Source organism: Pleurodeles waltl, chromosome 1_2 (assembly GCF_031143425.1).
Source record: "Pleurodeles waltl isolate 20211129_DDA chromosome 1_2, aPleWal1.hap1.20221129, whole genome shotgun sequence".
Taxonomy (NCBI): domain Eukaryota; kingdom Metazoa; phylum Chordata; class Amphibia; order Caudata; family Salamandridae; genus Pleurodeles; species Pleurodeles waltl.
In genome coordinates, this window is record NC_090437.1 from 1,066,389,673 (window position 1) to 1,066,533,851 (window position 144,179).

Sequence of the window (144,179 nt, forward strand, 5' to 3'; positions counted from 1 at the left end):
GCATTGTGCCCAGTGAGCTCCATCCTGGGGAGGATGGGGTGAGCGGATGGCTTCTTCCACTGGTTCTGGAGGGGGCATTGTGCCCAGTGTGCTTCCTCCTGGGAAGTATGCAGTAAGTGTATGGCTTCTTCCACTGGCTCTGGAGGGGGCATTGTGCCCAGTGTGCTTCATCCTGGGAAGGATGTGTTGAGTGGATGGCTTCTTCCACTGGTTCTGTAGGGGGCATTGTGCCCTGTGATGCAGATCTTGAGGATGCAAGGTCATAGTGTCTCACCTGGGTGTCTGACCCACAGGATTTGCAGGGACCAGGCTGCACAACAGCTCATGGATGCAGGACTAGACACTGCCCGCCGGCGATGACAGCTGCTCAGTGGTGGCAGTGACGGTACTGGTGGCGTTGCTGGCGGCGGTAGGGGGACGCTCCAGCTGTTCCCTGCAGCCTCGGATGGCTGCCCACTGGGGCTGCTGGCAGTGGTGCTGGTGGCGGTGCTGGCGGTGGTGGGGGGAGGCTCCAGCCCATCCCCTGCATCCTCAGACGGCTCCCCACTGGGGCTGCTGGCAGTGGTGCTAATGGCAGTGCTGGCAGTGGTGGGGGATGGTTCCAGCCCTTCCCCCACAGCCTTGGATGGCTGAACCCCCATGGTTGTTGGTGGGGACTCAGCATGAGTACCGGCACCAGGCCTCCTGTCCTTCCTGCCTGCAGGTGCAGGCCCCTTGCCCTTCCCTGTAGCAGATGGAGGTGCCTCCTTGTCCCTTCTAGATGCAGCTGATGGTGCCTCCTTGCCCTTCCCTGGAGCAGCTTGGGTTGCCTCCTTGCCCTTCCTGGACGCAGCTGGTGGTGCCACCTTGCCCTTCCCTGTAGCAGCTGTGCTGTCTTCTTGCCCTTCCTTGAAGCACCTGGTGCAGGCACCCTTTCAGTGTGGCTGCCTGTTGCCCGGGAACCTCTCCCACCTTCAGTAGCTGTTAACACTACTGTGTCCGTGGACTTGGTGGCTGAGGTGCTCGCCTGGGTTCTGACCACCTTGGCCTGACATGAAGGAGAGGGGGAGTGGTAGGGAAGAGGTCAACGGTGGAGAGGAAAAGCTTCTTAGGGACATTGGGACAGGAAGAGGGAGAGGGTTTGGGAGTGGAGGAAGAGAAGTGGTTGTAGGAGGTGTCTGCTGATTTTGGGTGCTGGTCCATGGGCTGGATGCTGTTGTGAGGTGGATGGCTGTTGGGTGTCTGAGTGCTTGCGTTTGTGTACTTTGGGAGGCGGGGGCACAGACACAGTGGGAGAGGACACAGGGACGTGTGCATGGATGTGGGGGTGGTGACTGCCAGTGAGGGGCGTATACTGATAGGCATGATGGTGGTAATGGATGAGGATGTAGTGCATGCAGGTGTGAGTGTAGATGCTACTGGGAGGGAGGTGGACGACAAGGGGGAGGGGGACACAGTGGAGGGAGTCGATGTTGGTATGTCTGCAACGGGATGGTGTTTGTGTGAGTGCCTGTGGGATGATGTGTGGTGCTTGTGTTTGCCTGAACCAATCCTGTGTGTTGTCTTGTGTGCATGCTGGTCTGCCTGTGTGCTTCTGATAGGTTGGGGTTGAGGGGAATGGGATTGGGTAGAGGAAGTTGGAGAGGGGAGGTAAGAAACAGGGACAATGGTTGCCATCAGAGAGGATACCAGAGCCTGGATTGATCTCTGTTGGGCACCATGCCAGAGTAAATGCCCTCCAGGAATGCATTTGTCTGTTGCAAATGGCTGCCAGCCCCTGGATAGCATTCACAGTGGTTGGCTGCCCAACAGAGATGGATCGCAGGAGGTCAATAGCCTCCTCACTCAGGGCAGCAGGGCTAACTGGGGTAGGGCCTGAGGTGCCTGGGGCGAAGGAGATGCCCACCCTTCTGGGTGAGCAGGCACGGGAAACACTGAGGGGGTGCTGGGAGGGAGGTGCTGGTACAGGGGTTGGTGGCTGTACTTGTAGTTGGAGTGGTCACAGAGGTGTCCGTCTCGACCAGGGAGCTTCCATCGGAGGAGGTATCACAGTCCAAGCTGTCCCCTCCAGTCTCCGCCGTGGTGCTCCCCTCGCCCTCCGTCCCATTGGATTCGGCCTCCTGAGCCCTGTGGGATGCAGCTCTCTCCGTCGCCGGTGTCTCTGCTCCTCCGGCAGATGATGCTAATGCACATAAGGACAGGGTGACAAAACAGAAAGGGGAGGGAAGAGACAAAGGATACACTTGGTCAATGGCAACAACAACACCATGTAGGAAGGTCGCCTCTTTCTTGCCTTGTTACCCCCACTTTTGGCCTGTTTGTAAGTATATGTCAGGGTGTTTTTACTGTCTCACTGGGATCCTGCTAGTCAGGGCGCCAGTGCTCATAGTGGAAACCCTATGTTGTCAGTGTGTTTGATAAGTGTCACTGGGATCCTGGTAGCCAGGACCCCAGTGCTCATAATTTGTGGCCTATATGTGTTCCCTGTGTGGTGCCTAACTGTATCACTGAGGGTCTGCTAACCAGAACCTCCCTCTGCTTTTTAAATTGTCACTACAGGCTAGTGACCATTTATACCAATTCTGATTGGAACGCCCTTATAATTCCCTAGTATATGGTACCTAGGTACCCTAGGTGTTGGAGTTCCAGGAGATTCCTATGGGCTGCAGCATTTATTTTGCCACCCATAGTGAGCTCAGACAATTCCTACACAGGATCGCCACTGCAGCCTGAGTGAAATAATGTCCATGTTATTTCATAGCCATTTTACACTGCACTTAAGTAACTTATAAGTCACCTATATGTCTAAATCTCACTTAGTGATGGTTAGGTGCAAAGTTACTTAGTGTGAGGGCACCCTGGCACTAGCCAAGGTGCCCCCACATTGTTCAGGGCAATTTCCCCGGGCTTTGTGATTACGGGGACACCATTACACGGGTGAAATACATATAGGTCAATACCTATGTGTAGCTTCACAAAGGTAACTCTGAACATGGCCATGTAACATGTCTAAGATCATGGAAGTGTACCCTCAAGCCAAATCTGGTATTGGGGTGCCAATCCCATGCATCCCCAGGGCTCCAGCATGGACCCCGGGTACTGCCAAACCAGCTCTCTGGGGTTTTCTCTGCAGCTACCGCTGTTGCCAACCCTCTGAGAGGTTGCTGCCCTCCTGGGGTCTGGTCAACCCAGTCCCAGGAAGGCAGAACAAAGGATTTCCTTTGAGAGAGGGTGTTACACCCTCTCCCTTTGGAAATAGGTTTTAAGGGCTGGGGAGGAGTAGCCTCCCCCAGCCTCTGGAAATACTTTGAAGGGCACAGATGATGCCCTCCTTGCATAAGCCAGTCTACACTGGTTCAGGGATCTCCCACCCCCTGCTCTGGCATGAAACTGGACAAAGGAAAGGGGAGTGACCACTCCGCTGTCCATAACCACCCCAGGGGTGGTGCCCAGAGCTCCTCCAGTGTGTCCCAGATCTCTGCCATCTTGAATGCAGGGGTGTGAGGACACAATGGAGACCTCTGAGTGGCCAGTGCCAGCAGGTGATATCAGAGACCGCTCCTGATAGGCTCTTACCTGGTTAGGTAGCCAATCCTCCTCTGATGGCTATTTAGGGTCTCTCCTGTGGGTTTCTCATCAGATAATGAATGCAAGAGCTCACCAGAGTTCCTCTGCTTCTCCCTCTTTGACTTCTGCCAAGGATCCACCGCTGACTGCTCCAGGACGCCTGCAAAACCGCAACAAAGTAGCAAGATGACTACCAGCAACATTGTGGCGCCTAATCCTGCTGGCTTTCTCGACTGTTTCCTGGTGGTGCATGCTCTGAGAGCTGTCTGCCTTCATCCTGCACTGGAAGCCAAGAAGAAATCTCCTGTGGGTCGACGGAATCTTCCCCCTGCTAATGCAGGCACCAAACTTCTGTATCACCGTTCCTCTGGGTCCCCTCTCATCTTGAAGAGCATGGTCCCTGGAACACAGGAGCTAGATCCAAGTGACCCCGACTGACCAGTGGTCCTTCTGTCCAGATTTGGTGGAGGTGAGTCCTTGCCTCCCCACGCCAGACAATAATCCTTTGTACTGCGTGAACTGCAGCTGCTAGGGCTTCTGTGCACTTTTGCAAGGATCCTTCATGCACAGCACAGCCCAGGTCCCTAGCACTCCGTTCTGCATTGCTCAACTCACTGAGTTGACCACCGACTTCGTGGGACCCTCTTTTGTTGTGTTGAGATGACCGGCATGCTCAGATTTCTTGAATGCCTATTCAAGTGCTTCTGCAGGTGCTGCCTGCTTCTACATGGGCTCCATCTGTTGCTGAGCACACCCTCTGTCTCCTCCTCCAAGGGGCGATCTCCTGGTCCTACCTGGGCCCGGGCAGCACCCATTATCTTCAACAGCGACTCTTGCAGCTAGCAAGGCTTGTTTGCAGTCTTTCTGCATGGAAACAACTCTGCATCCTCCAGCATCTTCTGACCAAAGGAGAAGTTCCTGGCACCTTCCGTTGTTGCAGAATCTTCAGCTTCTTTAACCCAGAGGCAGCCCTTTTCCACATTCATCCGGGGTTTAGTGGGCTCCTGCCCCCTCGGACACTTGTGTGACTCTTGGACTTGGTCCCCTTCCTTTGCAGGTCCTCAAGTCCAGGAATCAGTCTTCAGTGCTTTTCAGTCAGTTGTTGCCTTTGCAGAATCCCCTATCTCAAATTTACTGTAATTCTGGGGTAGTAGGGCAACTTTACACCTACTTTTCAGGGTCTTGGGGTGGGGTATCTTGGACACCCTTAGTGTTTTCTTACACTCCCACTGACCCTCTACACACTACACTAGGCCTGGGGTCCATTTGTGGTTTGCATTCCACTTTTGGAGTATATGGTTTGTGTTGCCCCTAGGCCTATTGTCTCCTATTGCATTCTATTGTGTTCAACAGTGTTTGCACTACTTTTCTAACTCTTTACTTACCTGATTTTGATTTGTGTGTATATTTTGTGTATTTTACTTACCTCCTAAGTGAGTATATCCTCTGAGATACTTTTGGCATATTGTCACTAAAATAAGGTACCTTTATTTTTAGTAACTCTGAGTATTGTGTTTCTTATGATAAAGTCCTATATGATATAAGTGGTATAGTAGGAGCTTTGCATGTCTCCTAGTTGAGCCTAAGCTGCTCTGCTATAGCTACCTCTATCAGCCTAAGCTGCTAGAACACTACTAATCTACTAATAAGGGATAACTGGACCTGGCACAAGGTGTGAGTACCACAAGGTACCCACTATAAGCCAGGCCATCCTCCTACACATCACTGTTGGCATACACAACACACACACAGGGAACAGCCCTATGCACTAGGCAATGCACTAACAGTCACAATGCTACTCACCTGCCCATGGACAGGGACTCCTAACGCCAATGGTAGCATACCTGAGACCCACAGATCCCTGCCCAGTAGTGGATGCCTACTAGCTTGGTTGGAGGAAGTTTACATCAGACCCCACCCAACATGGGACCTACCCTGCAATGTCTGGCCTGGCCTAGGGGCACCCGCAGGCCCACATCCCCCACCCGGATGCCACCCCACCACGTGCAAGTAGTATATTGGGGCACTGTACTCACCCCCTTGTGGCTGCTGTGATGCCCCCAAGTGCCCATCCAGCTCTGGATAGTCCAACAACAGTATGCAGGCCATTAGGGGGGCCAGGGTTCGACGGATACCCCTTCCTCATTGGGAGGCCATCCCCAGCTGGGCCTCCGTCGTCTTTGGTGCCCAGCGTCTCAGGTCCTCCCACCGTTTGTGACAGTGGGTGCTCTGCCTGCTGTAGACCCCCAGGGTCTGCATGTCTTTGGCGATGGCAAGCCATATACCCTTTTTCTGATGGGCACTGACCTGCAGAGAAATACACATAGGAAAAGGTATCAGTCTGATCATCCTGCCTGTTACACTCATGGCCCACCATAGCCCTTCACATCCCCTCATGCACACGCATGGCCCAACATGCATGCAGAATGCTTCCCAGGGTCCTTCCACCAACCCCCCTATACGAGGCCTTCACACACACCACTCCATGCATTCATGTCCCATGCATCGTGCTCACAGTGAAATCACGTGTTGGTCTGGAGGCCCATACAGCATTCAGTACTGGGGTAGGACCCCATCCACCAGTCTCTTCAACTCCGCCGCGGTGAAGGCAGGGGCCCTTTCCCCAGTGGCACAAGCCATGGTCGGTTCCAGACACAAGTCACAGCAGCACATGCAGTGTAGGTCAGGCAGCAAGTGAGTGAACAGATAAAAAATGGCGGTCACGTCCGCGGTGGTGCATACTGTCACCGCCTGCGTACATCACCATTGGCCACTGTAACCCATAGGGCCCAATGATAACCCATGAGGAGTTGCATGGCGGTTCTCGACCGCCTCCTGCAACGGCACACAACGTCAGCGGAATTACCTCATTTCCACATGTCCCTCCTAACAGTACAGGCGGACACCATTTAAGGGGGGCAGGCCATGGCACCTAACTGTGTCACAGTACACATAAGCACCATTTGAGCCTATCCAACAATATACTGTTACAATCACAACATGCAATGAAGTGTAGTGTTTGGAAATATGGGATACTGACCAGCTGCTTACCGTTTTTCCCCATAGATTGCAACCACTGCGGATGAATAGGAGATGGAGACATCCCACTGTGTACAGACCGCTAGTGGACTTGGCAACAATGGAGGACAGGCACATTATCCTCACTTATAGAGTGGACAGGGCCACAATCACAGAGCTGTGTGCCCATTTGGAGCCTGACCTGACATCTGCTATCCGTCAGCCCACCGGGATCCCCCATCTTGTGCAAGTCCTATCTGTGCTCCATTTCCTGGCAACTGGTTCCTTCCAAGTGACAGTGGGCTTGGCAGCAGGAATGTCACAGCCAATGTTCTCAATAGTGCTGACCTGCGTGTTGTCTGTCCTGATTAAACACATGCGCAGCTACATCGTTTTCCCCCAGGTGGAGGACTTGGCCACAGTGAAAGTTGATTTCTATGCAATGGGTCATATCCCAAACATTATCGGGGCTTTTGATGGAACACATATTGCATTTGGCCCCCCTTGGAGAAATGAACAGGTTTTCAGAAATCGAAAGGGCTTTCACTCAATGAATGTGCAGATAGTGTGCCTGGTGGACCAATACATCTCCCATGTCAATGCAAAGTATCCTGGGTCTGTGCATGATGCCTTTATCCTGAGGAATAGCAGCATCCCATATGTGATGGCTCAACTCCAGAGGCACCGGGTGTGGCTAATAGGTGAGCCCTGGTTCCCACCCAGTGGATGTATAGGTATAGTGTGGGCCCTAAGGGTTAGTGTGTGTCTAACAGTTGTCCCTCGATATTTGCAGGTGACTCTGGTTACCCAAACCTCTTATGGCTACTGACCCCTATGAGGAATCCCAGGACAAAGGCAGATGAACATTACAATGAGGCACATGGGCGAACAAAAAGGATTATAGGTAGGACCTTTGGCCTCCTGAAAGCCAGGTTTCGTTGCCTCCATCTGATAGGTGGTTCCCTGTGCTTCTCACCCAAGAAGGTCTGCCAGATCATTGTGGCATGCTGTATGTTGCACAACCTTGCCTTATGTCGCCAGGTGCCTTTTCTGCAGGAGGATGAGGCTGGAGATGGGTGTGTGGCAGCAGCAGCACCTGTGGATAGTGAAGATGAGGAGGCAGAGAATGAGGATGAGGACAACAGAAGTGCAATAATTTGTCAATACATCCAATGACACACAGGTAAGACAGTGTAACTTCACATTTAATTGATAGTTTTGTGTTTGACATAGTCACTGGCAGGCTGATTTTCCCACTTCCATGGCCACTTACTGTACCCTTTGGCATCTCTATTTGCAGATATTTGTGCCCCCCTATCGCTCCTGGTGTGTTGACTGCAGACAATTACAGGTCATTCATATCTATACATTACTGTACAGTTGTATTGCAGTGTTTAAAGCTTGTTAAACGAATACATAGTTCAATCATTTGACAGACTCCATACTTGTATTTCTTCAAATGGTGATTATTTAAGTGCTAATAGGTAGAGGGGGATGTACAATGGGCTGGGGTGGTGGTGGAGGAAAGTCCAGGATAGAGTCCATTCTATGTGGATCACAGGTGCATTGTCTAAGGGGGGTAGGAAGGGGAGCAATGGCAGTTCAAGGTGGACAAGGTGACAGAGTGGGACACAAGGGTGAAAATCAGGAGATTCTCATTTCCTGGCTGGCGTCTTTGCAATAGTCGCTGGCTTCTGCCTGGAATGCAGGGAACATTTGTGGGGTGGTTCTCCTTCTGCAGGGGGAGGGGTGCTGGTGGCTTGTAGTTCCTGTCCCGGGGCCTCCTGTTCACTAGTGGCAGCGGAGGTGGAGGGCTGTTCATCGGTTTGGCTAGTGGTAGGGGCCCGGTGGTGTGCCACTGCCTCCCACATAGTGTTGGCCATGTCTGCCAGCACCCCTGCAATGGTGACCAGGGTGGTGTTGATGTCCTTCAAGTCCTCCCTGATCCCCACCTACTGTCCCTCCTGCAGCCGCTGGTTCTCCTGCATCTTGTCCAGTATCTGGCCCATCATCTCATGGGAATGGTGGTATGCTCCCAGGATCTTAGTGAGTACCTCCTGGAGAGTCAGTTCCCTGGGCCTGTCCTCTCTCTGTCACACAGCAGTCCTCACAGCTTCCCTGTTGTCCTGTGCCTCTGTCCCCTGAACCGTGTGCCCACTGCCACTGACCCCAGGTTCCTGATCATCCTGTGTTTGTGGGGTGGCCTGGGGTCCCTGTAGTGGTGGACACACTGCTGATTGACGTGTCCTGGGGACACAGGTATGGGCCTGCTGGGTGGGTACTGTGCTGGTGTTTCCTGAGGGGGGAGGCTCTGTGGTGGTATGGGACTGTGCCTGGGTAACCGACTGTCCGGAGATCCCTGATGGGCCAGGTTGGTCATCCGGATCCAGGCGTTCAGAGCTGCTGTCATCACTGTGGGCCTCTTCTGGGGGGGACTGGATGTTGCTGGCACCTCCTCTCCGGTGACGTTGGCGGGGGGACCTGCAGGGATGTAAATGCAGTGTTAATTTTTCTGTGTGACATCTTGTGCATGGGTGTGTTGCCCTCTATGGTTGTTACTGCCCTGCCAGCTTTGCCTTGGATGAGTGGTTATTTGGTAGGTTAGCTGTTTCCATCTAGTGTGCATGCTTTAGTGATACGTGTCCATGCAGGTCTGTGATGGGTGTCCATGCACTGGTGTCGACTGCAGGGGCTTGGTATTAGGATGAGTGGGTTGTGATGGTGGGGTATGTGAGAGGTGGTGAAGTGATGGGAGTGAGGGTAAGGGCGGGATATGTGTCTGGCATGCAGATAGGGGCGGTGATAGTAATAGAGATGTGACTTACCAGAGTCCAGTCCTCCTACTCCTGCCAGGCCCTCAGGATGCATGATTGCCAAGACTTGCTCCTCCCATGTTGTCAGTTGTGGGGGAAGAGGTGGGGGTCCACTGCCAGTCCTCTGTATGGCTATTTGGTATCTTGCTGACACGGAACGCACCTTCCTCATAGGTCATTCAACCTCTTCCTGATGTCATCCCTTGTGCTTGGGTGCTGTCGCATGGCGTTGACCCTGTCCACGATTCTCCGCCATAGCTCCATCTTCCTAGCAATGGATGTCTGCTTCACCTGTGATCCAAATAGCTGTGGCTCTATACGGATGATTTCCTCCACAATGACCCTTATTTCCTCCTCTGAGAACCTGGAGTGTCATTGTGGTGCCATGGGTGTAGTGTGAGTGGTGTGGGTGAGGGTGTGTAGTGTAATGTGTTGGGGTGTGTGATGTAAGGTGTGTGGATGGTGTATAGGTGATGGCGGTGTGTGGCTGTGGTCTTGTCTGTTGTCTTGCTATCTCTCTTGTGGCACTTGTTTGTAGCCCTAAAGTGTAGTGGGTAGTGTGGGTGTGTGTTTTATAGTGCTGTGGGTGTGGTGTGTGAATGTGCTTCAGGTGTGTGTAGTTTGAATTGTCCAATGTAGTGTTGTTTTGTATGTGTGTGTATATTTTGAGCGCGGCAGTATGTACCTCCAGTGGTTTACCGCCATTGAATGTCCGCTGTGGTGATTCGTGGCTCATAATTTTGTGGGTGTAGTTCTGTTGGCATAACTGTGTGGATTTGGATACCACCAGGTTATCACTGACCTTTGGGCTGGCGGACTTTTGTGTGTGGCTGTATAGTGATGGATTGCTATGTGTGGGTCATAATATGGGTAGCGGTAATTCGCTGTGGCGGTGGTATGTTGGCGGCAGTCAGCATGGCGGTAAGCGGTACTTACCACCTATGTCAACATAAAGGCCTATACCTTCTCTCAGACATCTCCGGTTGTGGAGAATCTCCTCTCTCACTTCTGTCTTTTTGTGTTTTTGTTTATCCCAGTGTTTTTAGAACCCTCTTGTGCTTGTTTAGTACCTTCGAAAGGGGTGGCACTCTGTAGTTGTGGTTTTGTTGGCCTGGCCCCAAGACTATCTCATTGAATACTTGTATAGGTTTTAGAGATAGTTTTTGGCAACTCGTGCTCCTGTTTCTGTTAAGCAACCTTTTGGAGACTTTGGCGAATGGCCAGTGATGCTGCTTTCCCTTTATTGTTACTTAAAATAATTAAGGACACCGTATCAGAATTGTGCATCAGTTTCATCCCCAAATCCAGGGCCAGGGCTTCCCTCTGATCATTTTGAATGTGTTTTAACACTTGCGGTAAATTGGCAAGTGTTGGGATACCATGTGAAGTAATGTAAAGTACGGCAAAGTCGGACTCCCAAGTGTTACAGTCCTCTATTGAGGGAACCCTGCCAAACAGCAAACACATTGTGAGAATTCTATATTTGTCTTGGGGTCCCATATCGGGAAACATTGCTTCCAGCTGATTTGTTGTTTTAGCAATCTAGAGCAGAATCTTCTCCTGCTCTGTGGGTGCTTTTCCCATTATTGAGTGGACTTTTTGTATAACAATTCCTGAAGTGGCCAGTTGATGAAGAGCTGAAGCAGCCCTTTCTGGGGCGTTGTTCAAAGTCCACATTACAAATTATATTACTCATATGTATATTGCTATTAGCTAATTATAAAGTGTGTGTACTTCAGCTACTGGCATAGCCTGCACATTAGATGTGGTCTGTACGTACAAGTGCCAGCCAAGTTGGATCATCATTACTTAAATAACCTCATCTCACCGTTTGTATCACATGTTGCAATATATCATTGAACAGAATTTGATGTTCTTGTTAGGAGAGAGGTATCTCTAAGTATTGATAAGGTCAGTACTGCTGGGGTACATTTGTTATTCTGTATGTGTGAAATGTATGTGCATTTGCATCTTTTTCATGAAAGGTGACCCAACAATAAAATATTTCTGTACTATATGCGTTGTGGGCTTCCACGGCGAATGTAACATCCCAGCCACCTTCTGTTAAGCCATTGGCTGCGTGAGTGGTTGTCTGCAGTTCTCCCAAGTGTTTATCAAATTTTCCATATTAAATAGTAGTTATTTGGGTTGGGACCACCAACAGGGGAAAATCCTTTTATGGTTCAAGCTTGAACAACCCACAGCCTACATAGGCATTCCCTATTTAGCATAGGAGGATTGTCCCTAGGACCACGGACATTGCCGTATAATGGTACTTAGAGTACTTTCAGTATGTGTGAGACAGAGATACTCAGGGGACTCGCAAAATAACTGCCCACACCATAGTTGGTGGTGCTATGTCATAAGGGCTCTCGTATAGCAAGGATAATGCTGGATTTGGGGGCAGAAGCACCTTTGCTTGCAGGTAACTGTGTCACTCCTTTGCCAGTTGGCAGCTGTCTGCCCAACCCTCACGGCTCTCTAGTAGCATCTCACCAAAACCCAGACAGTAAAGGTGATTTGTGGCAGATTTGTGCATGGAACTCTGAAGACACATAAGGGAAATTGTTGTAAACTTATCCTTTTGTCTCCACATACAAGTCTCTTACATAAACATAGGCAAACATGACATCCACATTTTTCTTTGGAGTGTCAGGAACTGTCACATTTGTAAATCTTACAGCCTCTGCTAAATATCTTGTATTCAATTGCAGATTTAACATATTGCATTTGGATTTGAAGGCCAGGGATTAGTACCCACAAAGACAAGGTAATTCTGTAAACGTTCCTGGTGGGATTTGGGTTCTGCTGGATAAATAGAGTTCACAAGCCCAACAGGTGGTATGGACATTACTTAGATAAGTTAGCTAACACTATGCAGACATCACATAGCATCATGTATCCATTGCGTACGATGGATCCCTGCATCCTTGAGGCATGCAATTATGTGACTTCATGCAGACATGTCACTGTAACCCTGAACTTCCGAAAACTACAACTCCTAATACTCTTGTGGCACCCCTATGATGTCACTCATGCGACCTTAAGTGATGAAGAACAGATAATGCGTCTGCAAAGCAGAACAGCATTTATGGGTCCTGTCATGGGGTCATATGTTCAAGGGGCTGGGAGCAGGCGATATACATAGGTTGTATCCCGCGATGCACCCTTTGAAGAAGTAATTGATGTGGTAGGGGGCATTTTGGTGTTATCATGATGGAAAAAAAGGCACCCTCTGGGTTAAAAGGGCTAGGCAATTCAGCTTTACGATGCTAGTACTGTTTCCCTGCATGCATATGGGGAGCGTCTACTATTTCAACTAAGAATATTCAAATATACAAGAAAGACAGGGGATCCTGAGAGATATTAAGTAAATTACTGGATGATCCTGGAGTGGCGACATCTTAATATGAGGCAACTAGCGTTCTCCTGCATGTAGAGTATTCCTTCCACATGTCCTGGATATATGAGCATACCCATGCTGTGGTTATTTATACTCATGATGGAATGGTAGGGTGTGGACATATGTCTGATTACAGGATAGAGACATCTCCCTGTTTGAGACCCTGTGTGTTTGATTACTTGAATGTGAGCACTTTTCTCCTGCACAATTATTTTTTTACGTTATTAGCCATTGAGTTCTCTCACCAATAAGAATCCCCATGGGAGAGCCTGACATGGATCAGTTGGATCAGCACACATCTGTGACATCATGCTCAATTGGGGTGACTTTTGTTTCCCTACATATGGACAATCAGAACTCTGTATAGACAAGTATCTAACAGTAAGATGCAGGCTACCACAGTGGTGTTAGGAACTGAACTACCTATAACACATAATATTCATATGAGATACCGCAGCCTACTTGAAGCAGTGAGAGCCAGTGAGTGTGGGTTGTTATAACAAGAGTATGGTAAGATACCAATAATGATCGGCTACCTAGAATCGTAGTAACAGCAGGGTTAGTTTTGTGACTTTTTACTCTGACTTAGTGTGTGACTACAAGGGACATCGCTCTTTTCTTCCAGACATGAGGCTGTAGTTCCGTAAATATAGATAGACTTATGTCTAGTGTGTCTTCATCTGTCCCACCATGCCATGATAGAAATGTCTTTTTGAATCACCCACTCTTAATATTATTATAGTGGGGTGCTTGTAGTAACATGCTCACAAGAGATTTGGGATGCATGTGTAGTGTCGTAGTTTGGACTATTGCTCTGAGCAAGACTGCTGGTTTAAGGATGACAGTACTTTTGTTTATAGGCAACTACGTCTTTCCTACAAGTCGCAACTGTTGTCCCAACCTTACCGGCTCACTAGCAGCACCTCACCAGAAACACAATAGTAAAAGGTGATTTATGGCAGCCGTTTAAGCATGGACTCGAAAATAAGATATCTCAGGGAGTGTCGTGGTTAAACAGAGATTACCCTTTTCTCACAGATATATTATGTCTTATACAAACACAGGCAATGACACAGATGCAGTAAAGTTACAATAGTTTTTATTTAACATAACTGCAATTTGCGATAAGTTGCATGGGCTGCAATGATTAGGATAATGAATAAAGCAAGAAACAGAATTGTGAAGACAAGAGTCATTATTATAAAGACCCCCACCATCTTGCAATGTGTACGAAAAACATATTAGATGTAATATGCCCTAATACCCTAATGTGAAAAGGCCTAACCTCCTACCTGAAGGAGAGCTGGGTTTGTTAAACCTAATCTGCCAATGCCATGTCCATGAGACGAGCCCCCAACCCTCGTTACCTTGGAATGAGTTCTCTATCTCAGACTCCGCATGGACACGAAGACTGGGTCAGCGTCAAGACGATTGCAGCATCGGTATCAGCGATGGTGGCGATGCCCTCTGGTTGGAATCCCTCTGATTATCTGTCTAAAGTGTGATGTATTTATACAGATCTACAAGGTCCCCTGACGTAGGTGTATTCCTAAACAATAGATAACAGACATGCTTGGGACGGCAATTAATATCAACAATCCCTCTAAAGTATAGAGAGGGAAAATCCCTAAGTTTGAACACCTACTGTTTGTTTGTCTTTGGTGCTTGATCTTGACGCCTTGGCGCGGTGACACTGATAATGTTACCCATAACAAGTGGCCTAACTATGAACAAGGCAGCCATCTTAGAAGAAATAAATAATTAAATGGGCTAAGACAGAGCAAGCTAAGTAGGTTAAAATTCACTAGGTGACGGGAGAACGAGTCTACAAGCCAGAGGCTAAGCTAACTCCTGTTATCCCATTAAAACGAAGTAGGATTCACTACAGTAGCTTTGAACATTTTCCTGATTTATTCAGGATGGTGGGGGTTCTGAAAAACACTCTTTCCCCTTGCATGTTCACTATATGGTCCATTAATGAATCAATATTTTAATGAATGTTTTGATTTGACATCCCTCTTGGTTTTATTTCGGCCAGGTCCTAAATAAGTGACATATTTCAGGTAGGTTCTGTGTAATTTCATCATCTCTACTCACAGACTTAGATTGTATTACTAACTTTACACTTTTTCCAATGTGCGGTTTTGATAGGGAGCCATAGCCCTTATGAATACCCTATACCTCCAGATGCTTGAAAAATGGGCAGAAACATGTTGACTTATCCATAAATGAGCGGGCCATTGTACCCAAGCTCATCCCTTCTCTTTTTGGTTTTGAATCATACAAGTGGATACCATAATAAAGGTGAAATACTGGTACTTCACTAGGTATTTTTAAACATCTGGATTCCGCTATTGTCCAGTTTAATTTATATAGGAACTCCCTTTTGTAGGTCCGAACCAGATAGTCGAGTCCGCCCTTGTGGTATTTTTCTACAAGGGTGGGTTAGGGTGATTTATGATGAGGCATGACACTACTAAGTGTGTGAGACCACTTCTTCTGTAAAGGAAACTTTTCTTAGTCATTCTTTTGCAGAGAGGGATTTCCCACAAAATCAATGAGCTATTCCCTCCAACAGGGGTACTTGTGAAGTAATCTTGTCTTTAACTATTGACAGCACAAGATCTGACCTTAATTGGTGGAGCCTCTAATTGAGACACTCCACCAGGATATTCTACGTACTTCTTCCAACAGTCCTCCCAAACCTTGTTGTGTCTATAGATTTATCACTGGGAAGACATGTGGTAGGGTGAATCTCTCTACTGTCCTTACGTGTAAGGCTTTATGAGTGTATCACCATTGTTTGGGACTTTTCCACCAATGATGTGATTGCTGGAAGCCCATATAATTAGCAATGTAAATGAATATTGATTGTTTATACTTAGAAACAAAGTTCTACTGCCAGGAAACTGCAACTGACAGAGCGAGCCGACTAGAAGTGATTGAATGACAACAATCCCTGTCCTGCATCAAAATGGTAGCACAATCTTCATTCTGGAACGTGCATAAATGGCATTGGAAAATTGAACAAAACAAACCGGCAACTACTGAATGACTTAGAATACCTTAGTCTCAGGTCTCTCAACGGCAGGATCATTGGGGTTAATCCGTGGGCAGCCTCATATCAATCCCCTATAACCAATTCAATGTTAGATTACACTTTTGACACTTTATCACTGCTTCATCATGTCTAATCATATCGCCTACGGGACAAGGCAGATTGTAACCACCTCCCGCAAGAGGTGTCCAGTTGTATAACTCCACCTGTATTTACCGGTACATTAGAAGCGACTGGATCTATGTTCACTATCAACTAGATTAGAATAATATATTCATAATCCACCATAGAAGGCCTGTAAGTAACAGTGATGGAAATGCTAAAACAAACAAAGGCAACATCTGATAGCACTCTAAAAGTGTGGTAGTGTTTCACTGAAGGGCTGGCAGCCATAGCTGCCAAAACAGTCAATACTAGGCCCCTATGCAAGCACACTAGGAATCAGGGGAGCGCATCTCAGGCCCAGTTAACACAATTAAAGCACCTTCAAATGCAGTAAGCACATCTCTAAGAACCATGTGCTGCAGGCTGAGGGATGCCAGTCTACAAATTGTTTTGGGACAACAACAAAAGACTGCCTCAAGAAGTTAAAGTGGGTCCCAGGAAGACCAGCACTGGGCCAAATTGCTCTTAGATATTAAGCATAACGACAATACATAATTTTCAGGTGACGGACAACAAGTTATTGCATCCAAGCCCTTGAGGAGTCATCTCTTATATTCTTAGGAAACCTGAGTGATTTTTTTTCTTGACAACCACTTTAACCAGCAACTTGCCAAAAGAGCTTTCAGTACCCTTGCCAGCAACTTCCAGTGATTTCATTCCAATGGCATTGGGCCCAGCATCAGCTCTGCTTCAACCTTCAGCAGGCCAATCATTTGCCTCCGAATCTGGGTTTTCTAAGAGTTTGGGTACCATAACCAACACCCTCACCCTCTCTCTCCTAACTGATGTGGCAAAGGGTTTGTGGATGCCTCTTCACCTTTGCTTTATCAATTCTGAGGCAGCCTTTGACCATGTTGACCATAACAAACTATGGCACAAGCTGACTCACTGGAACATCCCTCAGGCTTTATTGAATATGCATATTTTGTTTTATACTGACACATTGATACTTGTCAAGCGGGGCGGCGGAGCACATCCCTCCGGACAAATTCCAACAACTAAGGGGCTGAAGCAGGGGAGTGTGCTCGTTCCCATACTGTTCAATTTCCTTCTTGCTGATCTGACTGAAAAGCTAAATGGCTGTAATACTCATGTCCCAAAATTAGGTGGGAAGACAGTCTCCAGCCTCTCATATGCTGACAATTTGGTCCTGTTCATACCCAAGAGGGGTTACAATGCCTGCTCAACGCAATGCACAACTACTCAATTGAAAATGACCTTAACATCAACTTAGGGAAAACCAAAAATATATAACGATCAGTAGCACCAAGAAAAGAATATCGACCTTGTACCGGGCCAAAACACAGATTGATAATGCAGATGAAAATAAATACTTGGGGGTGCTCATTGACAAAAAAGGCTTATTTGTCCCCCAGAAAGAGGCCATAAAATGGAAAGTCCTGGCACTGGTCGATATATTAAAAAATCACAAAAGGAAACTGGCTGGACCAATATTGACTCCCCCCCTTAGGGTAGAACAAGCTAAACTGCTACCAACCATAACACATGGGAGTGAACCACTGGGAGGGAGAGATGCCATAATTCTGGACAGAACAATGATGTATGCATACAGACTCATCTTCAGTCTTCTCATTACTCCTTTCTGGTTCAAATCAGGTTGGAGTTCAGCCTCCAAAGGCAGACCCTGGCCAGGCGGGGGGCCTACAAAAGCTATTGGAATAAAATTATGGATGGCAGATAGCAATACTCTGAACTTCTATCTATGGCAGGAGTTTCAGAGCATGAACACTTTAGCCATTAGAGGCTATCTTCAGGGATCTAGTCAGCAGGCTAAGCCAGCTCTAGGATATTCCCATCACCCACTAGTCCTTCAAAAGCTGGCAAGGAAAACATTACATTCTATTTCAGTGGTTGAAGGCAAGGAGGCCTTAGCATGCAGAGCCCATACCTTGCTGACTCTAAAAAGCTACAGATCTATTGCACCACAACAATATTTTTCCACAGGGTTTACAAGAATAGTTAAGGAAAAGTTCATGAAGTACTGCTTAGGCTTACTCCCTTCCCTTTTACATCTCCCTCACTGGCAGAGTAAGAGTACACCATACATTAACCATTTGTGCAGCAAAAGCTGAGAAGACATGACACATCTAATATTATAAAGCTCTTGTAAAGAGCGACTAGGGAAACTGAAACAGCTTCAAAGAGTTCCCTTTCAACCAAAAAGGAATATGTTCACTGAGGCGGGCCATGCTGGCCTACTTCACTTCATGGAACCCGCAGCTGAACTGTCGGCTGGTAAAATTTCTCATGATGGTCGAAAAGAAATTGGCAACTTGGGACAGTTTGGTGTCTATCACCTTGATCACTATCAATTCTCAGTGTGGGCCCCAGGTGAGTCTATGATTACTCAGTTAGATTGAGCATGTGGCTTAGGATAGGTACATAGTGTAAGCCACACAGCTGGGCTACAGCCCATTTGGGCTGTAACCCACCAACTAACTCCTGGGAGGAGTCAGATCAATCAATCAGGCATGATTTGTTTTTAAAAGCACAACAGCCCCTCCATTTGCACAGCATGCACTCTTTAAGCACCCTTGAACTTGCCCTGCCTGCACTTTTCCAATCTGTTGCTCTTTGGTGTTAACTTTCCAACTCCTCACTGTGAGTGAGAGGTTACACACAGGCACTCTTGAACTCTGCCAGCCTGTACTGCACTTTACTGATCTGTTGCACATTGGCTGCCAGCCAAGTCCCCTTTACCTTTCTAATGCGGGAACGGGAGCCCCAAAAGATCTGTTGCCCTGTCTGCACTGCGCCCTACTGAGCTCTTCGCACATTGACTAGTTGCTATTCCTTCTTTCCTGTTGTACTAGGGGAAAGGGTGGTGAAAAGGGCCCGAATCTCGCAAGGTTGCACATTATTGCACTTTATTCATTGACATAAGTGGTATCAGAATTGTTTAAACATGCCATTGTTTTTTCATTATAACTTGCCTGTTTTTAGATGACGTTGAGGGTTTTATACTTTCTTCAAGCTGGTAGAGCTGCTAGAATACTTTGCTGTAAAATGTCACTCCCCTTAAACCCTTGTGCACTCTGGTTCTTCCCCACTCAATGGGTGTTATGATTTTTTATGCTCCTCATCGTCTTATTGTGGTTGAGGGTGGTCAACACGCTAAAACTTAGTTTGCACTTTTTGGTTCATTGCAAATCAGCTGATGATGTAGATTAATTGACGTTTTCAAATCTGCCTTCTATCACTGCAAACATTGTTGCAAACTGTTACATTTCTTTTTTCTTTTAGCCTGTGGAGTATTTATGTCTTTTACTGTTGTTGAATTTTATTGCAAGAATTTTAGGTAACTGAGCAAACTTGAATAAACTTGTAACTTGACACTCAAGTGAGGCATAATGAGGAGAAATTCCTTTATTTCTCATCATTATTTCCTCTTTGCACATGTGAGGCATTAGATAGAGGAAAATTCCTAAAAGAATGTTTCTTGTACAGGAAAGTAACCCTTCGTGCACAACAACTGTAATGCAGGCAACCTTTCCCCACTGTGCAAGGGTACCTATGTTGGCAATCGGCAGCACATAGTGCGCCAAGTCAGGGAGAGCAGAGATGCATCATATCTTAGTAAATATGGCACATTTCTGCTCTCTCCCTGGATTGTAATGCAGCACAGCAAGTTATCTTGTTGCATTGAGGGACTTCTTAGTAAAACTGTCCCTATGTTCTCTAAATCTCCAACAAGGAGGTCCAAGCTGCATGAAAGAGTTCTTTTTTTGACCACTCAATGAAGTATGGTTGCTTTCAAGGCATTTTGCAGTTGGCGTACTAATGTGTAAAGTGTACTCATATGTAATTATAAGGATGTTCTTAAGTCCTACGAACACAGCAAAGTTGAGGAGAATGACTCAGTTGCTAAATATGTGTACAAAATGTTATCTCATTCAAACTACTGTATTTCCCTTGCAGTACATAATGATATTTTGGGTGAGTTTTCATCTTTGTGCAAATTTATCAAAAAATGTCTTAGACCACTTTTGAAGCTGCTCAGTGTGCAAGAGCAAATATTAGTCAAATTAAGAAACAATACTTGGATGACATGTCTTTTAGAGCAGGACATTAAGAGATCTGATGGCTTTGCACAAGGAAGTCCAGGAGTTCAACAGTAGAACTATTTTCTCTTCTGTTTCCCTTTGCTGTAAAACATACAAAATGTTTCCCTGAAAAACTTAAGGAAGGAGTTGCAAGCATTACCAACACAATCATACCTTGATTTTATGATTGAGAATGAACAAATCATTGTTGAGAAGTATTGGTCTTGGGTTACTGTGAATCACCAGATAATGTTGGTGAACAATATAGAGAATATGAATATGTGATAGAACATGTAATGTGTAGGTTGTTTATCACCTGTGAAAACATGATGAATTTCACTATATGCAATGCTGCTCAGTATAATAGAGTATTCCAGCTTGTTGATGACTGCGCAACATTGCAATTGTCAAGTGCAGATTGTGAACGAAGATTAAGCCTCATGAACCCTATCAAGTCTATATGGAGAAATAGAGTAGAGGGGAAGTATTTAGATATCCTAGTGAGGACAGAGGCCTGATCCCCTCAATGGGAAAGTTAACCTTTATGGACTTTATCAGAGCTGGAAAACTGGCAAGGTCATACAAAAGAAGAAATCAAGTAAAAAATCTAGTAATGACACATGACTGATTGAACCCTCATGTCCCACAGTCCATGTTTCCTGGATATCAACAATCTACAAACAGACCCTCAGTAGGGAGATCATGACATTATTGAGTATATTGTAGATCAAATTGTAAATGTGTTATGTAATTGTTCAAATTACTGTTCTTGAACCTTGCAAGAAGCTGAAGACCTGGCTATTCAATTAGTCTACTTGCTGGACCATTGAAACTGCCTGTATTCACGTCCAGCCTTACCAAACACCTACACTCACCTACTCAGCACCTGGATACCTTCACAGGTGACATGCAGTGCTCTACAAGTCCACCTTACATTGCATTACATTGTATATGATCTTGTATATGCCTCCCTACTTTTCCCTACCCAATGAACTGTCCACCAATTGAGAATGATCAATACAATTTAGCAGTGGTACAACATTTAGAGCCTGTCCTTTTCTAAACATGGTGTGTATCTTCCTGAGTAAATAATTCACACCATGGCATGTGTATCTATGTTGCAAAACTGTCACAGGACCCTATTACATGGAGTCATATGTGTGGAAATGCACATTGTTAACCTTTGTTCTAAACAAAACTTTGCTGTGTTATTTGCTGATGATTTTTGCATCTGCACTCACATGTATGCATTTGGTTCCCCGTCTTAAGAAGACTTTTGGGGCTTTTGTGAGAACTCTTTTTTATCTTTGTTGCTTACCTCTTTCACCTCTTTCTCTTGAGGAAGGTCTGAATCCCCTTTCTTGCGCTCACCCCGCATGATTTCCTAGACACCCTAGTGCACACCAACATATCAGCTATATTACCAAGCTTCCTTGCGTCAGACAACCTGGAATCTTCTAGATGCTGGCATAACTCTGAATAACAATTACTCAAGTTGAGCTCCTTCATGATCAGATTATGCAGCCCACATAAGTAGTGACATACTGCCTTTCATCCAGCCCTTGAGTGCCTTTGACGATACATCAGTAAAATCAAACCAGAATTGTTGTAGGTCTATGTGTGTATCCTGGAATATTTTCCAGTACTCTTCAGATGTGAGACCAAACTTCTGCACAATGCTTTCCTTCCTGTGACTGTAGAAGTCAGCTACCCCCTCTTCTAGACTGAAGGGTGTATCCCTCCCCGTGTTGGCAATAACTTCAACAGTATGCCTCCCCAGTGCTCTTGACCTATCCTGTGCATTTTCCATGCCCTTTCATTGGCAGCAAACCTTTTGTTAATATTGTCCCCAACCACAAAGCAAGGCACAAAACACAAGGGAATGTGAGGGGTGTGTGTTTCCCCTGTAGACAATTCACCCTGCCTTATTTTGTCTACTGCTAATTTATTTTCTTCTAGTGCAAGTTTTGTTCATGCAAGGCTATGGCTGCTAGATTGACCTGCAGCTCCCTGTTTGCCTGTCACTTAGCTCCAACTAGCAGATGGTCAGTTCAGAGTGGTTTGTGCCAGCGAAGCCCGCTTCACATTCAGGGGCATATTTAAGAGCCCTAGCGCCACTGAAGTATCACTTTAGGTGACGCTTCAGTGGAGCTAATCTCTGCTCCATATTTACAAGGAGATGTAACACCACAAAAAGTGGTGTTACACCTCCTTGTAAATGTAGGCCCCTCTGATGCAGTTTTCTGCTTCAGAGGGGCACGCAATGAGTGTAGCAGTGGGCATGTGTTATGAGATTACGTAAACCTGAGGCAGCGACAAAATCTAATGCCACCCCAGGGGTGGCGTTAGCAAGGTGCAACAAGGAGGAATATTTTATTCCTCCTCATTTTTTGCTTCTTTTATGCGTGCTGCATTCTCCATAAAGCACGCATGATTGTTTATGTATCGGAAGGTGTTCCTTCCTGCACATAAACAATCATTTGAAAATGACGTTTTGGCACTTCTGTGTGTGCTGCTGTTGGAAAATGGGTTACTGGTAAGGGCAGGTAGGTACCTACACCCAGCAACAAGCCACTAACCTCCACTTAGGTCAAGTTAGGTCTCAGTAAATTAACCCCAGCTCAACCCTTGGTAGCTTGGCAACGAGCGTCAAGGCTTAACTTAGGAGACAGAGTGTAAAGCATTCAAATATCACCAAACAGTAATTAAATAAAACACAGGAAACAGTTTAAAAATCCAAAACCAATTTATAAAAATAGTTTATATTTGTATCTTTAAAATGACACCAAAACGAATAATATCGGATAAAGGGACCCGGAAATATGAATTTTTAAAGAATTATTATTTTTCTAGCGCTTAGAAACAAAAAGCGCCAATCGGGTCATCTGGTTGCACCTCGACCGGGGCAAAGTCAAAGTTTCAGGCCGACCGCGATGGAGCCCTGCTCGGCTACAGGTCGCGGGAGGCCTTGGTTAAAAAGTTACCTTCTGACTTAGGGGGTCATTCTGACCCTGGCGGCCGGCGACCGCCAGATTCACCGACCACGGGAGCACCGCCAACAGGCTGGCGGTGCTCCCGAGGGCATTCTGAGCGCGGCGGTTCAGCCGCGGTCAGAAAGGGTAAACCGGCGGTCTCCCGCCGGTTTACCGCTGCCCCAATGAATCCTCCATGGGGATTCAGACACCCCCTACCGCCATCCTGTTCATGGCGGGTAGGGGGTAGGGGGTGCCGCGGGGCCCCTGGGGGCCCCTGCAGTGCCCATGCCAATGGCATGGGCACTGCAGGGGCCCCCTTAAGAGGGCCCCGCAAAGTATTTCAGTGTCTGCTTTGCAGACACTGAAATACGCGACGGGTGCAACTGCACCCGTCGCACCCCTGCAACTACGCCGGCTCAATTCTGAGCCGGCGTCCTCGTTGCAGGGGCATTTCTGCTGGGCCGGCGGGCGCTCTTTTGGAGAGCACCCGCCGGCCCAGCGGAAATGTCTGAATGGCCGCCGCGGTCTTTTGACCACGGTGCGGTCATTCGGCGGCGGAAGGTCTGAATCAGGCCCTTAGTCTTTATATTGAAGATTTTCTTCAGCGGGACCAACCTACCAGTCCTATCCGACCTCCTGGAGCCCTTCTCCGGATACGCGATGCTGGATTCCTCGGTGGAGATTTTTACCTTCGGACTTAGTCGTTTTTTCGAGGTGAAAATCCTTCGACCGGGGTAAACCTGGATCTTGATCCGACGTCCATGGAGCCCTTCTCGGATACGATGGCTGGGAGGTCCCGGTCAACTTTTTACCTTCGGACTTAGTCTCTTTTTCAGAGATTTTTCTTTACCGGGACGAACCACCAAATCAGGCCGGGTCGCGTTTGAGGCAAGCCGGCTCGAATTTCCGCGGCGGGTCGGTCCCTCTATGGAGCTTTTTTACAAAAATTCTCAAATCTTCTCCAAACTTCTGGGGCTTCACCCAGATGTTCTTTTAAGGTTCTTTTGGGGTCCACAGCTCACCCCAAGGGTCCAGAAGTTCTGAGATGGTCCTTGGGGGGTGCAGACTACAACTCCCAGAATGCACCTGGTGCAAACTCCTTTTTGGCCACTGGACAGTGGTCAGCTGGTCACTTTCTTCAGGAGTTGGTGCAGGGGACTCTGGATAGCAATTTTTCACCTGTAGCAAACAGGGAGTCCCTCCTTGAACCAGTTGAAGCCAGGCAAAGTCCTTCTTGTGGTGAAGCCCAAGTGTGCAGCTGGTGCAGTCCTTCTGAGTGCAGGTTCCAGGTGCAGGCCAGGGGTCCAGCAGGGCAGTCCTTCTTCTCCTTTAGTTCTTTTCTTGTTGAAATCTGGTGGGGATCAGAGGTGTGGGTGCAGGTCTGCCAGTTTTATCCTTGCTCCTGGGTGAAAAGCAGGGGGGTCCTGGTTCTCCAATCAGGTACAGGGTCGTCCCCCTGTGATGACCACTTCCTGGGAAGTGTGGCAAAAATCCATCCCAGAAGGCAACATTCTCTAAAAATCCAACATGGCTGAATCTGATTTTTGGAGGTTACATCTGGCTGAGCCCACCCAGTGGTGTGGCTAAAAATCATAAACACACCCCTCTCCTGCCCTCTCCTAATCTAATCAAGGGGGCACCTAGTTGTCTGGGGTTGCAGGATGTGGGGGTGTTGCTGGTTGCTCCAAATGTCCTTCTCTGCCTTTGAAGACCAGTTTGGCAGCCCTCCCCCTTCCTGCCTCACCATCTGCTGAGGGGAGATTCTCTCCCACAGGCACATTCCTTTGTGTGAAGCCAGGCCAATTCACACCTCATCAAAGCAGCTTGGCTAAGCTGCTACAGGCTGGCCAATCAGAGCACAGAAGCAAAAACAATGCAGGGCTGAAATTGGCAACTTTTTAGGTAAAGTCTAAAACTCTTTACCTGAACAAGTTATATTAAATCCCACAACTGGAAGTTGTGGGATTTATTACAACAATTAATTTGATACCAAATTCTTGGTATGCATCTTTTAAGGAGACTTTAAAATTTAAAACAAAGTCTCCCCATTCTAGCCTATGAAGGCCATTTACTTCAATGAGGGAAAAACGAATTTGGCTGTTTTTACCTCACCAGGGTTTATAAATCTATTTTTATAAAGTCCCTGCTTATAGTTACATGGCACCCAGCCCTAGGGGCACATAGGGCACACCTTAGGGGTGACTTATATGTAAAAATAAGGTAGTTTAAGACTTTGGAACTACTTTTAATTCCAAAGTCGAATTTGCATATAACTTTAATTTAAAAGAAGCCAGCAAGGCAAGCCTGCCTTTAAAATGACACTGGGCACCTCAGCAGTGCACCTAGGTGTGCACCACCTATGCTGTGGTCCCTAAACCTACATGCCCTACCATATACTAGGGACTTATAGGTAGGTTAACTTAGCCAATTATAATTCGCCTAATTTGCATATCCATTTTACACAGAGCACAGGCCCTGGGACTGGTTAGCAGTACCCAGGGCACCATCAGAGTCAGGAAAACACCAGCAAAAAGTGGAAAATGGGGGCAAAAAGTTAGGGGGCCTCTGCAATCAGCCCTGTTTTCTCACAGCTGCATTCTGCCAAAGTGCCAAAGCATCATTAGTGATTGTTTATGTGCAGGAAGGGACACCTTTCCGCACATAAACAATCACACCCATCAATGCAGATATCCTTGTGCAATGGTGCAAGGGTGCCTGCGTTGGCTCTGGCAGCTAAATTTAAAGCAAGCGGAGGGGACAACACAGGGGGGCACCGTATTCAGTTAAATAAGGTGCATCCGGGTGTTGTGAAAATGACGGAGCGCAGCACAGGCAATTTTGGCACAGCGATGCGCTCTGTCATTTTTCCCATAAATATGGGCCTCAGTCTTTTACAGGGCACCAAAAAAACTCCTTGTGGGACAAGTTTTCTCCCTGTCCTTAATCCACTGGAGTTGCCTCTTCCTCAGAGAGCATCTGTGAATGATGTGCTTCCTCCTAGTCCCTGAGGGCCTTCTCAAAATCCGCCTTCTCTACATTGTGTCCCAGTTTCAGTTATCTTTACTTACATAGCACCTTCATCTCCATAACTGTGAGAATTGTCAAGGTAGACAAATCAAACTCCATGATCCCTTCCACTTTTAAATGGTGCAAAAATGGGAATCAGAAATAATTTAGAAAAATAATGTAGAAGAATCATAAATGACACAATCGAAGAAAACCAAATGGCAATTAAAAATCAAAAAACATTTTTTCTCTTCTGTTCAAATTAGCAGGAGAATGGCAACTTTAAAAAAAAGATTATTATCAAAATACCAAGTTACTATTAAAATGAGTCCTTCTACCATAATTGTAATTACTTCTAAACTGGAGTCAGGCATTACAAGGTGTTATAATGTGACCCAATGTTTTCCAATGGGAAATCCAGCCTTGCTAAGGTGTAAAATGACTTTGAAGATTCTTCACTGCCAGGTCACTTATAACATAAAATATACATGTCCTACTTTTCCAATACCATTCATTCTGCACTGTGGGCCTTTAGGGCGTACTGTAGGGGTGACTTATTAGTATTACCAAGACATGATTAGAGCTTGGACAAGGTTTATTTTGCTGGGTCAAACTGGCTGTTTTTAAAGCTGCACACCCAGTCTGCAGGAGCAGGTCTGGAGACTTGCATTGCATTGTCTCTTTAGTAGTGGTAGCACAATATGTGCCGTGGTCCACTAGGGACATTTAACTTCTATGCCCTTGGTACACTTTTGTACCATATACTAGGGACTAAGTTAAATATGTCAATCAGGAGTGTTTTGATATGTTGTAGAGACACAGCACTTGCATTGTGGTCCGGTTAGCAGTGCCTCAGTATGCTGAGCCATAAGAAAAATGCATTACGAGTCCAAAACATGGGGGATGACCTTATAAAAACATGATTTTTCTACACAAGCCATTTCTTTATTAAGAACTACGGGCCAGATGTAGCAAAATTGCAAATTGCGACTTGCAATTTGCGAGTCCTTCCGACTCGCAAATTGCAAGTCGCAATTTGCAATGCAGAACGGTGTCTCAGACACCGTCTGCGAGTCGGTATGGGGTCGCAAAGACCCACCTCAAGTAATATTAATGAGGTGGGTCGCAAATTGCGGCCCCATCCCGACTATGGGCACTCGCAAACATGGAGGCCTGCTGTAGTCAGCAGACCTCCATGTTCGTGACTGCTTTTAAATAAAGCAGTTTTTTTTTTTTTAAGTGTAGCCCGTTTTCCTTAAAGGAAAAGGAGCTGCACTTAAAAAAAAATCCGAAACCTTTAGTTTCGGTATTTTTTCAGGGCAGGTAGTAGTCCCTTGGACCACTACCTACCCTGAAAAAATAATTTGTGGTCCATTCACAAAGGGGAAGGGGTCCCATGGGGACCCCTTCCAATTTGCGAGTGGGTTACCATCCACTTCAAGTGGATGGAAACTGCGACACAAATGGTATTGCATACCACTGCGAATCGCAAATAGGGAACACCCCTTCCTATTTGCGATTCGGAAATGCATTTTGCGAGTCGGTCCCGACTCGCAAAATGCATCTCTGCATAGGAAACTGAAATTTGCGACTCGCAAACGGCATTTTTTGCCGTTTGCGACTCGCAAATCGTTTCCTACATCTGGCCCTACATACTTCAATATTAGGAGAAACTTTCCTTGTAAATAGCTTTTTCCTGTATTGTTAATGTATACAAGTCTTTGCTAGTGCTTGAAATTGTGTCTATGTTACAGCATTCATATTTTTAAAAGCACACTAATGTCAAGCATTTTTAAACCTAAGCATATAAATCTCAAAATTGTCTGCTCAAAGACATCTTGTAATAGTCTAAAAGTCAGTGTATGTATGATTTTTAAGAATGGGATGATAATGTTCTAAATATAATTGCATAGGTATCATACTCTACTACTATGGAATAAGACAGAGGGGGTCATTCCGTCCCCGTTGACCGCCGGGGCCGGTGATGCGGGAGCACCGCCAACAGGCTGGTGGTGCCCCGCAGGGCATTCTGACTGCGGCGGTTTGGCCGCGGTCAGACCAGGAAAACCGACCCCCTCACCGCCATCCTGTTCCTGGCGGTTCCGACCGCCAGGAACAGGTTGGCGGTGAGGGGTGTCGTGGGGCTCCTGGGGGCCCCTGCAGTGCCCATGCCCGTAAGAGGGCCCCACTTTGAATTCCAGTGTCTGCTTTGCAGACACTGGAATTCGCGACGGGTGCCACTGCACCCGTCGCACATCCTCCACTCTGCCGGCTCCATTCGGAGCAGGCTTCCTCGTGGGGAGGGGTTTCCCGCTGGGCTGGCGGGCGGCCTTCTGGCGGTCGCCCGCCAGCCCAGCGGGAAAGCCAGAACGACCGTGGAGCGGCCATATGGCGGCTCCCTCCAGGCGGGCGGCTCCCGCCGCCCGCCGGGGTCAGAATGACCCCCAGAATCATAAAAGATTTATCATGTAAAGATTTTGAATTTAGCAACAAAAATAACAGGGGGCTTGAACAAAATGGATTTGTGACAAGTACGTTAACCTGTGCACCTCATAATCACGTTCTATACTAACTGTAGACATGTCACTATTCTATTGGTACTCATAACTACATTCTGTTGCCTTAATCCAGCAGAGATTGAAGGGATGAAATTGCCATTGTGGCATGAAGTGGAATCCTTTTAAAATGGAAAAAACAAGTGTGGTGACAGATACAGCCTACCGGTCTAGGGGCAATATGCCTTCAATGATTAACTTCACAATTTTAACTTGTTACATTCATTGGGACAGATAAACATTAATGTTTGGCAAATTGTAGTGTCAATAAAGGGGAGTATTTTTTCAGCTATACCTCCATTTCTACAATGTTCACATTTGAATTTTGTTTTAACATCCACCATTTTTAGGTCCCATTTAAGTAGTTAACATAATAAGTCAAGCTGACCGAGATTGCCATGAAGTTTGTTTGTCAATTTGAAGGTCAGCTAAGTATCACTAGTATACATGTAAAATCCATACTCTGGCCTATGTAGGAGGGATGTCAGGTCCTCAGATATGTGGAAAAAAGACAGGAATCATGAAGATCCATATCAATATGTAAAGGCCTGAACACAGAAGTGATTCAATGTTAGAGTGGCCTGTGCAAACTAATGTGGACCACTGTAATATTTATCCCTTGTAGCAAACATAGCCCAGTCTTTTCAGCAGAAAAGGATCAACAATGGAAGGCTACTGCTAATGCTAAATGGGCACATGTTCCCACACAAACACTATCCACTTCCCATTTGGGTAAACCTAAGAAAGACATAAACAAAAGCTTAGTACTGCTCCCAGGAAAACAACATTGTTTAAAATGATCCAACAGATGATTAGAATAGGAGAAGTGTGAGATCTTCTTCATGATAACCTTTTCCATGGGTTTAGCTGACTAATTAAATAATTACATTGCTCAATTCTAATAGCACTAAAAGTGGATTTCTTTCTGGAGCGGATCTACCACAGCAACCATTAATAGTTTGATTGCTAACCTTAAATACAGGAATCTATTAAAGAGTGATGTAACACAAATCACCAATGAAGGGGGAAGAAGTTTTAATTTTCTCATGAGACGTGTATTAGAAAAAAGACTCAGGTAAAAAGCAAATGTTCTCTTTATTCCCAGACAAGCTCAGTGATATAAATGCCACCTCCTAAATGCTCTGTATTCTCTCCCCATTCTAACAGATCTTCATTACAGTAAGTAGAATCATTGTATTCATATTTGTCGATTAACATAAAGCACACCAACGGACATCAGCTTTAAGGCTACTAATGATGCAGAAAACAAGACACACACAAAACAGAACAACCTCAACATGCTCAAAATAACACACATTCCCTTTAAATAATGCTCACAAACTCACAGAACATGTAACATAAAAGAACTAGTAACTGCTCATTCTCAAAAAAGTGGAAGTGATGGCCTCAGACACAATAGGAGCTCCAGAATGACTATTTGTTCACCTAGCAGAAGGCCTATCCTTCTGAAACTTCTTCCAGGATCTTGAATCATTCATCTTAGCCCACATTTGTGTTGTAGCCCTTGAGTCTCATCACAAACCCCTTATTCCACCACTTGTTAAGGTGGATATTTCAGTAACCCTTTTTGGTTTTCCAAACTGCTTTCATCCATTAGATTTGACAATATCTTGCACTGCTACTTGTTTCCAACAACACTTTATCCTCATATTGCACTTTGCGTTTATCTTGAACCTTTCTCAAATTCTCTATGAATGTCTTTGAAGTATAATTCTTACATGTACTCATATTCTTCTCCTAGGACCACATCTATTCCTGGAATGAATCAAAATACCAATTGCACCCTCTCAGAGAATAAAAGTTTGGTAGAGGAGTGCAGGGTGTTCTGGAATGCCAACATCATTTTCCTCACATACCCAGAAATATCTATCTTGCTCATGACATCCCTTCTCACACAAGTATCCAACAACCTGTTGCCCCTTTTCTTGACAGTATTACCTTGTGGGGGATATAAGCAACCCTTCTTGTATTCTAGTACATACCTCTGAGTAACTTGCATTATCGTTGTTGAAGCAAATTGGACACTGTAAGAAATTGGGTTATTGGTTGTGGGGGTAGAAGCCACACTCAAGTAGTAATCATAATGCTTGTCAGGGTAAACACAAACATCACTAAATTGTCCTTTGCTTATCCATCTGGTAGTTTGGCATGAAAGGAGTCATTCTTAACCTAGAGGCAATGTGCAAGGTATTTATGCAACACACAAACAGTATTAAAGTGAAATATATCACAAACCAAATTAGAAAAATAAAGGACAGTTTGACAAATAAAATGATGTCAGAACAATAAAATCCAATCAGTAGAACCAGAGATATTGCACTTATTGAGCAAGGCACCACGCATGGTCATCTGGTGGTGCTAGACTAGTTAAGGCCAACTGTGTTGTGAACTAAACCTAGCAATCTGTTCTTCACAACACATGGCAGAATCAAGTTGTCACCTCTATACAGTAACCCATTCTTCACTGAAGCTTCAAAATTTTAATTGGCAACATTTTAGTTGTTTCCTTCAGACCACACCTATGTGGTATATACCCTGACTGCTCTCAGTATGTCAACCTGTTAGTTTTTTAAGACACTTTTCTTCTCACAACCCCAACACAACTGTCTATGAGCAGGCCACAAAATACTCCAAATAATCACAGTTGCCATCAAAAGCCCCAGGTAATCTCAATATACAATCTGCTCTTGTGTTTCTACTCCCCAGCAGATATTCCACCTCAAAACCATACTGAAATAATTTGCTACTGAGACTATTATGATTGTGGCCTTTGATGTGTAAATATTGTCCCACTTAAAATGGGAAGGAACTGTTACTGATCCTTCCCTAATATAATCCTCCTGCCCCTCACACAATTCTGAAACTATTCCTCTCCTGTACACAGGGCAATACATATTTTTCAATTATGATATAAGATTTATCTGTGTCTCTTAAAACTCTAGATGCAAAGGCACTTATGGACTGTCCTAAATATTCATTCTGTGTTACTTCTTCCAATAAGGCATCCATGGTAATGCAAACACTTTTATTTGGGTGAAATCTGCAAATGAAGGGGTCTCACAAAACACCCTTCTGACACCCTCAAATGCCTCTTCCTGTTCCCTATGCCATTGAAACACCTTATTACGTTTTTGCAGTCTCAATACCATGTGACATTGCTTGTGAATCTGCAAATACATTTTGAGTAAAGCTCACAGAGCGCTCAAAAGGAAAATACATGTTCCCTATTTGCAGGCTTCCATGCCTCAGAGATGGCTTTCAGTATTCTGTTCTTGGGCTTGATTCTCCCTGGTGTTAAAACATGATCTAGGTACTCTACTTTCTGAGAAATACCTGAGAAATCCTTTCTCAGTCTCCAGCACATTTCCCTGAGGATCCACAATGTTTTGATTGCTCGGCCATCATGTTTCGATTCGTCCCTTCCACTTATAAGAATGTGATCCTGGCAGATTTTAATACCATTAATGACTTTGAACAAATTAGACATGGCTCACTGGAGACTGCAACTGCAGGTGCAAATCACATGGATAATTTGCAGAACTGTAAAAACTCTTAAGGGGTCATCAAAGCTGTAAGATAATAGGACTTCTCTGCTATAGATGCGTTATGATATGCTGACCTTGAGTCCAACTTAGAAAAAATACTAAAAAGTACCATTGCTAACATGCCCACTTTTCTAGGCAGTGGTGAATATCAACCCAAATTTCCTTATTTAACCTTCCCAGAACATACACACACAAAGTTCAGTAATACCTCTATTTTCTTTGTTTTCACTATAGGTGAAATCCATGGAGATGATTGCAGGGGCTCAATTGCATTTATAGCTATTGCGCCATCCCGGACGGCTACAAGATCATACGCAGGGACCGCAAAAACGGAATCGGAGGAGGCATAGCCATCGCCCACAAATCTTCCCTCCCTACACTTCCGCATATACACCCTGACCCCAACACCACCCTCAGAGGAACGCTCATCTACAGACCCCCCCGGACCACGAGCACCATTCAGCGAATCCCTCGCCGACCTCACCAGCACCCACGCACTCACCTCAACGGATTACATCCTCCTCGGGGACCTAAATTTCCACCTGGAGAACAACAACGACACCAACTCCACTACCCTAATCGACAACCTCACCAACCACGGCCTCACACAACTCATCAACACACCAACCCACATCGCCGGCCACACGCTTGATCCCATCTTCTCCTCAAGCGCCCATGTCACCTTCAACCACACCACCGTACTCCACTGGACCAACCACCACTGCATCCACTTCACGTACAAGAAACCCACCAAGCACCACCGCACCCAACAACCACCCCACCGATGCTGGAGCAAAGTTACGGAAGACCAGCTTACCAACACCCTCGCCCAGAACCCAACCCGACTCCACCGACTCAGACACCGCCGCCAACAACCTCACCGTGTGGATCAACGACTGCGCCAACACCCTCGCGCCACTCAAAAAACCCACCAACAACCAAGCCAAAAGAAAAGCCGCCTGGTTCACCGATGAGCTCCTAAATTCCAAACGCGACTGTCGAAAGCTAAAAAAGGAATGTCTCCTCAAACGCACACATGACAGCCTCACAGCCCACAAGGACGCCACCCGCAAGCACCACCAACTCATCAGACAAGCCAAACGATCCCACTTCAAAGACCGCCTGGACAACAACGCACACAACAGCAAAGAGCTCTTCAGCATTGTGAAGGTACTCTCCAACCCCAGCGCCAACATCAACGAGATCACTCCATCCCAAGAACTCTGCAACGCACTGTCCAGCTTCTTCCACCGGAAGATCACCAACATCCACGACAGCTTTGACGCCACTCCCACCCCAGACCCCGCCCCCAAACACTCCACCTGTGCAAACCACCCTGGACCAACGTGAACGACACAGAGACACTCAAGATCATAAACTCCATACACTCAGGATCTCCGTCAGAACCCTGCCCCACCACGTAGACAACAAAGCTGACTCCACCATCGCCCCCCAACTACGGAAGGTCATCAACATCTCCTTTGAAACAGCGACATTCCCTGAAAAATGGAAACACACCGAAATCGGCGCCCTCCTCAAGAAGCCCAAAGCAGACCTCAAGAACTTCCGACCCATCTCCCTGCTCCCCTTCCCAGCAAAGGTGATTGAAAAAATCGTCAACACACAACTAACCAGCCACCTCGAAGACAACGGCATCCTAGACCCCTCCCAGTCCGGCTTCAGACGAAACCACAGCACCGAAACCGCTCTTCTCGCCGCCACAGACGACATCAGACGCCAAATGGACAATGGTGAAACATCAGCCCTCATCCTCCTAGACCTATCCGCCGCCTTCGACACAGTCTGCCACCGCACCCTGAAATCATGCCTCCATGAAACTGGAATTCAAGGTAAAGCCCTCGACTGGATTGTCTCATCCCTCTCTGGCAGAACCCATAGAGTCCACCTCCCCCCCCTTCTGCTCAGAAGCCACCGACATCATCTGCGGCGTCCCCCAAGGCTCATCCCTCAGCCCGATGCTGTTCAACATCTACATGGCCCCCCTCGCTCAAGTGGCCCGACAACACAACCTCAACATTCTCACCTACGCCGACGACACCCAGCTCATCCTCTCACTCACCAAAGACTCCCACACCACCAAAACCAACCTCCAAGAGGGAATGAAATCCATCGCCGAATGGATGAGAAACAGCCGTCTGAAACTGAACTCGAACAAGATGGAGGTCCTCATCCTCAGACCCACCCCCTCCGCCTGGGACGACTCCTGGTGGCCCACCACACTAGGAACCCCGCTGACACCGTCCGACCACGCTCGCAACCTGGGCTTCATCCTCGACTCCTCCCTCACCTTGTCTAAACAGGTCAACGCAGTCTCCTCCTCCTGCTACAACACACTCCGCATGCTCCACAGAATCTACAAGTGGATCCCGACAGAAACAAGAAGAACAGTGACACAGGCCCTCGTCAGCAGCAGGCTAGACTACGGCAACGCACTCTATACAGGCATCCCAGCAAAAGACCTACTACGCCTCCAACGTATCCAAAACGCCTCCTCCCGGCTTATCCTCAACGTACCCCACCACAGCCACATCTCCCACCACCTGAGAAACCTTCACTGGCTCCCCGTGGACAAAAGGATCACTTTCAAGCTTCTTATCCACGCTCACAAAGCGCTCCACGACACCGGACCAGCCTACCTAAACAACAGACTCAGCTTCTACACCCCCCATCAGCTCCGCTCCACTAACCTGGCCCTTGCCGTCGTCCCCCGCATCCAAAGAAAGACCTCCGGCGGCAGATCCTTCTCATACCTCGCCGCCAAAACCTGGAACACCCTCCCCACCAACCTGCGACAGACTCAAGACCTACTCACCTTCAGAAGACTCCTCAAGACCTGGCTCTTCGACCAGTAACACCAGCCCTCCCCCCCCCCCAGCGCCTTGAAACCCTCACGGGTACGTAGTGCGCTTTATAAATCCAATGATTGATTGATTGATTGATAGCAACACATCCTGCCTTCTACTCGTGGGTAATGGCCTAAGATTGTGTCTAATTGGCAAGGCCCCTTCTTTTAATTGAATTGTGTGTTCTGAACCCTTGAATTCAAACAATTGCTCACTAAATACCTCTTTAAATTTTCTGGGGCAAATCCTCCTCTTCTGTTGGGAATTGGCTTCCTAAAACTGCTTATTGTAGCAGTTGCTGTTTAATTGGCCCCTTCTCCACTTTTTTCCACATTTGGTTAGTAAGAGTCTGGATCATTGCCACTATTACAAAAAGACTCAGGAGAGAAGGATAGGAACTCTTTATTCCTGAACTTGTGTTTGAATACAAATACAATTTTCCTAAGCACCCCTAGTCCCCCCTCAAGTTGAATAGAGTTCAGTATCTGTATCATGTGGGTAGTATCAGTACCTTCATATTTGTTAATGAGCATAGGGCACATTAGCAAACATCAACCATAAGACTGCTATTGATGCAGAAAATAAGACACTTGAACAAGAGAGTATGAGCTGAAAGTGACAGATATAACAATATGGCATTTGCTAAGTTTGAAAGACAGGTGTACTTAATAATGTAAAGAAGAGTAGTAGCAGTGTGTGAATCAAACTCTGGTAATGTTGTTTTAATAGCTGTGTTTTAAGTTCAACTCAATGTGAGTTGGTTGTTTATGAAATGGCCTGTCCATTGACAGTCAGTGAAGGATTGCACTTTGATTTTGACAGCTTGTCAGTGAAGTATCTTATATTGTTCATTGACTTCAACTGGACTGTTTTAAAGCAACCTCTATTTACTGAGGTAAGACCTATCCTACTACCGTTGGGAAGACTCTAGGAAGCAGTGAGTTTAGACCACTAACTTCCTAAAACAGAAATTAAATATGGAGATGCAGCCTCTACAGAACCACCTGAATATCTAATATTGAGATATATGTTGCTATCAGGCTCTTCTAGTATGGTCCTGCCAGATCAGCTACTAACAAATTGAGTCAGCATATTGGCTTGATTTAGAGTTTGGAAGACGGATACTCTGTCACAAACATGATGGATAATTGCAATTGTAATAGAATATAATGCACTTGCAATAAGGCAGATGGGATATCTGCCATGATTGTGATGGAGGACATCTACCCACCAGACTCTAAATTAGGTCTTTTGTAGGGAGGTCAAAATGCCTAAAATGCACTATTTTAAAAGCCAACTCCACTCCTTCAGCTGTTCTGCAAACCAAACAATCTGTTGCAAGACACTATTATCAGCCTTCTCCTAGTGGGTTAAACAGCACGCAACACGTCTGACTTGCTGAGTCACCATTTTAGGTCTATGAATGGTGCCTTAAGCCATGGTTTCATGTGTAGTTTAACACATTTAGAGGCAGATTTAGTAGCCCCTAGGGCCACCTTAACCCCTTCGCTGCCAGGCCTTTTCCCCCTCCTGTGCCGAGCCTTTTTTTGGCTATTTGGAGCAGTTCGCGCTTATGCCCTCATAACTTTTTGTTCACGTAAGCTACCCACGCCAAATTTGCGTCCTTTTTTTCCAACATCCTAGGGATTCTAGAGGTACCCAGACTTTGTGGGTTCCCCAGAAGGAGGCCAAGAAATTAGCCAAAAAACAGTGAAAATTTCGTTTTTTTAAAAAAAATTGGAAAAATGGGCTGCAGAAGAAGGCTTGTGGTTTTTTCCCTGAGAAGGGCATCAACAAAGGGTTTGCGGTGATACAATCACCAGCTTCCCAGCTTTCAGGAACAGGCAGACTTGAATCAGAAAACCCAATTTTTCAACACAATTTTGGCATTTTACTGGGACATACCCCATTTTTACGATTTTTTGTGCTTTCAGCCTCCTTCCAGTCAGTGACCGAAATAGGCATGAAACCAATGCTGTATCCCAGAAACCTGAAAAGTAGACAAAATTCTGAATTCAGCAAGGGGTAATTTGTGTAGATCCTACAAGGGTTTCCTACAGAAAATAACAACTGAAAAAGAAAAATATTGAAATTGAGGTGAAAAAAACATCCATTTTTCTCTAAGTTTTACTCTGTAATTTTTGTCCTGCAATGTCAGATTTTCGAAAGCAATATACCGTTACGTCTGCTGGACTCTTCTGGTTGCGGGGATATATAGGGCTTGTAGGTTCATCAAGAACTCTAGGTACCCAGAGCCAATAAATGACCTGCACCCTGCAGTGGGTTTTCATTCTATGCCGGGTATACAGCAATTCATTTGCTGAAATATAAAGAGTAAAAAATAGCTATCAAGAAAACCTTTGTATTTCCAAAATGGGCACAAGATAAGGTGTTGAGAAGCAGTGGTTATTTGCACATCTCTGAATTCCAGGGTGCCCATACTAGCATGTGAATTACAGGGCATTTCTCAAATAGATGTCTTTTTTACACACTGTCTTACATTTGGAAGGGAAAAATGTAGAGAAAGACAAGGGGCAATAACACTTGTTTTGCTATTCTATGTTCCCCCAAGTCTGCCGATAAAAATGATACCTCACTTGTGTGGGTAGGCCTAGCGCCCGCGACAGGATACGCCCCAAAACACAACGTGGACACATCACAGAAAACAGACCTGTTTTTAGCAAAGTGCCTACCTGTAGATTTTGGCCTTTAGCTCAGCCGCCACCTAGGGAAACCTACCAAACCTGTGCATTTCTGAAAACTAGAGACCTAGGGGAATCCAAGATGGGGTGACTTGTGTGGCTGGGACCAGGTTCTGTTACCCAGAATCCTTTGCAAACCTCAAAATTTGGCTAAAAAAACACATGTTCCTCACATTTCTGTGGCAGAAAGTTCTGGAATCTGAGAGGAGCCACACATTTCCTTCCACCCAGCGTTCCCCCACATCTCCCGATAAAAATGATACCTCACTTGTGTGGGTAGGCCTAGCGCCCGCGACAGGAAACGCCCCAAAGCGCAACGTGGACACAGCCAAATTTTTGAAGGAAAACAGAGGTGTTTTTTGCAAAGTGCCTACCTGTAGATTTTGGCCTGTAGCTCAGCCGCCACCTAGGGAAACCTACCAAACCTGTGCATTTCTGAAAACTAGACACCTGGGGGAATCCAAGATGGGGTGACTTGTGTGGCTGGGACCAGGTTCTGTTACCCAGAATCCTTTGCAAACCTCAAAATTTGGCTAAAAAAACACATGTTCCTCACATTTCTGTGGCAGAAAGTTCTGGAATCTGAGAGGAGCCATAAATTTCCTTCCACCCAGCGTTCCCCCACGTCTCCCGATAAAAATGATACCTCACTTGTGTGGGTAGGCCTAGCGCCCGCGACAGGAAACGCCCCAAAGCGCAACGTGGACACATCACAGAAAACAGACCTGTTTTTAGCAAAGTGCCTACCTGTGGATTTTGGCCTGTAGCTCAGCCGCCACCTAGGGAAACCTACCAAACCTGTGCATTTCTGAAAACTAGTGACCTAGGGGAATCCAAGATGGGGTGACTTGTGTGGCTGGGACCAGGTTCTGTTACCCAGAATCCTTTGCAAACCTCAAAATTTGGCTAAAAAAACACATGTTCCTCACATTTCTGTGGCAGAAAGTTCTGGAATCTGAGAGGAGCCACAAATTTCCTTCCACCCAGCGTTCCCCCACGTCTCCCGATAAAAATGATACCTCACTTGTGTGGGTAGGCCTAGCGCCCACGACAGGAAACGCCCCAAAGCGCAACGTGGACACAACCAAATTTTTGAAGGAAAACAGAGGTGTTTTTTGCAAAGTGCCTACTTGTAGATTTTGGCCTGTAGCTCAGCCGCCACCTAGGGAAACCTACCAAACCTGTGCATTTCTGAAAACTAGAGACCTGGGGGAATCCAAGATGGGGTGACTTGTGTGTCTGGGACCAGGTTCTGTTACCCAGAATCCTTTGCAAACCTCAAAATGTGGCTAAAAAAACAGATGTTCCTCACATTTCTGTGGCAGAAAGTTCTGGAATCTGAGAGGAGCCACAAATTTCCTTCCACCCAGCGTTCCCCCACGTCTCCCGATAAAAATTATACCTCACTTGTGTGGGTAGGCCTAGCGCCCACGACAGGAAACGCCCCAAAGCGCAACGTGGACACAACCAAATTTTAATAAGGAAAACAGGTGTTTTTTGCAAAGTGCCTACCTGTAGATTTTGGCCTGTAGCTCAGCCGCCACCTAGGGAAACCTACCAAACCTGTGCATTTCTGAAAACTAGAGACCTAGGGGAATCCAAGATGGGGTGACTTGTGTGGCTGGGACCAGGTTCTGTTACCCAGAATCCTTTGCAAACCTCAAAATTTGGCTAAAAAAACACATGTTCCTCACATTTATGTGGCAGAAAGTTCTGGAATCTGAGAGGAGCCACAAATTTCCTTCCACCCAGTGTTCCCCCACGTCTCCCGATAAAAATGATACCTCACTTGTGTGGGTAGGCCTAGCGCCCACGACAGGAAACGCCCCAAAGCGCAACGTGGACACAACCAAATTTTTTAAGGAAAACAGAGGTGTTTTTTGCAAAGTGCCTACCTGTAGATTTTGGCCTGTAGCTCAGCCGCCACCTAGGGAAACCTACCAAACCTGTGCATTTCTGAAAACTAGAGACCTAGGGGAATCCAAGATGGGGTGACTTGTGTGGCTGGGACCAGGTTCTGTTACCCAGAATCCTTTGCAAACCTCAAAATGTGGCTAAAAAAACACATGTTCCTCACATTTCTGTGGCAGAAAGTTCTGGAATCTGAGAGGAGCCACAAATTTCCTTCCACCCAGCGTTCCCCCACGTCTCCCGATAAAAATGATACCTCACTTGTGTGGGTAGGCCTAGCGCTCGCGACAGGAAATGGCCCAAAACACAACGTGGACACATCACATTTTTTCATAGAAAACAGTGCCTACGTGTGGATTTTGGCCTCTAGCTCAGCCGGCACCTGTGGAAACCTAGCAAACCAGCACATTTTTGAAAACTAGAGACCTAGGGGAATCCAAGATGGGGTGATTTGCGGGGCTCTGACCAGGTTCTGTTACCCAGAATCCTTTGCAAACATCAAAATCTGGCCAAAAAACACTTTTTCCTCTCATTTCGGTGACAGAAAGTTCTGGAATCTGAGAGGAGCCACAAATTTCCTTCCACCCAGCGTTCCCCTAAGTCTCTCCATAAAAATGGTACCTCACTTGTGTGGGTAGGCCTAGCGCCCACGAAAGGAAATGGCCCAAAACACAACGTGGACACAACATATTTTTTCACAGAAAACAGAGGTGTTTTTTGCAAAGTGCCTACATGTGGATTTTGGCCTCTACCTCAGCCGGCCCCGGGGGGGGGAAATGCCCTAAAATAAATTTGACCCCCCACCCCCCCAAACCCCCCCTGCCCAGGTGCGACCCTTGCCTACGGGGTCGCTACCCCTGCGTGACATTGGCGCCAAAAAACAAATTCCCGGTGCCTATTGGTTTCTGCCCCCTTGGGGCAGATTGACCTAAAATCGACCAATCTGCCCCCAAGGGGGGCAGAAATGGTCTAAACACAGTTTGCCCCCCAGGGGAGCGACCCTTGTCTGATGGGTCGCTCCCCATCTCTAAAAAAACAAAGAAACGGAAAAAAAAAAAACACAAAAAAAATTTGCCCTGGCAACAAGAGGTTTCTGCCCCCCCTGGGGGCAGATCGGCCTAATAATAGGCCGATCTGCCCCCAGGGGGGGCAGAAATGGCCTAAAAAAAATTTGCCCCCCGAACACCCCCTCCGTTCCCCCCCCCTCCGGAGCAACCCTTGCCTACGGGTTCGCTCCCCCTGCGTGACATTGGCGCCAAAAAACAAATCCCGGTGCCTAGTGGTTTCTGCCCCCTTGGGGCAGATTGACCTAAAATCGACCAATCTGCCCCCAAGGGGGGCAGAAATGGTCTAAACACAGTTTGCCCCCCAGGGGAGCGACCCTTGTCTGATGGGTCGCTCCCCATCTCTAAAAAAACAAACAAACTAAAAAAAAAACACTAAAAAAAATTTGCCCTGGCAACAAGAGGTTTCTGCCCCCCCGGGGGGCAGAAATAGCCTAAAATAAATTTCCCCCCCGAACACCCCCTCCGTTCCCCCCCCCCCCGGAGCGACCCTTGCCTACGGGGTCGCTCCCCCTGCGTGACATTGGCGCCAAAAAACAAATCCCGGTGCCTAGTGGTTTCTGCCCCCTTGGGGCAGATTGACCTAAAATCGACCAATCTGCCCCCAAGGGGGGCAGAAATGGTCTAAACACAGTTTGCCCCCCAGGGGAGCGACCCTTGTCTGATGGGTCGCTCCCCATCTCTAAAAAAACAAACAAACTAAAAAAAAAACACAAAAAAAATGTGCCCTGTCAACAAGAGGTTTCTGCCCCCCCTGGGGGCAGATCGGCCTAATAATAGGCCAATCTGCCCCCAGGGGGGGCAGAAATGGCCTAAAATAAATTTGCCCCCGAACACCCACTCCCCCACCCCCCGGAGCGACCCTTGCCTACGGGGTCGCTCCCCTTGCGTGACATTGGCGCCAAAAAACAAATCCCCGTTGCCTAGTGGTTTCTGCCCCCTTGGGGCAGATTGACCTAAAATCGACCAATCTGCCCCCAAGGGATGCAGAAATGGTCTAAATACAATTTGCCCCCCAGGGGAGCGACCCTTGCCTGATGGGTCGCTGCCCATCTCTAAAAAAAAAAAAAAAAAACACAAAAAAAACACCCAAAAAAAAATTGCCCTGGCGCCTAGAGGTTTCTGCCCCCCCTGGGGGTAGATCGGCCTAATACCAATATGGCGATCTGCCCCCAGGGGGGGCAGAAATGGCCTAAAATAATTTTGCCCCCCCCACCCCCCATCCCCCCGAGGAGCGACCCTTGACTACAAGGTCGCTCCCCTTGTGTGACGGCGCAAAAAAAAGATCCCTGGTGCCTAGTGGTTTCTGCCCCCCTTGGGGGCAGATTGACCTAAAATCGTCCGATCTGCCCCCAAAGCGGGCAGAAATGGCCTAAATACATTTTGCCCCTCCAGGGGAGCGACCCTTGTCCAAGGGGGTCGCTCCCCATCTGTAAAACAGAAAAACAAAAAAATCCCTGGTGCCTAGTGGTTTCTGCCCCCCTTGGGGGCAGATCAGCCGAATCAAAATAGGCTGATCTACCCCCCCCAGGGGGGCAGAAATGGCCTAAAATAATCCCCCCCCAGGGAGCGACCCTTGCCTAAGGGGTCGCTCCCCTTGCGTGAAATTCACGCAAAAAAAAACTCCCTGGTGTCTAATGGTTTCTGCCCCCCTTGGGAGCAGATTGGCCTCATCAAAATAGGCCAATCTGCCCCCAAGGGGGGCAGAAATGGCCTAAATATAATTTGCCCCCTAGGGGAGCGACCCTTGCCTAAGGGGTCGCTCCCCACCTAAAAAAAAAAAGAAAACATAACAAAAAGAAAAAAAAAAAAAAAGATCCCTGGTGCCTAGAGGTTTTGCCCCCCCTGGGGGCAGATCGGCCTAATAATAGGCCGATCTGTCCCCAGGGGGGGCAGAAAAGGCCTTCCCAAAAAAATGCCCCCCCTGGGAGCGACCCTTGCCAAAGGGGTCGCTCCCGTTGCGTGAAATTCGCGTGCAAAAACAAACTCCCTGGTGTCTAATGGTTTCTGCCCTCCTTGGGGGCAGATTGGCCTCATCAAAATAGGCCAATCTGCCCCCAAGGGGGGCAGAAATGGCCTAAATATATATTGCCCCGTAGGGGAGCGACCCTTGCCTAAGGGATCGCTCCCCACCTAAAAAAAAAAAGAAATCATCACAAAAAAAAAAAAAAAAAGGTCCCTGGTGCCTAGAGGTTTCTGCCCCACCGGGGGCAGATCGGCCTAATAATAGGCCAATCTGCCCCCAGGGGGGGCAGAAAAGGCCTTCCTAAAAAAATGCCCCCCCGGGAGCGACCCTTGCCCAAGGGGTCGCTCCCTTTTGCCAATTTCACTGAAAAAAAAAAAATCCCTGGTGTCTAGTGGGGTTTCAAAAGCCGGATTGCAAGCAATCCGGCTTTTGAAACCTGTGAGAGACTTCAAAGGGAAGGAAATACATTTCCTTCCCTTTGAAGCCTCTCAGGGCCTCCCCCATGGGATTGAAAGAGGGGAGACCCTGTGACTAATCAGCGCGCGCTCGCGCGCTGACGTCACAGGGGGGGTTGGGGGGTCGGGGGTGGAAGGGTAAGGGCTTCCCCTTCCATCCCTGACTTGGGGGGGTGGGGGGGAACCCCACAGAGGGAGCGCTAGCGCTCCCTCTGGGCTCTGTGCACAGGACGTAATGGTTACGTCCTGGGCACAGCAGCACTGTGCCTCAGGACGTAACCATTACGTCCTGGGCACAGAAGGGGTTAAAGCCGTCATAGCAGCATTTGATTTAATGCTAAAGCGGCGCAAAACTGGCATTTATCTGGTGCCATATTTACGAAGTGGCAAAATGCATGCATAGCGCCACTTTGTTAACCCTTGTGCCACATTATGCCTGCGCCAGGCACAATGCATGCAAGGGGGACAATCCCCTGTTGGGGGGGGTAAAAAAAATGGTGCAATCCTTATGTCATATTTTCGCTACTTTTAATGCCTGCTCAGAGCAGGACATAAAAGGGGGCATACCATTATTTATATTGGGCCCCTTTCTCTGCAGGAGTGGCACCAAACTTTTGGCGCTATTCCTCCATATTACATCTTTAACGTATAAAAAGAATTATGCTATTGCCCCCCAACCTGCGCCATGGTGCTCCGTATTTTAAATACGGTGCACACATGGTGGCAGTAGGGGGGCACTAAGGGGCACAAGGAAAGTGGTGCTGCACGAGGTGCAGCATCACTTTTCTTAATTCTGCCCTTTAGAGCCCACTACGCATTGCCCAAATTAGTATCCCTGGGGGAGATACTGCTTTTAGAATTACGTTTCCTGCGGTGACTAAGTCCAGAGTTTTTGGTTCTAGAAACAATTTATCCAGTATTTTCAGGTCTGGAGACATCAGGCCCAGACTTCCGTGCCAAGCTGCAGGGGCGTTGGGTTGTCCTTACGCCTGAACTCGGCCGACCTGCATCCTCCAACTGTGGGGAAGCAAAAAGAAGTGCCTCCTAACTGAAGTAAAAAGGCAATAAATAGAGGCAGTGCCACTGATAACGCAGTTTGATGGGATCAGAGGTGAAACTCTGAGTTGTAGTTTGCACAGGCAGAAACAGGGATGTAGTCTGTTCCAAGGACTATACTAAGAACTCTCACTTATGGAAGTACAAAAGATTAGGTGGATAACAGGGAAAAGAGATGATAAGGAGTTACAACAGAAGACTACTGCGATTAAAGCCTGGATAAATCAGTATTCAAGTAAGGAAGTATCAATAAATTTTCAAGCCATAACACAGAATGCTACTAGTATGGTGTAAACACAGGAAGATTGTTAGTACTCCATATCAGACAAAAGGAGACAGAAAGGGGGATAGATTCTGTATTGAACAGACAGGGGCAAAAATGTGATACTTTGGAGGAAATCATTAGAATTTTTAAGGAGTTCTGCGAAGAGCTATATACTGAGGACAGATTCTCTCCATCCATCAGATAGCTATACAATTTTTTTGAGCACAATAGAAGAAGTTGTTTTAAAGGATGAAGATCGGGCCTTCTTGGAACTATCCACTATCCACCAAAGATTTAGCTGAGTCTGTAATATCTGTGGTGCAGGGGAAAGACACAGGACCAGACAGGATTCCTCTCTAGCTATATAGGATTTTTTACCCAAAATTAGAGACGGTTGTGGCCTCAACTTTTTTGGGGGGTACAGCGGGAGGGAGAGGACCCATCCTCTTGGGGATCCACTAAAATTGTTATTTTTAGGAAAAAGGGGAAGTTTTCTCCAAATCCTGGATCCTACTTATCAATCTCATTAATAAATAGAGATGTACAAATCTAGGCTGAAATATTTGTAATGCGCTTAAGGAAGGTAATTGGTAACTTGGTGTCACCCCATCAGCATGGCTTCATCTCTGGTGATGACCCTGTGGATTATGTTAGAAGGGTAATCCCCTTATTTGAGATAACAGAGGCCAAACACCTATGCACCTAATCTTGCTAGAAGCATAGGAGGCCTTCTGCTGGAACTCTTAGAGCTAATTGGGGGAGATCCTAAAGTGGAAGCGACTTAGCCCAAGCATCATCAAGGCCAACAGGGCACTATATAAGGTCCCGAGAGCTAGACTACAGATATTGAGGGTATCTAAGAGAGCAAGTTAATAACCAGGGAGAACCGAAGTGTCCATGCTCACCACTTCTTTTCTTACATTGTATTGACCCTTTTATTACCCAATTGGTTAAGGCTCCTATAAGGAGGCTGATTTCTGCAAATAATATTGACTATATTATACTGGGCTATGTGGATGATATTGCAGTGGTAACACCAGACCCAGTAAGAGCAAAGACGGAAATTGAGAATGAGGCTAGAAGTTTTTGGGCACTGGCAGGATATCATCCTAACAAAGGCAAAACTCAGGTATTCTGCACCTGGGGATTCAATCTGAGGGACCAGCATATGGTGCATAATGCAAATTATCTAGGGGTCAGGATAATACCTATGCTGGATCAGATGGTTAAATTGAATTTAGCACTAATGTTATTTAAGATAAGGCAGGAATTAAACAGAATTATTAACTTGCACCTCTTGCTATTTGGAAGGTGTGATGTGCTGAAAATTGTAATATTGCTTATAAGTCTTATATATGTTTAGAGCTATCACTCTGGAGAATAATAAGCAGTGGCTCTCAAATCTCAAGAGGTTATGTTTTAGCTTTCTGTGGTAGTTTAAAAAGGGAAGGATGTGTCCCTTCTTGCACAAAAACAATCCTGCCACAAAATGCAGACACCCTTGCACCATGGTACAAGGGTGCCTGTGATGGTGCCAGGCAGCAATTTGTGTGCCAGCACAGGAGGCAAGGATAGAAATCCACAGTACTGTGTAAATACGGTGCATTTCTGCCCTTTCAAATTGACGTATGGCAGCACAGAAGAAAGGTTTGCTGTACTGCCCTATGCCAATTCCTCATAAATGTGCCCCCAAGAGTTAAATATGAATTTTTGAATACCACCTGTATTAAAGTTAGAAGCAGAGGTGATAAACATTCATAAGAAGACAGCTGTTGTGTCTTTTCCTTGTGTTAGCTGTAGGGAAACAGGTATATGTCAAAATTAGTGAAGCAATACAATGGTAAAATCTGTGGTGAATACTGTTGTGTGCGATACAAGTAGTAAGGTGAAACAAGATAAACTTAACAACAGTTAAAAGTTAAAAAGGTCAAAAAGGGTCAGTATGAAATGAATGGAGTTCACCAAACATAGGTGGAATGTGTGACCTAGCTGCTGAATAAAAATATATCTGTACCATTTTGCCTGTGCTTTTAAGCATGCTACAAGACAGGTTGACTCCTGAAGAAAATTACACTTTGATAAGGAAACTCACTTGTGTTGTAAAAACACACTTATGAGGTGAGAATGATACACAAGAAAATCAGCTGATCCCTCAGACTCAGAGATGTGAGCCATTTTGTTATGCTCAGAAAGTCATGTAATTACTTAATAAAATCTAAGGTTCAATTGTAATTAGAGAATACAAGGAATTCTGAAAGATGGTATTTAGAGGGCTACTATTAACTATTATAATAGACCAAAGGAGCATATATGAAAGTGAACAGATGCAGTATATAATTTTGGTAATTATATATACTCATCAGATGTCTTTTAATATGAGTGTTTTGTCAATTTAATTACTGATTAAAAATGCCTTGTTGACCATCTCTGCAAACTGGTGCATACCTTAATAGCACTCATAAATGGAGCTAAAGATATCAGTGAAGTCGAGGATGAGCGGTCCCCCTCCCTAAGCCTTCTCTGGTCCCTGGGGGCCCATCTCCAGGGGTCAGAGCGAGATGCCCTGGTGTCTACCCAGGGCACCCACAAGCCACTTGTTGGGGGCAAAGGGGGGCAGGCGCCCTCACAGCCCCAACTGGCACTCTTCATGGTGCAGGAGCCAGCATCGCTTCTGCCCAGGGGAAACAGCTATCTATGCTTGCTCCCTCTGGGCAGGGGCAATATTTGTTCTTTTTTGTTTTTTTTGCCCACAGAAGTGCTTGCAGGGAAACATAAAAGATGTCTACTCTACTGAGGAAGCATGTTTGAATCCCACGCTGGCTGGAAACTGACTTACCTTCTCTGTCTGCACTACTGCAGGCAAGGAAGGCATGTTTGTGTCCTTTTGGCAGTAAATTAAAAATGTCCCCCACCAAGCAGGAGTAAACACATGTGTCCCTCCCAATGCTAGTGCATGTAGAGAAACTACTGTGTCTCTGGGTGGGATCCATGAGACATCCTAACTGCGACGGCCCCAGGTGATTGGGTCCCGAGGCCTAAAATTTTGTAATACTTGTCCCAGGGTGTGTCCAGGGCCTTAATCAGCTCAGCGAGTACCCCCCACACTCACGCCCCCCCCAAAAAAATAGTTTTAAGAATGGTGGGTTGCTAATTTATTTTTCTTTTGCTTTTGCTCTGCCAGGGGTCCATGGGTGTCTCAAGGGATTGCAGAAAATGTGCCGATTTATTTTTATTTTAGCCCCAGGAGGGGCACTCTGAGTCCCCCTCACAGGGCCTATGGGGCAGTGTATCCCTACCTTGCCCTCATATTATTTATTTTAAACTTTAGGACTGAGCACCGAATCCTGTAATGAATGCCAGTGACATTCTGATCATGTTGGTGGCCGCCAATCAGAGTGCTCGCTTTCACAGGAGTCTGACTACTTTGACAGCAAATTGGCCCAAGGGGAAAATGCTGCTTGAGCCAATCAGAACACTCTGTATTTAGACTGGTGCTCCGGCAGAACCCTCAAGAGTCTCTCACGGATCCAACCATCCAGATACACAAATATTTTTTAACCCTAATTTTTCTAACACTACTGTACAGCTTTACACCAAATCACAAAATGTTCAATCTGTGAATCATTCCATTCAGTATTTTATGTGGTGGCACTGCAAAAATGGAAATGCATGGGGATTTTTTTTGATTTTACAACCCCCTTTTTTCTCAGGCACTGCTTGACAAATCCCCCCGAAACTTTTCATGACAAAGTAGGCAAAACTGCGCTAAAGAAATAGGCAAACCAAAATGCATTACCTACGGAAACACAATCCTAACTATAACTACCTAGCGACACCTGCCACTGGGTAATATTTATATGTAGATGACTCCAGTGTTTTTTGAGGCTTTGCTCAGAAAATTCATCCAAAAAGCAGGATTGTCTTTCAATGTTAATCTTAAAACAATGTAACCATTCTTGGGATTAGGAGTCAATTGTTGTTCATTGTTCAAGAGATCTTATCTACGGTGTGATTCTGCTCAGTAACATGTGCTACACTTTGTAGGGCAAACACCAGATTAAATACATGATGTATTTTCAATGATTCAATGAATCACTGCTAAATACTTGAGGGTGCTTTCCAGTCCATTTTGATGCTCACTATTTCACTGTAGACTGAGCTGAACCATTTATAATTTAGGCTTGGTCTTGTATTGAAGGGCAAACAATGATGGATTGACATGCGCCCTTGATTAATACCTGTGACAGAAATTAATTCAAACATTCCACCAATCACTTTCCTGTTTTTCTAAGTGAGATAGCCAATAGGTGACAGGTAGGCCAACGTATGGTTTCCATGCTTACTGGGCCATTGGGGTTAAGCTGCACCTTGCTGATGAAATACAAAGTCCAAAACAAGGATCATGTTATTTATGTTCCTCTTGTGAGGGGACATGGCCTGGCAGTTTGGGTAAGACTGTTCCTATTTGAGCAGGGCATTTCTAATTTATATATTCCTGATCTGTGGCTGTGGTGCTACTGTTTGCAAAACACAATACATTGAAATGAGGCACTGAATATATACCAGTTGCAGAGATTAATTCAAGCTTTTTATTTAAATTGGAACATTGGAATGCTGGCAGCTCCATTGACAAAGGAGTGTTCCAGGCTTCTAGTGGCTGTTAAAACCCTGGAGCTCTTCGTAGCTGGGCTATACCGTTCATTAAAGCTCCGCTCTCACTTCCGTCTCAACTCTTCAAAGCTATGGTATAAAACAGACAGGCTTAATATAGGAACAAGTGTTAACTATTTTACAACACTAAACAGTTGAAAAGGCTAAACACAACGCTTACAAAAAACCAAAGCCAATTTATGCAACATAAGAAAGATGTAATACAATAAATTACCCCCAAACAACAACTGTCCCCATTTAAGCTTTGAGACAAAAAAGTCAAGAAAACCTACACCACCAACCAAAAATCACTGCTTATGTTTAACTGAGAATATTTGACTCAGTATTAGGCTGACTGAGATGGAACGGAATTCAGATACACCAAGCATGTTGTCAGAGTCACAGATTTAACTTTCTGTCTTCTCAAATTTTGAAATGCTCCATGGGATAATGTTGAAGACTGTATCTGACTGAGGGGCCAGATGTAGAAAGATTCCAAATTGTGATTTGCAATTTGCGAGTCCCTGCGACTCGCAAATTGCAAGTCGCAATTTGGAATGCAGAAAGGTGTCTCAGACACCTTCTGCAACTCGCTATGGGGTCGCAAAGACCCACCTCATAAATATTTATGAGGTGGGTCGCTGTTTGCGACCCCATAGCGAGTCTAGGCACTCACGGGGATGGTGGCCTGCTGGAGACAGCAGACCACCATCTCCGTGACTGCTTTTAAATAAAGCAGTTTTTTTTTTCTCTTTGCAGCCCGTTTTCCTTAAAGGAAAACGAGCTGCAAATAGAAAAAAATACCGAAACCTTTTGTTTTGGTTTTTTTCAGAGTAGGCTGTGGTCCATAGGACCACTGCGTGCTCTGAAAAAATAATTTTGTGAGCATTCACAAAGGGGAAGGGGTCCCGTGGGGACCCCTTCCCCTTTGCGAATGAGTTACCATCCACTTCAAGTGGATGGTAACTGCGAGTTGATTTGCAACCGCTTTCGCGGTCACAAATCAACTTAAATCGCGGTGCGAGTCGCAAATAGGAAGGGAACACCCCTTCCTATTTGCGAATCGGAAACACATTTTGCGAGTCGGTTCCGACTTGCAAAATGTGTTTCTGCATCGCTTGAGGGCTTTTGCACCTCACAAATGGCGTTTTTCGCCGTTTGCGAGGTGCAAAAGCCTACCTACATCTGGCCCGAGGTTCTCTCAAAATCAGATAGCCATTCCAAAAGGTCATTCTCAAACCGTTAATGTTGGAGAGAAAAGCTCGGAGTGCAAAATGTAAACTTTATTGATATTGATAGAGATAAAAACTGTGTCAATATATGCCATTATATATGTTTGCATAACAACAAACTTTCATTACTGTTGTTGATTCCACCCGATATGACCTACTCGTCAGCCCTGAGTCAAAAATATGTGGTCAGGCAAGCCCTACCACCTAGGCCTGAAGTAGTTGATTGGCTGACCACAGGTGGGATGACACGTAGCCCATAGGCAAATGCTCAAACAGGAAAAACCCAGATCAATCCCTCACATAGGTATCAACATCACAATAGTCGTAGGACACAATAGGAGGGACACTTTAAAAGTTATATGCCATGTAAAGCTTGGAACACTCAGCCAATCAGAACATATTACATATACAACACACAGTGGTCACATGCTGCTCATGCCAGATATCTGGACATGTTACCTACTGGCCTGCATCTTGGCCATGCAAGGCTGACTCAAGACCCACCAGACTTTATCAGTTGGTCAGATGTATGACTCCATGACTAGACCTGGATTCCTATCTGCAAAAAAATTATAAAACTGTTTTATAACCCTTCAAGACTTGTATATAAGGGTGCTCAGAACTCTGTAACTTTGATAGACAGTCATCAGACCCCAGCTCTGTATTGTACTCTCCCGGCTTCTGCATTTAATTAAACCAACTTTTCCTGTTTTTCTAACAGCCTCTTGTCTTTCATTTCTTTAAGGAAATTCCACATTCGAGCAACAACTTTGTGCTGCTGAAGTTATTTCGTCATTTGGATACTTTCTGTGCCTTCATCCAGACAAGATTTATATGTTCATACTTAGGCGGTCATTCTGACCCTGGCGGTTGACTACCGCCAGGGCCTGGGACCGCGGATGCACCGCCAACAGGCTGGCGGTACATCCATGGGCATTCTGACCGCGGCGGTACAGCCGCGGTCAGAAACGGGAAACCGGCGGTGTCCCACCGGTTTCCCGCTGCCATGGGGATTCCGACCCCCTTACCGCCAGCCTGGTTCTGGCGGTTTTGACCGCCAGAACCTGGCTGGCGGTAACGGGTGTCATGGGGCCCCCTAACAGGGCCCCACCAAGATTTTCAGTGTCTGCCAAGCAGACACTGAAAATTGCGACGGGTGCAACTGCACCCGTAGTACCCCTTCCACTCCACCGGCTCCATTCGGAGCCGGCATCCACATGGAAGGGGGTTTCCCGCTGGGCTGGTGGGCGGCCTTCTGGCGGTCGCCCGCCAGCCCAGCGGGAAACTCAGAATTACCGCAGCGGTCTTTTGACCGCGCAGCGGTATTCTGACAGCGGAACTTTGGCGGGCGGCCTCCGCCGCCCGCCAAAGTCAGAATGACCCCCTTAGTCTCTTCTGATGTTGTATCCAATTGAGTCATCTTAAATGTGTATACCACTGGTGTAAGGTCCTTCTCTGGAAGATTTAGAAGTACAAAAATATTAAAAGTCCAACTTTTTCTGACTTTCAAGAACAGTTTATTTTAGTCACCTCTAAGGCATAGCACTTAGGGACAAAGAAACACTCCAGAATAGGCCACAAGAAAGGTCCACTCCGGGTCCACTTGTTGCTGGTCAAACTGGTCGCTCCGTGAAAACATCCTTTGCAGCTTTTGTTCTTCCTGGAGCCACAAAGGATATCAGTCAATTAACCTTTAGAGTCAGTCCACAAAGTCCTGGATACAAGTGGGAGCAGGTCCAGCCCATAATGTCCCCACAAAGGTTAAAAACATCTAGTCCAGTCCTCCTTTGTTCTGCTACAAGTTCTGGAAGTGTTCTGAGGAGCTGGAAATGAGGTGCTACTGGTGTTCAGTTCAATTGCCAGTTGGTGGCAGTTACTTATGCACATTCCCTGACCAATGGGAAGAAGTTCCCAAAGACAACCCTTCACACTTGTACAGTACATCCTGTTTGCCCCATTGTAAACAATCCCACAGGGCACCATTCTCAGTAAAATCCAATGTGGTAGAATCCTTCTTACCCACAAGTGAGCTTGTGGCACCCCAGCACTATGTCTAAGGTATTAAGTAGTTCCTCCCAATTACCACTTCAACTGGTTCTAGGTCCCACTCACTTCTCAATGGAGACTGAAGCCAAGAGGGCTAAAATGTATTCTGGGGTCAAAAGACCCCTCTTTTGAAGGCATCCCTTATCACCAAACAATAAAAGTGTAAGTCTTCCCTGGTCCTTTCAAGTTAGCAAAGTTCCTGGATCCTCCTTAGCTGTCAGTCTTGGGGTAAGCTTTCTAACATTTCTCCACCAACCCATTAGGACTCATGTAAGCCCTTGTCTTTGCTTTGAGAGCAGTATTTCACAACCCATCAATGGCAGGTCTGTCAGGCAAGCTATAGAAACACTAATGCTAATTAGGTTGCTGTAGCTTTAGGCAGGTAAAGTTTAACTTCTTTAAAGTTACCTTTCCTTTTTATTTATCAAACATTCATTTTCAGCATTGCACTGATTTTTTATTAAATATTAAAAACAGTGATTAAAAATGTATGTAGTTTATCCCAAATAAAAGTTAGCAAAAATAGTATTCATCTTGTACTTACATTTTCACATATGACCAGCTACAGCCCTCTACACTAGCATTTGGGTGTGTCAAAGAATAAGAGATGTCCTTGCATTGAATGCACTTTCTCATGCCCCTCTGGGCCACGGTGCAAAAATGTAACATAGTCCTCCATTTTCAACTAGTTACATGATCATTACCCCAAATAAGAAAAATTGTGTAGCTTCCCAAGAACCTATACCAGTCAACATCACCTAATTTACAAGTAAGACTACCACATTCATTGAACAATATTCAGATGTGTTACGCTTGTGCCAAGGGCAACATTACTTATGGTGTTGTTGAGGTCTGTGCTTGAAGGAAGAGCTAGTCAGTCAATCAGGGGGAATAGAGCCTTCAACAATGACCCAAAGGTAATCGGGGTGGCACTTTCTTTGTGTAGGAGAATGAGACATGACTAAGCAGAAAAGCGTCTGTGTGTCTACTGAGTCGGCTGGGATCTTGATGGAGGCACATGACAAGCAAAAAGGAGCAAGCCACAGATAGTACATCCTCCTAAATTGGGCAGTGCAGTCCAACAAATTCATAATCTAAGCATTTCCCAATTTTGTACCTTGAAAACCAGTACCACTCAAAATGTTCCTGTAACTAGCAAAATGAATATTTATTATGAATCAGTCTCCCTATACTAAGATAGTTAGTGGCTTCAAGGCCTCACACTTATAAACTGTCACTGCTTGACTGTTTTTGTTGAGCTGCTATAGTCTTCTCCTGACAACAAAGTACTGCACAGGAGTCACCTGACTCTATGGGGACATTGCTGGGCTCAAAAACAGAGACGATCTGGAATGAAGCAGGCAATAAATGCCTGTACACTCCCAGTTCTACTGAAGAAAACAAAATGAATAATTTCCACCAGACTTTTGCAGAGCTTTCATTGGTTTGGCAGTCACCAAACCATAGCATTTTGTAAGTATGGGGCATAATGTCAGCAAATGATAGATGGAGGACATGTTAAGAGGGACTGGCATTTCAAGTGGGAGAGACAGGATTCAATTGTTTTGCAGTTTCAGGCAACAAATAACCAACAAATATTCCAGGGTGACCTAAATAATTGCTGCATTTCCTTATTTATGAAATTGGGACCATTTGCTTATGGAGATAAAAGAGAAGACAAAGCGGACACATTAACATCGACTACAATGAAAAGACAATGTTAGCAAACCTGATGAATGTCAAATGCATCACTGAAACAGAACAGAAAATGTGGAATTGTTTTACTTTTCATTATCAGTTTATGTGGCAAGAAAAGTCTGGTTAGGAGTTTACAATGCTAATAGCTCTAACTCGTTTCATTTTCTTAGCACTTTGCAGGCAGACATTTAATAACAGGGTTAGCAACCTCAGACGAATAAAAGGCTGAACTGATTGTTGCAGAGTATCAATGGCACTGAGTTAAATGCTTGCTGCTGATAACCTGTGATGTTCAAGCCACACGTTCAAATAGGAATGAGGTAAATTTGGCCTTTCATCCTTCTAATGTCAATAAAAGGATTACCATACAGTTCCTAATGGTGATTAGAAATGGGCTACAAAGTGCTATATAAAAACAAGTTGTCACTCATGGTGCTACATGTCTACTCGTAGTGCTGCTGAGTGCACATAATCTTTGGGCTACGCATACAGATGCACTTCTTCGGCTGACATAAAAGTTCTGCAATTTCGCTGACATAACAGAGTAATGCAATTATAGATATGGTGCTGGAGCATCACTTGACTATACTGTAATATGAGTGATTACAGAGGTGGTGCTTCTATAGATTTTAGAAATACACATATCGAATGATTGCACACAGAAATGTGTGAAGTCAAGTGGATGAAACTAAAGCAAACAAATTTCTGTTTCCTTTTTTGTGTCTCCTTCACGCTCATGGTGACCATTGGGTTGCATATGTGAAACTGTGTTACTTGTCATTTTCAATTTATGTGGCAAGCAAAGTCCAATTAGGAATATACAACCGTAATAGCTCTAACTTGAGCAAATGCGAAACCGATTGCATTGCAAATGATTGGTTACTGTTGCTATGGATATGTATGACTGAGATTACGTGTGAAAAGGACTGACCTGTTTGCCACTGTTTCCTGAGAGGTGACTTTGCCTCATGAGTTGCACAATTACTTGTTACTCTGTAAGGTTAGGATGACAAGTAAGGCATAGTGAGTTAGTCAGGTATTTTTGGTGTGACAGTAATGATTTTGCAGAAGTGACCCGGCCCCTGCATTCTGATGTTCTGTTGTCCGAAAGCACAGTTCTGCAAAAGCAGACTCCCTGGGACATGGAGCGACCAACAATGTGTCCTGTACCTCTGTAAAGGGTCATCTGAGTAGTACTCCTCAGTGTCCATAGTACCCTCACACCTACAACGGAGACGTCCATGGTGTTTGGTATTTATCCTCTGTATTTTTCAATACAGGTGTTTGTTTAAGCTCAGAATTTTAAAAGGATATACCCATTTTTGGTTTTACCTCTTTGTTACCACTTAAAGAATGAACACTTTTTTTTTTCCTTTGGTTAACTTTCCAGCTGTTGATGCTAATCATTTTCATGAATACACTAATATCATACCACCCAATGCATACAGGGCATACGCACTCTTAGAAATACCACATACACATTGGGATCATACTAATTGGTTCTGCGGCACCCTAGATCATGTACTTGCCCCAGTATGCATTGAACCTCTTAGTAATGAAAGTGGCCACTTGGCCAGCCTTAGCTGGTTATGCACCTTTTCCTGATTTACATAAATTGACTTTTGCTGAATTTCAGTTATATACTGCCCTTGTTCGCCTCTACCGAAACCTAGTTCAATTTGTAATGCTCACTTTGATGGCTGCTCCTGCATGAGTGGTGGCAGCAGGTGTACCACAAATGCCTACTGCTCCAATAATTAGTCTTGCGATTATCAATGCAATTATGGGTCAAGTACCCATAGTTCATGAGGAAATTCCCTTTTGGATTGCCAAAAAAATAGACCAAACTGAGTCTCTGTTTCCCCTTACAGGGCCATAGGACAAATATAGAATATTAACTATGTGCTTATCACATGGGAGGGCTCCCCAGATAGTGCACTGTAACACATGGGGGACAGTCTTTGCAGCTGTCTATACCCTGACTCATGGCATGCCATCTTTGGCAGTGCTACCGGATGTCCTGAAGCAAGTGCAGGATGAGTATGGGGCCTGCCAGACCCTAGATTTAGGTATGAAATTAATGGGAAAATTCCCTGTTGTTTCTGAGATCAGAAATGAAGCTGCATCTCTGGCTATACATCAGCGACTGCTGCAGCCAAATCAAGAAAGGAATCACAATGCTTGTCTGACATGAAGATCAAACAGGAGGAAAAACCTTCTCAGTTCAAACTCCAATTTAAAAAAAACAGAAGGTTGCGGCGGAAGAGGTCACCATAGTTCACAGGATTTATACCCAAAATTAGTGTAAAATATGTGTTGTAGTGTGATGGCATAACCTCACAATAACACAAACTACCAGAAACACGGAATTTTCTAAAGGATATGTTAAAATAAGCAACATTTTACCAAGATCTATTCAGAGGCATTTTATGCTTTAATCACTGTCATTGTCTATTCTTCCACACTCTCCTATGCAGTCCTGTGAGGGCTTACTTCTCTGCACATACAATACTTCTGAAAACCTCTCATTGTCTCATTGTGCTTATGCCTGTGTTAACTCATGGAATTTAGTCCTGCAAGTCATGTCCTCCCCCCAGTTTTGTATTTCAGAATTTGTTTCACAATGCTGCAAGGAGCTCTCCTTTGTCAGCTAAGCTTCTGCCACGTTCTGTTTAGGATTCTGTACTACACAGCAACATTCTTTCAGATGTTACTGCTAATGTGATTTGCCACGGTGACTTTGCAATGTACAGGCAACCCAGGATTAGTCAGTTATGCTCCTGTATTACGGTTACTATTCCTTACGCACAAAAACACACTATAACAATTGACATTGCTCACTTTATAGCTCTTGATAGGGGAACATTGATGTTTTCAGCTCAGCAGAAAGATCTGGTTTTGGAGTGTGTTGTGTGTTTTGGTAACCATACCTTGTGAATTTTGGGGCTTTAGTACTTTGAGCCAAACCCAAAACTCTGTTTTTTTTCTGTGTTTTATTTCAGATAATATCATGAATGCTTTGTCAATGTATTTAATTGACTGTCCCTACACACAGTGGGGCCTGGCTGCTTAAGTGCTTGACCCTGCACCCAACACTCCATGAGAGACCAGCCCCTATTACTGCATAGCTTTTATTTTGTGTGGTAGGGTTAACAAACAGACTTAACCTTTTTTTGTTTTTTAAATTGCATTGACGACAAATCCTACAAGGCATAAAGTTTTCAATTTTGAAGGGCAAGGGAGATTAACAATTATGAGCTCAGATTTTTTTGAAGTAGAAATATAATTAAGTTAACAAAGTAAGACATAACAGTAACTTACACCTTGTGGGTGCCTAGCATAACAAACAGTAATGAAGTGAATACACACCACATGAAAAATCCCAAGTCAATTTAGAAAAATAGAGTAAACTTTAATGAATAAAGAATGACAAAAAACAATTATTAGTAATGGAGTAAATGTTGAGGTTTTGAGTAAATATAGTCCCTGAAAGCACAAAGCTCCATGCACGGTTAACTGGTTGTGCAAGACTGGGAGGAAAGTCACAAGTTCTGGCCAACTGTGATGGAGTGAGGTACAGATACTTGGACCAGTCTAGTCCCACAAATAGAGTTGCTTTCTCAAAGTCCAATACAAATGTTCTGTTCGCAGTAGAGGAGGCAGTGAGAAGAAGGCAGAGCTTTGTGGGTTGTCATTGCTGTAGCAAGAAGAGCATGTTAGGCTGCGAGTACTGTTGTCGCTGTATCTTGAAGAGCCGGATGGGCATTCACAGATGGTCATTGCTGGAGCTTCAAGTTGGTTGTCACCACAAGCAATCATTGCTGTAGTGTGAAGTGCAGATCTCAAGTTGATGATCTACGCTGGAGGTCCCTGTAGCACTATTGGCTCAGCTTCCCGCTGTCGTTCTCTCAGGTGAAAGAGTGTCAGTGGGAAGGTCTCATTTGCAGTCGGGAAGAGCCTAAAGTTCAGGATTTTACCTGTTCTTCTTCGGAGGAGCTTAAACTGATGCCAGCCAAAGGTCCAGGATCTGGTGGGAAACATTTGAGGATCAGGAACTTACTCCAGCAGAGGCCATCAGGAATCAGGTCTGTCCTGCTGCAGGTCCAGGCAGGTCCAGGTGTCGCAAGTCAGCTGGGAAGTTGCAGGGAGTCCCCTGAAGATTGTTATGTAACTGTAGCTCAATCAGGAAGTCAGCCAACTGACCTTTGGAGTTACTACGGTTGACCTGGAATGGAAGTAAGCAGGTTCAATCTTATTTTTTAGACAGAGCAACAGTCCTCAAGCAGCAGGGTAGGCCTCTGGTAGCATAGAGGTCCTTTTTTTGTACAGGTCCAGGAGCGTTCTGATGAGTTGACCAAAGAGTCAAATAGTTATACCTCGTGCCGAGGTGGGGGGACTCCCTGTCCTAACCCCACATGTGGTTCTGCAAAGATCTTCCATTCCCCTGTCAAAGCTTCACAAAGTATAGGGGTGGCAATAGACAGGCATGTTTGGTATCAAATTTCTTTGTGTGTGTGTGTGTGTGAGGCAGAGTCCTTTGAAGTGCATGTGGGGCTGGGTACAGCCCTCACAGTCATCAAACCAGGAAGGTCTATCCTATCTACACGTAAACCCCATTTGTGTGAATCTCTGGAAACAATGCATAAGCCCAAACAGCACAGTTATTTGATTCAGGACATTGACCGAAGGCACAAATGGTTGGGACAAGAGAATGCCACTTTTTTTAAAAGTGGACATTTCAGACTTGAGAATTAAAATCCAACTTTACTACTAAAGAAGTTTTTAAATTACGTTTCATTTGACTGTAAACAGCATATTCCTATCGGCTTCCAACTCAAAGTTACCACTTATCATTTGTAGTAAGGTTACCCAGTTTTAGTCAATATGGAGAGATAGGCCATTTAGCAGTGAAAAATGACTTTAGGAGTGTTTCACTACAAGGACACGTAAAAGGTAAGTGCATATGCCCTCATTTTTAAATACAATATACCCTGTCCTTTAGGGCCCACGTTAGGGGTGACATATGCATGGAAATGGGAAGTTTAGACCTAACAAAATGTTTATAATGCCACTTCGAAATGGCATTTTAAAACTGCACCACAGGCTGCAGTGACAGGCCTGGGACATGTTTTTATACAACTATTTTAGTGGGCGGTGCAATGACAGCTGCAGGTCCTGGGTACCCTTTGCTAGGGATGTACAAGTAAATTAAATTTACCAATCAGGTGTAAAGCAATTTTACTACATTTTAGAAAGAGAGCACATGCACTTTACCACTGGAAAAAGTGCACACAGTCCTTATGTCAACAAAAAAGGGTTCAGCTACAGAAGGCAAAAATCTGAGGGTGACCCTGCAAAAGGGCCTAGTGCAAACCATATACCTAATCAATAACATGTAAATTGCTTTAACCCACTCTAAGCTTGCAATTATTGGTTCATCTTGCCTTTCAAAATAAAACACTTTGTAGATTGTAGAATCTCGCATTCGCTAGACGATTCTAAACAAAGCCAGATATGTTATCAGAGTTCAGGTAGTTTGTGGAATAGGCCATTAGTCACTGGGCACCGGCACACAATATCAGACATATTTATTCTTGTCTTTTATCAGACCTTTTAGCAATAATTTCATTACATAAAACGCAGGATGTAAGCTTGCATATTAAAACAGTAGGATACAAACAAATAACTGGAACGTAGGGAGTAATCAAGTGACCGTTTTTCTGCTAAAAGGTTAGGACAGTGCTCCAATTGCTGTTTAAAAAGCTATCTCAGCGGGATCACCCCATAAATCATTAACTACTAGGCAGTGGGGTTGGTTCATGTGTCCATGCTTTTTTAGGAAAGTGTGTGAGAATTGCTAGTTTTCAATACATTCAGTTGAACCGCTGTAGATGTAAATTGCTTGAAGTTTTTGTGGCAGATCAAAAGCTGGGCTTTTTGCTGTCATAGTCAGCACCCCATTTTTGACGAGGCACATATTGGTCCCCAATCCAAAGATTACTACTTAGTGAGCAACCGAAAAAAAAACAAGTAAAACCCACACACCTGTGCTGAAAGAGTATTGAGGTAAAGTTCTTAACTCGAGACCGAGTGGACCGTTTACAACACTTTTGATGAATTATAGAGCCAGCGGTTTTTCGGTTTCTCACTTTATCTCCCCCTTTTTGAGACATTTCACTTTAAGAATTTCATGGTGCCGGGTCTTATGAATTTGTCTGAACAAATCACGAGTGCAATTTGAGAACTTGATAATTATATTTGACCTAGTAATTAGCAGGGCACACGTTGAACACAGATCTGATTTAGCCACAATTCTGTATCCTGTAGTCACAGAAAAAAAGGAGACTGAGTTAGACAAGAAGTCCAGAAAATCAATCAAGAACGATTTTAATGTGCTCATTTCACCTTAAGAATAACGTACAAGATTAGAGAAACCATGTTGCAATTTAGAATATGTTAGGTGGAATTAATTACTTTTTAAAAAAGAAATGGTGTAATAGGTAAGAATCTTTAATACCTACATAAACGTTTGTCTCTATTTTTCTTATAATGCAATTCCTCTATAAAAACCTGTCTTTAATTTCCTTATTACAGTTGAGTCATGAAATATCTACTCACCAGTAACAACAAAGTGACATAATTTCTCCTCTGTAATAAGTTATTACATGTGGGTTTAGACATCAGAATGCCTCCTCACAGTGCCAACAGCCAAGGAGAAAAGCAGGGCATGGAGCTTAATTATTGCTGCATTTCAAATACTGAAACTAAGCATTGGCTTTTCACTCTTCTGATTTTTTTTTTCTAAAATAGACAGTGATTTGCAGGAATGAGTTGCTTATGACAACATGGCTAATTTCTCCATGCTACAGGTCATTATAGAAAAGAAAGAATCTCAATGCTCTTTTCTACGTAGTTTAAGCTTCATATCTTTTTTATTCTGATTTACAGTAAACTGAGTGGTATAACTCCTTGCCGCAGATTACTAACTGCTTTTTTGGGGAATATAATTTCACAATAAAGAGTCTACATTAGTTCTTTATGTACTCTCAAAGGACCCTCTTATCTAAAATTATGGCCTCAACCCAGAGATAAACAGGCAGAAGTTTAGGGAGAGTCAGAAACTGCTCCTGCAGTTCTAGGAGGATTGTGTAGACTCCTTTTGCAAGGCAATGGACGGTTTGGTGAAGGCCAGTGAAGTAAAGGATTATCAGGGGCTGTACAATTTGTTTGCAAGAGAGCATATGTTCCTTCTTTGTTTTGTAGATCTGTGCCAACACCTTATTGACAGAAAGCTCACTTACAAGAGGAAACTTGCCAAAGAGGTGGATGGCTGGATCAGCCCCTGGGTCCAGAAGAAGGTATCTGGCATGAATCACCACCAGTGTGGGCAGGATCCCCACAAGAATATGGGGGTGGGGTTAAACATAAAAACTGGGAGTTCTATTAAGGTCCCCCAACTCTAAGGGTCAGGACTCCCAATCCCCACCTGAACAGCAGAAGAAGATATGGTTCCTGACTGCAAGTCATCGGGGAATTCACCCCTAAGTACTATGACTGTCAAAAGGTTGGGAACTACAAACAGGATGCCAAGTGTGCGAATTAGGCAAAGCCCCCACTGGTGGGCACTCACTGGAGTTGGGATGTCCTCTTGCCATTCCTTTCGTTTGCTTACAAGGAAGTACTTCAGAAGGGGGTTGGCTTGAGCCCCTTTAATCTTCTGAATGAGCACCCTGTGAGAGGGTGAGAGGACATCTCCGATTGTTGAAGGAGGCCTGGGAGCATGCTCCCAGGAAGTCCCCCAGGTTGTGGTCGGCTACACGCTGGCACTCTGTACCCAGATAAAGTACTTCAGGAAGAAAGCTCAAGAGAAGTTAGAAGCCAGCCAGGCGGACATGTACCAGTGGTGTGATCAAAAAGCAATACTGGTTGAGTTTCAGCCAGGCCAAAAAGTGTGGGTGATGGAGCCTGTGGAGCCTAGGGCCTTGCAAGACCATTGCTTATGGAGGTATGTGGTAAAAGAGAGCAAAAGTGAGGTCACATGCCTACTGGACTTCAAGAATCCCAGGAACCCTTGAAGTGTTTTGCACATCAATGGCCTCAAACCCCATTTGAAGAGGTCCAAAGTAACCATTCCCCTGGTCGCAGATGATGGGGTGGAGGAGGAGAGTGAGCCTCTCCCTGACCTCTTTTCTTCCAACAAGCAGGATGAGTCAGTAGAGGGTTTCAGCTTCTCTCCTACACTGACCCTAGAACAACACAGTGACTGCTGCCAGTTGTTGGGGCAGTTTGCCTTTCTATTCTCCCTTACCCCACAACTCTTACCCCACGACTCTCTACATGGTGCACCCCTGACATTGATACTGGGGCAGCATGCCTGGGAGAGAAAAATGTACAGGCTATCTGATAAGGTGAGAACCAACATTACAGAGGAGGTCTTCAAGATGGTAGATATAGGTAGTATTGAGGCCCCCAAAAAGCCCCTGGTCCAGCCAAGTCATATTGGTCCCTAAGGCTGCTCCTCCACATGCCACCCTAGAACTTCTTTGTGGATTACTGGGGATGAGAGGCTCAATGTGGTCACCAATCCTGATGCACACACAATCCCCAGAGCGGATGAGCGCATAGATTGGTTGGGATCTGCCAACCTCCCCAGCATGTTTTTTTAGCATCTGGTTAATAGCAGATTGCCTTGACCACAAGCGCAAATGAGAGGTATGCATTCTCTACTCCATAAGGGCACTTCCAGTTCTGGGTGATACTCTTTGTATTGAAGAACACCACTGCAATCTAGCAGAGGTTAGCCCCAGCGGGGTTTGAGAACTTCAGTGCTGCCAAACTAGATAAACTTGTAGTCTTCAGTTGTCACTGGGAGGACCACCTGTGCCACCTCAGCGAGGTGCTTCAGGCTCTGCAGAGGGCAGACCTGACTATCAAGGCCAGCAAGTGCCAGAGAAAGCAGTATTCAGCTGTCTACCTGGGTCACCAAGTAGGAAGAGGCAAGATGCAGCCCATCCTGGCCAAAACCCAAACCATCCTAGCTTGAGAACCAGTCAAGACCTAGACAGAAGTGAGAGCCTTCTTAGGCCTCCCCATTTATTACAGGAGATTCATCAAGGGGTATGGCACGATTTTAGCACCCTTGACTGAGCTGACATCTACGAAGCATCCTCCTCAGGTGATTGGGACAGAGGCATTCAAGAATGCTTTTGACACCCTGAAGGAGACCATTCTCAAGGTCCCCAATGTCTCCAAGGAATTCAATAAACATACAGACACATCAGAGCATGGCCTAGGATTCATGCTCCCACAGCTGAACAAAGAGGGCCTGGTCCAACCTGTAGCCTTCATCAGTAGGAGTCTACTTCCACAGGAACAGAGGTGTAGTGCAATAGAGAATGAATCCTTTGCAGTGGCCTGGGCTCTGAGGAATCTGAAGCCATTCATGTTAAGTGTTTATTTCTGGGTTCAGAGAGACCACAGACAACTTCAGATGGTTAATGCCAAATGAGGAGGGAGAATCCTAAACGTTTGAGGTGGTCTAATTCCCTACAGGTAATGGACTTTACAGTGGAATGCCATCCTGGGACATACCACATCAATTCTGATGGTTTCCCCAGGTTTTTCTGTCTCAGTGAAGAGAACTTCCAAGAGGTGGATACGTCTCCCCACTTTCAGCTGGGGGAACACATGGTAGACTTGGCATCACTGGTAGGGTTTCCCCATTAACTTTTTGCCTTCAAACTTCTGGTTTGCTTACTTCGTGTTTTGCTGGCTTTAGGACTCTGCACACTTTACCACTACTATTCAGTGCTAAAGTGTTTGTGCTCTCTGCTTAAGCATGGTAAGATTGGCTTGTATCCATTTGGCATGTTTAACTAAAGCCCTGTGTAAAGTGGCACTACCTGTAACCGGGGCTGGCAAATTAAATGCTACTAGTGGGGCTGCAGCACTGATTGTGGCACCCACTTATGTAGCACTCCCAACATGTTTCAGGTCTGCCATTGTAGCCTATGTAGTGTTAAACTGTCATTTCGACCTGACAAAATAAACCTTTTGACAAGCCCAAACTTATGTTCGACCTAAGGTAAGTCCTAGACAGCTCGAAGGGCAGGGTTCAGTGTATTTAAACAAGTTGGACATGTACTTTTAAGATATACACCTCCTGGTAATGAAAGAACCCTTAAGTTGTTCTTTCACTACTGCAAGGCCTTCTTCTCCCTAGAATAACATAAGAGGTACCTTATCAAATTTTATACATGTTATTTCCAAATTGGACCAGATAACTAGTTCATGATTGTTGACTTTGCAATGGTAATGAAAAATCCAAACTTATGGTGAAGTTGGATTTTAAATTACAATTTTGAAAATGATTTTGCCTTAGCCATTCAGTGTCTGCAGCCTGTCTCATGGTCACATGACTGGGTGTGGGTAACAATTGGGCTTCTGTATTCCTCCTAGACAACAACACTCAATGGTGAGCTTACATGTGCCTGGATGGGCCATTACTGGCAGGATGGAAGGGGTGAACAGGACTCGGCCTCATTTACACTTGAATAGGCTGCGTCCTTTCTACACACAAAGGGTTGCATAGCTCCTGTAGTTAGGCACTTCTGGACCTGTGGATACTCTGCCAGGAAGAAGGACTGACACTCTGATGAAAGGACTGCTACTCTGCTGGGTTGCTGACCTGAATGAACTACTGCCATGCTGCGCTGACCTGCTGCCCTCTTGAGAAGGACTGCACCTGGATCACCTGAACCCAGAATGACTCCAAGGGCTAGCTTGCTGGCCTCTTGGCCTGATCTGAAACCTCAGGGACACAAAAGCCTTCCAACATCCTTGTATTTGCACCTCTGCCATCTGTGAGACTACCCTGCCAAGTGGTGCCACCTCAGTCCTTGACTCTTGGAAGTGGGCCTATGGTGCTCTGCCAGCCTCTGTGGTTCCTGCTGAAACCACATGTCTCCTCTTTTCTATGGCACAAACCCAAGCAGTACCAATGCATCACTACCCCTGCATTGATTGGGCCCATCACAAAGACCTGCATCACCTCCCCAGCAGCATCTGAAGAGCCATTGCACACCGCATCCTGGTTCCATGCCCTTGCATACCTCATCAATGGCAGCCTCAATGATGACGACGGACTTTGCAGTGCACCCCCCATCAATGTGATCCACGGTGATGATGCATCACAGCCTTGCCGTATCTCAGAATAGATGCATATATTTTGCTGTGCAACACATCTTTGACGCAGATCCTTGCAACTCTCTGCAAACAAGAATGTACAGTGATCTATTCAGCTGGACTAACTGGGTTCTTGAAGTCGCCCCACATTCCATCATGGTCAGCCTGAACTTGTGACTTTTTCCTGGTCTGGCATGACCATACATCCACAGATGGAGCTTTGTTCTTTTTTGGCTCTCTTTTCACTAAAATATTTAGAATTGAATACCTCTGGTTGTACTTATTGGATTTTTTATGTTTCGATCTTGATTTATTTATTAAAATCACTCTATTTTTCTAACTTTGTGTGGGAATCTTTTTGCATGGTGTTTTCAGTTAATTCCTGTTTGAAATGTTGCACAAATACTTTGCACATTGTCTCTAAGTTAAGCTTGACTACTATGTGGAAGCCTACCAGAGGTTTGAGTACTGGTGCTTTTAGGGTTGGCTTGTGCCTCATCCTGAGAAGTATTGTGGTTGCTGCTTCACAGGGGCTCACACCCTAGTCATCAAGCAGCCCAATTGTGTACAGCTCTTTATGCAAGTCCTTCAAAATCCTTCCAAAGAAGGAACCCCCAGAAGGAGAAGAGGATTATAATGAATATGAAGGAGCTAAATGTGGTCGAAAAATTGTTTTAAACCTACACTTAGCACTGTCCCAGGGAGATGCCACATCTATTCTTCTTTTGTACACGTATTTTATTTATTTCTATTAACTGCAATGCAGTAGTATACATACAGTACATGTGGCACAAACAATGTATACATGTGTTCCATATTTGGTTGGTCATTACCTCATCATAGTAGTGTTCCTTCACATATGTATAGCATTAACAAGATTTTTCCTTGACAATGTATTGTAGTGATATTCTTACAAACTGTATACATCAAAGCCTAAGGTTACTCAATAAAGAATTTGGATGTCAAATTTGATGACTGTCTCTCTTTTCAACCCAAGGTTAAAATGTTGGTGGGGGGACCTGTTTTAGACTGCTGCGTATTTTAAAGAAGTTCTTTTGCTGGTTCCTAGGGCTCTCCATCACATTGATGCAGGTTTTCTTTGCCTATTCAATGTACATTCACTCAGCCAATGCTTTCCTGGCCAGAATCCCCAGGATTTGACATTCCAGGGGGGGGGGAGAATGATCTTCTTTGTCTTAGGGCCATTAGCATAGTACAAGCTTCTCTTTGATCTATGTGTAACTGCGCATACCACTTTGTTCAGGAAGAAGCTGAAAACTTGGTGGCTCTTTAATGAGGATGAATTGAATTAGACTATACTGGGGAGTGGTTTCAGGTGAGCAGAGCACCTGGACAGACTTAGAAGTAACAATGCACTATACAAGTGACCTTTCATTCATACCTAAATAATGCTATATAATTACACCCATCCACCCCCCTTACCTGTCCTCCACCAAAATATGCCCAGGTTCTCTAAATGTGTGTGTTATACAAGTGCTTCCTGCCTTTCATCATTCTTATTTGTGAGGGAGGCTGTACTATAAGTTGTTGGCTAATCATCCTTTCTAGTGTATGTATTTTGTGACATGTTCTTTTAAGAACTACTTGTAGCATGGTGAGTTCAAACTGTCTATGATATCATAGCATTATCGTCACCCACAACAGACAAGATATGGAAATTGTCCCTCTTTAGAGCTGGTGAAACACAACCTGAGCCTGCAAGCAGGTGGTAGTACTATTTTGTGTAGGTGTATGGGCAACGTCTTGGACTTAAGCAACAGCTTTTCCCGTAACTTCCTCCCAAGGAGAGAATAGCAACATCCTGCACCCAAGCCAATAATAACTATGAATGTCTCATGTGCTAGTCACACAAACCAGGTTAGTGGGGTGGTGGGTGCTTCCAGAGATGAGATCACAGAGGTTCAGTCCATAACCCAGATTTCAGTTAATTGCTAAACCATAACAAGTCATAGCCCCTCACCTCTAAGTACATTACCGCCCAGTGCAGTCGATCATTACCATTAATTGTCCCTTCCTATCAGCCTTGCATTGGCACCATTTGTCTCTGCAGGCTTCACAGAAGACCATCTATTGATCTAGGCATCATTTTGGGAATATACGGTCCAGAGTTATACTGTATTGTCGGGTGCAAATCAGGTTCAGAGTCGGTTCTACGAGCACTGTGCACGCCAATCTCCAATAGTCAATACTGACTCCTTACCCTTAGTTCAGTCTCTGTTTATACTGCTCATATCTTGTCTCATTGCAGTTGTCCCTTAGTGGGCTAGGCCCCCTGGTTAGTTGATCACTAGAGCCCAGTCAACAGGGCCCACAATCCCTCTGCTTCATGTTTATGCACCAATCCTGTCCTCAACCTCCCGTGGGGTGGTGAAGAATTTAGTGCCAGTCCATGTTATGATTTTGAGTTGAGAAAGCAAGAGTAACTCATATTTGAGTTCAATCTCTTTTTAATCTCTAGGAAGGAAGCACTTTGTTTTTGTATCATAGGAATACCAGTATTTTGTGATTGTCTATCCAGAGCTCTCCCTTTTCCAGGCATTACTTAGGATACAGTCTCTGTCCCTGTAGCGTAGTACTTTCGCTACTACTGGACAGGGGGATGCTCTCAAAAGCTGTTCCTGTAGTGTAGTACTTTAGCTATTACTGTACAGGGGGGAGCTCTAAAAAGGAAATAATGTTTTTCCTTCGACACGTTCAAGCAGGTCTATGATCTGAAGGTTATTTTTTTGCATCTTTCCTTCGATGTCTAGAGACCTACTTTCCAGAATCCAGATCCTCTCCTGTAACTTCCCATTCATGATCTTCAATCCAGAATTAAAGCATCAAGGGTTTTCTCATTTGTTGTTTATCTCTACACTATATTTTGCTGATCATCACACAGTATGCTGAGATCATCTACCCCGGTGTCCGTTTTATGTTCCACTGCTTCCCTAATATCTTTAGTCACCCTAAGAAGAGAATCCAGTGTGGCTGTTGGTATTTGTTCAGCTTGGTGTAAAGATCTGAGTCCACTCCCCATTGTATTGCTATTTGAATGGGTCTACTCAAGCCTGTCACTCTCCAATGCTTTCCTTTTGGAGGGTCTACTCATCTTATTCTCGATAGCCCAATTGAGGCAAGAACTTGTCCATGCTTAGGTGCCGGATTATTTGGGGTTTGACCATCACTCATTAGGCGGTGCCCCACGCTGTTAGGTTATACATCCTCCAGGACATTTAGTCAGTGATGAGCAAAACTTAGTCCATGCATTCTGCACAGTTCAATCAGCTATTATGGTTGGCTTCTGCAATAAGGGAGGATGACTGGTCTGGCAGTCTGTATGGTGCCCTTAAAATTAAGTTGGTTGTGCCAGCTTCACTCCTCTGCAGGTCATTAGCTGTCTCTGCCCCGCATGGTCTTTCAGTGGGGGAGGCACTCTTTGCATCAGCTACTGTTGCTCCTCATCACTGCAGTGCAATGGCACCACCACTTTCCCCCAGCGAACACTTCTGACTATAGCTGACCGACCGTCTGCTTCCACCTCCTTCCTCTACTTCCACAGTGCCAGTGCAGCATATGCTTCCCAGGGGACCATATTCGACCGGGAGGCTCACCACTTGATCCAGCCTCAGGGTATCAGTAGGAGCATGGTGGGGCACAGAAATGATTACATGTGTGTTGAGATTGGAACCTACCCTCTCCACTTAGAGCAACTGTCAATTGATTCAGGTGTCTTTCAGTCCCCGAGTTCAGATTTTGTAGTGATATTTGTCCTTGTGCTGCAGGCTGCTTATTCCTGAGGGCAAAGGGAGTAAAACATGCATTAGGATGTCTCTGGTTGCAGCGCTTTCCCAGAAACTCCGAAAAACACTCCTTAATCCATTGGTGTCAGACCACACCCCCACCACATCTATACATGTAGAGCGAGAAAAAGGAAAACATTTGATGACTTTATTTCAGCTTTGAGAGACCTCTTAATCACATGTGAATTTGGTCTTGCTACTGATTAATTGATTTGTAACTAAGTAAAAGTCAACACCAATAAGAAATATGTCTAAGAAGACTACAATTTATAGGGACTCCTGAGCTACAGAAAGTTGCAAAGACAGCCTAAGGCAGTGATCAATCGATCTCTTTGGTAAAAGAAGTGAACGAGGATTGACACAGAAGGAGTCAAAGTGAAGTCTGTGTTGTAAGAAGCAGCAAAAAATTAAACATGGGGAGTAGAAGAGTTGAGACCAAAACTGTTTGCTTCCATTGTGGAAGTTTTACACACACTGCACCTTTCAAAGCTTTCAAAGGATGTCCAGCTTTAAATAAAGACTGCAAATTGTGCACATAGGTTTCTTTGTCAAAGTCTGTAATTATGCAAAAACAACACAGTTGCTTGGGCTGCATCCTAATCCATCCTTTTTCGTCCATCATACCACCTGGACCCAGCCATATGCACATTAGTCTTAACCCTGTTTCTTATGGGAATAATCTAACCCAAACTGCCAGGTTAGGTCTTCCGTGAACCAGAACACATGAAATCCAGGACTGGTTTTATCCTTGGCATGGGCTTGGTTCCAGTAACACAATAAGCCCAGGACCCACGTCTGGCATACCCCTTGCACTTAGCACGTCAAAAGTAAAAAACAACAAGATGGATGGAGTGCTTGAGTTAATCTCAGCCACTGGCAATTGCTCGGACTGCATCCTAATCCATCTTTTTTCACACACTATGCCACCTCAGTTTGGACCTAACCATATGAAAATCAGTTGTGACCCTTTTCCTCCAGACAGCAAGGAAGAAATTCTGTCCTTGCGAATTCTACTATAAATTTGTAAATGAATTTGCCACAGTGATGGAACCTATGAAAAATGATTTTACCCTGAGGGGCATAATTATGAGAGGGTTGCACCATGCTTGTACCATGCAACATGGTACATGTATTGCACCAACCTCTAAGCCATATTTTTGAAGCCTTGCAAAGCCACTTTTTGTGTCTTTGAGTGCCTCCAAAAATACAGAGTAATGCAAGGGAGCATAAATCGCTGTGTTACATTACTCTGTGCAAAGGGAGGTATTCCATGGGTGTTGCATTGGTGTTCCCAAGCAGCTCCTATGGCTTTTGACACATTTCCACATTTTCCAAACCTGGGAAACCTAGGAATGTTATAAAAAAGGGAATTCCCCTTGATAAAGATCTCACACGTGTAAAACATCCACTATCAAACACTAACCTCTCTCACAATAATCTTAACACCTTCTTTAGGTAAGGTGAAACACAATTCGGTACCACAAAAATGTCTAGGCAAGAAGTGTTTTTCATCTCACCGAATATACCAATACGATACATCTATTTCATTAAAACCCTATATGCACTTTTTCTTGATGTATATTCACTCAATACTATACATTTCAAAATATGGCGCTCATTAAAACACAATTAAAATAAGTTACAAAAAAATATAAATCCTTCAAAAGGGAAAAATGTACACAACCAAATGTTTTTTTCCTTGCTAATCTGTTTAGATCATGTAGGAAGTCCCATGGTCTCAAGTTCCCCACTGTCCATCAGATTTAGCTGGAATATACGCCTCCCCAGAGGAGGTGTAACGAGGAGAAATATATTTATTTCCCGTTGTTTGTTCCTCTTTCCATTCTGCAGAACACATAGAAAGAAGAAAAAGCCTTTCAGGATTGTTTTTGTGAGGGAAGGTACAAAAACAATTCTGAATGCAACATAGGCATCCTTGCACCTGGTGCAAGGTTGCCTGCATTGGTACTAGGCTACCAAAAGGGTGCCAGCGCAGAGGGAAAGGAGAGGAATGTGCCATATTGGATAAATGTGGCACATTCCTGCCCTTTCCCTGTGATGAAGGGCAGCACAGCAAGGTGAAATATGCCTTTTGTATAAGGAAATCCAGCATTATTACAGTGGGTACCAGTGCCTGCGGACTTCAAATTCTTCGACCCCAGAGATGTTGAAAATGTGAATGGGTGGTAGCCTGTGGAGCAAGGACATTGAATGAGAGTCAAAGACGCTATGCTGTCATTGAAAGGAAAGTACAAACCTGCAAATTGCTTAAGCAAACTGATCACAAGCTTCTCGTATATATTCTATATCATGGAGGAAAATGTCTGTAACAGCAAGACTAAGCTCAAAACTACAAGAGGATTGTCATGAAATTGTGTTTGTTCCTGGTAATGGGAATCAAACAGCTCATTGTTTATCTTGCTTATCTTGCTGTGATCTCACTGAAAGTGAGAGTGATGAGGATGAAACTGATGTTGTGGCTGACCTCCAAGACCTGTGTCCCATAACTGTGGGTGAATGGTGGACTGAAAACTAATGAGATGTATGTCTTGACCAAGCACAGAAATATGTTTGTGAAGGGGGAATGACTAGTAAATTATAAAGAGCCCACAGTCATTTTCTCAAATATTTGATGAACCTCTTTTTCGCTAACAATCTAATGTTTCTTTAGTCAAATGTGTTCCTCAAGAGTTAGTCAGAGCATCTGTTGTAAAAGCAAGTCACAAAATCCACATGGGAATGTCTGACTTGAGAAGCGTACTAAGAACACAATTCTTCTGGCCAAATATGGGTGCTGAATCAGAAAATTGCCAGGGAAAAGGATAAATATACCAATTACTATAAGAATTTCAAATGCAGTACCCCCTCTTATGGAATCTATCACCTGGCCTCAACAAGTTGGTCAAAAATGTGGCTTTCATGTTATAGGGCCTTTCAAGAAACGTTCTCCTGGATTTTAATTGTGTGGGTATGGTCAACATTACTGTAGTTACTGATTTTCCTATGGAAATGTTTAGTAAAGAAGGTTTCCGTGAAATACCAATCACAGATAACAGCGCGCAATATTTTTCACAAGGGATGACCACATTTTTATTAGTTGTACATGGCATCTCCCGTTTAGACATGGCCCTTCATGACTCCCAGTGTACTGGGCAAGTGGCATGGCTTAATCATTACAATAAAGATATCATACATATTCCCATATCCACATACATTTTGTCTTATCCACATGGAAACCTGTCATCACAACAGTAAAGGAAAGGCAATTGCTGTATAGCATTTCTCCCAATTCAGCTACTGGTGTGAGACACTTTCTCCTGAAAGGTAGACATCTTGTGTCTGAAGTGTGTTATTTAAGGTTGGCAAAGTCAATAAAAGAAGTGTCATTGCCCAAGACTGTAAGTGCTAGAGTATGGAACGTATAACCAAATGGACTGAAAAGGCAGTGCTGTTGAAAGCTGTGAAAGTGTAATTGATTTAACCTAGACAGATTTATATTGCATGAGGAGAAAGTGAATTCTCAACTTGACAATGATGGCAGTGTGAATGCCACTGGTGGCGGCTCCTCGCAGTCGCAGTTGCGAATACCGACGGCCTTCCCCGGCTGAGCCAACAAATAAAATGATAGTTCACTATTGTTTTATTTTTCTGATGCTGGCTCAGCTAGCAGTATGTGAAGGGAGGGGTGGGCTGGGCTACGGGAGGTAGAAGGACGGAGAAGGAGAGGGTGCACCTAAGTGTTCATGTGTGTTTGGCACACTTAGGTTTCTCCAGCCCGACTGTGTTCAACAGCCGGGCTGCAGAAACTGCACAGACCCCAGGGTTGTGTCTGAGCAGCAGTCCAAGTCACTCAGAGCAATCCTGAAACTGATTTCATGTTAGGATTAGCATGAAGGCAGCACCAGGATTGTTTGGGAGCCTGTGCCGGTGTCCCAGTGAATGCTGGGACACCACATCGAGGGAAGAGGAGCTACGAGCGAGGTGGCAGAAAACAGCAACATCATGGTAAAAGTATGTTTTTTTTTTTTTTTTTACCCTCCACTCTGTCTCTGCCCCCCCCCGCCCATCCCCTTGAGATTTGGGACTGCTGACTGTAGATGTTCCTTTCCTTTCCAGTGGAATTCCTGCAGGGAATTCTCCTTATTGTTCTGCCAATAGTTACATTGGTGTGCGTATCCAGTCATCTGCCAGAACAACAATCCCCACAGGAACGTCCTATGTATATTTCAGTATTTCATGCTTTCTTATCTATTCGCCTTTGTGTGTTCCTCTTTTGCTTTTAAGTGGGGATTTGTTGTATTTTATTATTGTTCCATCTCTGTTCTCCACATCAACCTCACCACGGTTACCTTTGGAACCTTCCCTTCCAAACATCCGTGAGGAAAATTGAAAGATTACAGTTGCAAATCATCAGGTGCCAGTTTATGTCTGAGGCTCCAGTTTTATAGACACATTGCAGAATAAACTATGTGAAAAAGTATGCATCTTTATATTAGCGTGGCATAACTACCACCTCACAGGACTGAGGACCTGATTACGACCTTGGCGGATGGGAATACTTCATCCCAAACATGACAGAGTAATCCCCTCCGCCAAGGTTGTAATCAGGCCCTGAGTACTGACAGAGGACAAAGAGCACTTTTTGCATTTCATTAGCATGGCACACTATAACATACTTCAGTAAAGACAGCACGTCCAAGAAACATAATGCAATGTTGATACATAGTTAAGGAAAGGAGTAGGCAAATGGCACAGAATGATACGATAATGTGCAGAACAAAAAATTCTGCTTCTGCCTAATACAATGAGCTCCAGGTGAGGTAAAACCACACTCAGAAGTAGTCACAGAGTTAAGACCATAATTTTTGTCACAATGTCAGAAGTCGTCTGAAAAAAGAATGATCAACGGCATTAGCTCTTATGGAAAATTGTCATTCATAAAATGGGAAGAACTCAGTTCGCTTATTTATTTAATGTTACCATATGTTACAAGCCTCTGTGGATAACACATTTTGCAAAAAATGGAAGAGAATTCCTGCAATGCCTAGTAATAGTTATTTATTGTCCTTGCAAAGCCCAAAAACAGCCACTATGGGGGTCATTCAGACCTTGGCGGACGGCGGAGGCAGTCCGCCAAGGTACCGCCGACAAATGACCGCACCGCGGTCAAAAGACCGCGGCGCCCATTCAAATATTTCCGCTGGGCCGGCGGGCGCTCTCCAAAAGAGCGCCCGCCGGCCCAGCGGAAATGCCCCTGCAACGAGGACGCCGGCTCAGAATTGAGCCGGCGTAGTTGCAGGGGTGCGACGGGTGCAGTTGCACCCGTCGCATATTTCAGTGTCTGCAAAGCAGACACTGAAATACTTTGTGGGGCCCTCTTACGGGGGCCCCTGCAGTGCCCATGCCATTGGCATGGGCACTGCAGGGGCCCCCAGGGGCCCCGCGGCACCCCCTACCACCATCCTGTTCATGGCGGGTTTCCCGCCATGAACAGGATGGCGGTAGGGGGTGTCTGAATCCCCATGGCGGCGGAGCGCGCTCCGCCACCATGGAGGATTCAATGGGGCAGCGGTAAACCGGCGGGAGACCGCCGGTTTACCCTTTCTGACCGCGGCTGAACCGCTGCGGTCAGTATGCTATTTGCTCCCGTGGTCGGAGACCCTGGCGGTCACCGGCCGCCAGGGTCAGAATGACCCCCTATATGTCGATTGTCTATAGGGTTGTTGTGAGTTGAGTTGTTGCTATGCATTCTCCCCTTAGTTATCAGTTGTCCACTGACCAGCCAGTGTGTGTGTGAGGTCACGGAATGTTGATGAGTGCCTTGTTGGTGTGACTGGTCAGTTGGTGAGAGTGGCCTGAGAAACAGGGATGCTGCTCCTGCAACCTATAACTAAGATGAATACACCTACATCTTGAAATCTACAATGGATCCATCTTTGCATACAACACTGGTGAAAATTGGAGGAAGAACCTGCATGAGGAAGAAAAATGAAGCAAAACTAAGGGTTCAAGAAGTGCTGAAGGACCTAAGAGTAAATAAGTGGAAGCTTAAAATGTAGAGGAATGCCCTGGAAGGCCCATTGGTGTCTGTTTCATCCGACAGCCTGTGGTTTCTCTGGTGTGAAGGGAGTTTAGCTTGCTTAATGCCAATGTAAGCTGATTTATGGCAACTTTTGTGCCAACAATAGTGAAGTTGTCGTATACAGCATCTCATCCGGTTGATATACATGCCATTGGGGAATAAAACCAGTATTGCTGATGCTCTAGAAATGCAAAGAACGCAGAAAGTGATGTGAAAATGCTGGCAGCGCTGGTAATTAGGAAAAGAAGGTATGCAGCAAGCAACATCATTTTGGGTATATGTGCCGATGAGCAGTAAAATCAACACCCCTTATGTTAGAGAAGTGCTGGGAATGCAGTAAGCTAAGTAAGCAAACTGATTGTGAATACTATCAGCTGCTTGAGGGTTCAAGGGCAGTTTTATTGGTGTACTTTGGGAGCTACTTATCACATTGGATGAATATAAATATTTAGTGCTTAATCACTTAACTGTAATATTATGAATTAAACCCTCACTTCAGTTAGACTGGCGGTAGGTTGATTGTTTGTCTTGCCTTACTGCTTCTTGGATATGCTGTTTGGAGTGTGAGGGATGGTTGTGGAATTTAGAAAGACCCGCTTGGCTGCTGTGTGCTCTCCCAGACATTCTGAGCACAAATGGATGTGCAGGTGCAGCCCACTTCATAATGAAAGCCACCCGCATGTGTTGCTATGTAAGGTGCTCGTGGGTGGTTTTTCGAAGCTGGAACACGCACTGCTGTGCTAAGGGGAACAGGAAGCCGAGTAAGATGCGCATCAGAAGATAAATTAAAAGTTCACTGTGCACTGGTTACAGCGCAAGATGAAAAGCTGCAACGTGGTTGAGAGCTGCAACAAGGTATTAAAGTGGTGAATTATGAGTGAGTGGCACCGTGTTGTATTATGCGAGGTTGCTGCAAGTAGAACTGAGGCATAAAGGCATTCAAGTGGCAGTCATCACTCCTCAGGTGTTAATTATGCACTTGGAAAATTGTGATGTTTCTTCAATTGTCAGAGATTTGAGTGTAATTTCGGGTGAGAGGTTGCTCACCGGGGACCTTAAAGTGTAATTTGCTTGATATAGCTCTGTGACATCTAGTCCGGCTTGCCATGCCAGCATTTGCCTGAGAGATATTATGAAATTGCTGCATGAGTGTATTTTTTATTTATGCCATGCTGAATATGTTGCCCATGTGTATGTTAATAAGTGCCATGCTGAACTTTCTGCCTAACTGTATTTTCAATCATTCCTTGTTTGATTAAGGTCCATTGTTTTATAGGCCTGATCATGGAAGGTGTGTGGCATGTGTGAAGCAGAATAGTGTTTGGGCATGACGACCAAAGTGCTTGCAGATGTCTCTGGTCCAGGTAAACAGCAGCAGTCATTTGAACATAATATGCTCTCAACAGTAGTAGAAAAGAGTGCAAAGTATGACACAACAATGTTTCTGAAACCATCACTGCCATTCAACACTACCAAAAAGCAAAATATTGACACCAGATGGACTGCATGTAGGTGCTACACCTATCTGGAGAAATAATGGATGAGTTTGTGAAAGACTTGACATGCTTATAAACACTGAAAGTTTAGTGAATTTAATGATGAAGAAGCCATACACCTCAGAGTCATTGATGGTTGTCTTTTAGACTCTTACAGAAGAAGCATGTTGAGAGAGATGCTCAGTCTAGGGAAAATACTGATGGCTGCAAGAGCCGGTAAAGAGCAGATCAACAAGCTGTTGATATACAAGCTACAACGGAGAAAAATGAATCAGAGTGGATCATGAAAAACAAGCACAAGTGCATGGTAGATGCATTTCTCAATGAAGGTAAATGTCTGGCCATAGGACAGGCCTCGAAAGGTTGCAGGAAAAAAAATCTTCATAAAGGTTTGCAAAATGAAAGAGAAACAAAATACTTCACAGTGAATGAGAAAATGACAGCCAGAAAGTTCCAGAAACATTCTTGCCATGCCCATGATGCCAAAAAGAAGCACCAGTTACTACAAGTATAATCAAGGCAGAGTAGATTGTCGCCAAACTCATCCTACAAAGGCTCTTCAATGTCATTATCAAATGCCAGTGAAGAAGATGTATGTGGGATGATGATGTTGTTGACTAAGGACTGACAGGCACATGTTGGGTTGGATGCTTACAAGGAAGAACAAAAGACAACAATACATCATCAAATGGAACAAGTGAATATATTTCCTCACTGCCCCAAATTTAGGATAAAAGTCAAAGGTTACCCCATAACGTTTATCATAGCCAACGGTGCATCGATTAACATCATCGCCATTGAGAAGTTTAATATCCCCTCTACTGTGCTATACCTCAACCAGTCAAACAAATAGACTACCTCTAAACTGTTGCAGAGTCAAGAATCATTCATAGTGGTGTGCAACATAAAGCAGTATCAGTGTTAGTACCAATTCATACATAGCTACTCAATTTTGCCACTGCTGTTGACATGGGCCTGATATCTCTCAATTACAACCATCAGACTCTATCTGAAAATGGAACTCACTTTCTGTCATTGTTTTATTGCCTAGGAAGGCTGAAGACAATGAAAGTGTGACTTCATATTAATAAGAACATTTGCCCTGCTGCCCAGTGAACCACTGAGTCACTTTTCACTTGCAAGAAGCAGTTGAGAAAGGACTAGACATGCTGTTAAAACATGACCTCATTGAGCACTCTACCAGTCCTACGCTATGGGTTTCACCCATAGTGGTGGTTTCAAAAATAGGCAGTTGAGGTGTACTGCGCATCTATTTTGATACGCGCTAGACGAGCAAAGCAAATGAGAGAGAAAGACATCCTCGACCGCACATAGTGAACATGATCGTACAACGAAAGTTGAAATGGTGTTCTCTGTCTTGACCTGAAAAAGGGATACCATCAACTTGAATTGGAAGATAAATGCAAGTACATTGTTACATTATCTATTCATGTTGGTTTGTTCAGATGCAAAATGTTACATTTTGGAGTGTCGTCAGCTACAGAAATATTTCAGGACGTTATACATTGAATAAAATATGACTGCCATGCATACTTTTAATTGCAGCTATGACATACTGGTATTTGAAGCAAAGCAAGAGGACTGTGACAACGTTCTTACACAAGTGTGCCAGTTACTTGCTGAGGCAGGTCTCACTCTGAACGCAGCAAAGTGTGTTTCACCAGTCCAAACTTGAATTCTTTGGGCACATATTCTCTCATGGGGGAATGACTCCTGACCCAGACTGTCAGCTACTTGCTCCACACAAAATGTCACCATGCTGTGATCCTTCTTCCGGATGGCCATTTATTGCTCAAGGTACATTTGCTACTGTGCAACAGTGAGTGTCACATTTGAGAGACTTGACAAAACAAAATGTCCCTTTCCAGTGAATCTGATGAATGTGATCAAAGCTTCTAAAGAAGAAAACATGTGATCAAGAATGGAACCAAGATGGAATATTTTGACCCAAAGCAACATATTGATATCACAGTAGATGTGAGCCTGGTGGAGCTGGGGGCAATGCTTGCAAAATATAATGGCCATCCAAATGCTCAGAGGCATGTTGTGATCTATGCCAGTCAAAGCCTGCCTGACACAGAATATGCCTATTCTCAGCTGGAGAGAAGGGTATGGCTGTAGTGTGAACATTTTCATGTGCTTTTATACGGAAAACATTTTACAATCCTTACAGACAACTAAGTGCTGCTTACTATTTTGGAAACCCAAAGGCCAAGATGCCCCCTCACATTGAGAGGTGAGGGTTGCTACTGCAAGAGTACAACCATTCAAGTGTGCACAAGCCGGGTAAAGATCAGATTCCTGCTTATTAATTTTCACACGTACAACTACATGGTCAAAGTGCAACATCAAAAATGGCTGAAAAGTACATTAAGTTCATTATGAAGTCCAGCATGCCAGCAGTCCTGTTCATAGAACAGATTATTGGTGCTACTAATGCCAATCACAACATCTTATCCTCAAAGACATCATTTCAACACATTCGTGGAAGAGGAGCACTGAACTTATTTCTGACGACGTTGAATTTAAAAAATGAACAGGATTAACTGTCCATCACCAAAGAAGATGGTATAACTGAGAGGCTTGAGATCCGCAATACCTAAGAGACTAAAACAAGAAGTCATTGAACTAGCCCATGAGGGACACTGTGGCACTGTATCCACCAAAAAAGCCTTAAGAAACCGAGTGTGGATCTCACGCCTAGGTGAGCGGGTGATAGTAAGCTAAAAGAGTGCCATCTTTGCAATTGTCTTGCCCTCAAAGTGATGCAACATCCACTTACAATGGCTGACCTTTCTGCACAAGCTTGGGAAAGAGCTGCAATTGATTTCTATGGGCTCTTAGGAAACAGAGTCATTGATGAGTATTCACACTTTCCTTCAGTAGAGGAGCTATCATCAACAACCCATGATAAGGTCATAGAGCGGCTGAATGACATCTTTGCAGTGTGGGGTATCCCCACCATTCTTAAATATGACAATGGTTCACCATTCAACAGCAAACAATTCAAGGAGCTTCTAATCAGACTAAATGTCAAGCATCAAAAGAGTACACCTCTGTGGCCACAAGCTAATGGTGGTGTAGATTCATGGGTACCCTCCAAGGGCAACTCACCGAGCATCAATGGAAGGAATCAAGTTAATTCAGGCCCATTGTCAAGCTCTCCATGCTTATCGTTCAACTCCTCAGTCCACAACTGGTGAGAGTCCTGCCACTTGCTACTTGGGAGAGCCATTGGAACCAAACTGCAACAGTGAACCAACCTATGAATGCAAATACGTCTCGAAAGAGCAAAGTGAAAATATATGCGGACTGGCGCTGATGAGCTCAAGAACTAGTCATCGATGAAGGGGACTCGGTCCTCGTCAAATAGAAATGAAAGCAGAAAATAGACACGCAGTTTTTGGTTGATCATCTGAGGCTTGTGACATGCAAAGGACACATGGTGACTGGGCATCACACCAGGCAATTTATCACATATGACTCATCACATTTTAAGTACCTACCTTGATGTTTGTCAGCTCCTACAATTATGAATGAGGTGATCCTCCCTAACAGTACAGATCAAGCATCAGAATTGGTGCTTGACCAGAGCTCATATTAACTACCTCATACCACTGTATCTGGCAGACTAGTGGCAACGCCTCAATGACTTATTGAAGAAATATAATATGACTGTTTGTACTCTTTAATTTAACAAAGGGGGAGATGTAGTGTCGTGAGAATATCGGTCTTATTTACAAGCCCATTGCACTGCTGGAACATCACTTTTAGTGACTGTCCGGTGGCGCACACTACAGAGCCATATCTACAACACCACATAAAGCCACTGTGAGAGAACAGGGCTGATTACAGAGGCCCCCTAACTTTTTGCCCCCATTTTCCACTTTTTGCTGGTGTTTTCCTGACTCTGATGGTGCCCTGGGTACTGCTAACCAGTCCCAGGCCCTGTGCTCTGTATAAACTCAGTATGCAAATTAGGCTAATTATAATTGGCTAAGTCAACCTACCTATAAGTCCCTGGTATATGGTAGGGCATGTAGGTTTAGGGACCCCAGCATAGGTAGTGCAACCATAGGTGCACTGCTGAGGTGCCCAGTGTCATTTTAAAGGCAGGCCTGCCCTGCTGACTGCTCTTAAATCAAAGTTGCATGCAAATTCAACTTTGGAATTAAAAGTATTTCCAAAGTCTTAAACTACCTTATTTTTACTTACATATACGTAATCCCTAAGGTGTGCCCTATGTGCCCCTAGGGCTGGGTGCCATGTAACTATAAACAGGGACCTTATAAAAATAGTTTTATAAGCCCTTGTGAGGTAAAACAGTCACATTAGTTTTTCCCTCATTGTAGTGAATGGCCTCCATAGGCTAGAATGGGGAGACTTTATTTTAATTAAAAAAATCCCCTTAAGTAACAGATACCAGAAATTTGGTATCAAATTAATTGTTATAATACACCCCACAACTTCCAGTTGTTGGATTTAATATAACTTGTTCAGGTAAAGAGTTTTAAACTTTACCTGAAAAAGTTGCCAACTTCAGCCCTGCAGTGTTTATGCTGCTGTGCTCTGATTGGCCAGCCTCTGGCAGCCTGACCAGGCTGCCTTGATGAGGTGTGAAGTGGTCTGGCTCCACACAAAGAGATGTGCCTGGTGAGGAGATCTCCCCTCAGCAGATGGTGAAGCAGGAAGGGGGAGGGCTGCCAAACTGGTCTCCAAAGGCAGGGAAGGACATTTGGAGCAACCCAGCAACACCCTCACATCCTGCAAACCCACACAATTAGGTGCCCCCTTGATTAGATTAGGAGAGGGCTGGAGAGGGGTGTGTTTAGGATTTTTTGCCACAACAGTGGGTGTGCTCAGAGATATGTAACCTCCAAAAGTCACTTTCTGCCATGATGGATTTTTGAGGAACGTTGCTCCCTGGGATTGATTTTTGCCACACTTCCCAGGCAGTGGTCATCACAGGGGGAAGGACCCTGAACCTGATTGGAGAACCAGGACCCCCCCTGTTTTTCACCCAGAAACAGGGATAAAACTGGCAGACCTGCACCCACACCTCAGATCCCTATCAGATTCCAACAAGGAAGAACTACAGGAGAAGAAGGACTGCCCAGCTGGACCCCTGACCTGCACCTGGACACTGCACTCTAGAGGACTGCACCAGCTGCACACTTGGGCTTCACCACTAAAAGGACTTTACCTGTCTTCTACTGCTTGAAGAAGGTACTCCCTGTTTGCTACAGGGACAAAGGAGCTGCCCAGAGTCCCCTGCGTCAAGTCCTGCAAGCAGAGCCCAGCTGACCAGCATCCAGTGGCCATTTGAGGATTCTGACCAGATGCATTCTGGGAATTGTAGTCCCAACTTCCAAGGAGCAACTTAGAGCTTCTGAAACCTTGGATCAAGGTGTGGACACTTCAAGGACACGTTTGTAGCAACTCCATAAGTTGAAGAGGTGCATTGTGGGAATTGTCGTCCCAGACCCAAAGTGGCACACCAGAGCCTCTGAACCCTTGGCTGGTGCTGTGGACCACTTTCCTGAATCAAACACTTCTGAAAGTAAGTGTGACAGTGTTACCTCATGGGTTGCCTGAACTCTGGACTTTGTTCCTTTCCAATGTGACCTTTTTTAATCCTTTGAGTGCTGGTTGCTTCTATGCGCTAGAAAGCATTAATTCTTTAAAAATTCATAACTCCAGTTCCCCTTATCCGATTTTATTCGTTTTGGTGTCATTTTAAAGATAAGAATATAATCTATTTTTATAAATTGATTTTGGATTTTTAAACTATTTTCTGTGTTTTATTTAATTACTGTTTTGTGATATTTGAATGCTTTACGCTTTGTCTCCTAAGTTAAGCCTTGTTGCTCGTTGCCAAGTTACCCAGGGGGCGAGCTGGGTTTAATTTACTGAGACCTAACTGGACCTAAGTGGAGGTTAGTGGCCTATTGCTAAGTGTAGGTACTTACCTGCCCTTACCAGTAACCCATTTTCCAACAGCCACGCTGTGTGGCTTTTAATGGCATTGCATATATGGAGTGAGACAATGCAGTGCAATTTGCAGCTTTGTCTCACACTGTGATAGGGAGGTGTTACATATGTGTTCCCACAGAACATCTAGGGCATTTGACACATTTCCAGATTTACAACATGCTGTAAACCTGGGCATGCGTCAAAACCCTATGCCTCCCACGGGAGGCGAAAGGGAGGCGAAATGAAAAGAAATTACATTATTTTCTCCTCAGTTTTTCCTCATTTTATTCTTTCTATGTGTGCTTCATGCTGCAGCACACATAGAAATAGGAAAATACCTCCATTGATTGTTTTGTGCAGAAAGGTGTCAATTCCTGTACAAAAACAATGCTGCCATCAATACAGAAACACATGTACCATAGTGAAAGGGTAGCTGCGCTGGCACCAGGGTCCAATTTGGTTGCCGGAGCAAGCAGAAAGGACAGGAATGTGCCGTGTGTCATTAATATGGCACATTCCTGCCCTTAATTTTTGATGCAGGGCAGTGCAGCAAGAAGCTGTGTTGCACTGCCCTGCACCAAATGGCAGAAAATGAGGCCCCCTGTGCGCTAGCACCTGTGTGATTCTAGAGAGACTCAATAGAGGAATTATGTAGCTTGCTGGGAGGTGTTAAGATGTGGTTATTAATAGTTATGACACAATCAGAGTGCAGTGTGTGATTGTATATTGTGTGCTGAGTAATATAGACGTCTGTTTTAGAGCTCCTTATGTGGCATGCTCATCAATATGCTCTGGGAATCTTTGATCGGCAAGTAGCACTTGATCACTTTTAGAACTGACAACCATAGGGTGGTCATCCCCCAATTTTTTGCCTGCCTCCCTCCATTTCTCGGACACTGTTTTTGATGGTTTTAGGAATCTGCACACTTTATCACTTGTGTCCAGTGCTAAGGTGCATATGCTTTCTCCCCTAAACATGATATCATTGGCTCCTACCCAATAGGCATATTTAATTTACCTGTAAGTCCCTAGTAAAGTGCACTACATGTGCCTAGGATCTGTAAATTAAATGCTACTCGTGGGCCTGCAGCACTGATTGTACCACCCACATAAATAGTCCCTTAACCATGTCCCAGGCCAGCCATTGCAAGGCCTGTGTGTGCAATTCCACTGCCACTTCGACTTGGCATTTAAAACTACTTGTCAAACCTTAAACTCCCCTGCATGTAAGACACCCCTAAGGGTGCTATGTAGGTAAATGGCAGCACATGTACTAACATGTTTTACATGTCCTAGAAGTGAAAAACCCATAAATTAGGTTTCCACTACTGTGAGGCCTGCTCCTGTCATAGACTAGCATTAGAACTGCCCTCATATACTCTTAAGTGGTAGATTCAGATCTGGAAGGAGTAGCGATGTCTTGTTTGGTATTGCCAAAATGGTAATAGAAAATCCTGCTTACTGGTGAAGTTGGATTTATTATTGCTATTTTAGAAATGCCACTTTTAGGAAGTGGGCATTCCTCTGCACTTACTATCATCTATGTCTTACAGCCTGTCTCAAATCCACGTCTGGTCTATGCTGGTTGACAGCTTCTTTTGTGCATTCCACCAAGACACCTATAAACACAGGGCACCCATTCACACCTGCATTCATCTGCATACTGAATGGATCTTCCTGGGCAGGAAGGGTGGAGGGGCTCACGCTTACATTTCAAAGGCCAGTGGCCTGCCATCACACAAAGAACTGATAACCCCCAACAGGGATCCTGGCAGACATGCCTGGCCTGAAAGGGGAGCTTGCACACTTCAAAATCACTCTTTGAAGTTTCCCTCACTTCAAAGGCATTTTTTGGTATATAATCTGGGTCTCTGACCCCAACAAATCAGACACTTCTGGACCTACACCAGCACTCTATCAGAGGAACTTCCTGGCTGCCCAAAGGACTCATCTGGACTGCTTTGTTGAGAAGGACTTCTGCCCTGCTTGCTTGCCTGCTGCCCTGCTGGCCTCTGACTCTGCTGGAAGGACTCTGCATTCCTCCTGAAGTGCTCTTCAAGGGCTTGAATTGAGATTGCCTCCTGTTTCTGAAGTCTCAGGGTCAACAAAGACTTCACCTATTCAAGAAAATCCTTGTGCATGGAAAATTGATGCAATACCTGCAGAAATCGACCCAAAGCCTGCATCGCTGCTGGGAAATCACCACACCGCCGAACTGAACCATGCAGCACCAATTTTCCAATGGAAAATTTGACGCAGCGCCTGCCTTGTGATGGAAAATTTGTTGCATCGCCTACCTGATCGATGCAACATCTTCTCCTTCTACCAGCCCATCAAGGATTTTCAACACATTGTCCCTGGGCATCAAAATATCCCCGCAGTTAGAAACCAAGACTGCATGCCTGAAAAACAATGCAACCCCTTGTGGCGTAGAAAGAAACAACGCTATGTCTGTGTGAGGTGTAACAAAGAAACGTCTATTGATTTCTAAGGACTGAGACTTTTAAACCTTTTAAAAATGATATTTCAACTTGTTCTTATTGGATCTTTGCCGTTTCAACCTTATTTTATTCATATAAATATTATCTATTTTTCTAAACCTGTGTGGTATATTTATGTGGTGTTTTCACTGTGTTACTGTACGACATTGCCAAAATACTTTACACAATGCTTTCTAAGTTAAGCCTGACTGCTCAGTGCCAAGCTACCAGAGGGTGGGCACAGGATAATTTGGATCGTGTTGTGACTTACCCTGCTTAGGATTGTGGTCCCAATTTGGACAAGAGTGTACATCTCTGCCAACATGAGAACCCATGTATAACAATCACCAAATGTGAAAACAATAATTGCATAAATATCTTAACACATTTAATTAAACAAAATCCTCTTAGAAACTTTAATATGTGTCATTTAATTTAAACACAACAAATTCAGATGAGCCCATCTGGTTAATTAAAGAGAAAGCATTTAGCATCCTGTATGGATTGCAGCAGAGAAGGAGATCAATTCATGAAACTGTTTGAGAGCCAAATGCTAAAATATGACATTATCCCTATGTGTGAGATTTATGATACTTTGAAATAACAATCATTGAAAAACAGCATGATTATCAATGAGCATGGGTAAACAATGAGTGCAAAACAATATTGTAATTTCATTAGGGTGAATTTAAACTAAAGTGGTGTAACTACCATTTTTTCTGGAATTTGTATTACACTTGTTATGTGAAATTCCAAAAATTACAACAATACAATATGTTGTGTAACTATGACGCCATCCATAGCAATATTATAACATGGAAACATTATGAACCGCCAGAATATGTGTGAATTTTGTCCTCGGCCTCGGTAATGATCACATTATTTTTGTACTGCAAAATTCATCCTGGCATCGAAATTGATGCGCGGATGCATTTTGCCCTCTAAAATAAAAATGAAAAATTTGCATTTTGTTATATGTAATTCCATGTCATTTTCACAAACTTTTGTGTTATTACATGAAAGGTGATTATGCAAATTTAGCCAATCCTAATTTTAATCCGAAAAAGCTAATTAAAGGTGTTGAATAAAAGTCACATGAAGACATGATGTTTGGCAACATACGTCTTCCAATATGCCTGAAAATACATGCATCCATTTGATTTCCTCTTTTGTTTCCCAGTACTCAAACCCACATGTTGCCATAGTGTTAAAACTCCATTAAACATTCCTCGATGCCTTTTGCTTCTGGGTGGTACTATGCACTTTTTTGTGCCTAATACCTTTCTCTTTATGAAATCTTCCATTTCTTTTCGAACAATTGGACTCAATTTTTCTTGAAAAGTTATTACATGTCTGGTTTTTATTCCATGCTTGAAAGTCACCTCTGGCTACCTCAAGAACAGGTCAACCAGCACTATCTCAAATTTAGATCTTGCTTTTGAGCGAAAAAGCCCAAGCATGTCCAGGGCACCTTTGTCCCATGGGTGTTCTGGTACCTTACTCACCACCATAGTTTCTACCTTAAGCTTTAAAATATTATCACTCATCATACAATGAATGCACTCTCTAACTGACCTTTCAGTCTCCATGTCCATCCAATATGCAAGTCTTAACTGATCCTTAGTTTCTGAAATCCCCTGGTGTCCCTCTTGAGCTAATTTTATGAAAGAATCTCTTACTGACCAACCTTGTTTCGCTGAATAAGTGTCCCTATATTTCTGACTACTTCTCTCTTACATTTTTTTTTTATATTCTTTACCCTCACACTCCTTCTTGTTCCAGTTTGAACAATGTAACATTGCCTGCAACAGTTGCCTTTTTCACTCATCTTCAGAAACCACATTACCTTCGATAACACATACATATTCATCTTCATCTTCCCCTTCATTCTCAATGTTTCCTTCCTCACATCCATCAGCATTCTCAATCAAATGGGATAATGCATTTGCATTCTCTATTACTTTCTTGACCCCTGGTATGTATTCTACTACAAAATCATATTCTTGTAGTGCCACTATTCACTTGGTAATTCTCCCAGACACTGCACCAATGCCATTTCTCAGAAAGATTTCTCTTAACAGCTTATGGTCAGTCATTATTTTAAACTGGCTTCCCCACAAAAAGGTTTGCATTTTCTTCACAGCCCAGTAGATCACCAGAGCTTCCCTGTCATGACTGATTATTTCATTTCGGGGCCCTAAGACTTTGGGAAGCAAACATGATGGTTCTAGTGCTGCTCCCTTCACCTTGTCCCAACACTGCTCCTAATCCTTTGATGTTCACATCTGTAATTAAGGTGAACTTAGTTTGTTCATTGCACTCACAAGACGTGCTTAACGTTTTATGACTTTGATAGAAATTCATGTCCCAAATATTCTATATGATTTTGTCTGAATTTGTATTTCTCCCCTTTTATTGTTAGATTCGCCACTTGTAACCTCTTTAACAGTGTTCTCATCCTGACATCACGTTCAACAATATTGAAACCACTGGTCAGTATATCATCTTGATACACTTTGATGCCATCTAGCCCTTTCAAAACCTTTCCCATTACTCTCTGAAGGACAGATGCTGCTGACACTTCTTGCAACTAAATGTTCCAAATGAGGCTATAAATGCAGTCAAATCTTTGGAGCTATCATCTTATTCGATCTGGTGATATCTGTGGATATGTTACCTTCAAATCAATAGAGGAGGAAATTCTGGCATCTTTCAATGATGTTAACATGACAGCAATATAAGGAATGGGATATTTATCTACAACAACCCCTTTATATAACTCCCTTAGGTCTACGCATAGCCTCACCTCCCCATTGCTTTTCCTAGCCACTACATCGGGAGCCAGCCACTCAGTTCCTTCTACTTCTTCAACCACTCCTTCATTCACCAACTTCTAACTCATCTCTCATGTCTGACCGCACAGCAAACGGTATGTTCTGCACCCCCTACTTTAATTTAATTGTGTGTGTATCCTTTGAAACACCCTAAATCTACTTTAAATACCAAAGAAACGTCCTTCATCAATCCTGCTGGAATGCCATTAGTTTTGCTGTTCACTTCTTTATAGCCTATTACCTGAACATTATCCTTTGTTTTAATTGGTGGATCACTGTTAGGGTCCTACATCATTCCGAGGTTTTTTTGATGAAACCAACTCAATATGCTGTCTCCTTTCGCTGAGACATAAATTTTTCCAGATACAAATCTTCGCCCATATTCAATCATGCCCACAAACAACCTTTACGTTTTATAGGTTCCCCACCATATGCAAGAGGTTTGATATCTATTTTCATTAACTTGAATCTCCTAGCAAGATGCTGATCAAAAAATGTATTAGATACTAAAATTATCTTTGCACCTGAGTCAAATAATGCTTTTGTGTTTTCCTCATCAACTATGACATCGTCAACGGGACAATATTTCTTCTCACACCCTACTTGCAGAACAATTTGGCCACACTCAAAATCTGAATTGTCTTCTTCAACATCCACCTCTTTAATATTTCTTCTCCTTTATCTTTTTTATTCCTGCATTCACTCTGATAATACCCTTTCTTTCAACTGCCTCTACACAGAGCTTTCATTGCAGGGCATTCACTATAAAAGAGTAAGTGGCTCCTGCTCCCACATCCTTGTTTCACTTTCATAACACTAACATCCTGGGGTGACTCCTTCTTAATTATGTCACACATTTCATAGAATGGTAACTTTTTCTCTATATTTAGAACCTCATCTAAAGTAAGTCCATCCTTTTGCCAGAATTGATCTCTAACCCTTTCTATTTTGCATTGCAACATAAACTAATCTCTTATGTATTCTTCTACTACATCCTTGAACTTACACAATGACTCGAGCTTACTCAAATCTGTAACATTAATTCAGATTTATCACTTGTGTTCTCCCGACAAAGTGATATCTTTCAATAATTCTACTAACTTTCTGCAAGTAGTGATTATCTAATTTTTTATGCACATAACATATTCATTCCATCCATCTGCTTTACTCTCAGATTTTGCAGGAAGATGGTCAAACACATCCTGCCCCTTTGGCATAAGCAATCTAACAACAAATAGTTTTATGTTCAGCACTCATCAAAGCCCTACAAACTTTGGCACAGCATTAAAAAACTTTTTGCCACTTAACCCACGTTATGGTTGGTTCACCTGGTGTACAAGAAAAAAAGTGGTGCAGTGATATTTTGCATGGTTCTGAAACTATGATTATCTTCAAAAGTACTAACGAAAGTGAGTTTCACAAATGTCGCACACCATCTTAAAAACACCCGAAATGCTAATGCTAACCTAACTGTTTAAGTGTGATATGTAAATTATACCTGAACTATTTGATTTAAGGCATGCCTATCACCTCATTTATAGACAGGCAGATCTCCCACAGAGTGTTTGAGGCTGTCAAATGTAGTACTAGTATTTACCTCCTAGTAGATAGGCAAATCCTCCAAAGCCAGCCTGTTGCTGTAAATGTATCTTTTATCATTTACCTCCAAGGCATGCCTATCGTTGTGGAAGCAAACAAGCAGTATTCACACTGCCCAAAATACACTTGGAAAACATAAAACTTCAATAAAGGCATGCATGTGCCCATGACCAGAGCATGTCCAGTACACATCCACACCGTACGACAAGCATGCACCATGGCGTGCTTGTCACTGAAAATAATTACAGCAAAGTCAAGAAGTCATGATGTGATGATCGCTGTAAACAGTGATGTCAGTGAGCGTAGTTTTCTAAGTAGGGCACTTTTCCTCATTTAACGTAGTGATGTGCTGACATGGGTGGTGAATGGCTTTTTAAAGGATATTAGGTTCACATGCCCTGACTCACAAAATGCTGCCACTGTTCACAGGAATCTTTGCTTGCATTATGGTTACTGCTGCCGCTGTTCACTTTCCCTTTGCAGCTCACTGTCCCCACGAGATTAACGTGTGCAGACCTAACAATCAGTTTGACTGGCTCAGAATGTGCTTGCTCTACTGCCTTGATTGATTTAAAAAATGCTGCTGCACAACAACCGTATAAATCCGCACAGGAGTAATATTTAAAGATTACTCATAACAGTTGATAAATCACTTGCACATGGCCTAAACAGGACCTTGTTATGAAAACTCTTTGATTCAAGTGAGACTTATTAAATAAAGTCTTCACCTTCATGGGTGTTGAGATGACATTTCCTGGGTATTTATTCCTATAATTTTGCATCAAAATAGTTCTTTAGCTCTGCTCCTTCCATTGATTTTGCCTCATTGCCAGTGTTACAAAATATTATTCTTCGTAAATAAGTATCCAGGATCTAAAATGAGGAAAATAGTTTATTCAAGTGGGTAATACATTACAGGAAAGTCATCCCAGCCATCTGTTCAAGCTCAGGTCCAGTTCTAAATCATCTCATCACAATCTCCCACAGAAAACTCACTCCCCAGAGCTCCAGTAGAATGCGATGTAATCGCAATCCACTAGACCTCAACCCAGAAACATATTACCACTCAAACATAGCTGTGTGTTGGCCTTCTCACCATTGGAACAGGCTCCCTTCTCCTTCATGTGCTGCATTCAGTCTCTTTGTAGAGGCCAAGCCCCATTCTATTGCTCAGGAATAAGCTTCTCCTCAAGACCTATGTGCGCTTGTCGTCATCCTCTCTTTTTGCTCCTGGGCTTCAGATAAGTTATCAAACAATGAGTTTAAAAACAATATGTTATCTAGCCACGACAATCCACTTTTTTCAGAGACTTAATTAGACCTCCTTGACCTCTGGATCAGCGCCCCGAATGAGTGGGAAAACAGGAAAGTTAAATGGTTGAGTCAGAAAACAGGAAAACGATACATCTTAATAGTATTTGGCAATGATTCATCCGTTGGGGTACTTGAAAATTACTTATTTGCATATGAAAATTCAGCTAATTGTGGTGTGACAATAAAATGTATAACTGGCAATACACAATCATTATACAATTTATTTGCCATCTCTGTTAAAATAATGCCCACAATTTTGAAAAATACAACACAGCAATAGAATAATATTTTGCATTTAAAAACACATTGCTCCATCAAAAACCCCAATTAGTGTTCTTCTGTCTAACTGGAACTAATAAGTTTTCCTGCTAGGAAATGTTTGTTAGTCCTTCTAATCTGCCACACCAGTGTTTTTATGGAATTATTGAGAGAACTAATTGTGTGCTCTATTTTTGAATTTGTGAAGAATATTTTGTGGGGTTACCACGCACAGTAAATGCCTTCTTTGTGCGAAAATAGAATCCTGAAAAAATTACCAGAAAATCAACCAAAAAGACCATCCACCTGCGCCTCATCCCTGGTGTCTAGTGGGCTTCTGGTGGGCGCCTGGACCGTGCCCAGCGCCACCCCCCCTGGTCCACACGACCCCCGCACCACCAGACACCGCTACTCGGCCAACCAGGTTTCGGTCAGGAAGGCTACGTCTGGGGACGTGGTGTCGAGCAGGTCCCAGAGCTCGATGGCGTGCTTGCGTGCGGAACATGTGTTGAGGAGTATGCAGTCGGTTGTTGCAGGTTTCCTTGTTCTGTCGCAGGTGAAGTTGCAGGCGCGGCAGGAGAAGGGTCCTTTGGTGTACTTTGGTGAGGCCTGGTAGCATGTTGTGGAGCAGCCGGGGTTGAGGGCGATGAGCTGGTTGGCCGAGTAGCGGCGTCTGGTGGTGCGGGGGTCGTGCGGACCAGGAGGGATGGCGCTGGGCGCGGTCCAGGAGCGGACGGGCGCAGACGGGCTTGCCTATGGCACGCAAGCACGCCATCGAGCTCTGGGACCTGCTCGACACCACCTCCCCAGACGTAGCCTTCCTGACCGAAACCTGGTGGAACGACTCCTCAGCACCTGACATCGCCATAGCCATCCCTGACGGCTACAAGATCATCAGAAGGGATCTCCCCAACGGAATCGGAGGAGGAATAGCCATCGCCCTCAAATCCACCCTCAAAATTCACACCCACACGGATGACACCCTCAAGACCGCCGAACACCTACACTTCCGGATCCACACCGACCCAAACACCACTCTCAGGGGAACGCTCATCTACAGACCCCCAGGACCACGAGCACCCTTCAGCGACTCCATTGCCGACCTCACGAGTACCCACACGCTCCCTTCTACGGACTACATCCTCCTTGGAGACCTCAATTTCCACTTGGAGAACAACAACAACGCCAACACCGCATCTCTGATTGACAACCTCTCCAACCTCGGCCTCAGACAACTGGTCAACACACCCACCCACACCGCCGGCCACACGCTTGACCCTATCTTCTCCGCAAGCAACCACGTCACCTTTAACCACACCACCGAACTTCACTGGACCGACCACCACTGCATCCACTTCACATTCAAGAAGCAAACCGAACACCACCGCACCCAACAACCACCACACCGTCGCTGGAGCAAAGTCACCGTTGACCAGCTGACCAGCACCCTCACCCAGAAGCCACCCACCGACTCCACCGACCCAGACACCGCCGCACTCAACCTACGACGGTGGATCAACGACTGCGCCAACACCCTCACACCACTCAAGAGGTCCACAGACAAACAAGAAAGAAAAAAAATCGCCTGGTTCACTGACGAACTCCTAACCTCCAAACGAGTCTGCCAGAAACTAAAGAAGAAATGGCTCCTCGAACGCACACCCGACAGCCCACAAGGAGGACACTCGCAAGCACCACCAGCTAATCAGACTCGCCAAAACGATCCCACTTCACAGAACGCCTGAACAACAACGCACACAACAGCAAAGAACTCTTCTGCATCGTGAAAGAGCTCTCCAACCCCAGCACCAACGTCAACGACATCCCACCGTTCCAAGAACTCTGCGACGCCCTGTCCACCTTTTTCTATCAAAAGATCACCGACATCCACAACAGCCTCAACACCATGCCTCCGTCAGACCCCACCCCTGGAAACTCCACCTGCACCAACCGCCTGACCACCTGGACCTACGTAGACGACACTGAAACATGCAGGATCATGAATTCCATCCACTCAGGATCCCCTTCGGACCCATGCCCCCACCACGTTTACAACAAGGCTGACTCTACCATCGCCCCCCCAACTTCGAAAGGTCATCAACTTATCCTTTGAAACCGCAACTTTCCCGGAAAGCTGGAAGCACGCCGAAATCCACGCCCTCCTTAAGAACCCCAAGGCAGACCCCAACGACCTCAAAAACGTCCGACTGATCTCCCTTTCCCGGCGAAGGTCACCAAGAAGATCGTCAACGCTCAGCTTACCCACCACCTCGAGGACAACCCCATCCTGGACCCCCCCCAGTCCGGTTTCAGACGCAACCACAGCACTGAGACAGCACTCCTCGCCGCCACAGATGACATCAGACAGCAAATGGACAACGGCGAAACATCAGCCCTCATCCTCCTGGACCTATCCACAGCCTTCGACACGGTCTGCCATGGCACCCTATTAACACGCCTCCACGAAGCCGGAATACAAGAAAAAGACCTCAACTGGATCTCATCATTCCTCTCCGGCAGAACCCAGAGAGTCCGCCTCCCACCCTTCCGCTCCGAAGCCACCAACATCATCTGCGGCGTACCCCAAGGCTCCTCACTGAGCCTGACGCTGTTAAACATCTACATGGCCCCACTCGCACAACTGGCCCGTCAGCACAACCTCAACATTCTCTCTTACGCTGACGACACCCAGCTCATCCTCTCCCTCACCAAAGACCCACACACCGCCAAAGCTAACCTCCACAAGGGAATGAAGTCCATCGCCGATATAATTTAACTCCGACAAGACGGAGGTACTCATCCTCAGACGCACCCCCTCCGCCTGGGACAACTCCTGGTGGCCCACTTCACTGGAAGCCCCGCCAACGCCAGCCAACCACGCACGCAACCTGGGTTTCGTCCTCGACTCCGCCCTCACCATGTCCAAACAAGTCAACGCAGTTTCCTCCTCCTGCTACAACACCCTCTGCATGCTCCGTAGAATCTACAAATGGATCCCGACGGAAACCAGAAGAACGGTGACCCAGGCCCTCGTCAGCAGCAGACTAGACTACGGCAACGCACTCTACACAGGCATCCCAGAAAAAGACATCCGACGCCTCCAACGCATCCAAAACGCCTCCGCCCGACTGGTCCTCGATGTACCCCACCGCTGCCACATCTCCCACCACCTGAGAGATCTCCACTGGCTCCCCGTGGACAAGAGGATCACCTTCAAACTCCTCACCCACGCTCACAAGGCACTCCACAACGCCGGACCAGCCTACCTGAACTACAGACTCAACTTCTACGCCCCCACCCGCCAACTCCGCTCTGCCAACCTTGCCCTCGCCATCGTTCCCCGCATCCAGCGCAAGACCTCCAGCGGCAGATCCTTCTCCTACCTTGCCGCCAAGACCTGGAACACCCTCCCGACCTCCCTGCGACAGACCCAGGACCTTCTCACCTTCAGGAGACTTCTTAAGACCTGGCTCTTTGACCAGTAGCAGCACCCCCCCTTTTTTCCAGCACCTTGAAACCCTAACGAGTACGTAGTGCACTTTACAAATGTTGTGATTGATTGATTGATTGATTGTTAGAGTTTGGGGGATGGGTTGTCCGTCACAAACATGACAGATATCCTGCCCGTCATATTACGATCTCCATAGGCTATTATGGAATCGTAATATGGTGGATGGAATATCCATTACATTTTTGATAGCTGAAGGCCCTCCGCTAAACTGTAAATCAGGCCGTATAGCACAATGTCAACAACTGCAACAACGCCAATTGGACCATCAATTTTCCTAAGTCAATGAAACATTTTAGCTAGATTGTTAGACCTGGCATTCTTTGTGTGGTTTCCAATAACATGTTGCCTTCTGACCTCCTGCTTTGCTGACCTTGATTTTGCCTGCTTAAAGGCTCTGAACACTTTACCACTGCTGACCAGTGCTAAAGTGCATATGCTCTTAACCTAAAACATAATAACATTGGTGTATCCAGAATTGGCATATTTAATTTACTTATAGTCCCTAGTAAAGCTCAATACCTGTGCCCAGGGTCTGTAATTTGAATGCTATTAGTGGGCTTGTTGCACTGATTGTGCCACCCACTGCAGTAGCCCTTCAAACATGGCTCAGGCCTGCCATTGCAGAGTATGTGTGTGCAGTTTTAAACTGCCTTGTTGACCTGGCAGGTTAACCATCTTGTCAGTCTCAAACCTTCCTTTTTAATACATACAAGTGACCCCTAAGGTAGGCCCTGGACAGCCCCAAGGTTAAGGTGCAGTGTCTTAAAAAAAATACTTATACGTTTTACAAGTCAAGGTGGTGAAATACTCTTACAATCCTTTTTCACTACTGCAAGGGCTATCTCTCCCATAGGTTAACATTTATATTGCCTTATTACATTTTATAAGTGTAATTTCCAATTGGTGAGAGATAGGTGATTCTGGAATCACAATTTAAAATCACAACTTATGGTGAAGTCAGATGTTAAATTGTGATTCGGAAAATAGCACTTTGGGAAATTTGGCATTTTTTTACTGTATGTAATATAGGGCTACATGTATCAAACTCTGGTTCTGCGATTCGCAAATTGCGAGTCAGAGTGACTCGCAATTTGCGACTCGCAAAACGGGAAGTAAGTAACAATTGCAATACCAGTTTGGGATTCACTGTGGAGTCGCATTGCAATTTGCGAAATCGCAAATTGCAATTTTGCAAAGTGCACAAGGGTGTGGCCTGGACTCGCAAATTGCACTGTGTTGCAATTTGCGAGAGGGTGCCAAAAAAAAGAAGAAAACACACTTCCTGGCTCTGAGTGATGACATCAGAACCAGGAAGTACCCCCCATGGAACTAGGAGGATCCTACCCAGCACAGATAGCAGAGGCACACCTCAGACCAAGGAGCTGGAGGTCCTCACTGAGGAGTGCTACCTGCACCATGATGTCCTATTTGGCAAGGCAGCAATGAGTGTCCCTGACACACAGAAAAAGAAGATCTGGCTGGACATTCAGAACAAGATCAATGTGATTGGAGTCAGCCGTTGCACCATCAATGAGGTCTGGAAAAGGTGGTATGACCTCAGGTCCAGGACCAAAGAGAGAGTGGCAGAGCGGATGAGGGAGGCGCACCAAACTGGTGTAGGACCATCCACAGTACCACCTCCCACAGCAATTGAGAACATGGTGGAGACCACTCTGGAGCCAGAGGCTGTCGTTGGAATTGGGGACCTGGACAGTTCTGCACTGGGAACATCCAAAAGTAAGTAGCAAATCTTACTTATTGACACCATTCAATGCACCATGCACACAACCACAGTACACAAAAGCATGCATCCTCCAAATTTGTACCATGCCTATATTGCAACCTATTGAACAATGCATTATGGGCAATGTAGTACAGTAGTCCAACTTTTAAAGAATATTTATTTTGATACACCACATATATGTCCCACAGGTCTCCCACAAGTACCCACCGACGACCCTACTGTGCAGGGAGATTAATCTGCCACCATCATCGCAGACAAGGCAGCCAGTGTATCAGCAGGGGAGTGCATGACCACACCACTTGTCCACCATGCCTGTGATACCACCGAGGAGACAGATGTGGACACTGAGACAAGCAACGTGACACCGGGGCCACAGATGAGTGTGAGTCTGCCACATAGGTCAGCTGGGTCTGGATGGAGATGACGGCGTCAAACACAGTCAGCGGGTGAGGAGGATGTCACAGGAGAACAATTCCTGGGACTGGAGGCATCCTTACTGAGCAGTCACCGCCTGCAAAATAAACATATGCAGTTAATGGACAGGAACCTGCACAGACTGCAACAGACCCTCTCACAGGGTTTTGCCAATGTTGACACACATTTCAACACCATGAACAACAAGATGGTAAGCCTCACCACCGCCATCAATGACCTGTGCAGGGAAATGGTGGTGGATACGGCCCATGCAAGGTGCAGGGAGCGCAACACTGCTGTCTGTTTGGACCGGCTAAGTTAGACCATTGGCCACCTCGCAACCACTACTACCTGCCTGTCAAGGCGCACTGTAACTCTACAGGTGGAACTTTGGGATTTTGCAAGTGATGTAGCAAGGGGACTAGGGCACGTAACTCTTGCAGTGGACCTAATACAGACCACCCAGGCAGCAATGGGCATTGGTGATACCCCTCAGGATAGCGAGGATATCTCCAGCATGAGCAGTGTTTCTGCCTCAGATGCACGCATCCTGCGGAGTAGCAGTGCCCACCAAACATCAGGGGACCAAGCAGGATCAGGCCATGGTGGCCATAGTCGCAGGAGGGTGTGATTTTGCAAATCTGGGAATTGCCTGATGCACATGATGTAAATGTGTCAGACGTTGTGACGTTTTACGTTTTTATTGCTGTTTAGATGTCAGCAGTTCATCATTACACTCATGACATTAAAGGGAATTTTTGTTCTTGCACGACCTGGCTATGTGAGTCTTACATTTGTGAGTGCTGTAACGGTTGCCACGTACCTGCCAAAGAAGTGAGTTGCAATGTGGTCCCATCTCTGTCTGCCCTCCATTGCGATGATACCATCCCCAGGCTGTTGTTGTGGTGGCTCTTGCTCCTCATCCTCTGAATCTGTGTGGTTGCTATGTTGTGTAGGATGGCACATGTTGCCACAATCTTGCATGTAGTCTCTTGGGCATACTGGAGTGCCCCTCCAGTTTTGTGCAGACATCAAAAACGTGACTTCAACATGCCGAAGGTCCTCTCAATGACGGTTCTGGTTCACCACTGCCCAGTGCTGTAGCGCCTTTCATTCTGATTGGCAGGTGTTAGGTATGGGGTGAGTATCCATGGCCTCAGAACATATGCACCTGTGTAACAAAACAGCAGATATGAGCATGGCTTCACGTGGTTCTGCAGAGACATCGGTGTGTACTACACAGTACCTAATAAATATTCTTCGCCAAACTCCCCACGTTCTAGGCGTTGGTGTATCCCACTGTGCCTGAATATGTATGCATCATGTGTACTCCCTAGAAATGTAGCCACTATGTCAGTTATTACATTATGGGCATCACATACCACCTGGATGTTGAGTGAGTGAGTACATTTCCTATTGTGAAAAACATATTCCAGATTTGCAGGTGGGCAAATGGGTATATTTGTCCCGTCCACACACCCTATTACATGGGGAAAGTTGGCAATTCTGTAGAAGTCCAACTTGGTGTTGTGTATTTTCTCCTCATTCCTGGGAAGGTATGTGTATCTGGACATGTGTGCGAGTATGGCATCTAAGAACTGTCTAAAGAATCATGACAGGGCACTTTGGTACACCCCACTAGTAACAGCAGTCACCCCCTGGTAGCTACCCAAGGCCAAGAGGTGCAGTGAGCAGAGCACTTGCACATGTGTGTGGATAGAGCAGCTGCGCAAAGTCTGGCGTTCCAGCTGAGGTTTCAGCAATTCAATAATCTCTAAGATAACTGCGCTGCTCAGTCTGTATTTGTCACATATTTCGTCCTCAGTCTGTTGAAATATGGTTTGTCTGGTTCTGTATATTCTCTCCTATGCCTGGACTATCCTCCTCCATGCAATCATGTAGAGTGCAGCCATTTTGAGACACCCAGATGGCTTCTGAGTCTGCTTTTATACTTTGGTTCTGGTTACCTCCTGTTTGGAATCAGTGCAAATCTGGGTGTGCAAAATGGGCTTTTTGGGACTATTCGCATTTAGCGGCTACCTTCTACATGCGGTTTGTGACTCGCAAATTGCAATTTCTTAGCTGCGAGTCACAATCTCAAGTAGCAAATTTTGCGAGTCGGTAATTGGTTGCATCGCTATTTGGGACTCCAAAATGGCACTGGAACATACCATTTCGCTTTTTGCATAGTTGCAAATAGTGCTGCGACCAATTTGCGACTCGCAAGACCTTCGGACATGTGGCCCATAGTGCCTTATGCCTGTCTCTGAATAGACATACGGATGGATGATGGCTGGGCTCTTGAACTGCACCCACCGCACTAGGAACCCCACCGACACCGTCCGACCACGCTCACAACCTGGGCTTCATCCTTGACTCCTCCCTCACCTTGTCTAAACAGGTCAACGCAGTCTCCTCCCCCTGCTACAACACACTCCACATGCTCCGCAGAATCTACAAGTGGACTCCGACAAAAACAAGAAGAACAGTGACACAGGCCCTCGTCTGCAGCAGGCTGGACTACAGCAACGTACTCTACACAGGCATCCCAGCAAAAGACCTACTACACCTCCAACGCATCAAAAACGCCTTTGTCCGGCTGATCCTCAACATACCCCACCACAGCCACATCTCCCACCACCTGAGAAACCTTCACTGGCTCCCCGTGGACAAAAGGATCACTTTCAAGCTTCTTACCCACGCTCACAAAGCGCTCCACGACACTGGACCAGCCTACCTAAACAACAGACGCAGCTTCTACATCCCCACCCGTCAGCTCCGCTCCACTAACCTCACCCTCGCCGTCATCCCCTGCATCTGAAGAAAGACCTCCGGCGGCAGATCCTTCTCATACCTCGCCACCAAAACCTGGAACACCCTCCCCATCACTCTGCGACAGACTCGAGACCTACTCACCTTCAGAAGACTCCTCAAGACCTGGCTCTTCCACCAGTAACAACAGCTCCCCCCCCCCAGTGCCTTGAAACCCTCACGGGTACGTAATGCACTTTATAAATCATATGATTGATTGATTGATGGAACATTCCCTCCAGAAAGCCACACAAAAAAGGAGCTTGAGTGTGACTGAGTGGCCATCTGCATGTTGATGGGCCCCTCTGGGCAGGATGGGAGTGAGAAGCTGACATTTACACCTGAATGAACTGTGTCCTGAGACAACACAAAGGGCTGCAGAATCCTCTGCAGATTGTCTGAAGCCAGGGCAGGAAGAGCAGAGACTTTAGGCACTTAAAAGGTCTCTCTTTGAAGTCTAGCCACTTCAATGACACAACTAGGTATACGTTCTGGACTTTGGACACCACCAAATCAGTGTACCTCTTGGCCGGAGGACATTCTGCAAGTAAGAAGGACTGCTGTGCTGCTTAAACTGTCACTCTGCTGGAATCTGCTGGACTTTGTTGGACTCCAGCTTTGGTGTGGGTGCTTTGCCACCTGCTGCCTTCCTTGCCTGGGAGTGAGAAGGTCGAGACCTACATCTCTACATCCCCAGAACTGACTCCAAGGACCTGCTGGCTTGCCTCCTTTTCTGAAATCGCATGGACATCAAAGATTTCCAACAACTCTGCTGCAGCTTCTGGACTCTGTCCTCTGTCAATTATGCTTGGACAAGTGTTGTCAATCCAGTCCTGTGCCCTTGGAAGTGGGGTTGCTAGCTGTTTCCTACCAGAATTCACACATCATTGTTGTTGTGCTGGTTGGAACCGATGGATCTCCTTCGACACATCTACATCACTGCTGCAGGGGAGATAATGCATTGCTGGCTGGGGGCTTGATGATGATGCATCACCTACACCTAGGGGGTTGGACATCAAAGCATTTCTGATTGCACGGCTTGGAACCGATGCACCACCTTCACTACCAGGATTGATAATGGCACATCAACACCACTACTCATTGCTTTTCTCCTTGATATCTCTCCTCAACTTTGACACAACTCTGAACCAAGGCGCTGATTTCAGCGGGACAAGGCTGGTCCCTGTGTCTGACCCACCCTCTATCATGGTTGGCCTGACTTTTCTGATTTTATCTGGTCTAAAGTGACCAGATTAACCCAATTGGCACTTCATGTTCTGAAGCACTATATTTCAACTTCTACTTTTTAGTATTTTGTTCATTTTGGTCTTGTTTTGTTCATTAAATTAAGCTTTACCTTTCTAACCTGGTGTGGATTATTGTTGTGTAGCGTTTTCACTTGTTTACTCTATTAAGTATTGCACAAATACTTTACACATTGCCTCCTAAGTTAAGCCTGCCTGCTATGTGGCAAGCTACTGGAAGATGAGCAAAGTTTAATTTATGGTGTGTAACTGAATTACACTGAATAAGACTGTGTCCCTACGTAGACAGGGTGCACAACTCAGCCAACTAGAGACCACAATTTGTGGATGCTGGACGCACAAGAAACTCTGCAGCAGGTGCTTTTGAATTATAAATTAAATCTTAAGGTATTGATAAACACAGTGCCCCCCCCCTTGAAGTATGTGCCTCCCTCCAGGTCTTCCCCGACCCTAAAGTCATCCCTATATAGGTGAATTCTTCCATTCATCTCGTTACACAAACCTATTGTTCCTGTACACCTACTATTGCTACAAAACTCTTTATACATGCACTGTAACAGAAGTTAAACCCCTCTACATAATATCACTCACACCAAAATCAAGTAGACTAGGTGTGGTTCAAAAGATCAATCTAGGTGTTGGTGGGATAGAAATCACATGCTTTGGAAAGCCTAAAGAGACACAAAGGCCCTCATTCCGACACTGGCGGTCGGTGTTAAAGCGGTGTTAATACCGCTAAAAGGCCGGCGGTAAAGAAAATTTGATTTTGACCCTGGCAGTAACCGCCATCACAGACAGCCACTTCAACACATCGACCGCTATGGTGGTAACGGCCGCTGGGCTGGAGACTACAGTCTCCAGCCCTGTGGCCGTCACAATCCCACTGTCGGGATTACGACCTGGCCTACCGCCATGGTTTTTGTGGCAATCTTACCACCACAAAAACCATGTCGGTAGGCACTATTAGTGCCAGGGAATCCCTTCCCTGTCATTGATAGGGGTCTCCCCTGTCCCCCTCCCGAAAGTCGTCCCCCACCCTCCCGCTCCCTGTCCCGCCCCCGTACATGTACACACCCACACGCGCACCCATATACACACATGCACACACGCATACCCACATCCACCCACAAATGCCCACATACATACCCACACTCCACAACACACACTAACATATTTTGCCGCACAAGCGCATTCACAACCCACAACATACATGTACACTCACATTGAGTCATTCAGGCACTCATTCAACGCGACTGACACCCGCATGCATGCATTTCAAAACATACACACACACCCCCCACATACACACAACACCCCGCCCGCCCCTCTCCTGTTGGAGAACCCAACTTACCTGCTTGCAGGGGGTCCTCTGGCTGTAGACAGGCCACAGCACTGCTGTCAGCAGCAGCGTCCGCCAGCAAAACACCGCCAGGACGTATCATTGGTCATGATACGTCGGCGGTGTTTTGCTGGCGTGGCAGTGCTGCTATAAGCAGCGACACCTTACTGCCGTCTGCTTCCATGACCGTCTGCGGTATTCTGCCAGCCTTTCTTGCAAAATACCATAGACAGTCGTAATACGTTTAGACAGCTGGTAGCCACGGCGGTGGCATGTTGGCGGCCGTCGCCGTGGTGGTAGGGGGTAGTTACCGCCACAGTTAGAATGAGGGCCAAAGTGTTTGAGGAATAGGTGCAGCAAAAAGAGGCAGGATGGTGCATAAAATATTTGTGCAAGGGAAGATTGGCAGGATGCTGTTGCAATTAAACCACTGCTACACAAAAGGCAAACTGCACTGAGTGACAGAAAGTAGTACGAAGAGGCCTCAAGAAACCAGTGACAAAAAACTCAGTAACTTTCAAACTTAGAGAAAGCTCTTATGACTGGCCCACTTATGTACCTACCAGTGGTAAACAGAATTGTGCTAATAGAGAATATGACTTTTCTTTACTTGGTCAGTAGCAATGACAGCTGGAGAACTGAAGCCTGAACTGTACAACATACAATGCTGTGGTAGAAAACATGCACAACAAGATGCAGTTGATAAAACTGGAGTGCATACAACAGAAAGACTGACAAAAATTAGGGAGTCCTCCAGGATAGGAACAGGGTATAAAACACCATAAACAGAGAAAAGATCACCACTCCCATGAGGACAGGAAAATGTAAACACACTTATGCTAGCCAAAAAAGCTGACTTGCAGGCCGTGGGGCAATTATTCTCAATTCTTTCTAAAGTCAAAACTCCTCCAGTTTAGATTTTCAGACAAGTTACTTTATGTGTCTTCTTTGAGCTCCTCAAAGCCAGCCGCTGTCCCAAATATTTCCACGGTGATTTGAATGTGCAACTAAATACAGTGAGTCAGTGGCACACTTACTGAATAACAGATGAAAAATGCAGGTCAAGCCTGAAAGCATAGATATATGAAGGGATCTCAGGCCATCATATATTGTTTAAATTTCAACTGCACTTTCACGAAGCTCAAGGGTATAGACGTCATTGAGGGAATAGCATTTACCCTCTAGATATCTTCCACTGTCACTTTTTCAGGAGCCTTAATTTACCGCCCCCCCCAAAGTCTATGTGTTAGACCTGACATCCTTGGCGTTGTCTCCCCTAACGTTTTGCCTCTGCTTCCCAGGTTGTTGACTGTGTGCTGGACTCTGTTATTGCTGTTTTTGTTACTCTGGGCACTTTACCACTGCTGACCAGTGCTAAAGTGCAAGTATTCCCTATGTTCGATTGACTTTTCCCTGATTGGCATATTTGTTTTACCAGTAAGTCCCTAGTAAGGTACACTAGAGGTGCCAAGGGCATGTACCTGAAATGCTAGTAGTAGTCCTACAGCACTGATTGTGCCCCCCACATGAGTAGCCCTGTAAAAATGTCTCAGACCTGCCACTGCAGTATCTGTGTGTGCCGTTTTGCACTGTCAATTTGACCTTGCAAGTGTACCCACTTGCCAGGCCCAAACCCTCCCTTTCTATACATGTAAAACACCCTAAGGTAGGCTCTAGGTAGCCCCATGGGCATGATGCAGTGTATTTTAAAGATGGGACATGTACTTTTTGGTTTTACATGTCCTAACAGTGAAATTCTGCTAAATTCAGTTTTCACTGTTGTAAGTCCTATCTCTCTCATAAGTTAAGATGGGGGTTGCCTTCAAATATACCTTAAAGTGAAGTTTACCTTTGGGTTTGGGGTCTCTGAATTCATAATTTAACAACACATTTGTTAGAGAAGTTGGTTTTTAGATTGTTAGTTTGAAAATGCCACTTTTAGAAAGTAGACATTTTCTTGCTTGAAACATTCTGTGACTTTGCCTGTTTGTGGATTCCCTGTCTTGGTCAGACTGAGAGTTGGGCTGTGTTGGAAATGGCCCTTTTGGGAGGGGTATCCCCAAATGATTTTTGCCTTCTTCCTCCTAGTTTTTCTCTTTAGTTTTTGCTGGTTTATGGTCTCTGTGTACTTTACCACTGCTTATCAGTGCTGAAGTGCAAGTGCTCCTAATTAAAATTGTATTGGTGATTGGTTTATCCATGATTGGCATATTTGATTTACTAGTATGTCCCTAATAAAGTGCACTAGAGGCGCCCAGGGCCTGTAAATCAAATGCTACTAGTGGGCCTACAGCACTGGGTGTGCCACTTACATGAGTAGCCCTGTGAACCTAGAAGCAAGCCAGGAAGACATGAAACGGTGGTATGACCAGAATGCCACTCTGGTCTAGTTTCAGCATGGAATAAAAGTGTGGGAGATGGCACCAATGGAGCATAGGGTGCCCCAGGACAAGTGGACCGGGCCATTTGAGGTAGTGAAGCGCAAGAGCGAAGTTAATTATCTGGTAAACTTGTGCACTCCCAGGAACCCCTTGAGGACCCTACACGTGACCAGCCTCAAGACACACTTTGAGTGGACTGAATTGTCCATGCTCCTAGCAACAGATGATGGTGAAGGAAGAGAGTGAGACTCTTCCTGACCTCATGTCTGCTGCAGAGTAGGATAGGTCTGTGGAGGAAATGAACCTTTCTCCCTCCATGACCTCTGAACAACAGAGGGACTGTTGCCAGGTGTAGGGTCAGTTTGCCTACCTGTTCTCCTTGATCCCAGGGGTCACACACTTGTGCACACATGATGTGGACACTGGGGATAGTCCACCTGTTAAACAGAAGATTTATAGAGTGATTGATAAAGTCAGGGCTAGCATCAAAGATAAAGTATCAAAGATGTTAAACCTAGTTGTAATTGAATTCTCTAGTAGTCCTTGGGCCATCCCTGTGGTCTTGGTCCCAAAGGCTGCTGCACTTGGTGCCATACAAGAATTCCGGTTCTGTGTAGACTACCAGGGTCTCAATGCGGTCACTAAGGCTGATGCACACCCCATCCCCTGAGCTGATGAGCTCATTGATCAGTTGGGAGCTGCCAAATACCTTAGTATATTTGACTTGATATCTGGGTATTGACGGTGCCACCCCTACTGAGGGGGTCATGGAGAGGTCAGCATTTTCTGCCCAAGATAGGCACTTCCAGTTTAAAGTGATATCATTTGGGATGAAAAATGCCCCTGTCACCTTTCAGAGATTGTTCAACCAGGTGTTGACTGGGCTGGATGGTTTCAGTGCAGCCTACCTGAATGACATTGCAGTGTACAGTTCCAATTGGGAGGAACACTTGCAGCACCTGCCCTAGATGGCACTTACTGGCCTTAATAGTGAGTCCCTGCAAAAGGGTTCAGTGGTCTATTTGGGAGACCAGGAGGGAAGTGGCCAGGTGGCACCCCTACAACCAAAAATTGACAACATTTTGGCTTGGGAGCCTCCCAAGACCCAGACTGAGGTCAGGGCCTTTTTGGGCTTCACTGGCTATTATAGATGTTTTGTAAAGGGGTATGGCACCATTGCTGCCCCCTTGAATGAGTGGACTTCCATGAAGCAACCAGGTAAGGTGATCTGGACAGAGTCTTGTCAGACCATTTTTGATGCCCTGAAGGCTGCCATGTCCACAGCACCTCTGTTGAAGGCACCTGTTTTCTCCAAGGAGTTTGTTGTGAAAACTGATGCTTCAGAGCATGGATTAGGAGCAGTTTTATCACAGCTAAATGAAGAGGGTCTAGATCAACCTGTAGCCTTTATTAGCAGGAGGTGACTTCCCAGGGAATTTTGGTGGCGTGCAATTGAGTGTGAAGCTTTTGCTGTGGTCTGGGTGGTAAAGAAGCTAAGATCATACTTGTTTGGGACTCACTTCCGGGTTCAGACAGACCACATGCCCCGCAGATGGTTAATGTAGATGAGCAGTGAGAATCAAAAATTGTTGAGGTGGTCCATTTGCCTATGGGGGATGGTCTTTATCGTGGAACACCCACTTGGTAAAGAACACGCCAATGCTGATTGTCTGTCCAGATTCTTCCGCCATAGTGATGAGAACACCCATGAGGTTAGGTAGTTTCTTCCCACTTTCAGCTGCGGGGGACACGTGTTAGATTTGGTATCCTTGGAGTGGTCTCCCCTAACTTTTTGCCTCTGCTTCCCAGGTTGTTAGTATGTGCTGGACTCTATTTTTGCTGTTTTTGATACTCTGGGCAATTTACCACTGTTAAGCAGTGCTAAAGTGCAAGTGTTCCTATGTAAATTTTATGTGTAATTAGCTATCCATGATTGGCAAATTTGATTTACTAGTAAGTCCCTAGTAGAGTGAATTAGAGGTGTCCAGCACCTGTAAATCAAATGCTACTAGTGGGCCTGCAGCACTGGATGTGCCACCCACATTAGTAACTCTGCAAACATGGCTCAGAGCTGCCACTGAAGTGTCTGTGTGTGCAGTTTTAAACTGCCAAATTCGATCTGGAAAGTGTACCCACTTGCCGGGCCCAAACCTTCCCTATTTGTACATTTAAGGCACCCCTAAGTTAGGCCCCAGGTATCCCCATGGACAGGGTACAGTGTATTTAGAAGGTAGGACATGTACTGATGTGTTTACATGTCTTAACAGTGAAATACTGTGAAATTTGGTTTTCACTGTTGCAAGGCCTATCCCTCTCTTGGGTTAACATGGGGGCTGCCTTTAAATATCCTTAAAGTTCAGTTTCCCTTTGAGAGCAGATTATAACTCACAATTTAAAGCTTTATCTATTTGTAAAGTTGTTTTTTAGAACATCATTGTGAAAATGCCACTTTTATAAAGTGAGTATTTTCTTGCTTAAGCATTCTGTGTTGCGCCGCGGTGGCCCGCGGTGTCTCCCGGCCGGGCCTCGGGGGAAGCCGCGGCACGTGCCAAAGGTCACGGGGCCCGCGGCGGCCCTCTTCTCCGGCAGCGCGCTGTTTTCTGGGTGCGGCGAGGCCGGAGGCCCAGAATTGGGCCTCGGTCCTCGCCTCGCATGGCGCGCGGCACGAGTATTGTTGTGGGGGGTCTGCGCCCCCCCTAGCATCACTTACTGGTTACACATTTTCAGGGCCTTCCTTTTCCTCCTGCATGGTTTTTGAGCCATGCCTTCTCCTTCCCAACATGCCTTGCACCTCCCTTTTTTCCCTGCATGCATCTGTTCCCTTTTTTACTCTGGTATATTTTCCTATCTCTTGTTATAGCCCCTTCCCAATCCAAAATGGTAGTGTTACTTCTTCCTGTCTATCACTTCCTGTCTAGGGGTATATAAGGCGAATCATTTCTTCTTCTCATTGCGTTGCAACACTTCTGCTGTGGTGGTCACGCTCTGGCTGGTCTTCGCTTGGACGCCAGTTGTTCCTGTTCTGTCTTCAGCCTTCCAGTATTTCCAAGCTCCTGAGTGCTAATTCCTTGTGTCCTCCTTCTGTTCCAGGGAGTTCCTGTTGGGGTGTTTTTCCCCTTGGGGTTTTTCCTCTGGGACTCCTTCTGGAGGGCACGGACTGTGGTGGCATACTATTGTCAGCAGCACCGTGGCTACCGGAAGGGGTCGCCCATACCTCGGTCAGAGCAGGACTTGCAGGAACCGGGGCCGCACACCATCCCTCTCCGATAAAGACAGTAAGCCCAGGGTGAATTGTGGCAGATTGCAACGCCCAAAACTTCAGTCGCTGACCAAAACCATGGAGAATCCCGTGATGAGTACGGAACCAACAAGTCAAACCTTGCTCCTGACTATCCAACAACAAGCCCAAGAACTCCAACAGCTACGAACCGAAAATACTGCTTTCCGACAAGCCCTAGCCTCTAGAGCCACTGATGTCCCTACTATCTCTGCAACCACACCTCGCTTCTCTGGGGATCTTAACAAATTGCGAGAATTCCTAGATGCCTTGACAGTCTATTTCGCATTCCGTCCTTCACAGTTCATGCAAGATAAAACTAAGGTTGGATATTTGATCAGCGCTCTATTTGGCCCGGCCTTAGCCTGGGCAACCCCCTTGGTGACAGGCAATGATCCCAGCCTGTCTAACTATTCAGCCTTTATCACTGCCTTTAAGCAAATGTTTGAGCGTCCTGGACTTGAATCTTCGGCAGAAGAAGCTCTATGCGATATTCAACAAGGAAGTCAGGATGTTCTACAATACATCACACGGTTTAGACAATTGCAGCTGAGACTTCTTGGGTGGAGCGTACCTTGGTGACCCTGTTTCGCAGGGGTCTTCGGGATGACATCAAAGATGAACTAGTGCACTCCGCCAGAGTAGAGAATCTCAAGGGTTTAATGGATTTGACACTTGCGATAGAATATCGTCTAAATGAGCGAAGAGTGGAGAAGAAAAAGAATCGTATACCATCACACTCAATGACCTCCTGCGCCATTCTTCATCGTTCAGAGGAGACTCGTTTTGAACATAAAGGACCTACTGATGAGGAGCCTATGCAAATTGATATGCCGCGTGGGCCATTATCAAATAGTGAGCGTGAAAACAGGCGACGAAAAGGACTTTGCCTTTACTGTGGTGCTTCTGGTCATCTACTTCGTACCTGTCCCATCCGTCCAGCCAAGCCTTTGGGAAACACCAGCTCCCGTCCACTGTGAGAAGAGTGAGGATGGGATATTCCAAGATACCTTCCATCTGTTCCTCCAGAGAAGAAATTACTGCTCTTTTCCTCTTACCCGTCACATTACAATTAACAGATGGCCGTGAAGAAAGAGCACTGGCCTTGTTGGATTGTGGAGCCAGTGGTATCTATCTAGATGAAACCTGGGCCATGGAAAGACAGATTCCCCAGATACCCAAGGACGTACCAGAGCAAGTCCACACAGTGGATGGTTCCCTCCTAGCCTCGGAACCTGTCAGGCATACCACTCCTACATTATGTCTGCATTTCGGGAAACATCAAGAAAACATTTCCTTCGACTTGATATCCTCACCGCATCACGTAATGGTTCTGGGGATTCCATGGCTAACCCGGCATAATCCCTACATTAATTGGGAAACTAGAACCATTTCTCTTTCCTCCCACTTTTGCCAACAGCATTGTTATCTAGCAGGAACCTATTGGTACCCGAAGAGTATCTTACTAACACTACCTAAAGTGGGATGTTCAATCAACGTTCTACAAGGATTACCCAGACATTATCTGGAATATGCTGATGTATTCCAGAAACCAGAAAGGCCAGTACCGCCTTCAGAACACCTTACGGCCATTATGAATATCGGGTGATGCCCTTTGGACTAACCAATGCTCCCTCCATCTTTCAGAGATTTATGGACGCTATTTTTTCTAATCTGAGTGGTTGTCTATCTGGATGACATTCTGATATTCTCTGTTCACCCATAACAACACACTAAACATGTACTCCAAGTATTAGAAAGGCTTAGACAACATCATCTATTCTGCAAGCCAGAAAAATTTGAATTTGACCAAACTGAAGTAAAATACTTGGGGTATTACATAAACCAAGTAGGTGTTTCCATGGATTCAGACAAAATCCAAGCCATTCTGGTTTGGCCATCCCCCTCCCCCATCAAGGAAACGCAGTGTTTTTTAGGACTGGCCAATTTCTATTGTCAGTTTATAGCCGACTTTGCCCAGCGAACCAGTTATATTACACAAACCCTTAAGAAAGAAAGTCTACGGAAGGGTTTTTCTTGGACCCAAGACGCCGAATCCACCTTTCAAGAGTTAAAAAATGCCTTCATTCAAGCTCCCATTCTACGGCATCCAGACACCACCAAACGGTTCATTGTCGTCACAGATGCCTCAGAAAGAGCAATCGGGTCTGCCTTGCTACAAAAACAAGATGATGATGGGTTAGAGCACCCTGTATTCTATCTTTCACACATACTATCCGACTCCGAACGTAACTACTCGGTTTTAGAACGAGAACTACTTGCCTTGAAGACAGCTTGCACTAAATGGAGACACTTTCTTATGGGATCGAAAGAACCTTTTGAGGCACGGACAGATCATCGGAATTTACAGTGTTTGAGAAACTTTCAATGCCAAAATAGTCGGCAGGCTCGATGGGCGTTCTTTTTTAGTCAATACGATTTTTACATCACATATATCCCTGGTTCTCAAAATATTTTGGCAGATGCCCTATCTCGCCGCTACCCTCAGTGTAGTGATTCCCCTGTGCAAAACCTATTTGAAAATAATAGGATCATTGGGTTGGTACAATCATTCCTAGATAAAGTTAAAACTGAATATTCCAACCTTGAAACAACTTAGATGAACAATTTACGACCACAGCTTCATAAAGATCAGGAATACTACTATCACAAAAAGGCTTTGTTCCTGCCTACTAAAATAGTCCAAACAGAGGCCCTACGAATGTGCCACGATTCTCCCATCGCAGGTCATCGTGGTATGAAGGCTACCCAAGAGCTCCTGCTTCTCTCTTTTTGGTGGCCCACACTTAAAACAAATACTGAAAACTATGTGACTTCTTATCCCATCTGTGCACAAGTCAAAACACCTCGCAATAAACCAGTAGGATTACTCCGTCCTTTACGTGTTCCACCAGGTCAGTGGCACACTATATCCACTGATTTTATGTGTTCTTTGCCTCCTTTGGTTGGGAATCGGGTAATAATGATAACGATTGACTCCTTCACGAAAATGGCACATTTCACAGCATTAAGGAAACTACCTACAGCTAAAGAACTAAGTCAAATCTTTATTCAGGAGATCTTTCGGCTTCATGGCCTGCTGCAAGTCATTATCTCAGACCGGGGTCCCCAATACATCTCCTGTTTTTGGAGACAATTTTGTAAGACACTAAGAATAGAGGTGGCTTTATCATCTGGTTTCCATCCCCAAACGAATGGACAGACAGAACGGCTGAATCAAGGCCTTGAACAATACTTTCGTAGTTTTTGTAATGCTACGCAGAGTAACTGGTCTACGTACCTACCACTTGCTGAATTCTCATACAACAATTCGGTACACATTGCCTCAAAAGTCTCTCCTTTTTATTGTTCTTATGGATCCCATCCGAAAGCCTTTCCTATTCCTCTGAAAAAAACATCTACTCTCCCTGCCATTACCTCATATGTCCGGCAACTACGGGGTATCCAACGTGTCATACATGCAAATCTTTTAGCCACAAAGACACGCATGAAAAGAATGGCTGATAAGAAACGTTGTGAGGCCCCGCATTATCAGATCAACGATAAAGTCTGGCTTTCCTCTAAATTCTTACCTCTTCGACTAACCCAAAATAAATTAAAACCCTGGTATTATGGTCCATTCCTGATCCTTCAAAAGATCAACCCTGTTTCTGTTCGTCTTCGTTTGCCTCAGACTCGGAAAATACATCCTGTATTCCATGTATCTCAGCTTAAACCCTATGTCCCTGATCCTTTTTGCAGACAGTTCACCTGTCCTCTTCCTCAACTGATTGACAACGTGCCTGAATACGAGGTCCAGGAAATCTGTGACTCTCGGGTCTTCCGTGGTCATCTCCAATACCTCATTCATTGGAAGGGCTACCCTATGAGTGAATGCTCCTGGGAAGACGCACCTTCGGTTCATGCCCCTCTTCTGATCAGTAGTTTTTTCCATCTTTTCCCTCACAAACCTGGGGCCTCGGGGGACCTATTGTTGCACCGCGGTGGCCCGCGGTGTCTCCCGGCTGGGCCGCGGGGGAAGCTGAGGCCTGTGTCAAAGGTCGCTGGGCCCGCGGCGGCCCTTTTCTGCGGCCGCGAGCTGTTTTCTGGATGCAGCGAGGCCGTAGGCCCAGAATTGGTCCTCGCTTCGCACGGCGCGCAGCACGAGTATTGTTGTAGGGTGTCTGCCCCCCCCCCCCAGCATCACTTACTGGTTACACGTTTTCAGGGCCTTCCTTTTCCTCCTGCATGGTTTTTCAGCCATGCCTTCTCCTTCGCAGCATGCCTTGCACCTCCCTTTTTTCCCTGCATGCATCTGTTCCTTTTTTTACTATGGTATATTTTCCTATCTCTTGCTATAGCCCCTTCCCAATCCAAAATGGTGGTGTTACTTCTTCCTGTCTATCACTTCCTGTCTAGGGGTATATAAAGGGAATCATTTCTTCTTCTCATTGCGTTGCAACACTTCTGCTGTGGTGGTCACGCTCCGGCTGGTCTTCACTTGGACGCCAGTTGTTCCTGTTCTGTCTTCAGCTTTCCAGTATTTCCAAGCTCCTGAGTGCTAATTCCTTGTGTCCTCCTTCTGTTCCAGGGAGTTCCTGTTGGAAGTTTTTTCCCCTTGGGGTTTTTCCCCTGGGACTCCTTCTGGACGGCACGGACTGTGGTGGCGTACTATTGTCAGCAGCACTGTGGCTACCGGAAGGGGTCGCCCCTACCTCGGTCAGAGCAGGACTTGCAGGAACCGGGGCCGCACATCATCTCTCTCCGATACAGACGGTAAGCCCAGGGTGAATCGTGACATTCTGTGCCTCTGCCTACTGGTGTATTCCACACCTGGCTCAGACTGACAGTTGGGCTGTTTGTGAATTCCCTCTAGACAGTGACACAAAGGAAGCTGGGATGTAGCTTGCATATCCCGATGGGCAATCTGGGCTAGAGTGAAGAGAGGAGTGGTCACTTACACCTGAAATGGCTGTGACTGCCCTTACACAATTCAATCTCTGACCCCCTGGCATGTGTCTGGAGCCAGGACTGGGAAAGGCAGGATCTTGTCAACAACAGAGACTTTCCATTGAAATTTGCCTATTTCAAAGGCAGAACTGGGTATAAGTAGTGGACCCAAAACCCTAGACTTGAGATCACTTCTGGAACCAAGAGGAAACTCTGCAAGGAGAAGAGCTAAAGATCTCAGGAGAAGTGCTGCCCCTGCCTGTGACTGTGCTTTGTTGGGCTTTCCTGCAGTTGAGGCTTCTGCATGTGAAAGGCGACAAAGACTGGACTTTGTTGTGCATTTCTGCTTGAGACGAATCTCCATTGGCTTGAACTGAGCATGCCTCCTATTTTCTCAGGGCCATCAAAGTCTTCCACTGACAGCACCTGGACTCTCTGCTGAGACTTCTGCCCTGCAAAGAGGTGCCTATGTAGTCCATGGGCCCTTCAAAGGTGAAGTTGGCAGAACAAGGACTGAAATCCACTCACCGAATATGGTGCGGGGAAATTTTTGATGCACCATCTGCAAAGGGGCTGCTAAATGACATGCCACCCACTTCGTGGCTAAAAATTGACGCACCACCTACATGATGGCTGGGAGATCTATGCATCGCGGCTGGAGCAATGACGAAACACCCAATTGCAGCTGCTGAAAACGATGCAAACCCCACGCAGTGCGGTTTTCTAACAACGTGCAACCGGATTTCTCATGCACATTGCTGGGCATCAAAGTCATCCTGAACCTGCGTGGATCCAAGGTGCCCTGTCCAGAAATCAATGCCTCGCTCTCTTGTGAGGGAGAAAAAGTACACATCACTGACCCGACCAGAGAAGAAAATGATGCACAGCCTCTCTTGCGAGTGAGGAATCGATGCATTACTGACTTTTCCGACGCACTCTCACCGGTGTGGTTTTATTTTTTGATGCAAACCCGATACTTTGTGTAAAATTACCTTATTCTAATATTACCTGTTTTTCAAAACTGGTGTGGTGTCCATTATGTAGTGGTTTCACTGCAGTACTGTGTGTGTTGTTACAGATACTTTACACATTGCTTCTCAGTCAAGCCTTTCTGCTTGTGCCAAGCTACCAAAGTGGTGAGTGGGGGTTAACCAGGTGTGTTTCTCCTTTGCCCTGACTAGAGTGAGGGTTCTTGCTTGGACAGGGGGTAACCTGACTGCCAACCAAAGACCCCATTTCCAACACTCTGCCTCAGCCCTTGACACACTTATCACTGTATTTTACTCCTTCTATCTCCAATATTCCAACTTTGTACACTTTAATGTCCACATAGACGATCCTAACTATAGGTTATAAGAGCAATTTAGAGAGACAATGTGTGAACTTAACCATACCCAACTGGTAGTGGGTGCCACTCGTAGTTTTGGACATACACCGGATTTGAAATTTTCCAGCTACCCCTCCCTTACGGTTTGTTCTCCCTTCCACTAATCTGGACAGATCACTTTCTTGTGCCCTTTCACATATCCCTTTCACATATCCCTTCTCATAGCTCAATTAGGCTCTACTATGCCTAAGAAGATCTCTAGACCCTGGAGGAATATCCCTGAGTGCAGCCTATCACACATGTTTTCCCAGAAAAAGGTGACTAACTTGGAAGGAATTGAGGTTGCAATCACCTCCCTCAACAACTCCTTGGTACAAGGCCTTGACAAACTGACTCCTCTTAAATTGTATTCTAGTAAGATAACCACAGCTTCAGTTATCTGGTTCACACCTAATATTCAGGAAGAAAAACTTAAATGTAAACAATTGAAAAGGAAGTAGCATAGGAACTATGACATTGAGAACAAGTGGGCTTATAGTACTGCCCTCAAATTGCTTTCCTTGCAAATTGCAGCCACTGACAGTGCAACTAGAATGACTTCTGAAATCATCAAAACATTTTTGCAGCCAGAGGCCTGAAAGCAAAGTGTTCCTATGTCCATATCTCTTGCGAAGGACCTTTCCTTATCTTTTCACACAAAAGTGAAAACTTTGAGTCCAATTTTAACACATGGTCCAATCCTCCATCCCCAAGGTAACTTCTGTTGCCACTTCAGCTGTGACTGTGGTGTGGCTTGAGCCATTCAATCCAATTTCACTAGCCGATACGGAAAAAATAATTCATAAAATCAAATCTGCCTCACCCCTTGATCCCTGTCGACCCTCTACACTTGTTAAGGCAGGACCTGCGATTAATCAACATATGAACACCCTTTTTAACCTCTCTTTAGGATGTACCAAGGTGCCACTAAGCTGGAAAAAGGCACTAGCAATCCGTCTGTCAAAAAAAGCAAATGCTGACTTGCGCACCTTGGCAAGATGCTAGAATCCCTGGTGTATCATAAAACCACAGGCCATGTGGAACAGGGCAAGATTTTACATCCCACCCAATCGGACCTCTGAGCTGGATTCAGCACAGAATTAGCCCTTCTTGGAGTCACAGAATACATCAGGGGTAAACTTGACTTGGGGCAGAAGGGTGTGGTCATCTTGTTAGATCTCTTCACTGCCTTCAATACTGTGACTTACAGGATCCTTCTACAAAGGCTGGAGCAAGTGGGAGTCATGGGCCACGCTCTGGAAAGGCATCACTTCTTCCTTGCAAACAGGCAATCCTTCTCTCTCCAATCACCTCCCAGTCTAGAGCCGTAGGCTGTGGTGTTCCTCTGGGATTATCACTGAGCCCAACCCCTATAGGTTTTGTTGCACAAAGTTGGGGTAGGAACATTGTCTCTTACTTGGATGATGTTCAACTAATGTTATCCTTCCAACACCCTAATGACATTACAATCGGGGACTTTAAGGGATATCTTCCATCCATTGCTTAATAGAAGCATGTTAGCCTTTTAAAACTCAATTCCGACAAAACAGAAAGGTTGATGTTTAGCTCTTCCTACCCCCTTGATACTCTGCATCTTCGGCTTTCTGACTTAGGCCTGCTCCCACCCCTTCCACAGCTGTTGGGAACTGCACTTTCCTTCAAAGCCCAAGTCAAGGCCACCCCTGCCATCTGCTTCGGTCTGTTAAAATCCCTGAGAAAGCTTTCAAAATATCTTACCCTAGACACTCCCAACAAGATTGTACATGTGCTAATCTCCTTCAGGTTGGACTATACCAGCATACTTTTTCTAGGTGCCACCCAGACTCTGCTGTCACGATTGCAACATTCTGCACCTTGGCTCATTTTGAACATTTACAAACATCTGTCTTTTAGACAAAAGCTCAAAAACTACACTGGCTTCTAATCAAGTCTAGGATAAAATGTACAATGCTTATGATCACCCACAGAGCAATCCACCACAGGGGTCCTAGCAACATCCAAGCCAAGCTTGAGCATTAATTTACTGCTAGGGTGCTCCGCTCCTTGACCCACAAACTATTGTGCACCCCTAAGTTCCACAAAGCCAGATCTGGGTGCAAGTCCTTCTCTGTTATGGCTCCTGCATCCTGGAATTCTCTTACACCCTCTCTTAATGCCACCTCCAGTGAAAGCCTGTTCAAGGCACAGTTGAAAACTGTACTGTATGGTTACCTACAACTCTTGGTCATACTTCACTTACGCCAGCGCCTGGACGCTTTTCTGAAGCAGCAGTTGTGCTCTACAAATATCTCTTCATTCATTCATTCATTCATTCATGCATGGATTAGTTTCCCTGTGCATTCTGGTACATGTAGCTTTGCATTTTTCTAGGGAAAGTGCTATGTATAATCAGGTAGAATCAACTCCGACTAAGAAAAAAACACATAGGAGTGTGCTTCATGAAACCTTATTGCACAGAGCCCATCTGAGTTCACGTATGTCAAGGCGCTCTTATATGTGTTTATGGAATGAGTAGCACATATGAAATATATGAGCTCATTATGTGAGCTACACAAAAAGGTGGATTCCAAAATGTATTCCAATTTCAGCCCATTTTCCTGTAGTTTATAGAGGTCTAGAACAATCCCCACAGTGAGACATGTGGAGAGTCTCAGCACGTTGAAAGCAAGATCCACTGATACACCACAGCCAAATTAAAATTATATATGTGTGCAAATCACTTGGAAAATTAACAAGTAAACATAGTTCAGTGTTCTAGATTGCAGTTTCACTCACCAAAACCTTGGTGCTCGTAGGACCTTTCATTTTCCGAAGTTGCATCTGTCCAACTGAACACCTCTTTGCAGTTCTGTGAAAAAAGTGGAAAACAGTGTTGGTAACTCGCAGTAGTTGTACAGTTCATAGCCTGCCATTTGACCTCTGTCCATTAAAGCAAAGCAAATGTGACAAGATAAACACAAAATTTAAAGGTTCTTTTTTGGCCATTGACCTTTTGCACTCAGCATGAATATTTTGGGAGTGATGTGTCACAGCGTCCTCCCTGCACCTCTACTTTTCAGCTCCTGTGCAAGGGCTCTCCTATGGTAATTACTTCACTAACACATAGGAGAGTGTCTTGAACTAGGTGAGCTCAGAATGTGCGCTGTAAAAATAAAGGTTTTCCTATTTGTACAGCGCACATCCAGAGCTCACTTATTTCCCAGCGCTTTAATGACAATATTGACCTAATAACTTAATTAGCACATACATAGGTAGTTCACCCCTAAGGTGTGCCCTAGGTGCACAGACCTTATAAAAAGTGTTTTATAAGCCCTGATGAGGGAAAATAGTTGTTTGTTTTCCCCAATTGTAATGAATGGGCTCCATAGACTACCATGGGGAGACTTTAATTTAAAATAATAAAGTCTTATTTTCCAGAAGTAAGAGCAGAATATGGTATGTCTAATATCAAATTAAAAGGTATAATAAATCCAATGACTTGCCTCTGTTGGATTTAATATATCTTGCACCTAGAAAGAGTTTTAGAACTCTTTCTAAAACTTACCAGTTTCGGCTCTGTGGTGCCCTTTTCTGATTGGACAGCCTCTGGTAGCCTGGCCAGGCTGCCTTGATGAGGTGTGAAGTGGCCTGGGCTGAACACAAAGAAAGTGCATGGGGGAGGAAAACTGCCTCAGCAGATGATGAAACAGGATGGGGAGAGCAGCCACACTGTACTTCTAAGGAGAGAAGGGCATTTGGTCCAGCAAGTGGACCTCCCCCATTTCCTGCAAAACCAGACAGCCAGGTGCCCCCTAATTAGATTAAGAAAGGGCTGGACAGGTGCATACCAAGGAAAACTTGGAGATTGTTGCTTTCTGGGATTAAATTGTGATCCATCTTCCCAGGAAGTGGTCACTCAAGAAGGTGGTGGCCTGGACGTGATTGGACATAGGCCCCCCTACTTTCCGCACCTAGAAGCAAGAATAAAACAGGCAGAGCTGTGCCCCACTTCAGATCCCTACAAGGAACAAGACAAAAAGAGAAAGGACTGCCCTGCTGGACCCCTGACCAGCACATGGACACTGCAATCTGAATAACTGCACCAGCTGCACACTTGGGGTTCACCACTAAAAATACTTTGCCTGTCTTTAACTGCTGCAAGACGGAACTTCCTGTTTGCTACAGGTAGAAAATAGCTGACCAGAGTACCCTGCATCAAGCCCTGAAGTAACTGACCAGCTGACCAGTGATTCTTTTTGGATTTGAGCCAGGTGCATTCTGGGAGATGGAGTCCTAACCGTAGAAGAGCAACTCAGAGCTTCTGGAATCTTGGGGTGAGTTATGAACTCTAAAGGACCTTCAAAGACCTCCTGGAAGAAGATCCAGAAGTTGGAAGAAGTTTGGAGCAACTTTGAAAAAAGCCCCATAAGTGGACCGATCCGACATCATGAATCAAGCCGGCTTATGTCGACCGCAACCCAGCTTGACTTGCAGGTTCGTCCTGATGAAAAGCTCTAGAGCCCAGAATTCCCGGATTTCACCGGGGACCTGTGGAAAGGCAAAAAAGTGACTAGGTCCGAGCATAAAAAGTTGACCTAGCTGTATCCGAAGAGGGCTCGGTAGGTCGGCTTTAATTTCAAGTTCGTCCTGGATGAAGATTTCCATCACGAGAAATAGTTAAAGTCCGAATGTAGAATTCTTCACCGAGGTCTCCTGCGACAAGTATTTGAAGAGGGCTCCAGGGAGGTAGGATCCGACTTGTGACTTAGTCCCAGTGAAAACAAATCTTCAAGAAAAGGACTGAGGGACTGATTAAAGAAAAGTGGTGCTGCACCTAGTGCCCCCCTAGAGCCACTATGTGTGCGCTGTATCTATGATAAGGTACACCATTGGCGGTAGTTAGGGAACTAGTGTCAGTATCTTTTACACTAGTTTAGAGCTTTGCATGATTAGCATTGAAAATGTTGACGCTAATCCTACAAAGCCCATTGATACCCATTGAAAACTTTGGCATGCATCCTTTTAACGACTGCTTTGAGCAAGTGTTAAATGTGCAGAAAAAAATGAGACAAAGAAATCTGGTGCAGGCATAATGTAGCGCAAAGGGTTACAAAGTAGTGGAATGCATGCATTGCATCACTTTGTAAATTTTGTGCTGCGAATTTGACATCGTTGGGCCACATTAGCGTAATAAAATGATGCTAATGTGCCGCAAGAAGGTGTTAGGAGCTCTTAAATCCACCGATAAGTCTGAAGGTAAAACTATGACTGAGGCCTCCCTCTCACTGTAGCGGAACAGGGCTCCATCATGGTCGGCCTCAAATTTTGAATGCGCCCCGGTCAAGTGAGACCAGATGTCCAGATTGGCACTTTTACTTTCTATGAGCAAAAAAACATTTATTCTTTAAAAATTAATAACTCCAGTTCATTCCTCTATTGTTTTTTTTTCGTTTTGGTGCCATTTTAAACATAAAAGTATAAAGTATTTGTATAAATTTGTGTTGGATTTTTATTGTGTTTTGTGTTTTATTTATTTAGTGTTTTGTGATGTTTAAATGCTTTGCACACCTGTTTCCTAAGTTAAGCCTAACTGCTCATTGCCAGGCTACCAAAGGCTAAGCTGGAATAAATTTATTGAGACCTGACTGGACCTAGTGGGGGTTTGTAACCTATTGCTAAGTGAAGGTACTTACCTGCCCATACCAATAATCCACTTTCCAAAAGGCGCTGTACAAAAATGCTTTTCCTTTGGGACAGTGCCCATCCTGAGCTCATGTATTTCAAGGCACATATGATAGCTTTTTGAAGTACGTGAGCTGAAAGTAATATTCCCTGTATTTGCTTTCAGCCTTAAGATGCCAAGATCCTGGCTTGAAGCTGTACGCAAACCCAACACACAAGCTGGAAAGCATAATGTGAATGAGGGCTTCAGTCTAGTCCATGTTGCAGGTACTGCTGCTCTGGTCCTTATAAGTCATGCACGGACCATTGTAGAGTTTGCTAGTCAGGTGTCAAACTTTGCTGCGACCTCTTCCTGGAATTCAGTAGCACCTGAGTGAGATGATGAGGAGATGGACTGTAAAGTATAAACACATACACAGCATGTGCAGAGTATCTGTTTATGGCATGTATGCGACCTGATGCCACATGGACCCTCAGTCATTCACATGCAGCATGTTCTATCCCCAACCTTTCCCTACTCCTCATCCTGTGAAGACTTGTAAAAGGGTATCACTCCTCTGTGCAGTGATTGACAAGCTGCCATGGGAAATACGGGGCTAATGACTAGCTCACTTAGGGCTGTTTGGAAACTGTGACACAGCTTTGCGTCATGGGTGAGTGGCCTCTTGAGAACCCTAAGAACTGCAGGCCAGGGTTGGTGCTAGATTAGCTCAGATTTAGCCTGCTTACATCTAAAACAAAAAATGAAGGGGCATATTTATACTCGGTTTGCGCCAAATGAGCGTAAATATTTTTTTACGCACATTCAGCGCAAACCTTACTCCATATTTATACTCTGACGCCCGATCCCACGAACGTCAAAATCCCTCCGTGTGCATCATTTTCTAGATGCGGGAAACCGCCTTGCCTTAATGAAATGCAAGGTCGGCGTTTCCATCCCAAAAATTACTTTTTGGCCTATGCGCCTTATTTATACTCCTGCATCATTTTGACGCACAGGAGGGGGTGGGCCTTAAAAAACGGTGCACAGACTGATGCGCGCTGGTTTTTAATGCCTGGGTGAGAGCAGGCATTAAGGGACATGTCGGCCCACTTCCATGGTCTCTGACCAGGGAAGCAGTCCAGAGGTGCCCTTCCCTCCCCCCAGGGACACCCCTGCCACCCTCGCCCACCCTTGGAGGACACCCATGGATGGAGGGACCCATCCCAGGTAAGTACAGGTAAGTTGGGGGTAAGTATTTTTTTTTTTTTTTTTTAAAGTGGCATAGGGGGCCTAACTTGGGCCCCCCTAAATGCCACTGTGCCCAATGGCCATGCCCAGGGGCCAGAAGTCCCCTGGGCATGGCCACTGGGCAATTGGCATGACTCCTGTCTTTGCTCATGATTTTTTACTCAAACCTGACTTGCACCATTTTTTGATGCACAACCCCCATTTTCCCCTACGCCGGCGCTGCCTGACTTGAGTAATTTTTTTTTTTACTCTGACCAGCCCACAGCGCCAGCTAACGTCAGTCCTTAAATGCGTAGGAATGGCGTTAGCCGGCAGTACATTTTTGGGACGCAAACCAGCACTGGCGTTGGTTTGCATCAAAAAGTATAAATATGGGCCCAAATATGATTTGCCACATGATTACTAGCACACACGCCTATCTGGAAGGTGCCTGGCTGCCAGCGAAGATGAGCGAGTCACAAGAGGCAGCCAGGGACTGAGAGCGGAACAGCACAGGCGTTGGTTTATTAAGTGTTATGTTGATGGTAATTGCTCTTAGTTATTATCCATTAACCTCAAAAGGGGGTGGGGTGTTCCGCGACGACCTTTGCGAGGAACCGCCTCTGCACAGGATACCTATTAATAAAATGCTATCTTCCTATTATTAAAAACATTACACATGGTGGGCATATGATCCTGTCGTGCTACGTTTTTGGTATAATACTAGCAGTACATTGGCAGAAGAATTATGCTTGACTACACCAACTTTTGGAGGCTAGAAAAATAAGTAAACACATATAACGCATATTTATTTATGCGAGGAGTAAGCATGACTAAAAGGCAACAGTTGCTAAATATTTCTTCTAATACCCTTTTTGTTAACTTTTACTGCGACTCATCCTTGGCAAGCCTCCAGAGAAATGCGAGATAAAAATAATACTTTACAAACTTTGAGGAAATTGAATGCCCTATACCAGTTAACCCCCTCATCATACATGGACTGTGCCTTTGCCTATGTCACCGTACAGAAAGCACTCCAGGGTCTTTTGTCTAGTGTTGTGCTGCTTATTCACAACATACATATTATAAATAAAGACATTCATACATGAAATGAATTCTTCTCAGAGTTTACGATAGCAATGACTCGATCTTTACTTTATTTCGCCTTCAAAACTATTTATCAGCAATCTTTAGATGCTGCTACATTCTACACTATCACATCCAGCATCTTATCTATTGCCTTCTTGTAATAATATTTTTTAGGCCTAATAACATTTTAAGTGATTAGAAGGTTTGGCTTAGCTTACTCTGGTGTCCACATTTCGCATTCCCCAGACTTAAAACAGTCGACTTCAAAAATGGGTTCACCCATTGTCAAAATGGACTGTTCGTTCGATTAAGGCAAATGTTTGTAGTTGACTTAGTTTACAAAATGAGGGGGTCTAGAGACACCAACTGATATTAAGATAATGTGCAAAAATGTGCTTTCGAATTTTGTGATGATTTCCTGCCTAACCGACACCAAGTACCCTTTTCAGAACTCCTAAAAAATTGTGGTTGAGTATTCTCATTTCACATGGAGATCAAATGAGGAATGTGGATATTCCTGTGTTTACATGGAGAATAGTATTCAAGGTCTTCACGGCTTACAAAATTAAAATTGAGTACAAAAGGACTGGAGGCAAAAACTGTTTTTTGGTCTGTGTTAGCTCGTGAGATATACCACTTCGGCTTTCTATTGTTTGCGTGTGTCAAAATCAAGAATCCTACTTGTCATTTTGGTTGTAGCATTTTTACTGAGAAAAAAATATTTCTGAAGGATAATCAGATCTAAAATAATCTGAAAAAGGTTGGGCAGAACTACACAATTTGTGTTAATTCCCTCTGTGAGTAAACATGGTGAAGCACCATAGGGCCCATTTTCAAATTCATGTGATGATGTACTAAGAATTCACTGTACATATAGATTGTTTCTTGTATGAGTCCAAGGCAAGGCAACAAACCCCAGTGTCTCAGTATTGTGATTGTCAATGGAGACAGCTCCTTACTTGCAGACATATCATTGCATCTGCCCTTCTCCTCTGAGACAGTGAGACACTAATGGTGCTTGTATTATAAAAACTGCCTATGTGCCACATTCAGCAGAGGAGCACATCAGCTACGATTATCCTGGAACGTGGTGCAGAGTGACCGAGATGCAGCCTTGCTGACTCCGGTGCTGATTCTGACCTCTACCCTGCACTGGACTATAGCCTGCACAACACCCGACAGTCTTCCTGGCTTCTCAGTACATTTTACCCAGATGCAGGTTGTTAGGCTATCCCAACTGATTTCACAGAGGTTACTCCCCCATGCTCTTGATAGTGTAGATAGTAGCAGATGGGAGTGTGCCAACGTAATTACATTATTATGTTTGTATGTTTTATCTTTTTCACCATTTTCGTAATGCTGGTTTCCATGTTTTGTGTCATTTGCCTAATTGCAGATTTATGTATGTACGCAAGAATAAGATTGATGCAATAAATGTTTGAAACTACATTTTGGCATGTTTCTTGTGTCTCATATTAAGTATTCAGTGTGACAATAAATTGGTAGATCTGTTTCCACGATTTCCTTGGGGTTCTGAGTAGTCATGTTCGAGATTGCAAATGCCATCTGGTACTGTGGTGTGTTTAGGAGTTCAGATGGGGCACAGTGAGCTAGCTATGAACCATGTCACCATTTCCTGATGGTATGGGAGGACTGAGTCCCTATACACTGATGTTCATGTTGACCAGATACCCAGTCCTACTTAATTTGTAGGAACCGTAAAACATGGCACCTTCAAAGTTCTAGGTCAGGTACTTATTCATGGGTCTTCTGGGTGGTTGTCATATGTGCCCAAGGCCCCATTTTTCACCTTTACATGGCGATTTCTGTGGTGTTAGGGACTAATACACCTCAGCTGAATAGAAAGCCCTATTTTAGACAGTAGGTTGTTCAAGCTCGAACCTTTAAAAGGATCACTCCATTACAGTGTAATGAATCCTCTTTACAATTTTAAAACTGTGAATGCAATTAACATTCTGGTTCATTGCAGACATGCTGTCACAACATATTTGGCACAACAGGGACTCTCATGTGTGGAGAACCACAAAGACTGCAAAAATTAAGGTTTGTATCCGGGGTCAACTATCCTGCAGTAAACAAAAATACACAAACATTTTATATATACATACACACACATTTCATACATACACTGAGATGGCAGTACCTAATAAATACAGACCTTATCACTAGTTAAAAATAGCATTAACATATCAGTAACATCATAGTTGGTTCCAAGGTACCCTTCCACTAGAATTGCAAAACACAAGACTGGGTCCCCTCCGTAATGACATACATCATACCCTAAGCTTGAACCTTTGAATGCTAGCGAACTACGTACCCTATATATACATTTAGTTGGACGATATGTTATGTGAATAATAACCACTGCCCCAGCCAGGGCTGTTCATGCTGCCCAGCCACAGTTAGTTGTGCCTGCAATTAGTCCTGTTACTGTTAATGCAATTATGGGTAAGGTTCCCACCAGATGGGAGGAGATGCCATTCTGAATTACTCAAAAAATAAATCAGATTCATGCAGTGTTTTCACATACAAGACCCCATGATAAACATAGGATTCTCACTATGTGCCTACACATGGCATGGATCCCCCATTGAAGATTTTGCAACTTGGGGCACCATCTTTGCTACTATATATACCATAACACCATAAACCGCACACCATAAATAGCTGTTTTGCCCGAGGTGCGAAAACATATTCAAAATGAATACGTGGCTGCCCCTGCCTGGACTTGGGGATGAAATTAGTTGGCAACATTGCCACACTTTCCTCAATGGCATTAAGTAATATCAAAGGGGAGGCAGCTTTGCTGATGTTACACCAATACCTCACACAGGTTTCTCCAGTGGACCAGGAGTGCGAACTACTAAAATTTATTGCGGATACCTATACATCTATAGGTCGAGATAATTTTGAAGCCAGACCTAACAAGCCACAAAATAAAGGCAAATCTGACCAATTTAATTTCAAACAGGCACCTAAATATTATAAATAATGCTGGGACAAACAAAAAAAAATATAAAACTAAAACATGGTGTGGATCTCCACAACCGGAGACCAAGAAAAGTGTTATAATTTGGGGAATCATGAGACACTTAAACAGCCTGATACGTATCAGTATACTGATAAACGTCCTTCTTGTTCCTTTCAGGACTCACTAGACAAATGCTGTGATGGGGAGGACAGTCTGAGCACATGCACAAAGATTATGTGAAACCAATCACAAACTCAAAACACTCATCTGACATCATCATATGAAAGGAAGAGAAATTTCCATAACAAAAAAAGTTCAAAAAAAGAAGGTGGCAGGGATTTTTATTAAATATGTCACACATACTGAGAACAATCCTTCAGAAGAAGATGTGGCTATTGACAGAACAGCAAAGGACACAATAGTACACCACACTCTTCAAAAGTTTCTGGTTTCGAGAGTGCCCAGTAAAGTTTTGCAAGTTGAAAACCTGAATCAGTAGGTGAGCCCTCCTGAGAGACATTATGAATTGGACTTTCAAATAGGGGGTGATATACAGCACATTATGAAAGTGACAATCTGGGATAAATTAACATACACTTATGATATCTTCTTAGATGGGGTAGAATGGCCTCCCTAGTTTATTAGGTCTGTTCTTGTTCCTGAAGCTGTTAAACAGGCATATCCCCTAGGCTGAGCTCTTGCACAAGCCCAAGCATTGTACTACAATCATGTAAGCTGGATTAGGGGTTTCCACTCCCATATAATACACATGCGTTCTAGTCCACAAGTGCAACCACAATACCTGATTAAACATGAAGCAAAAGCTCCTGTGAGTGAAATTCTCTCACAACCTTACTACCAGGAAGTATTTGAACACTGTGGGGGTCATTTTGACCCAGGCGGTACGAGACCGCCAGGGCTAAAATGACGGAAGCACCGCCAACAGGCTAGCGGTGCTTCCAGGCGGATTACGACCGCGGCGGAAGCGCCGCGGTCGCACCACCGGGGCCGGCGGTAATCCGCCACTTTTGCCCTGGCGGTGATAATCCGCCAGGGCAGCGCTGCTTGCAGCGCTGCCCAGGAGATTACGAGTCCCCGACCGCCAGACTTTTTCTGGCGGTTTGCACCGCCAGGAAAAGGCTGGCGGAAAGGGGAGTCGTGGGGCCACTGGCATGGGCAGTGCAGGGGCCCCCTGACAGGGCCCCATGCAGCTTTTCATTGTCTGCTATGCAGACAGTGAAAAGTGCGACAGGTGCAACTGCACCCGTCGCACGGCCGCAACACCGCCGGCTCCATTTGGAGCCGGCTCCTATGTTGTGGCGGTGATCCCCACTGGGCCGAGGTTTCCGCCACCAGCTCAGCGGGGATCTCCAAATGGCCGTGGCGGGGTGCCGCCCGCCAAGGTCGTAATGACCCCCTGTGTGTCTCTGATAAATAACTCCCTTTTTCTGCAAGAAATCCAGACCATCTCTGCCACATAGTCTAATGCTACATACATTTAAACAGTCACACACTGTTTGCAAATCAAAACTCACAGAGCATGGCCCTATTGAACAACATTGTCCATAACAAATACAAAACAACATTGGACATTTCGGGTGTTTGTTTCAATTAAAATATCGTGCCAGAAAGCATAAATTTGATAGCGTTCTCTGCCCAGGGGTCACACAGACATTTTGTCAACATTCTCCTAGATTGTTCACTGCCTGAGTACTGTCAATTTTACAAGAAATTGACTGAGAAGCATTGCCCTATGTTGATGACATCCATCTAACAGGCAATGACTTGAACTCACATTTAGCGTGAGTAGATACTGGGACAAATTCAATTTCCAGAAATCAAAAATTGCTTTTCTCCTTGTCCTGTTTTTAGGATACAAGGTCCCATATTTATACTTTTTTGTGCCGCATTTGCATTATTGTTTGATGCAAAAGCGGCGCAAACTTACAAAATACAATTATATTTTGTAAGTTTGCACAGCTTTTGCATAAAAAAATGACGCAAATGCGGTGCAAAAAAAGTAGAAATATGGGCCCAGCTGTCTAACAAAGGTAAAGGTCTTAGAGAAATGTGTCCATTTATAACCACCAAACACCATTTAGAAGCTACAATTACTGCTAGGCTTCCTAAACTTTGGTACAACATACATACCACTTATGCACAGTGGGTTAAACTGTTCTATGATTTAATTTGTCAAGATCTTTCTGGTACACATTAGACATCAGAGAACATGCACACATACTTAGATCATTGCAAGCTGACAAGCTTGCATCCAGACACTTACATGTCAGCACAACCAATCTTGTGATACATGTCATTGCAGGATCCACTGGCTATACAAATGTCACCTTCAATGAAATGCCTATTTCATATTAATCACATTTGTATTCCAATGCCGAAATGTGTTTTGCATCGTCCGCAAAATATTAACTGCACTTCAGAAGACTGCCATGAGGGAAAGAACATTGGCTTAGGGGAAACGCATCATTATTGTAACCCCCATCCCAGCCTTAGATGTTGTCACCAAGACAAGCGTTTATAACATGAAAGCCTTACATCCAAGAGGATACATTAGGCCACTTCCCTGAAAGCTAGTGATGTAGACTATAGCCCTCATTATGCAATGCTTTACCGGCATTAGGGTGCCTGTGCGGACCGAACCCCGCCAGTCCTATTTTCATTTCCCCGCACAGGGCCTTAACACTGCAGTAGGTTCCTACTGGAGCCGGTTGCAATGTAGCAGTGCAGCAGGTGCAGCAGCACCCATCGCGCATTCCACTGCCCGTAATTCGGGCAGTGGAATGCATGATGGGGCTGTGCATGGGGGCCCGAGTCCACCATTCTGCCAGCCTTTCTCATGGACAGGCTGGTGGTTGGAGACTCGTAATCCCCAGGGAAGTGTTGCTTGCAGAGCTGCCCTGGCGGATTATAACTGCCAACGGTTGGACCGTGACAGGTCATAATATAGCAGTCAGACTGCCATGACCACGGCGGTCCGACCGCCACCGTGACCCTGGCAGTCTTGTGACCACCAGGGTCATAATGAGCCCCTATGTCTTTTACCCAATTTTGCAGACTCAAGAGTTTCTTCAATATGGACAAGAATACCTTGTGCCCAGTGAAATTTTTTCTCTTAGGCAGGATGATTTTATTACCTATACTGATGGTTCAGGCCAGCCTATGATTGGCACTAAACAGCAATATTCTGCTGCCTGTGTAACAGTACAAAATGTAATGAAAAATTGTGAATTCCAGCCAATAAAAATATTTACGCAGTCCCTTGGGGGCAGTGACCCAGCTCTCCTTTGCTGCCCTAAGCAGCAGGTCTTTCACTTCTGCTGATTGCCATCGCTACCATTTTTGCCTGCTCTCTTGGATTTCCTATTTTCTGTATTTTGTATTTTGTGTTGCAAAGTTTTCATTGTGTTTTGACTTTTTTGCTTCCTTTTCTTGTTTTTGCTATTTTCCACCAATTTTGCCTCCCATTTTACCTCTTTTCTCAAACTGCTTCCCACTTCCCACTAACCCCACCCACTGCCATGCAGCTCTCCCTCCTCCCAGACCTACTTATTGGAGGCTTCAGTACAGCCCCATTGACCTTTCCCCTGACCCAGCCCCCCCTTGCTGCCCCAAGCAGCAGGTCTTCTGCTTTTGCTGATTACCATCTCTGCCATTTTTGCCTGCTTTCTTGGATTGCTGTTTTCTATAGTTTGTATTTTGTGTTGCATAGCTTTCATTGTTTTTTGCCTCGTTTGTCTCCTTCTATTGTTATTTTCTGTTTTCCCACCCATTTTGATGCCCATTTTGCAACCTCTCTCAATCTGCTTCCCGTCTCCTGCCTGCCCTCTGCAGCCACCCAGCATCCCTCTCTCTCCCCAGAACCTACTTAATGGAGGCCCAAGCTTGGCTGCACAAAAGCTGCGTGCAGCGGGTGCATAGCTGGTGTGCTGAAATCACACCAAAGATAAGTCCATCCACACCTGGACCACCCCCAGCTTCAGGAACCCTGGTTATCCTGCCTCACGCAGATATACAGCCACCGAGCTCCGAGCCCTGGACTCAAGATTCTGCAGCAACAACTGCTGCCACACTTCTCCACAATCAATCTGGGATACCATTACCCCAATGTAATTTTCCTCACCAAGACATGGCTCACCCCAGCACCCGCTCCCAACATAACCTCAGGGACACCTGATGATTACAAGATACAACACTTGGACTGTATCAGCAAACACAGAGGCAGGACCGCCATCCTTCACAAAGAAAACATCCATTGCACCACTACAGCTGACAACACTACCCCGATAATGGAACCCCTCAATTTTAAACTCCAAACAGACAGCAAATTCACCTTCAGGAGCACCCTTGCCTACAGACCTCTAGGACCATGACCCAGCTTCCCCAGCATCATTCCCAACCTCATCGTCCCACTCGCCATAGACTCCAAGAACTACATCTTCTTTAGAGACCTCAGTTTCTACCCCAGTGACCTCAACAGCACCAACAGCACCAATCTCCACGAAAGCATGAACAACATCTGCCTCACCAACTTACCAGTCCCACACACAATGCAGGAAACACACTTTACCCCATCTTCACAACTAGTCAAGCACAGTCATGTCCCCGAACTCACCTGTACGGACCATGTAATCATCCACTTTATCGTCATCAGTACAGCAGGCACTTCCTGAGGCACCCAGTGCCCTCCCCTATGGCTGGAGCAAAGTGGACTGATGCCCTCAACACATCTCACCCTGGCAATACACCCAACAGGGAACAGGCTGAGCTTCACCGCCTAGATTATCAACTATGCTGACAGCCCTCCCCATCATACCCAGCAAACGCAAAAGATCCAGCAAACAGGCCAGATGGTACACCATGGAGTTGAGAACCACAAAACACAACTACAAGCAACTAGAAAGAAATTGGAGCACCAGCAAAACTCCTCAGACAGAACCACGTTCAAGACAGCCTTCAACCACTACCACCATTGACAGAGGAAAAAAAGAATGCCCTGGTGGGTTGCATTAATACCAGCTCCAACTACATCTTAAACTCTTCAATATCATTAGAGAGTTCTCCAACCCCCCCATACACTGAAAACATCATCATCCTTTCCCAGGACTTTTGTGGCACTCTGGCGGACTTCTTCTTGACAAGATCTCCACCATCTACAAGAACATTTAACCCCAGCCCACCTCCTCTGACCTCTTCAGCCACCTCGCTCCCACAGAAGCAACCTCTGACCCACCTTCTCACCACCTGAGACCAGCCCCCACACCACCGCTATCATGTAATCCATCCTCTCAGGAGCCCCCATGAACCCTATTCCTCACCACATTTTCAAACTCTGGATCAAGGAAATCAGCAGCAAGCTCACTACCCTTTCCAAAGCCTCCATCACCAAGGCCATTTTCCCCAAAGAAAGAAACAGATAGGAGTCAAACCCCTTCTTGAGAAGATGTTCGCTGACCCTAGCAAACTTTAGAACTACCTGTCCCATCTCTCTACTCCTCTTCCCCACCAAAGCCCTTGAAAAAGCCATCAACCATCAACATACAGAATACCTGGACAACTATAATCTACTGGACACCTCCCAATCCAGATTCTGCAGCAACCACAGCACCAAAACCACACTGATCTCCACCACAGATGACAGCAGAACACTCTTTGACCAAGGAGAAACACGGGCCCACCTCTCAGCAGCGTTCAACACCATATCCCACCATACCCTGATTAAAAGACTATATAGCATCAGAATCCAGTGAGCCACCGTCAAATGTATTGCCTCCTTCCTCATTGGAAGAACCCAAAAAGTCCACCCACTACCTTTCAACTTGGAACCCTAGAACATTATTAGAATGTTTCTCAAAGCTCGTCCCTCAGCCCAACGCTGTTCAACACCTACATGACCCTCTTGGCCAACCTTGTCATAGCGCATGGATTAAACATCATATCCTATGTAGATGACATCCACCGCATCCTTTCGGTCTCCAAAGACCCGGCTACTACAAGAGCTAACTTCCACTGGTGTATTACGAGCATCACTGAGTAGATGAAAAATACCTACCTAAATCACAACACAAACAAAACAGAAGTACTGATCTTCAGAAACAGCACCTCCCTGTAGAATGACTCCATGTGGCCCTCAGAATAAGGACCTGGCACCCACATCGACAGACCATGCTCACAATCTCTGTAACATCCTGGACAGCAAACTCACCATGAAAACCCAGATCAACCCAGTCTCATACATATGCTTCCTCACTCTTTGCATGCCCCAGAAAAATCTTCAAATTGCTCCCCATCAACACCAGATGAAACATCACTCAAGAACTAGTCACTAGCCGCCTGGACTATTGCAACACACTCTACACAGACCTCACCACTCACCTCCTGAAGAGACTGCAAACCATACAGAAGTCAGTGGCCAGAGTCATCTTTGACCTCCCATAAGGGCCCACATCACCCTTCACCTAAAGAAACTCCACCAGCTGCCCATACAGAAGAGAAGTCAATTTAAGATACTTATCTATGCCTACAAAGCCCTCCACAACCAAGGACCAGCCTATATAAATCACTGCTTGAACTTCCACAAACCCTCCAGACACCTGTGCTCCACCTCCCTTTCACACACTCCTGCATCCGCTGGAGGACGCTCCTTCTCCTTCCTGGCTGCTAAATCCTGGAATGACCTCCCCCGACACCTCTGGACCTTATCCTCCCTCCTAGAATTCTGGAAGGCACTCAAGACCTGGCTGTTTAACTGAAACCACTTGAAGTAGCAAGACCCTCAGTGTCTGGATACCCTCATGGGTGATTAGCTGCTCTTTATTCATTCTGATTGATTGACTGATTGGCTATTGTGGCTGGCTGCATTAAAGGTGCTGATTCTGGCCTTGGAGAAAAAGGATCCTGATTTTCCCACACTGTGTCCAGTCTTACAATGAAAACCTGCATTATTGGTGCCAAAATGGATTCAGAGAATCCAAAGGAAATACTATCAAGCATTAACTGCGCTGGGAAAAAGTGGCCCTTCTGAAATATTGCTTGCCACAGGCTCATGTAATTCATACACTGAGTCACCAACATGTTGGGCTACATGTTGCAGGGAATTGATTGACTGATGATACTGCAAAAGCAGTGGCCCAGACTGTTGTACTAGCTGCAATTACTCGTACTCAGACGAGAGTGGATGATAACATCATGGCTGCAGTCACTGCTTCATGCAGTGGCATGCCTTTACCTAAATAATATACAGCAAAATATTCCTATCTGTTGGGTGCTCAAAGTATTATTTTTGCCCACATTCCTGGGGTAGGTGATTGAGTGAAAACCAAAAAGGACAGCAGGCTAAAGATAATCATAGCTGTACATGAGAGATTAGCATCTGCACATGAAGGGTGGCAACTGTTTTCCTACTTCAGAAACGCTATTGGTGGCAGGGTCTGTACAAGCAGATGAATCAATATGTCCACAGTTGTGACATTTTTCAGCAAATTTAAAGCTCGACCTCTACATGCCCACCTCAGACACCTCTCTTATTTTAGAATAAGCCCCTCTAATATGTGTATTTAGATCACTGCAGACCTTTAAATTGTGATGGTGCTTTTATATTCATTCTACTGGCCATAGGTTCCTGTTCTATAATCCTATGGGTGTGGCCACAGCGATCGGCTGTCACTCAAACTGCTATCACAAATTTGCTAGACTTTATGTGGCCATACGCTCCATCAGAATTCTACTCAGACGAGGGACCTGTGTTTGCCTCTAGGGCTTGCAGGAATACCATGGGAACCATGTGTGTTGCTGTGCATTACTCCTCTCCCTATCACCCAGAGGGAAATTTGATAGTGAAAAGAAAAAACCATTACTTAAAGCAGTCCTTAACCAATAGAGTATGAGGTTCAGGTCATAGTTGGATCCATCACTTATACAGAGTCCGTAGAACTTTAAATTATCTGCCAAGAAGATCTTTTGGGAGGCCATACCTCCTACAATGTACTTTTGACATCCCGGTGTATGTTCCAGATCTTGTTAATCCTGGCACAATGGCAGACAACATGCCTTTTGACATCAATGAACTTCTATGGTGAGCACTCAAATAAGAAGTGAAGGGGCAATCAGCAACTTCTGGATTCATTCTAAAGGTTGGGGATTTAGTCTGAGAGATTATCGACAAGAAGGAATATGACCCACCATACCACACACCAGTAGTAGCAGTGCTAGGCATTCAAGGAACAAGAACTGTGATTTTGCCTCTGATTGTTGGTTGTAAAACTAAACACTTTGTTGCAATTGATCTAATAAAGCTGTGCCATGTGGCCAGTCCTGCCCCTGTTCCCACTATAGGGGGTTAAGTTAATCCCTTGGTGTGTTATAGGCTTGGGGAGAAGATAGATGTCTTCAATCACATAAACCGCCCAAGGCACAAGTGATAATACTGTTTGTATGTTCGGTACTGATAAAAAAAAGAAAATTAGGCTTCCCATTTTCCTAGGAGGTGCTTCTTCAGCCCAGGGAAGTACATTGTATGGACATCGATTACCATTGAGCTTTGGGATTGACGGGCCCTGATGCATCCTAGTTGTCACTAGTGGCTGGCTTCAAAGGTTTTCGTTTTTTTAATACCCCAATAGTAAATGAGAAACTTTCAACATTTTACCTTACACATGAACCTTCTAGACAGAGTAGTATGTTATAACTCAGACAGGTGCATTAAATTGGCTTACTTTAGTCCTCTATCATTTAATAATATTCTAGAGCATTTTCCTCATAACTTGTGGTTCACCAGTAAAGCAACTGTTCTGTTTGAATGCAGTCCTGTGCGCAAAGGAATACTTCTTACTGTTATTTTTTTAGATCGTTAATGCACCACTCTTCAGACTCGCCTTCTTTAGCCCTAGAGCTCTTTTTCATGGAAACTTAGGGGCAGATATATCAAGGCTTAATGCCATTGGTGGAAAGTCCCAAATAGTGACTCAAACTTGCAGAAAGTCTTGCTGAACTATTTTCTTTAAAGCACAATTTTTTGTAAGATTAAATACTGTCTAAAAGTAACATAAATTGTGCTTTGTGGTGCATTGTGTTCCATTGGTGGCACATGAGTGTTCCCACAGTACCTCCGATGATTTTTTAATCAAAGTCCTATTTTCTGACAATGGTAGACAGGGCTTTGCGCCTGCCTCGAGCATTTGCCTTTAGATGGGAGCATAGTAGAAACGTAGTTTTCAAAAAACTTTTCAAGCTTTGCATTTGTGCTGAACTGTACAGCACACATTCAAAGTGGGAGCAGGTCTAAAGTATGTTATAGCACAGTATATTGTGATGAAGGGTACCTCCCATTAAACAAGTGCTATAGACCGCACACACTTTGTGCATGGCGCAATGTAGCCAGAATATGTGCCAGTGCTGTGGAAGAGAGTAGCAGTGTCAATCTTAGTAGTGCTGTCCAACTCTCTCCCTTCAATACAACACAACAACATTGTTTGCTTGGTAATCTGTCTTCCGTTTTCCTCCATCACGTATCTGTCCTTAATGAATTGCTTCTTTGTTACCTCACTAATAACTGTAATGTTTGAGGCAACTAGGGTATGTGACAGTAAATCTGATGTACGTTTTCAGTGGTCTTCGAAGAAATGTTACCAACTTTGTTATAGGGCTAGGAAAAAGCAAAGAATAGCCCAGGTAAAAAAAATCTTAAGCACACTTTTAGGTGTGGGTTCATTTGCTACCGTGCTGCATATGTTTAACTTTTTCAGCCTTAGTATGACATTTGAGACTCTGGAGACAAACCTGCACTACTTAAATTATTTTTATGTCAAAAACAACTTTCTAAAAATAATTTTGAGTTGTTCTACCTTCCAGTCACCAATGGGGCTGAATTCTATTATTGTTTGACATAAAAACTTTAGACTCATCCCTTTTCAATAAAAAATCCAACATTCATGCATGGCAGAAAAAATGCATAGGCAAACGGGAAGAAGAAAACTTGGAAACATCAGGGAAGGACAAACATGTTTGAGCAATCTTCAAGGGAAAAAATGGCGCACGGCTAAACTCAAGGTCAGGTGAACTTTCTTGTCTTGCTGGTGGTGCTGTCCATTCTCCTTGCTGCGGGCTTTCTTCGCAGATTGCATTAATGGCTTAATTGATGTTGGTTTTAATTCTGAAGACAAATTTCACCAAAATCCGAGTTTTTTTTTCACTGTTTCCTATACTTTAGCTGGATATTAGATACAATAACGCCTGGTGGAGTTGATTACTATTTTCTAATAGAAGACAGAAAGTGTTTCTATGATAAGATCACTCTTTCAAATACTGAATGAAACAGTTGATTCTTTTCCATGAATCGTGCATTTACAGCTGCACAGCAGCTAAGGCTCATTGTATAAGCAGGGCAGTAAGTTCAGTATGTTTGGAACCTTCTATTAATTTCATCAGGCAAACGAGCTGCAGCTGGCAGTTAAATATCAACGTCTCAGGCGGTTCTTAATGTACGTTTGCAGGGAGACAGAAAGTGCATTGTTCAGCAAGCATCGCAGTTACCAGGTGAACATGGCAATATTGAATGATCGTGTGTTTCTTGTTGTGACTTCTTTGTTTAATACAGGGTTTCCTTTTTCATTCACTTATTAGAAGAAACAAATGTGATGTGAGGACAATACGTGTGCCATTATTTATGTGAAGATATCTCTTAATTTTTTATATTTTCTATGGTAATAATGTTTTTCCCTAACTTTTTCAATGCAGTTTTCCATCGTGGTATATTCTGAAGAGACAACATATTATACATCAGAATGTGCTCTATTAATAGGTGATTTTAATTATTTGAAGTGCAAAGCAAATCCATGACAAGCAAAAATAAGAGAATGGCATTGTGAATAAGAGAAAGGGAAGCATAAAATTGCAGTGTCACCTACGGTTTGAATGGCAGGTGCAGTAAACATTGTAGACCTAGTAAAAGAACGCCAGGGCATGCATTCGAAGGAAGAAAGTCAACACAGATAAGATATCCGATGGGAAAACAATAATGTTCCTTCAATTATTAAATACGTTAGATGTGAATAACCTTTCTGAGCCATTTTAGTAATAAAGCAGTGAAAGTTTAAGTGTTTCTAACTTTCATAATGGAATGAATGGTGCTAAATGTGCCCATCAGAGGACATCTGCATGTCTTGTTAATGGGTTTTTAATACAAAACTGCATTATTCTGTGTTCCCCTGTAATTGTTCACTGGTATGTTTGGCTCTAGAAAGTGAGAGGCTGCTAGACACCTCCTAGTACATGTTCTGTGGCCATTAAACAAAGCTAACAATTGGCTAACTCCAATTTGCATATCTGATTCGTAAATAAGGCTATAGCACAATGCCACGATTAGGATGCAGTGTTTAAATGTAATACACATATGGGGCTTAGCCTTCCGATCTGACTGCTGCAGGCCAAGCTAAAGAAAATACATGCCAAAATTAGCGCTTTTAACAAGCTTAACCACTTTAGGGTCTGATCTATCAAAGGGTTTCTCCCATTCTGTGTCAATGGGAAGGGAGGGTCCTGGGGGAAGCTTGTCGCAGACTTGTCTTCCCTGGGGAGTTTCGTGGGATGGAGTGAGCGGGGACAGGATTGGCCAGGGTAGCAGCCAGGGAGTCACGTGGGCGGGGATATTTAAGGGCCGGAAGAGAAAGTGATGTCCTCTTTCTGAGTATAGCGGTACAGGGAAGGAGTGCTTAGAGCTCCTTTTCTTTTCTGGGCTTGAGTTTAGGTGGTGGCTCTGTTTATTTTGAAGCGTGATGGCTGCACGGAGTGACGCAAATGCGGTGTGCTCGGCGCTCTGTGTGATCGGAGAATCCCAGCGTGCATATTTACTGCAGCACGGAGTGCTGGGGCCGACCTGGGCTGCAGCGAGGGGCGTGGCAGCTGCGGTGGCAGCATGCAGCTCGCAGCGAAAGTCAAAGCAGAAAAGGGAGGAGAGGAGGGGGAGGAGCATTTCCAAAGGGCCAGGGGGCCCAAAAGTGCCAGTGAGGCATGGGAGCCTCAGTGGGTCATGGGAGGAGGGGGCACATGGGCCCATAGTAAGGACAGACAGGAATACAGGGAGAGAGCCCCCTTTATGGAGTCTGCTGGGGAGACCCAGGTGGGTGAAGGGAAGGATGAGGGAGCCGAGGAGGACATGAGGCTTGTGGGCCCCGGGACCTGATTGTGGACAAGTCAGACAGCGGCAGGCAGAAGGCAGGTACCCATGGGCAGATTATGGGCACAAAGAGGAAGCAGGCAGGGGAAAAGAGCAGTAAGCCCAGAGGTGAGGCAGTTACACAGGTAGAAGGCCGGGGCGGGGGCATGGTGCCTACTGTGAGTGGGGTTGGACGTGGCAGGTTGGATAGTGTGGACAGTGTACCACAGGGCACAAGGCAAGGGGGATCTGCGGTGGGCCTATGTAGTGAGTTTGTGGCACATTTGGAGGCCAGGATCAAGGAACAGCGCAGGGCAGTGGAGGAGACTGCGGCCCTTTGGGAAAGGTTGTGCAGGGCCAGACCACAACAGGCCTGGCAGGTCAACAAGGCGAGAGGGGCACTGACAAAATGGGAAGACAGGTATGGCTGTATTTATTAAATGTCTTTTATGGTCTATTTGTACCAAATAAAGTATTAAAGAAGAAGAAGAAGGGAAGACAGGTTAGGGCCAGAGATTCCTGATCCAAGAGGACACTGGTTGTGGGTGCCTGCAGAACTGGGAGACGGAGGTCAGACAGAGGGAGCTGATGCGGCTTGTGGGTCCAGTAACATCGCAGACGTGTCAGGCTAGAGCAGCCTGGCGCACAGTGACGCGAGGCCAGCAGGAGAGGCTGGCAGAAAGTTGACGACACCAGCGGGGAGCATGACAGCCCCACGATGTTGGTCTGAAGAACTAGGAGGGTTCACAGCGGCCCTCCCAGCCACGAGGGATCACGTGCACACTGTAACACCCAATGAGCGGACAACCCAGGAAGGCTGAGTGATTGAAGGAGTGGGGGTTAGATGATGTGCTTGGTGGTGAGGTTGTGTTTGAGCTGGATTATGAGGATGCAAGTGACAAGTGGGAGGAAGATGAGGTTTTTGATGAAGGTGAGGGTAGTCAGGATGTGAAGGCTGGTGGCAGGGGGGACTCACAGGTAGGAGAGATTGGTGTATTACAGGAGACAAGAGCGGACACCGGAGGCACGAAAGGGTGGCGTAAGCCAGCAGGCATTGTGGCCAAGCACCCAAGGAGGAGTGAAACGGGTTTACCAACAGGTAAGAAGGATTAGTGGGCTGCAAGTAAGGGACAGGAGGGTGGTTCAGGAAAGAAGAAGTGCAAATCAATAGGAGTGGGGGATGGGGTGATTGGTAAAGAAGGAGAGGCTAAGCAGGAGTCTGAGAGGAAGGACGGAGAAGGTACTTCAGGAACCCAGGTAGATTCTGCTAAAGCAGGGGAGGGCTAAAGCGAGGAAGCTAAGGAGGACAAAGGTCACAAGAAACGCCTGCGCTACATCGGTTTAGCCATGCCGTTGGGGTCCCATTTCTTCAACAAGATGAAGGGTAGAATCTGGAGACATGAGTATGTTGATGTGTTCATACTCCTTCATAGGGACATTCAGGTGAAGGAAGGGTCAAAGGAAGAAGAGTGGGAACTGACCAGGAGACCCAGGGTCCCCATTACAAAGGAGAACTGGACATCTGGTTTTCTGATATATGCTAGCGTATATTGTGATAAATTCCCAGACATGGTCATCGCTTTGTTTAAATACATGGACATTACAAGGAAGGCCCAAACACATTTTGGGGGATTTGCTTGGCCCAGCTATGATGAAGAACTCAGAGCAAGGGTTAGCATAAACCCTGATAAGCCGGGGGGATGTGGACTCGGAATTTTGAATGCAGTGGATGTCATCCACACAATCTACAACCTCGAGGCATACAGCTAGTGGCTTACCTATTATGTACAAGTCCTTTCAGCCACGTTCCACCCCACAGGGGGCGGGTACCACAACTAGCAGTGCAGGCAGAGGTACCTACACAGGGGGAACATTAGGGGCCTGCTGGAATTTTAATAAGAGATTTTTCAACCCTTGTAGGCTCAAGCATGAGTGCTCCAACTGAGGGGGCAGACATCCCATTACATAGTGCTTTATGCTGGCCAGCCTGACAGAACAATGGAAGATGGGGAGGGGCAGAGGACAGCAGCGCCGTGATGGTCCAAAGAGCTCCTATGCCAATTAAGTTAAATGCTATCTTGCCATGGTTGGCGCAGTATGTGGAGGTGGAAACAGCTTTGCACCTGGAGTGGGAGTTCAGGGAAGATTTTCAAGAGGGTTATCAAGGACCTAGAAGGCAGAGGTGGGCTGACAACTTGCAGTTAGCCAAGGAGCTTCCAGAGGTGGTAAGAAAAAAATTGAGCAAGGAAGTCCAGGAAGTGAGGATTGTGGGCATCCCTTCAGAATGGCTGTTGCCTGATCTGATGACATCTCCTTTGGGAGTGGTACCTAAAAAACAAGAAGGGGATGTCAGGTCGATCCATAATGTATCCTGGCCTTAAGGGGTCTCTCTCAATCATTTCATAGCCATGGAAGATACCAAGGTGGTATACGCATCAGTTGATTATGCCATTGGCCTGGTCAGGCAGTGTGGACAGGGAGCAGAGTTGGTGAAGCGCAACATTAATTCAGCATTTCGTTTGTTACCCATTCATGGGGACTTTTCCTTGCTGGGGATGCAGTTTGAGGACAAGGTCCTTCCTATGGGTTGCACTAACTCTTGTGCTCTTTTTGAGGCTTTCAGCATGTTTTTGGAGTGAGTTTCCAGGATGGGGAGTGGGCACAGGGAGGTCACACACTACCTAGATGATTTCTTGTTCATGGGACAGCCAGGTTCTGGTGCTTGTGGGCGGGCACTGCAGATATTTGAGGACATGGCAGAGGCATTTGGGGAGCCTCGAAAAGACAGAGGGTCCCAGGACAACCTTGATTTTTCTTTAGATTGAGTTGGATCCGGGTCACCATGGTTGCAAGATTGCTAGGGCAGAAGGTACGGGAGATTCAAACTTTTTTGGAAGCTGTGATAGGTGAAGTACACCTGGAGCTTCGGAAGGCACAAAAATTGTTGGGTTTTCTCAACTTTCTTGCAGAGTAGTGAGGGGGAGCATACATTCTGCAGACGCCTAGGCCTGGCCATGTCAGACGCCACACTACCACACCACAGGATTCGACTTTCCTTGGCGGTAAGGGCGGATTTGAGAGTGTGGCTCTCCTTTCTGGGAGATTTTAACCGTGCATTCATGTGGTTTCAGGAAAAGAGGGTGGTGTGGCAGGTCCACATTTTTTCAGATGCCTCAGGAGAAAATGAATTTGGACTGTTATGGTATGGCAGGTGGTGTGCAGAGCAGTGGCCACAGAATTTGTTGGGGCAGGGGTGCACCATTCCTGGTGTTTTTTTCATTGCTGGTGGCATTGGCTGTATGGGTTGTTGAGTTACATAACAGGACAGTACTGTTTCATGCGGAAAACATGACTGTGGTTGAGCTGGTGAACCAGCAGAGGGCCCAGTCCTGAATAGAGGGAACATCGTGAGGCCCCTAATAGCAATTCCTGAGCTTAATACCCTGTCCTCCGCAGATTTAACAACTGTAGAATTTCAACCAGCTAAGGACGGCAACTACCCTGGAGCAACCCTAACAAGCTGGGAATCAGCAGAAATAGTAGATCACATTCTGGCGTTTGCTTCGTGCTTTGAGATCTGGGGGATCTCGTTAACCAGGCCAGAGAGGGATGGATATCCCTATCCACTCTTAAGCTCTAACGCCCCCATGGTAGCGGATGGAAAACCCACAACAATCTTAAGGGGCGCCCTAGGTCTTTCCCCCACGCTTCTTGGCAACCATAGAAATCACCCGACTCAAATACAAACAGCACTTGCCGAAGCCAGATGGGAATTGACCAACACACGCCTCATCAGCCTTTACTCATTGTGATCAACAGAGAGCACAGCTGGTCAACACCTATATACATCCTGGCTCTTCTTGCAAACAAGACACAATAAAAAGGCTAACAGCAATCATCACATTCTACCGTCAGACCAACCCTGATTGAGACATCATTCTGACAGAAAACTTCAACTCAAATTTAATTAAGGCACAAGAGGAAGATTAAATATTAAGCGTTGACAACTCGTACTGGAATTGCCCGACACACGCCCCATTGAACCTTACTGATCGTGATCAACAGGGAGCACAGCTGGTGACGCCACTGGAATACCTCAAATTACGGGTACTAAACGGGAGATTTGTTGGTGACTCCTCGCCAGGCTACACCTTCCACGGCCCTAATTCATGGTCTATTTTAGATTACACCCCAGTAACATTGCCTCTGATCTCTTTGATACAACAATTTCAAATTAAATATACCACTTCCATTGACCACTCCTACCAAATACTGACCTTAATGTCCTCCTTGCCTGTGCATGAACCTGTCATCACAAATGTGCTCCACAGATCTAACAAACCTGAAGAGACTACGCTGGTCATCTGCCACATTATGAGCCCTTGTTTCTAGAATGCTTTCTACCTGTTTGAGCAAAAATATAGGAGGCAAGACTTATAATCTCACCCTTGAGACTGTAGAAGAATTATCTATACACTATGGCTGAGGGCTGAAGTTCAGTGGCAGGAGAGACAGGACCTGTAACTTATTCTGTTTCACAGTTTTTGTGTGATAAACTTGTGGGTTTTCTGATGCCTCTGATATGGACAGACAGGGATTAAATGCCCAAATCTGCCGAACCAGGGAGGCTGAGAGCCCAACAGACTACCAATGTAAATGAAAGTGAGTAAAAGAATCAAGTAAGGGGGCTAGACTATTTTGAAATCCAGCCCTAGACCCTGAGAGAGGCAGAATGGCATGTGCATTCCCACTCAGACAGCCATTATTTCCAATCTCTTCCCAAATAAAGTATGGCAAGACTTGTCGGCAAGAGCAGAGGCGGTTAAAATTTGGAACAAAATCAGTCACTCAGCTGAGGAAATGAACAAGGCTATCTGGCCTACAACAAGGCACAAGAACAAGATCAGTACTCAGCCTACAACAAGTACCTTCAATCATCAGTCATCTGACTACCACTTAAGGATTGTGGGAAGCAGTCCCCGACATCCAAACCATTCTCCAGAGGGGCTACTAAAGCATGGATGACCATACAATACTATGATAAACTTGAACCGGCTGCTCTATACAACGTTTGCACTGTACATGAAACATAATCTCATGACAATGCAATTAGGAAATCTGCCAACCCTAGCCAATGCTCCCTTGTGAAAGGACATCATTTTGTACCACTGTAGGCACTGTGCATGCCAAAAGGAAGATCTAATACTTATAATCTGCATCTGTCCAGGTTTGTTATACCTTCAGAAGAGACTACTCCAGAGGAGGTTCACTGACAGAGCTATCAGGACCTGCAGGGGAGCCATAATGGCCTGCTTCAATCTGCATGACCCCAGCTAAACTGTAAGTTTGTCAAACTCTTGAAACGCGTAATGCAAAAAAGCGATGTTCAGGTTATTAGCTCTACTGGGTCGGGCAGTCGCGCACCCTGGAAGACTCATAAGCACCCATGACCTACCTTAAGCTCCAGGACAGTAATAAACTGAAGTGATACTGGCCTGTATTTCTTCTATCTCCCAATTTTAAGTGACACATTTCCTTTTTCTTTATTTCAAGAACACTAAAATGTCAAATTGCTCGACTTCCCTCTTTTTCGGGCTCACCAATTTACATTTTCTGTATTAACATTTTTATTCTTTTATTTTTTTCAGAATGTTTTTATGATGCAAATTGGCAAAAGTGTTATGGTTTTAATTAACTGAAACAACAAATTAACAAACAATAAGCAGTGGCCTGGGATTTGAGGGTTTGAGGCTGTTGAGGTGATTAATCTTGTTGTGTTTGCAAAAGAATATCATTTTCAAGACGATATGTGCCCGGTGTGAACAATGCTATTGCTGAATCGTTGTCTTGTTCACAGTGGCACCGCTTTCACAGTATGGCACTGGGAGCAGAAAAAGTCAAGATCGCGGTCCATACAGAAGTCTAAGAGTTGGGGGATTGAGGGTTCTTAGGCTGGTGGAGATGTATTTAGCTGAGTTTACCAGGAAGAGCTATCAGCTAATATGGAAGGATTTTCAGGCATTCCAGGAGGGAACAGGGAAGACCACAAGCAGGAATCACCAGGAGAGGGAAGTTATGCTTTATGTTTTAGAACTAATGGACGGAGGTCTATAACCCACAACCATTTCAGGCAAACTGGATGGTCTGTCCTTTTATGGGAAGCTCTTGAGTGGTTTTGATCTGGCGGGTAACAAAATGTTGGGCAAGATACTGACAGGGTGGGGCAAGGAGAAACTGGGCGCGAGGAGAAGATTGAGGGAAGCAATTCATTTTGAATTGTTGGGTGAGATTTTGGTATGCATGAATGGATGCCTCTATGACAAGTTTGAGGTTGCGCTGTTCTGCTTGTGCATGATTCAGATTTTTGGGGGGGCTTTTAGGGTGTCTGAAGTGCTAAGATTGGGGAGTGAAGATGGTGTGCGATATGAAGGGGTGAGGATGTAATCTGGTTGCCTGTGGATATGGCTGCGGATGTCCAAGATGGACCAGGCAGAGAGAGGGAAGTGGATCAAGCTGAATGAAGGGGGTGTGAGACGGTTTGCTCCATGAGACAGTGGTGCCATTTCATTTGTGGCTGGGGGACAAGCAAGGGGTGATTTTTTTTCATCAGGATGGCAGCAGGGTCACGGCTTTTCAGCTTTTGATGGTGTTTTGCAGAGCAGTGGTGGTGTAAGGAGGGATCCTGTTGTATTTGGGACCCACTAATTTCAGATTGGGGCAGCGACATCAGCAGCTCGATTGGGGTGGGGTATGGTGAAGGTTCGCAAGGTTGGGAGGAGGAAGTCCAAGTGTAGTGAGCGTTATGTTCGGAAGTGGAAGGGTGTTGGGGGGGTGGTGGCTTTCGTAGATGACGGATAACATGTTTACTTTTCCCATAG